The 144179-nt window shown below is 26.1% G+C and overlaps 11 protein-coding genes across 21 annotated transcripts; 5 read left to right on the top strand and 6 right to left on the bottom strand.

Annotated features, from left to right (window-relative positions):
• The first annotated feature begins 12465 nt into the window (after positions 1–12465).
• LOC113550382 (carboxypeptidase D) lies at positions 12466–39102 on the top strand. 3 transcript variants are annotated; one of them, XM_026952157.1, is made up of 21 exons: positions 12819–13268; positions 13352–13575; positions 19208–19368; positions 20724–20885; positions 20970–21117; positions 22466–22563; positions 29863–30090; positions 32267–32458; positions 32632–32723; positions 33448–33651; positions 33802–34211; positions 34813–35101; positions 35188–35555; positions 35646–35727; positions 35813–35899; positions 36839–37090; positions 37152–37284; positions 37358–37474; positions 37548–37700; positions 37767–37937; positions 38712–39102. In XM_026952157.1, the coding sequence occupies exons 1-21, from the start codon at positions 12819–12821 to the stop codon at positions 38795–38797; spliced, it is 4107 nt and encodes a 1368-aa protein (XP_026807958.1). In that variant the 3' UTR covers positions 38798–39102. The 3 variants fall into 3 exon arrangements, 2 of the variants coding, with proteins under 2 accessions (XP_026807958.1, XP_026807959.1); XM_026952158.1 differs by lacking the exon at positions 12819–13268 and adding an exon at positions 17820–17845 and having other exon boundaries at positions 13460–13575; XR_003405015.1 differs by lacking the exons at positions 37548–37700; positions 37767–37937; positions 38712–39102 and having other exon boundaries at positions 12466–13268; positions 36839–37073.
• Positions 39103–39269: 167 nt separating this feature from the next.
• Positions 39270–42198, bottom strand: LOC113550384 (zinc finger protein 354A-like). Its single transcript, XM_026952161.1, has 7 exons — positions 41941–42198; positions 41583–41821; positions 41233–41525; positions 40230–41164; positions 39941–40172; positions 39631–39879; positions 39270–39565 (listed from the first exon to the last, which is right to left on the bottom strand). The coding sequence occupies exons 2-7, from the start codon at positions 41812–41814 to the stop codon at positions 39329–39331; spliced, it is 2178 nt and encodes a 725-aa protein (XP_026807962.1). The 5' UTR covers positions 41815–41821; positions 41941–42198; the 3' UTR covers positions 39270–39328.
• Positions 42199–45761: 3563 nt separating this feature from the next.
• LOC113550381 (brefeldin A-inhibited guanine nucleotide-exchange protein 3) lies at positions 45762–59481 on the bottom strand. Of its 2 annotated transcripts, none has more exons than XM_026952154.1 (27): positions 59114–59481; positions 58853–58986; positions 58644–58778; positions 58414–58588; positions 58002–58119; positions 57659–57931; positions 57422–57554; positions 55587–55684; positions 55151–55514; positions 54376–54483; positions 53889–54036; positions 53307–53458; positions 52687–52849; positions 51977–52084; positions 51627–51842; positions 51316–51517; positions 51084–51242; positions 50657–50821; positions 50351–50594; positions 50093–50272; positions 49806–50022; positions 49604–49736; positions 48668–48930; positions 48085–48602; positions 47106–47338; positions 46240–47035; positions 45762–46158 (listed from the first exon to the last, which is right to left on the bottom strand). In XM_026952154.1, exons 1-27 carry the CDS (start codon positions 59196–59198, stop codon positions 45946–45948), a joined length of 5733 nt encoding a protein of 1910 aa, XP_026807955.1. In that variant the 5' UTR covers positions 59199–59481; the 3' UTR covers positions 45762–45945. The 2 variants fall into 2 exon arrangements, with proteins under 2 accessions (XP_026807955.1, XP_026807957.1); XM_026952156.1 differs by having other exon boundaries at positions 58423–58588.
• Positions 59482–65623: 6142 nt separating this feature from the next.
• On the top strand, positions 65624–95479 carry LOC113560934 (protein pinocchio). Its single transcript, XM_026967068.1, has 5 exons — positions 65624–65758; positions 68144–68296; positions 94165–94330; positions 94857–94986; positions 95067–95479. The coding sequence occupies exons 2-5, from the start codon at positions 68170–68172 to the stop codon at positions 95181–95183; spliced, it is 540 nt and encodes a 179-aa protein (XP_026822869.1). The 5' UTR covers positions 65624–65758; positions 68144–68169; the 3' UTR covers positions 95184–95479.
• Positions 95480–107929: 12450 nt separating this feature from the next.
• LOC113549100 (synaptic vesicle membrane protein VAT-1 homolog) lies at positions 107930–111606 on the bottom strand. Of its 2 annotated transcripts, XM_026950260.1 has the most exons (7): positions 111590–111606; positions 110824–110989; positions 110281–110469; positions 109730–109940; positions 109359–109613; positions 108803–109047; positions 107930–108066 (listed from the first exon to the last, which is right to left on the bottom strand). In XM_026950260.1, exons 2-7 carry the CDS (start codon positions 110896–110898, stop codon positions 107995–107997), a joined length of 1047 nt encoding a protein of 348 aa, XP_026806061.1. In that variant the 5' UTR covers positions 110899–110989; positions 111590–111606; the 3' UTR covers positions 107930–107994. The 2 variants fall into 2 exon arrangements, with proteins under 2 accessions (XP_026806061.1, XP_026806062.1); XM_026950261.1 differs by lacking the exons at positions 108803–109047; positions 111590–111606 and having other exon boundaries at positions 107944–108066; positions 110824–111137.
• Positions 111607–114394: 2788 nt separating this feature from the next.
• LOC113557373 (26S proteasome non-ATPase regulatory subunit 10-like) lies at positions 114395–117744 on the bottom strand. Of its 6 annotated transcripts, none has more exons than XR_003405585.1 (7): positions 117279–117744; positions 117028–117126; positions 116821–116967; positions 116589–116755; positions 116350–116511; positions 114651–115140; positions 114395–114576 (listed from the first exon to the last, which is right to left on the bottom strand). XR_003405585.1 is itself a non-coding variant. In XM_026962886.1 (6 exons), the coding sequence occupies exons 1-5, from the start codon at positions 117390–117392 to the stop codon at positions 116367–116369; spliced, it is 672 nt and encodes a 223-aa protein (XP_026818687.1). In that variant the 5' UTR covers positions 117393–117744; the 3' UTR covers positions 114403–114571; positions 116350–116366. The 6 variants fall into 6 exon arrangements, 3 of the variants coding, with proteins under 3 accessions (XP_026818687.1, XP_026818659.1, XP_026818678.1); XR_003405586.1 differs by having other exon boundaries at positions 114395–114571; XR_003405587.1 differs by having other exon boundaries at positions 114398–114576; positions 114873–115140.
• A 149-nt stretch (positions 117745–117893) lies between these two features.
• On the top strand, positions 117894–120299 carry LOC113557352 (phosphatidylserine synthase 1). Its single transcript, XM_026962825.1, has 2 exons — positions 117894–118074; positions 118293–120299. The coding sequence occupies exon 2, from the start codon at positions 118310–118312 to the stop codon at positions 119594–119596; it is 1287 nt and encodes a 428-aa protein (XP_026818626.1). The 5' UTR covers positions 117894–118074; positions 118293–118309; the 3' UTR covers positions 119597–120299.
• A 1534-nt stretch (positions 120300–121833) lies between these two features.
• Positions 121834–125306, bottom strand: LOC113560378 (prostasin-like; the record flags this gene model as incomplete). The annotated part of the gene is made up of 5 exons (XM_026966215.1): positions 121834–122061; positions 122255–122455; positions 123255–123416; positions 124025–124238; positions 125178–125306. Coding segments are annotated over 5 exons (840 nt in total), but the record flags the coding sequence as incomplete, so codon positions are not given.
• Positions 125307–126553: 1247 nt separating this feature from the next.
• Positions 126554–128675, top strand: LOC113557362 (U11/U12 small nuclear ribonucleoprotein 25 kDa protein). 2 transcript variants are annotated; one of them, XM_026962837.1, is made up of 3 exons: positions 126554–127154; positions 127971–128257; positions 128359–128675. In XM_026962837.1, exons 1-3 carry the CDS (start codon positions 126887–126889, stop codon positions 128602–128604), a joined length of 801 nt encoding a protein of 266 aa, XP_026818638.1. In that variant the 5' UTR covers positions 126554–126886; the 3' UTR covers positions 128605–128675. The 2 variants fall into 2 exon arrangements, with proteins under 2 accessions (XP_026818638.1, XP_026818647.1); XM_026962846.1 differs by lacking the exon at positions 126554–127154 and adding an exon at positions 127188–127746.
• LOC113557400 (chromatin accessibility complex protein 1) lies at positions 128602–131781 on the bottom strand. The gene is made up of 4 exons (XM_026962897.1): positions 131766–131781; positions 131533–131699; positions 130059–130179; positions 128602–128854 (listed from the first exon to the last, which is right to left on the bottom strand). The coding sequence occupies exons 1-4, from the start codon at positions 131779–131781 to the stop codon at positions 128721–128723; spliced, it is 438 nt and encodes a 145-aa protein (XP_026818698.1). The 3' UTR covers positions 128602–128720.
• A 2415-nt stretch (positions 131782–134196) lies between these two features.
• Positions 134197–140575, top strand: LOC113557346 (vacuolar protein sorting-associated protein 18 homolog). Its single transcript, XM_026962813.1, has 18 exons — positions 134197–134758; positions 134837–135017; positions 135596–135735; positions 135822–136007; positions 136079–136268; positions 136521–136645; positions 136712–136936; positions 136997–137113; positions 137185–137297; positions 137387–137498; positions 137563–137739; positions 138273–138417; positions 138483–138655; positions 138735–139089; positions 139469–139620; positions 139698–139964; positions 140025–140164; positions 140247–140575. The coding sequence occupies exons 1-18, from the start codon at positions 134684–134686 to the stop codon at positions 140308–140310; spliced, it is 2937 nt and encodes a 978-aa protein (XP_026818614.1). The 5' UTR covers positions 134197–134683; the 3' UTR covers positions 140311–140575.
• The last annotated feature ends 3604 nt before the right edge of the window (positions 140576–144179 follow it).

The following is a 144179-nucleotide window of genomic DNA, read 5'->3' as shown; positions in this document are numbered from 1 at the left end:
CTATATTCTATACACCTATATTATTTATTATATGAAGAAAGTATAAATAAATTAATAAACCATAATAATATATAATATATTATTATAAAATATACTAATACACTATGGTATGTGAAATTATTTTATTATGTTTAAAACTTTAAATGATTAATTGCCTAGCACACATTTCTTTGTAAATTACGAAAATACCAAAAATAATAAGAAAAATTAAAACTAGCCCCTCCTTGGTTTGTACTTAGTATGTACATTCTACTCATTCTAGTAACAAGACAAAAAAACAAAGCTTTGGAATATTGCTATTTAACAATAATTATTAACGATCTTATTTGTATTCAAATTTTTTACGTTGCGAATACTGAATTTTAAACATATATTAAGTATACCAAAAACTTAATAGTAGCTAAAACAGCATTAAACACTCAGATACATTCAGCTGTTTGTAATAAAAAAGCTTCGAAACGGATGAACTTATCTTGATGGGATTTTTACAGGTGCCAAGCTATCGTGTTATATTTATATAGATAATGAAATATGGAAAAACGGATAGACAGATTAAGTACAAGATTGTCCATATCAGCCGGAATAGTCCACATAAAATGTTAAGTGAGTTACACCAACGCCTGCAGTAGTGTAGTGTGCCCGTAAAAGGCATGAACTGAGATAGATGGGAACACTGCAGGTAGATTACATATGGTATTTTGTAATTGATCCACTTTTCCTAACCCCCACCCCCTCCCCCAGGTAAAGTCGGATTATACTTGTACAACTAGTAATCAGTACAATATTATATTAATTATAAAAAAATATTTGGAGATTACAGATAGATTTCAGATTCTAAACTGATTATTCTCTGTATTTCTGTTATGATTGCACTTCATCACTGTTCACTCATAATTATCATAGTAATGAATCGCGTTTTATACAGCCACACATATTTAAGGTACAGTACATCACGATTTTTGATTTAAATTGTTTTAGTTCACGCGCAACACGGCATAACACGCTTACGGCTTTTTACAATTTTACGGCAATTAATTCATGTTTATAATCGATAAATAATTTATAATTCCTAACTTTTATAACTGACATGAACATTTTTTTTCTAGTATTAAATGTTCAAAAAATTAATGTATGAAAACAATTAAAATAAAACAACTACCTAACTAAATACGTTAATTCAGAGCTTGTGCTAAAGAAATGTTAGAGCTACACATCTGTTTATTTTACAGAAATTAAAAAATTTGACACTCGCTTTGATCGAATATGATAAATAACTCATACTATCATAAAATATATAAAGTATTATATAATTTATTATACATCATAAATATTGACAGTTTCAATAACAAAATTCTTTCAAATTATATTATATATTATGTTTTTTTCTTTTTTATGACAACCTCTTCGTTAATATCACTATTTTCCATTTGGTGATGGTTCAAAAAAAAAAAAAATTTTAATGTAAAAAATATAAATCGTCAAATGATAGTTATTAAATTTATAATTTATAATATGTACAAATAATACACAATATAGTTTTGGAGAGTAATAAAAGCCGCCTCTTCGTGGTACTCTCTGGCCTTTGGATAATGCACTAATGTTAAGTGGCTTTGTAAAACTAATCTACGCAAATAAGTAATAAAGTGATTCCCAAAGTGTATATTATAAAAAACCAAAAAGTGCTATAATATTCTTGGGCGAAAAGGGAAAGTAATTTTAAAATATTTGTGCGAATTGCGAAGGGTCATTTTTGAGCGAAAGAGGGACGTAGTCCATTCGGCTCCCGTTTAAAAAAAAAGTAAATTCCTAAACGGCTCCCGTCTAAAAAGGTTTTACGAACAGATAATTACCCAAACGGCTCCGGTTTTTTACAACACAAATTCTTTCCCACTTCATACAGATTTAGGGCTGTCTCAAAAGAGGTGTGATTAAAAATGTATTGTTGAACACTAAGTAAATTATAGAAAAATGTATAAAAATTATATAAAAAAACCTATATTAATATATTATTGCATTATTGTGAATTAAATTAAGAATAAGTAAAAAAAATTTAAAATTTAAATTATTGGTAAATTTTTTTATAAACTCAATGTGTGTTATTTTGTTTAATGAAAACTCGTTGATTATTTGCGCAATGAGTTCCTGTTTTTTTTCCAAAAAATTCGTTTACTTATACCAGAAACTTAGTAAAGCTCAAATTAGTATACTGGTATATTATCGTTAGCAATTTGGGAATTTATCTGTTCATACATTTTTTTTCGATGGGAGCCGTTTAGGAATTTACCTGTTCGTAAAACCTTTTTCGACAGGAGCTATTTTGGAATAAGCTGACAATGGACGAGAGCCGTTTGGAATGCGCCGGAAAAGAATCCCACTCGTTAAATAAAATCTATGTTATATGCTCATAGACATATAAAATTAATTATTAAAAATTCAAAACATTATTTTTTATGAACTACATATTTTATGCACAACTGCATGTTAGTACAAGCTCTGCATAAATTAATACCTAACTATTTGTAATTTTATTTTTATATTAAAAAATATAAAAACTACTTTTTATTAAAATATGTTTTTCCTTCGACTATTTTTAGTTTGGTTTTTTACTACCATAAAAACTTACATTTTTATTTATTATTGACTATTATATATAGTATCAAACGTGTTGTATCGGAAAAAAATTAGTACCCAAACATGTTTTAGTTGATTTATTATCATTGAATTTAAATTTAACACATCCATTATATTTTGACTTATTATAGTTAATATTATTTTGAATCGTATGCTACATTGTTACACTGATTTAACCATAGATAGGCATAAAAGAATATAATATAATATAATTACATATCATTTCATGTAAATTATATAAGTGATTATGCGTTTGTCAGGGTACGTATACGTATACCTTACTCAAACTCAATAAATAATTTTAATATATTTTTTTAATTTCTATAGTATAGCTTGTTATACAGTTCTCATCACTTATTTCGAGCATTGTAAAATTAAAAAAAAATAAAATAGAAACGGGTATACCACGGCTCTTCTGTACATTATAGGTGCCGAATGGGTCATTAATCATTATATTATGGATGTGTTAATTTTGAATTCAATGATGTATCAATATTACTGTATACGAAAATAATTCTGAGCGGAGACGATTTGTCAGCCTATAAATCATATTAAATATACCTAACCTATTTCGTGATATGTTTTTAATGTAATTATTATTAAAGTCATTTATTTTACTATTGATATTACAGTAGTAGGTTGATATAATTTGTTTGTATTATATTGCATTTATTGTATTATATTAATCATATATATTATAATATATTTATACCATATTATATCAATTTACATAACTCTAAAATATAATAACATCTTTCTGTAAATACCGTAAAATAGATTCATAATATAAATAGATAATATATCTCAAAAGAAATTAAAAAGGTCTGCAAGTATAGTATCTTACACAGATATATAAACATACTAGATAAGTGCACGACCACCCGAAAAGTGTGTCTTGAACTCTTGTTTCGCCATATGCAAACACGTCAATGTTTACAAATATTAATTGATAACAAGCAATGATAGATTATCATTTTGGTGAATAGTGAATACTGATTAGTTATTATTGTTCCGTCTTCAATGTCTTCAATTTTTACTATACAGTAAAGTAAAAACAAAACATCAGAAAGCAAAATAATAATTAATAGAAACCATTATATGATCTCAATTCTCAGTTTTGGTCTACAACATATTTCCGATGGCTAGTGGGGGTACAACAAACTTTCGCTACATGGGTACTGGATACCTACATTCAAAACTTGTTAAACTAAAAGAAGCATACTGAAATTTAATAAACTTGGTAAATTTAGTAATATGTATATTAAGGTAGGTATACATATTAAAATATAAAAACGATACATAATATATACAATAGATACAAAATACAATTTGATACCAATAAATAATATTAGAAATAATGAATACATGATTTAATTTAATATTACTGGTGTGAAAATAAAACAATTTATTGAGTTTGTGCCTTTTACTATCTGGATTTAAGTAGTTACAAGAAAACATTTTACCATATGACTTAAGTCTAATACTAAGGAACATTTTTACTAAAATTGTAAAGAGAGTAATTTTATGTGGTTTATGAAGGATTTTTATATTTAAACAATTTAATGATGGGAAAATGGATGTATTCAAAGAAAATGTATTAATATAATTATATAAGATTCTAGTTTCTAAATTCTGTACATTAAGGATTTTTAAATTTGATGTAAATATTATTAGATAATTTTGAGCTTGGCGAATAATTTTATATGCACTTTCTGATCCGCTGATCAAACCATCATTATTTTTTAATACTGTGAATTGTGTATAAGAATGTGTATTACAATAGTCGTGGTTTGTAACATCTTTAAAAAGACATTGTTTACACGACTCGCAGTCTAGTATTTTTATTATCTGTCTTATAATATATATATATATATATCTGTGGTATCCCACGAATAAAGTTTTTAAATTATAAGTAAATAATTAATATCGTTATTTATCATTTAAATAAGTAATTTCGTCAAAATTTATATTTAAAATGTCTATATTTATTAGTTTCTATAGTAGTGCAATTGTGCACACAATCGTTGTGCACATTTGTACAATACTACAGTGTAAAAATTAAAGCAAGTCGAAACACGTAATCCGCGTTATAATAGAATAAATTGGTGTGCACATTTGTTTGTGTGCAGTGTGAACATAACCAATATTAAATTGTTTTCAGCGAATTATTTTCGACGTCACCGCGTCGTTGCGCGTTGGCATCGACATCAGTAGCGTGGCGAAGTGAAATATTTTATCGGGCAATTCATTTTTTGAATAATCTACCATCCCTTGATTCTTACTACCCATGTAGCACACTATACACAACAAAAAAGTGTTACTTTATTTTGAATGCTATAATTAAAGTATTAATTACTATGTACGTGTGTTTTCTTTGTATAAATATTGAAGTTATTATTCTTATTAAATATCAAATTCATTCAGATGATGGGTAGTCTTGTATAACAATTTCTTACTAAATCCAGTACCCATCAACCCAGCCACCCGGTACCCACCCATTATAAATGATCAGGCAACTGTCCTTCAAAATCACGGTAAACACGCCACTGATCGGCATTATTATTATAATTTATTATTATTTTTACTCTCATTCGTTTATTATATTCCGATTATCCGCTGATAATATTAGCTATATAGTCGATCATTATCAGAAATTCAAAACATTTATCGTGTTTCTGTTTTTTATCGACGACCGACATTAACGTATATTAATATATTATTATTCGTGTATTTGTTTTCAATTTTTAAAATGAACTCAGTTCAGCAAATACTGCAATGCAATTTTTCAACAATCTTGTTGGAGTAAAAGATGGAAATAAAAAATAAACGTAGGCCTACAATAGTCTTAAATATTTAACAAATTTACAAATTACTAAATGTAAAACGAGAGATTGTGTAAGAGAGTTTAAAAATGATATATACAAAACCCATGACTGGATTTGTGGTTGTTCAGAAACTAATCGTTTTTATTGTTTTTTCTATCTATTTTTTGGTCAAAAATCTAATGATGTCGCTTGGGTAAAGAATGGAATAAACGATTTAATTAATTTAACTTCTAAAAACAAAACACACAAAAAATCAATGACACACATAAATTCTCAATTACATTTAAAACTATTAGGAAAACAAGACATAAGACAACAACTTTCTAGTGCGTATCGGTTGAAATGGTTGAATATCAAACAATACAATGAAAATATAAGTCATAATCGTTATATATTGAATAAAATAATAAATTGTATTAAATTTTGTGGAGCATTTGAGCTTGCACTCCGAGGTCACGATGAAAAATCAAATTCAGAAAATCCCGGCGTATTTCAAGGTCTTATAAACTTTACGTTAGCTTAATTTAATTTTAATTCAAGCAACTTCACAAAATCGTGAGAAAGGATTTTTTTTTAAACCTAACTGATATAACAAATTTTTTTTCCAACAGTCCACAGCGGGTTACGATTTTAGATAAAATTGTTAAACACAGAGTTCCTCGATCATCTTATACTAGATAGAATTTTAAAAGTCGAATAGTAAATACTGTGTATGAGAATCTTGAACCGTTAATTGAATGTATGAAAGTAATTGAATCAACATTTAATCAAACCATAGCAATTAATCAAGCCGGAGCTTTGCATTGGATGTTAAATGATGATGATAGATTTATATTTTGGTTAAGAGTGTTTCATTATTTAATGCCTCATGTTGATATTTTATATTATAATCAACTACAAAAACAAACTATGAATCCTGCAGAACTTTCAAAGGCAATTTTTCGGTTCGAAGAAAATATATTTAAAGAAAGACAGAATATTGATAACATCTTTGAAACCTCTCAAAATAATCCAACGAAAAAACGAAGACAAGATGATACTATTGAAACAAGAAAAATCGCTACAAAAAAAGTATGTGACATTCTTATTGTCAACGTTAAAGAACGGTTTGATTATAAAAATCACTTAAATGCTTTGCACCTATTTTTATCTACCAAATTTCCTATGTACGAAAATAACTTCCCAAGTGACCATTTAAATAAAAATATTGAAGCATATCCTTTTTTGGATGTTACTAAACTTAAAACTGAACTACAACTGTTCTACAAAAGAACTGATTTCCGTGATATCAATTCGTTAGTTCATTTATTGAAATTCATAATTGAAAATAATTTAACACTGATATTTTCTGAAAGCTACAAACTTTTAAAAATAATTTTAACTATTCCAATGACTACAGCTGAAGCCAAAAGATCGTTTTCTATATTGAAACGTATTAAAACATTTTTGAGAAATTCAATGACGGAAGATCAACTTACAGCACTAGCAATGTTATCGATCGAAAAACGGATGATCAATGACATTCTAAACTTTAACGAAGAAGTAATAAACAGCTTTGTAGAAAAAAAAGAGAGAAGAATCGATTTAACATATAAACATGTACCTGAAATGGTAATCGGTCAAAAAGACCGTGGACAAAAAGTCCGTTTTAAAAAAAGTTGGACTAAAAGTCCGGATTCAGTTTTTATAGTCGGACAAAAAGTCCAAGCGCATTTTTAGTGTTGGACAAAAAGTCCGAAAATACAAAATATTTTATATAATATAATATTTATTTAAAAATTTTAAAATGTTTGTCGACATTATAATATTATATACAATATATTTTTATTTATTTTTTCGATTTTCTCGATTTTCTTATTTTCATATATAATGATATAATTTATTATCAATTTTAATTTTAATTATAAAAATTAAATATAAATTCATCATTACTATAAATACCTAACTATAGTGGATTTCCGTTATATTTTTGTTAGTTATACAAAAATATAATAATATAATATGTGTACAAACATTTTTAAATTTTTAAATATTTAAAATAAATATTAATTTTTGGACTTTTGTCCGCGTTTCATCTGAAATATAATAATTTGTACCTATTTTGTCATAGTATTTTTACCTGAAAATGTATTATTATTATTATTATTTATTTATTATTATTACTTGTGAAAATATAAACAAAAGAAAAGATAATTGGTAAATAACTAAAATTTGTAAACAATTATTTAATACAATTTGTAATGTATATATATATATTATATTGGTTAATATATTTTTTTTGGATGTGCACTACTTCATTAAAAACCTACGAGCTGTCACTGGCACTCTCAGTATGAAATACTTGTGAAGAATCTTAAAAATCTTGTATAAAATTTTCAAATACTTTTGATATTCAAAGAAAAGTGTATATTATATACTAGCTGTATGCCTGTTTATTTACAGCTAGATTTATACACGCTGCACCTGTGCACTTAATCCATTATCATACAAAATAGGTACGTGGTACATCTATGTTAAATTTAGTTGCATAAGCATAATGCTAAATGATAATATTAAGCATACCTAATGAGTGTGGATAAATAATATTTTTGGTTTTCTGATTTTGTGTATAGATGACATTTCCAAAATTTTGGAAAAAATAAAGAACTATATATCTAACACTATTTGAATCATACGGTAGGTATTATAATTGGGTAAGGCGGAGCTTATGAAAAATTCTCTTCTATGGCTACAAAAATTCCAAAATACAATACTCTGCAGTTGCAAATAAAAAAAATTGGAAATATTCAACTGAAAAATTATTTGAAGACTTCAATGTCCTCAATATATATAACTACTATATCTAAAAACTATTACCATAAACTTAAAAAAACACAATCATTTGGTCATTTGGACCCTATAAACCATGGGGTCTGCACCAGGCCCTGATTTATGCAAGTGCAGATGGAGCACTTGCATATGGTCCCCAGTTTCTGGGGGTCCCCGGGCTCTGTAAGTTGTAGAAAATTGTTTTTTTTTAAAATTACTTCCACAAAAATGTATTTTTAAAATGTAATACCAACAGTCAATTTTCAGAGTTTAGTATATTCTTATCACTAAATTGTCAGTTGAATTTTAGTTGTTTTTGTCATTCCACACCCAAGTGCTAATCAGTTATCATCACAAAATATTAAAATAATAGAAAATTGTTTGAACATCAGAAATATTTGATACTTTTTTATGATAAAATATTATAAAAATAGAAATTATAGAAATTGGTCATTTTTTATTTCATTTTAATTATATATTTTTATAATTTTATGGAAGACTGAAAATTAATTATTTTAATTTATATTCATATAATAAAATCCTTAAGTATTTTTAATATTTTAATATAGTATAATTTTGTTATGTTATTTAATTAGTATTGTCTTTTCATTGTTCTTAATTTACTAGACCAAGTAACTAAATTGTATTTAAAGTACATGAAATAGCGTACAAATATTTTATGAGTTTTGAGATAGGTATTTTGGCATTTAACCCTTTTAACCATATAGAGTATACTCTATGCTTTTAAAATATAAATATTTTTTTTTTTATTATCAACATTCCTCCCACTATGTAGATTTTTTCTAGAACATTATTTTGACTTGAGGGCCCCCAAAAAAATTGTGCACTTGGCCCTAATTTTATTAAATCAGGCCCTGGTCTGCACTAGAAATTTTTTTCCTTTTTTCTCTTTTCATTATTATATTATAAGTAATAACAATAATAACATGTACCTATATACTTTTAAGAATATTTTTAAACCATGGGCCGGCTATTTTGACACGAGTTTTTCTCAATGAGGCCCAGTGTAAATCTTCTTGATATTAATTTAAACAAATAAAAATAAAAATATTAGCTCTATACCAGTGACAGTGGCGTGCCCAGAAATTTTCGATGGGGGAGGGGATATATGTTATAAGAAAGGACAGGATTTAACTCCATTAAAAACACACACAAACTGTATAATTAAACCAAAAAATAAATAGAAATTGCATAATAAACTGCATTATAAAAATACAAGTCATATAAAAATACTTTAAATTCTAAATTATAATTAAATTAATTTAAAAAAAAATTGATGAATGTATTACTTTTTTGAATTAAAATTAATAATTAAATGTATTTCCACATTATGTTTATTATTAAAATTAAATCTTTTATTACTTAAAATATGTTTGTACAAAGAAAAAATACGTTCTACTACTACTACACTAGTTATTAGTGCATATTGAAAAAACTCAATAATTTAGGCGTTATATACTTATATCTAAATAAACATCTGCTTTACTCAACTTGACATCATAGTAAGATTTAATAGTTTTATATGTTATATCCTTTATTTTTTTTCAATTATGTATACATTATACATACATTTATCTATAGTTTTTTTTCCGTTTGGACCAGGAATATTTGTTAAAATATCTTCAGCTTTTCTAAACCTATTCATACTTTAAGTAGCTCACTATTCGATTCTTCCAAGTTTCTAAGATAAATGGATAATTCAGATAAGTGTAATTGTATGAATACTATATACCAAATTTGATTGCATTATATTGTAATGTATATATTATAATAAATATAATTTATAAGCAATAACTTATTACTAATAATCAAAATCAATGACTTTATAACAAGTAACAACTCTAATATCTAATAATTTGTTTTCCGAAAGTCAGCAAAAAAAAAAGTCAATGGGGGGGATATAACCCCTAATCTCCCTCCCCTGGGTACGCTACTGACCAGTAACGTCTCTAAACTCTTTTATAGGTGGAGCGACCATATAATACATTATGTATATAATATATAAACACATAAATTACTATAGGTAGTGTTATATTAATTACGAAAATATGAAGAAAAAAGGGTATAGTTGGGGTAATTGCCTGTCTGCCTTATTCACCTCTCCCTGAGGGCGCCCCTGTTCTATATGAATCACAGACGAAAAGTACGTTTTAAAAAAAATTGGACAAAAAGTCCAGATTCAGTTTTTATATCGGACAAAAAATCAGAAAATACAAAATATTTTATAGAATTAATATTTATTTTAAAAATTTAAAAATATTTCAAATGTTTGTACGCATATTATATTATTATATTTTTGTTTTAGTATAACTAATAACAATATAATGAAATCCACTATAGTTAGGTACTTATATAATATATATATTATATAATATGTATAAAGAATAAACAATAATACTTGATAGTTAAAATTAAATTAGTAAGTAATATAAATTTAGTTACAAATAAATTTTGATAAAGTTGTTCTTAAGATATTGTGTGATTGTATGTTAATATTTTAAATACGTGTATTTACGTATTACGTACCTATTGGATATTAAAATTAATAATAAATTAAAATAAGAAAATATTTGATCCTGACTTTTTAATATTTTTTCTAGTTTTGAGAAAGACTGTCAGTTACACTAAAAGTGTTCGGCGGCTGTACAAACATGCAAGTCACATATTTGATACATTGATACTACTATCGTATTAAATAATTCGTAGTTTATTTCGAAATTAGAAAAAATGTTAAAAATCAGGAGATTAATGAAATTAAAATGTTGAAACGTCAATATTTTCAGAAAAATAAACTCTACAAAATCACTATCTTCTATTTTAAAAAATATATTTTTTAACTATTTTACCAAAACATTAAAATAAATTAAAACATCAAATATTTGTATTTCTTGTCCCTGTGAAACTTATTAAAAAGTCAAAATTATGGTATCGCATTAAGTAAATCCTCGCGGGACACCCTGTATATCTAAAATGTTTATATTATCATTTTCTATACACGATAGTCACAAATCGCAATAAATACAGTTTTGACTCTTTTTGAGCCATTTATAGGAATAAGCAGTTTTTGATTTTTTTTTTCAGTTCTTCTTTAATATCGATAAAAAAATGTTGTTGTCAATTGCTTGAAACTTTAATAAACAGATCCCACATATATTGCTCTTTTGCTGTATAAAAATATTAAAACTACTACATTAAAATATGTACAATTTTCTTACGATAATTTGAATTTCTAATTTTGAAAAAGTAGATACCTACGAGTAACGAGTATATTATATAATATTTAAACGAATAATAACATAACAATATGTAAGTTATTTTGCTGCCATTCTAAATCATTATTCGTGATGACTTATTGGACTTAAATTGTTTTATATACTTATTATATATTTATTACTATACGCAATGACATTTTTAAAATATTTAGATTTATTTTAAGCTATTATTGCCTTATTTATATCATGAATCTATTCAGTATTAAATTTATTTTACGGTGTTGTAAGCAGAAACCAAGGTTTATTAGGTATAACAATTATAAGATAGTTAAATTAATCCTAATCTTTAAAAAATTATTCAGTCATATTCAATCTATATTATCTATACTATGGTAGTATACACTATACTGGTATATATTGTTTAATTATATTTAAATGTGTGATTGTTGTACATAATTACATACTTACAATTCAGATTTATGAACACAAAAAACAATAAAAATAACATGTTTTAAATAATAAAAATAAAACTAATTTCATATCTCCCTGACGGAGGTCAAAAATATTTTTGATTTTTTTTTTATAAAATATTCAAATAAACCTCAATATTGCAATATATTATATCAAACATATTATTTTGCACAAAATATTCTTTAACCTTGAAGGCTTGAAATATGCTATTTGCTAAAAATTGTGTACATATCAGTTGAGAGGAAAATAAATCGTTGAAAAAGATCATCTAATTTTAGCTGCATATTCTCAATAAAAAATATGTAAAAACATCAAAATCTGTTTCGATTTATGACTATTATTATAATAATATTATATTATATATTTCAGTCTTTGTCCTTAGTCAATGTAGAAAATAGATACCATGGTTCGAAATAAAAATACGGGTTGGTAACAAAGTACAAATAATTGTTGTGAATTGTGATAACTGATATTACTTATCACATGGATACGTAGCAACTATAGCAAGAACAACGTCTCGGTAATAGTTATAGTTGATGCGGTTTTATATTATGTTTCGTTCCAATGTTACTCCTACCATACTCCTACTCACTATATTACTCATTAGTCCTTATATATAGTGTCGTTACTCGTTAAGAGTTGCTATTATATAGTATTACAGTGTGGTTACTGGATAATATTTTAATAACGACAACTAATTGATCGTTGAGCCATACACATTACACGCTACGTATTATATTTTTATATACGTAACTTTAAACCTCTCATTAGAATGAATCTCGTGCAGCTTTAATATTATTTTTATTTGATGAATCTCATATAGTTTCTAGTTTTTAATATTAAAATTAAAATGTATTCATTTGTATTAAAATTGAGTGTGATTACTTACTTGTTCATCACTGTCTGTGCTAAGTCTATTCGTGAAGTTGGTTTGCATGAAGAATTTCTCGATGAACGATACTACAATACTTCTGAAATAGCTGATCTACTCTATAAAATTGAAAAACAAAATCCAACAATAGCCAGAGTACATGAAATCGGTGTATCATCATTAGGCCAGAGTATTTTAGCTATTGAAATAACTTCCAATGTTGGACAAAGTAGAAGAATCCTGAAGCCAATGTTTAAGTACATAGCAAACATGCACGGAGATGAAACTGTTGGCTTGCAACTGTTATTGTATTTAGCTCAATATTTGACATCGCTTTATGGTACGGATCATCGTGTATCTAGAATTGTGGATACGACTGATATTTTCCTGATGCCTACACTTAACCCAGATGGTTATTCTGCTTCACAGGTAAGACAATATTACTTTTATTCATTTGGCTAAACTAATCAATTATAAAGTTAGTATAACTAGGTTGTATATTTTTATCTTAGGAAGGTGATTGCAATTCTCAAAAAGGCTATGCAGGTCGAAATAACGCAAAGGGTGTAGATCTGAACAGAAATTTTCCGCAAATAGATAAAAAGTCTTTTAATATGCAACAACCAGAAACTAGAGCAGTTATAGACTGGATTCTTAATAATCCATTTGTGTTGTCAGCAAATTTTCATGGTGGTGCTGTTGTAGCCAGCTATCCTTTTGACAAGTATTATTATAGGTATGTTTAAATTTAATCTACAGATTTTATTAAATTAAATAATTTATCAATACATATTATAATAAAGGTAGTATGTTAAAATAGTTGAAAAATACTAGGCAAGTAATTTGGGTAAAAATTATCCTAAGACAAAGTGTGTAGCTTATCATCTTAAAGTCTTGATCTTTATTTTATAATTGTCATTTGTTAATTATTTATCTAACTTTAATACTCAATACTCATTATAAATTAATAATTAAGAATATACTTTTTTATTTAAAAAATAAAAATACAAAATTAAAAAAAATTATAGTATTATAATGTTTGTTTATTAAACTATATCTGTTTAATATTTAAATAATTATACTTGAATGATGCATGATAACAATTATTTAGTATTATTATTTCAGTCTGAGTTATACTATTAATTTCTATATTTTATTAGCTCCTAGTATATTAAACTATTTTAGCTTTATAATTATGTTATTAATAAAAGATTATAACCTGAAGGTTGAAAGATAACATATCATAATATTAGAAAAAAATGTTTAATTATTATGAATGTGTACATATATTATTTTGTATAAATATTCATATTAATTAACTTAATGGTGCCAAAACTATATTTTAAAGTATCTTTGTAATTTCTTAACCAAAAGCTTCATTTTATCATAAGTAGAGGAGATAATGGAGATTAGAAATCTCTGTAAATCAATATATTATTTAATTTTGTTTTTTCTACAGTTATTTAAACTAAATCTAATAAATGGGGTCCATTTAAAAATCATTTATATAATCAATTCTATTTTTAAACTAAATATCAATTCTTTAATTTTTTTTTAAAAAAGAAACTAATTAAAAATTGTCTTAAGTTTAAGCAGATTACATTTTTAATATTAGTGAAAATAATATTTTTGTTAACAAAAATACTATTTTATTACTTTGAGGATTTAGAAAATTAATCATGTGAAAAGAAAATACCAGTTTTCATATAATAAACTAATTTTAAAATGTATTAAAAGAGAAGAGGGATTATCTTACTATATTTTCAGAATATAATATTTTCTCGGAATCATTATTTATTTAGAAAAAATTGTTTATTGAAATATATATTCTTGGAATGTACTTTCTCTGATCCGTATTTATTTATCATATTTATAAAGTATTTTTTAGAACTGCATTTAAAATGTACTTGAAAAAAATGTTTTCTTGGAAAGCATTCTGTATGATAAAATTTAGTTTAAGTATTTAAAATACTTTTCCGGAAAAGGTCGTTAGCATTAGTGGTGGGCATATCCGGATTTTACGTATTCGAATAATTCAGATTATTCAACTCAATTTTGCTGATCAATGACTCTTTTGATATTCTAATAAATTTAATTCTATAACATATTTTCGAACATAGATGTTCCATATTTATTTATTTTACCATACATTATAAATAATTGTCATAAAAGCAAATCCATAAATCCGGATAAGAATTTGATTCAAATTTGGTATTGGATATCCATATATTCGGATTTCATAACCATCCCTAGTTAGCATATATTTTTTTGGTTTTTAATGCCCCTGATTGAAAACTCCATTTATAGCATTTATAGAGACCTTTATTTTTATGAATCTTTGTCAAAAAATCTGCATTTTATAAATTTAGATTGATTTAGACACATTTCAACTGTTAATCTTTTACTAACATAACTATTTTTCTCACATATATTAAAAACTTAACCTGATCTAATTTGGTTATTTTTTAATTATTTGAATATTTTTTTTAATTGATTAAATAAAAATGGTTATTTCATAAAATTCGAAATATAGATTTCTTTTGTAAATATAAAATTTAAATATGCCTATCAATTTTTCATGGGAATAATTGTTGGATAAATAAAATTAAATAATTCTTATACCTACCTATATTTTATAAAATTTATAGAACCCCATATTTCGAAAAGTTTAAAATACTTACATAACTAGCTAAGTAACATATAAAACATAAAAATTAACAGACATTAACCAGCTAATGATCTGTGAAAAGTAATTATCTATCATTTTTGGTTGTAATAAACAAATAATTATGTTATATTTATTTTAGATTTAATTCATTTTTATTGAAGCACCTACCTATAATTAAACAGAAACTTATGTTTATTTATTTAAGTACATTTTTCTAATATAGCTCAATAAGAATTATGCAGTGATTTTTTAAAAATGTATTTACAATTAGATACTTCAGGCTAATTATAAATATATTGTATAATCATTTTATTTATAATTATTAATGCTCATTATACATTTTGATTTCTATTTGATAACAAATAATAATAATGTTGTAATAATAATTATATTTAAAATATATTTAATCAGTGTTCATTTATAAAGTTTATTTTATTTAGTACAAAATAACCTAGATAACTGTCTTGACTACTTACATATTTTTTATGAGTATTTAATATAAGTGGATTAATCATAAAGTATTATTAAATATTATTATTGTTAAACTTCTGTACTTAAAAATGTATAGAATAGTAAAAGCTATATTCTATATTAAAATTGTATTTAGAAATGTATATTAAAAGGTAGATATTAGAAGAGCAAGTCTAGACAATATTGAGGACTTGTTTTATGTCAAAAAACAATGATGCTATTAATAATATTAATATTTGTTCAAAGAAATGTATTAAGAAAATATACAATCTGTAAAAAAAAAGGTTTATAATAAGCATAAAATAGAGAATACAAAAAAAGTGGTAAATAGTAAAAATAAGTAATTTAATTGTGCATTTTTTATAAAAAAATATTAAAAAAAATAAATATGAAAATAATTATTGCAACAGATAATTTATTTTTGTCATTAATTGACTTGGAAAAAAATGGTAAATTACTAAATTTTAATTATTATGGTATTTTAATAAAAACATTTTGAATTTCCAAATCATAATAAAAAACCATTATTACTAACTTAATAAATTGGATACAAATTGAATTTTAATTATTTCTAAGGCTCAAATTTTACATTGCTATTTAAAAAAACTAAATATATAAATACAATTTTATAATATGTAAGTAATATATAAACTAATGATTATTTATAAATATTTCATGATCATCAAAAAAATACAATATATACTATATAATTATAGGTACCTAATGTTTAATTAATACTTTAATCTTTTTTTTTTAATTGCAATAAGCTACTTTATCCTTTATCATGATTGTAATGTTTTATAACATATTATTACAAACTCTTATTATGAGATCTTCATTTTTATCTAAATTAATTGTTTGTGTTTCTAGTTGCTTTATTGTATCCTCTTAAAATCCACGGTTACTAGAAAAATGAATGTTTTTTTCAATTTTTGATTTATAGTTCGTTAGATTTTTGAATCAAATTGCTAAATATCTAGGATCAACTTTGTAGTGTTGACAAAATCCCTTTTAAAATGCCTTATAAAAGTGTTCACAGTAATATTTTAATATACTTGAATATATCTCTTATCTGGTAATTATTAGTTGGCTTCAGTGTCGGATCTAGGTGTTTTTGGGGACAGGGAGATTTTTCATATCATATCATTTTGTAAACACAGTATTTAGGATTTGATTTTAGGTCTTACATATTATATAATATAACTGTTAAGAGGAGCCACGTCCTTCGGGTCCCTCTTGAATCCATCACGGATTGGTTTAATTGTTTTAATTTTTTAATGCAATTGCATGGTAGCTGACATTTTCTTAATAAGATAATATTGTTCTTATAGTTTCTTCAATGTGATGAAGTGCATAATATCAAGTGTATTATTTTTAAATTAAATACATCAATGACTTTAACACAGATTTCACCATTTAGTATTTTGAGATGAATACATATAATACGAGAATATATTAATTTAATTTAAAATTATTGGTGAAAATAACAAAAGATGTATACATCATAAAATATTTTTAAGAATATGATTAAAAAAATATATATACATATTATTTAGGTATAATGTACTCATAATAATAAACCCTAGAGCTAGTAATATGAAACTTAATGATTTTAAAGTGGTTTATTTAAATTAGCTTAATTAGTCAATTCAATTTAGTATCATTAATATAGGCCGTAGTTATTAAACTGCTATTTTGTCTGACTACGTTTTGGTACTTGAAATAATGACACATAACATATTCGATTATTATTCAAAAATAATGTGAATAAAACCTATCTTTTATTATTATATCTTACATAGCTTAAAAAAATAATTTTTGTTTTATATTTTTATCTATAGCATTCAGGAGATTGGTGTATTTTTTTGTAAGTACCAATGGGAATAAACATACATTTATTTGAAAGTTTTTACAAAACTATTGTATTTATTTTTTTGCTATAAATACTATTTGGAATGCTATTTTGGAATGTTTTGATTTTAAATATTAATGATTTATATGTAGCAATAAAAATAACTATCATTCACTCTAAAATATTGTAAATCTGTATGTTTTGATGTGCATTGTTGTGTTGACTAACTGTAACTCACAAAAATAGAAGTACCTACAATTGAAATGTATGAATATAATTTGTTAACTAAAGTTTAAATTTGAGTAAATAAGAAATTGAAATAAGAGCATTATTTTATTTGAAAATTGATGATCTTAACAGTCTTCTGACTACAATTTAAAAAAATTATTTTTGTTATTTGAATTAATTGGTTTTTTTTTATATATCGTACATTTATTCATACATTTAAAATCATTCTCATACTATATTATTTTTTTACTAGCACAAAACCAAATAAATTTACTTTTGCATTCAAATAATTGTTTTGTGGTTAATAGTTATTATTAAATCTCTATTTATTAAAATAGTTACCTATTAGAATATAGTTTTATAATATACAACAATAATTAGGCAACTCTTAAACAAATACAATTTAAAATAATAATCTTGTTTCCAAAAAATTCTTTAAATATTGTACTCTTGTTATAATGTATTATAAAGTAGTTATTAATATTTTCTTACTTAATCTTTTCATATTTTTTACACTAAATGTCCAAAACACTAAAAATAGAATTCTATAAAACAACAAATGATGACCAAAATATCAATAATGTGTTTAAAATATAGTTATATGAAATTTAAAAGTGGAGCCAATTATACAAAAAATTCATATTATTCAAAATAAAATGTTTGCATTTTAGTTTGTTAAGTAATGTATACAATTCAGTATTTTAATTTTTCAAAATATAGATATGATTTAGAATAAATCATGCTAATGTGTGAAATATAAATTAAAATTTTTGTAACCATGCTATTAAAATATTTTTAAATAATATTCAGTAATTTGAGAACACAATTTTTTATTTGGTTTTGGATCAATAATAAATAAATATCCTAAGAAAAATGATTTTATTTTTAATTGATTTTAGCATATAAAATATTTTTTTGCCATTAGATTTTATCACACTAACTAAATAATAATATTTATATAATTATATGATTAACATATTTTAAGGTATTCTATTTCAGTATTTTATTAAAAGTAGTGTGTTTTAATTATATATGTACATCATTTTTATTTATTATTAGCACTAACCATAATCTTAAATATTATAATAATATAATAACCTTGTAACTTGATAATATTGTTTATTAATTTTTTTAAACGTTTTATATTAGAAACATTTCTCAGGGAGGCAAAACACCAGACGATGCTTTGTTTAGATATTTATCAATAAAATATGCCTCAAAAAATCCTAAAATGGCTAATGGATCAGCTTGTCAAGAAGAACATTTTAAAAATGGTATTACCAACGGTGCTGAGTGGTATGAACTTGAAGGTTAGTAAATATTTAATGCTAAGGTTATTTTATTTATTTCTAAATCTTGTTTACTTATTTTAACATTTATTGTGGATTGTTTGTGTGTTTTGGACATAAGAATTAGAGAAATCAATCCTTAGGGCTAAAATTAAATGAGCATGCTACAGTTTTAATTAAATTAAAATATAATGTAAAGCAGTTATACATCTAATAACAAAATTAAAATTAAGCATGCTTTGATTTAAATAATAAATAAAATTGCAATAATTTATTTTATATTAGTCGATTGGTTCTAAGTAATCAATTCAAAAGTATTTAGTCTAGTAGCAGTAACACTTGAAACAATTAATAGCTCATTAAAATTGAATGAAACAAATCAACCATGAGTTATTTAGAATTTAAAGAGACTATTAAATGTTTAAAGATGTGTTAAAACCTAATGGATTTTTATTTAGTGCATCATTACGATAATTAGAATATCTATCATTTAAAATGTTAATATGGAAATATTAGAATGGTTTAAATACTAGGGTTTAAAAGTCAAAATGAATATAATTGTATTCAATAATGTTTTTATTAACATAATAAAAAACTATTTTAATCTGGGGTTGAATAATAGGTTTCTTTATCTATCAAAATGTAAAAAATATAAAGCTCGGCAAGTTAACTATTTTTTTTAACTATTTTTAAATAATAAAGTTAATATTCATATTTTTTTTGTAAACTCGTTAAAAAAGTTACTGAACTTAATTTAAAGTTAAAATTTTCTAATTTGCAAAAATAAAAAATTCTAGACACATAATATTGTTTATTAGATAGTTTTTCTTTACGCTCAATAATATTACTGAGAAAATTTAAAATGATAATCAAAGTACTAACTAGTTATCAAAAAACCTATTTTTCTACAATAAATTCTAAAATGTTGAATTATTCTTGTATTATTCTTTGGACAAAAATTAACCTAATTTAGATACTTTTGAATGAAATAAAATTAAAGTTAACACATTAATCTTTAAAAAAAAATTAACCTATATAGCTAAAAGTTAATTTTAAAAAAAGTGACGAGTTAATTAATTTAATTTTAACTTTTAATTTATTAATGCCTAGCCTTAAAAAAATATTTATCATAATTTCTATTTAAATTTAAACAACTTTTGATTCAGCATATGTTTGAGAGAACAGTTAAAGTAATAAGCGTAAAAACATTTTTGTTTTAAAACGAGTATTTAGAAACCTATTCTACTGATAAAATATGTTTTAAAATTATTTATTTAAAATATTCTGTTATCATATTTAAGTTTTAGATTCTTAGTGCTCAACTCGGATAATAAATTGTATCTGTTTATTATTAATTATCATAAATAAATATTTAGGTGGAATGCAAGATTTTAACTACATTTATTCTAACTGTTTTGAAATTACGATTGAACTTACCTGCTGTAAATTCCCATCTTCATCGGTGTTGACTAAAGAATGGGAATATAACCGTGAATCTTTGTTGACTTATATGGAGAGTGTTCATATGGGAATTAAAGGTAAAATTGTAGTAAATTTATATTGGTAATATACCATATATTAGAAAAATGATAACTTTTTATAATTTGTCTATGCTTTTACAGGGTTGGTCCAAGATGAAAATAATAATCCAATTCCAGGGGCTAGTATACATATTTTAGGCATAAATCATACTGTAAAAACTACAAATAGAGGAGAATATTGGAGATTATTACTCCCTGGTACATATACTATTTCAGCCAATGCTCCTGGGTAAGATAAATTATTTTATATTATCATTATGAATTATTTTATTGTTGTTAAAAGTTATACCATAATAATTTACATATTTGATTTATTGATATATAATAAGCAGAAAGTTACATTTTGTAATCAAATTTTAATTTGAGTAATACTTTTTTAACATTGTATTTCTGAGCGGAGCAATGGATTTATTGATTTTATAATGATATATATAATTTGTTTGAGTATACCTATAAATGATTAATAGTTGTAAAAATGCTTTGAATTTCATCTTGAAGGTGATTTCTGATAAAAAAATTGGATATTTTTTGTTAAAATTTTATATTTTTTTCATTATTATTGGGAATAAACTAAGAAAAAGTGTAATTTTTACACAAAACCAGTTTTTAACAAAATGGATATTTTTTTTTTAGTGTAATTAAAAACAAATTACAAATAAACTTAGTGTGTGTATAATAGATTACTCTTCACCAAATGTGTATAGTAGCTTTTTTATACATTAATTATTTTTATTACATTATACATTTGAAATTCAAATTTACAAAATTATATACTTTGATGAAATAATGAAATTAGTTATTTTGTTATAATTTAAAAACATAATTTGTGGTGACTTAAAAACTTTTATGTATATTATGAATTTTACTATATGCAATGACATATGGAAAATATTACATATAAGCTAGATATTACTCATTTATTCTATAAACTTATTCACATTGTTATAAGGTAAAGTATTAACTCAAAAGTTAATAATGGTAATGTACTATGGAATAAATATGTATAATATACTATTATAATAATTAAATATTAATAATTTAATAAATGTAATATTTTTCCCAAAAATTAAATCAAACTATCATAAAATATACTTATTAATATAGATTAATTGACCGTTTCCGCTCAGAATTGTTTTTTGTATGTATATAATGACTAATGATATACCATTGAATTTAAATTTAACGCATCCATTAAAGAGACCTACTGTATACAGTAGAGTGGTACTCGCTTGCCCCCCTCCCTTTTCTTTACATTTTTTTAACAAATTCAATTAGCTTTATTTTATTATTTATGATTTATAATTTTAGCCAATTAATATTTTTAACATGATATAGTATCTAATACAATAACAGATTCTCTTAGCAAATTGTATGATCAATCTGATATATATATTTGCTATAATACACTTATATAAATCAAATAATATTATAGATGCAGATGTGTTATTATTCTTAGACTAATTCTTAATATAATATTGTTTTCATAAGTTATAATAAATATTATCTATTGTAACATAAATATTTATGTTAGGTGAGTTTATTTTTACCTAAGATATTTTTTTTTTATTTTGTATTAGTTATAATGCATCAGTATATCGAAATATTATAGTGAAGAATGATACTCTACGTTCTACAACTGTCAACTTTACACTCCATACATTAAAACAATCGTCAGGTAATTTAATGGATAATATATATTTTCCTTCATAAATAAGTTCTATTCAACAAACTATTTCTTTCAATTTTCCCTTTTTATAATTAAAATTTTTTCATATATATAAACTGGTGATTTATATGTTTATAAGTTTTGCATGGGATTACTAATAGGTGGTGGTATATCTGTTATAATAATTAAGTAGTAGACTATGTTAACAAAAATAATTATGAAAATCAGCGGCGAATTGAAAAATTAGGAAAATTTTTACTCGTGAGTTTATTATGATGTTCTGGTTTTAATACAAATTATTACTTAATTTTATCAGAACGACCATTATCCAAATGGTAAATTCTTATGTCAACACGTTTATCTAATTCGTCTCTGATTCAAATGAACAGTTTACATAAGCTTATATTGTGTATATTTTCTAGCTGACAGATACAAAATATCAATGGTCTTCTGCATGCTGATATTGGTATTGCATGTGTCATTAATAAATTGTGACTTAATAACATTCTTAACATAATATTACCAATGAACTTAGTCACAATGATTTTAGTCCAAAATAGTTTAAGAACAAATTAATTTTGTGATATAGGTATAATACAGTAGAATCTCTATAACTCAAATTTTAACTAGTCAAAAATAAATTAATTCTTTTACAATTTATATAGTGTTAAATAAAATTAATATCTTCTATTAGAGTTTGTAGTTTTTTAGAGCTCATGTATACCATCACATTCGATCACTTATTTTTATCCTTGCTAATTCCGTTTCTCGGTATACCAATATGATACACTTCCATCCTTTCTAACTATCTTTACATTGGATAAACCTTTAGATATTTATTTTTATTTCCAACTATCAATTGCTGTATTATGTTTTACGGTCTACAGCATTTTCAATAATCTTATTCCTTGGATAAATAAGTTTTTGAATTAAATTTCATTTTTTCATTCATTATTCTCCAGTAATCTTCATATTTATGCAACACAATAAAGTATCAAGTATAGTATTTATTCATCTTTTATCAGTGTATTTGTATTTTTTGGTTACTGACCAAGTTTCTTGCTTAGTTGCTTTGATTTAATATAGAAAACTTGAAAATTAAAATTCTTTCCTGGTTATAAGTTTTGATTTGTAAAATTTTGCAATAACTCTGCTGGCCAACATTCTTAATTTAATTTTATAATGCATATTGTTGTGGCTGTTTATATTAATTTTTATTTGTTCAAAATTTGGTAATTGCTATAAGTAATTTCAATCCATTTTTAAAACATCTTTCTTTAGATAATGTCTTGTTTTTACTTGGTTGACTTTTAGTCCAATAGGCTTAACTTGTCTAAAACAAATTAACTTCCTATTAAATAATAACTTTCCTTAATCTTGAGTTATGGAGTAAGTACTGTGTATAAATAATAAAACACTACTGCAATGAGTATTATTTAATTTAAATATATTAATAATATTAACATTTATACTTAATTATATATTTTGTATGTATGTATATTTTTATATGCTGCGGAAATCACTTTTAATTATCTTATTATTATAATTAAATTTTTCAAATGATTATCATTATAATGCATGTTTAAAGCAAGAGAACAAAAATAATAAATATTAATATTTAATTTTTATATTGATATGATAAATGTACATAAATTACATATTGCTTAATATATAAATTGTTTCATAGGGTTTTACACACTTTGATCAACAAAATTAAAACCCAACTAAATTTTAAATTTAATTTTAACATAAGGTTGTTAAGTGTTTTCCACATGCAGTTAATGTCATAGTATTGAAAATTGTATTTGATAATAATATTTAAAATATCTTCAGGGATATTCTAATGATAATTATTCTACAAAATTTTTATTATTTTTATATTTTATTATTATTATTTTTTTTTTTTACTTTTTATGTATTTCATTAATTTTTAATATTATACCAATGGTCCTTTTTATCCACTTTTTAAGGTAATTTTGTTTTACAAATATACAATTAACTTTATTGTTTATACTGGCTTTTAAAACAAATTATACTACAACTAGATAAATTTGACTTAGCTACTAAGGAGTCATCAGGGGTTGCATGTACTTACTATTTCATTTCTAGAAAAGATTGTTAAAATCACAAATAAAAATTAATTTATTTAATAATGTTATGTTTTAAGACTTCATTTTAAAGATTATAATCAGTAGCACAATTAGGGAGGAAGCTGCTAGAGGTGTTGTAAGTCCCTACAGTATTTTTGTTACAACTTAACAACAAATTAAAAATGTATTAAAAAAATGCGGTTTTATTCATTATAACTCTAAATTTCAAATTCTAATTATGTTTAAATATAGCCATAAATATTAAATAAATAGAGGTAAGGTTGTCAAATTGAATTGATAACAGGAACAGATCATGACTTATACATCAAATTATAATTAAATGTGTACACATTTTAGTAGGTAATTTTTTTTAAAAACTTGACAAACTACTGGGATTTTATATATATTATACTTAGTATATTATTTTCATCAATATTTTTTGTTTTATTAATTTTAAACAAACAATGGTAAAAATAAATATGCTATTTCTATGAAATGAAAGCTTGTTATGTCAACTTACTGTACCTATTGATTTAAACTAAAGACTGATAAATATTTAGATAACAAACAATAATAAAAATGATTCTATTACATAGATTTTTAAATTAAAACTAATTTTTCATAATTTTTATTCATTTAATATTTTAATGACGAATATCTAATAACACATTTTTACATAATATAAAATCTATTTATTTATGTATTGTCAACAAAATACACAAGTCAACTATTTACAATAAAATTTTTTTATACATTTCATTATTAATTTCATTTAAAATTTGTTATTCTGAAAACATTTAATTTTATTTTAAATTAAATCAATTTAATACATAAATTATATTTTCTTAACTTTTTAAGAGTTCTCTTAAAAAGTATATGATTTTGAGAATTCACAAAAGAAATAATTTTTCCCATAACCAAACTATTATTTTATTCTTAAGTAATTTTATGCATGTTATCCATTTTTTATAAATAAAATATGTTGTTCAAAATTGTATTTTATAAATGTTCGGTTTACTTATATTTACTAATATTAAAATATCTAACAAAAATTAATTTATGTTTTTATAACATGTACAGATGTTGATATTGTATTTAAAGTACTTTAATTTATAGTGCATACAATTGAAAAAAAGTGATTTAAAATATTTTGATGCAATTTTACTTAATTTTTGGTTGTATATATATAAGTGTGTCCTTGTCTTCTCAGTATGCAACTTAACACATTTTAAATTTTCATTAGTTTGTTAATTATTTATACGATACTTCTTTAGAGTTCATAGATGTTGATACATCAAACGTGGTAATTGATTTATCTCACTGGAATATTAATGTTGATTTTGGATTGGCTAAAAGTAATGGGACTGTTGCTGTGATTCATAAGGCAACCCAGGGAATTAGATATGTTGACTCTTGCTATAAAACCAGACGAATTGCAGCTGAAAAAGAAGGACTACTTTGGGGAGCATATCATTTTGGTACTAAAAAAAATGGTGTCACCCAGGCTAATCACTTTTTAAATCAAGTTGGAAATACATCAACAACTTTACTAGTTCTCAATGTTGAGCCTTATAAGAATAAAATAATGACAAAAAATCAAGTTGAAGATTTTATAAAAACTGTTCAAAATATAACTAGAAATTTTGTTGTGATATATGCCAGTTATAACACCTTAAAAAAGTACTCTACCCCATTTTTATTAAAAAATCCACTATGGATAGCTCTTTATAATACATCACTTAAATTGCCACCTGGTTGGGATCAATGGGTCTTATGGCAATACACAGATGGAAATAAGGGTTTATGGCCACATGGAGTAAATGGAGTTGGCTTATGTGATAGAGATAAATTTAATGGTTCAGTTGATAAACTGAGAGCATTTTGGCCGAATGGAAGTTTGCCTCTTTTATGAGTTTAAAAATGTTTGTATATTTTCTATCACAATTTGTAGTTTGACTTGATTTGTTATTGTTTACTCAATTATAATTTCTAACTTATCATTTTAATAATAAATATATAAATAATCAATATTAAAGGGAGATCAAGGATTTTACAACTAACAGAATATGAGATAAAATGTTATCTATGAATAAGTATACATATTATGCTTATTTAATATTAATTATAACTATTATATATAGTCTAGTAAAAATTAGTAAAATCCTCAACATTAATATTTAATATTTGGGAAATAATAAAATTGGTATAATTTGCCACAAAATTTACTCATTAAATATAAGTATAAATAAATTTATTTTAGAAAATATAATAATTAATTTAATTAAATATATGTTTCATTTATTATAAAATTTATTAAATCCCTGTTGGAAAAAATCATAAGGTTTAATACTACATATAATTAATTTGTTTCCATAAATACTAAAACTAAAAAAAGTCAACTAAGCTCTATCAATAATTAGTAGGTTTCTTTTTATTCTATTGTTTAATTTCCTTATTCTTCCATTTTTATGGTGTACTTACAAATGTTTTCTTTAGAAATCTTAGTCGGATTATTAATTTAAATATAACATACTGGTCAATAATAATAAACCTATTACTTTAACAAAATATCAAAAGAAAGCTACCTTTGTCCAAATGTATTCATAAATGTTGATTATCTATCTCATTTTTATAGGCATTTTACCTACAAACATTCTATTCACTTCAAACAATAAAATTAATTTAAACTAATGCTTAAGCATACTTATTTTTTAAAAAAATTTTATCTTGTAATTATTGACAACCTACTTAACCTACCTCACACTAAGTAAAATACAAATATACATTTGACCAAACCATATGAATGCATGAGTTTATTTAGTTGTTTTTAACCTTACAGTACCTATGTCATATGTAAATGAGATATTATTATTTGTATGTAGTATGTTTAACAGATCTTAGCTATTTGTAAACTTATTAACAACAAAGAATTAAATTTAAGTTTCTCTTTTAATGGCAATCAGTACACTGCACATTTATTTTTAAGTAAGACCTGAAAAAAGTGGTGGAGGGGCTTAGGCCAACTTTAACAATTTATAAATGTATATAACATCTTACTGGTATCTACGATCTACTTACGTATATTATATGTTAATCATCGACATTTTATTTGTTATAAATCTCTATTGATTATATTATATTATGAATTATCTATTAAATAACTTTTAAGTCTTCAGATAATTTGTAGTAATAATATAATTATAAAATTTTCACATATACATACGTGTATATGTGTATTATATAATATATATTATGTGATGTAGATATTTAGTATTATTATTATTATTATTATTATTAAATGTATTATTATTATATATTTTTTATTGAAATTCAAAATTTTTAAAGAAAATGTTATTATTTTACTTATTGCGTGTTATATAATATATAACTACTCGTAACGGTTGTAAGATTTATATATATACATATATATGATTAATAAACGAGTAATTATTGTTGTAGCAAATAGTTGTTTTTTTTTCTTTAAGATAATTTGGTCGTTTCCACACTTGTATATATACATATTGTTAAGCCGCACGTAACTGCTTTAAAATAACTGTTAACTGGGACAAAGTAAAGTATTTGGCGATTTGGCCGCAATACAACGAGGTGTATTGGATGATCACACGATGATACGTAATACGAGTCGTATACTTATATGCGAAATAGAAATGTGCTTGTACTTATCTATACCTATATACCTGTCTTATCAGCAAATAACCTTATTTATAATATTTTTTTGATAGATTATAATATTAGTGATCGCAAAAAATAACAGTAGCCCGAAGTTATATGCTTTGTGTAGGTAATTTACTAGGTAATTAGTAGGTAATCTAATATACATCTATACCACTTGTTTATTAAACCACAATAATATGGTACCTACAGCTGCAGTAAATAATGTATGGCGGTAGTTTAAATTGCTGACAATTTTGAAATTAGTAACTACAAGGTCTCCAATAAATGTATATTTAAATACTGCAGTAAGTTCCTTTTTCATCACGCGTGTAATGTTTTTTAAATGTTTCCCGAATTCAAATTACAGTATATGCTATCTGTACTGTAGTTAGTAGAGTCTGTTATGGTTTATTTGGATGCGGTCATCGTCGTTAGTGAAACTTTAATACCAAAGTATTATAAAAAATTCGAATTAGTGGTAAAGTAGATTGATTCAGGTTAAATTTAAGAATTTTAAGCATTGTTACAAATCTAAAGGTATTATAGTAATTTGTAATTTTAAGGTAGTCTATGAAAATTTAAATTTGTTTATTGATGAGAACAAGTTATGTTAATGTTGTCTAATTGTCTTTATTGTTTATAATTTACACATAAATACGTTTATGTTGCTTGCTACTTTATACAAGTGACTTCCATTCATTATTGAACCAACTTTGTTACTTTATAATACTACTTTTCGTTTGAAAAAAGTATAGATAAATTAATTCTTTACAAAATAAGTTTATTTTAAGATCTTTAAACTTTTGAAACAATTTAATAACCTATATAAATATAAATACTCAAGTATTTTTATTTGAATTATGTGCATCATACACTCCCTTTAAAAATATGGACTTGTGGGGAAATCGACCCATATGCTGAAATAAATTTCCTATACATGCCAACACCACTGAGTCTACATTCTAAATATAATTTGGTATAGAAGAAAGCTGTTCGCAACAACGATGCCTCGGGGAACAACAAAAATACTAAACCAAAACCGTAATATAATTATGAAGGCGTTTACAAATAAATAATAATATATACTTATATCGATTAAAATTATAATTCATTAACGAGGTGAAGTCTTATCCATAAACGATGAGATAAGGCAGGGGTATTGACACTAAACAAATTACTATTGGTTTGCAGACGCGTGTGACTGTACTATGACGCGTATTATGTCATTAAGGTTAGCACTAAAATAATAAAAAAAATCTATAGTACCTCAACGAACAGTTCTCATAAGAAGAATGTATTGTTTAGTTAATATATATTTTACGTGCGCGCGTTCAGATGGACTTCGGGTAAACCAATTTATTTGGTAGTTCGAAAATCGGTAGAACATGCATACACACCAATGTGCTTCGGCTTTCCTCCTAATAATTGTATTTTTATGTTAAAAATATCATGCGAGACCGGAGTTCGTCTAAAAATCAAATCATAGGTCCTCCTAAATAACTATAAGTTACATAATATATACAGGTAACACTTTTTTTTTCAGTTGTCGATTTGACTACAATAGAGGTGAAGTCCGGAAAGAGAGACAATGATGGTTTCCCGATTCCTGTGACGTTCGAGCACCACAATTACGATCGTCTGGTGTCCAAATTGAACTTGATTAATGTCAACTATCCAAACATCACCAGACTGTACACTGTGGGCAAAAGTGTGCAAGGGAGAGACTTATACGTGCTCGAAATATCCACGAGTCCCGGACGACACGAACCTGGTAATTTTTACTTAAACGCTGGGAGGGTAGTGTATTAGCTTCTCCCATTTATAAAAAAAAAATATCTGCAGAATATTATTGTGTATTATTTGACTTTTAGTTTAGTTGTTAGCCATAAATATTATATTTGGATAGTTTCCAATTTTTTGTTTCCTCTTCAAACCAGAATATTTTTTGGCAGATTTTTTATTGATATACATATTTCTTGGAATTTTAATCAACATTTTATTAATAACAAGTATCAAAACTATTGGAAAAAATATATAAAGTTTAATATTTAAAATGACTTATTTTTATCTAATTGTAATAATGCATTAATAGACTTAACAGAGGCAAATTTATGATTTTGGCGCTTTTTCCCCCTAAGAAAACTTAAACACTAACAATTTAACTTCTAACGCAGTAGTTCTCAACATTTTTATGCTCACGGCACATTTCTTATAACCATACGTTTTGACGGAACACTATAGTAATAAATTAATAACAATTTTAATAGAAATTTCCAGCGTCGGATTAGGACTTTTTGGCCCATCGAGATTTTAAATTTCTATCGGCCCATTCATAGGCGGAGATTTGATTAAATTTTAGGGTATAGGCTAAAATTGTATTATACATGATAAGCTACGAAGACTTCAGCCCTAATATTTAATCATTTGGGGGTTTTTGAAAACGTTTGCTCCCCATTTTTTGACTACTAACCCTCTGAAATTTTCTCAGTAGTTCGCCGGATCAATCCGGGTCTGGAAATTTTTATTTTTAACACCTAATAATACTATACGCGTGTACCACGGTTGCGACTCGCGGAACATCAGTTGAGAAACACTATTCTAACGCGACGAGACTTACAATTTGGCGCTCAAGTTGCCTCTCTTTGCACCCCCCCCCCCTAAATACGCCTTTGAGACTAAATATTAAGTATAAACCTACTTAATGATTCAAATATAATAGATAATATCTGTTCGTTCAAGTTAAATATACTATTAATAGTGTGTTTCAAATTGTTTCAGAAAAATATTAGGAATAATTAATCTTTTATATCTATCAGATATGTAAGTTACAATATCGAACTTAATCAATTTTAAACTTATTTCAATTATAAATCTCCGAAAACACAATTCTAAAATCCGTATTTTTATATATAAAAATTAATAATGAGATATCCTTAATTTTTTTTTAGAGTACATTTATATAATTCTGTATATTTTATAATTTAAATGTGTTTAAAATTGAATGAAATAAACTTATGCTTAGAACATAAATCAAGTATAGGAATTATAATTTTTAACTAAAGTAATATTACAAGTATACCGTTCTAATTTCCAATTTTTTTTTTAAACAGAATTTTATATTTTGAATATTTCTTTGAATATATATCTATTTATATTTAATAAATTTAAATAACCACATTATATAATTTGAAAAATGACTGTATTTTTAAAGAAAAATGTATGAGTAATATAACATAACATTTTCAAGATTATTGATCTAAAAACAAAAATATTATTTTCAATAAATAAATAAGTAAAATAAAAAAATTAATTTCGTAAGTCATCTAAAAGTTGTTAAAAAGAGACAAAATATTTTAAAAACAATATAATGTCTAGATAGTATACTTACGAATATATATAAATATTTTATGACTATATTTTTATTCTGTGCAGTTATTTATTTTTGAGTTACAAATAATAAAATATTGTTGAAAACTGGTGTTTTTTCTAAATATTAAAAAAAGTATAATTTTCTAATTTTTATTCTTTAAAATACAAACTTTATGATTTTTTTACAAGAGACTACCTTCAAATTGTCTTTTAACTTCCCACACATCATAATTTTACAAAAAAATATAACAATTAACATTTATGTGTTTTAAACTTATTTAGGGTAACTAAAATAACTGACGTATTATAGAAGTGTGATGTATAACAGCAAAAAAATCTGTGTAACCAATATTTTAAATATGTTTTGTGTAAGTAAAAAAATTAAATGTTTAAATTTTAGAATTTATTTTAAAATTATTGTAAATACTAATATACAATAAGGGCCCGGAATTATTTACTGTACCGTAGTTGAAAAATTCATGCGGGAGGCTGCCTTGTAGACTGTAGTAATACAATATATATGTATTTGAATATCTGATATGTATAAATATTACTAAGACTTAAGCATTATGATTTAGGCAAACCGGAGTTCAAGTACGTGGCTAACATGCATGGGAACGAAGCAATCGGTCGGGAAATGTTGCTGTTGCTTGCCCAATACTTGTGCCAGAACTACGGTATCGATCAACGCGTCACTCGGTTGGTGGACGGCGTACGGATACACCTGATGCCGACGATGAATCCAGATGGATACGAAATATCCAGACAAGGTATTAAAATGCTGTCATAATTTTAGCGGGTTGGACCTGTAGAGTGCAGTTTGGGTCGCTCTACTTAAAAAACGCGTTTTTTGTACTAATAATAAGTTATTGGTAGACTAGTACATGAGTATTTTTATTCAAATATAATATTATATTCGAATATACTATATTATTTATCGCAGGAATCGAAGACGTGAACGACTTGGTAGGCCGCGACAACGCGAACAGAGTCGACTTGAATCGCAATTTTCCGGATAATCGACATTCCTTGCACGTGAGTATTTACACACAGGTTACAATTTTGAATAAATAAAAATCACACACTCGATGCTGATCATGTATCTGAATCTGGACTTTTAAAAACTATATATTTTTTGTAGGTATGAGTATGGGTATTGGTACTTATTATTATATAATTGTTAGCAGACATAATATATTGTGCAACCATTGTCCATTGGTTATGCATTTATAATAAATACTAATATTTACATTCAATATAGTATAGCTAAGAGAAAATAAGCGTGAATCTAGTTGAATTTTTCTGTATTGGGCGGGATTGTGAGAGAGCCATTAATATATTTTACTTTTTGTAGTTATTTTTTATAAATATGTATAACAGTTTTTTTCCTAAAATTCAAATATTGGTGTTCCTTAATCGTTTTGTTATGTATTACTTGAATTATAAATAGTTAAATGACAACAAACCATCAGTAAAAACTAAAGGCATACATTTGGTCAACCCGTTTGGTAATTTACGATAAATTATCTTCCATTTTTGTAAGAATTATAAAATGCACTCCACTTCTTAGTCTGTTGGTTAATTTTTCGTATTTTAATATTAGGTACTACAGTGTTGTTCAGTAAAGAGAAGATAATTGACTTATGAATTTGCTAAATCTTAAACTTGGGAAGTTTGAATATATATATTGTGTCATATACCTACTCATATTATACGTGTTTGTTTCTCGTTAACTTTTAAATCTCCTCGTAATTTATAGGTACAGAAACAAGAACCGGAAACCAAAGCAATTATCGAATGGATTAAAAGCATTCCGTTCGTTTTAAGCGCCAATCTACATGGCGGAGCCCTCGTAGCCAACTATCCCTTCGACAGCAGCGCGATTGACGGTAATCCCAATCCGCAGGCTTCGTATACCCCTGACAACGACGTATTTGTGCTATTGGCAAAAACATATTCCATGGTTAGTATACAACGTTCACGATTTTGGTGAAAAAGAACCGGAACGGTAGTTGGTAGTGTATTTTTTTAAATTATAATATTGTGTTTAATTGTGTTATTTGAGGACTGAAAAAAAATATGAAACATAAATAAACTTATCGTTTGTTTGCAGAATCATCCAAAAATGCATTTAGATAGCAACAAGTGTGCAAACGATACGACGTCGTTCAAGGACGGGATAGTCAACGGTGCCTCGTGGTATAGCGTGGTTGGTGGCATGCAAGACTTCAACTACTTAAATACGAATTGCTTCGAACTGACGTTTGAACTGGGCTGCACTAAGTTTCCGTTTCAGAAGGAATTGGAAGATTACTGGTTGGACAATCGCGAGTCCCTACTCACGTTCATGGAACAAGTCAACAGAGGCGTGAAGGGATTCGTGTTGGATGATAAGGGGCACGGTGTACGTAACGCGGATATTTCGGTCGTGGGCATTGAACACCCCGTGAAATCGGCGAACGATGGCGATTACTGGCGAATATTGGTGCCGGGAGATTACGAAATATCGGTGATGGCATATGGGTAAGACAAAACAATATAGTTTTGCTAGAAACTTAATACATTTTAATTACTTAATACACTTTTATATTGTTTAAATCGTCTTAAATTCAAACGATTCCTTAATCATAATTAATCATTATCATTTATTCTGACGATGTTTCCAAGTAACTAAATACGTAACGATTGTTACCTATATATTGACTAATTTGGCATTTTGGCTTGTACATATTTGTACATAACTGTTTGCAGTAGCAGATCAATGATTTTTTTTTTTTTGGGGGGGGGGCAAAATTTTTTATATAATGTACATGATATTTATAATTTTGTTAACACAATATTTAGGATTTGATGTTAGGCTTTACAAATGTAATATAATTGTCAAAGGCAAGCCTGTGCCCCTCGCCCTTCTCCTTGAATCCGCCACTGACTTGACATTACGCTTACATTTTTACAGCCATAAATTCGGTATACATAATCATATTTTTATAACATTATTAGTTTTGGAGGCATGGATCCATCAATTTCTTAGCGTGATGGACTCAAACACTAAAGAACAATATAAATGTCAAGCCTGTGGTTTAATGTCTATAAAATTAAAGAATGCGCTTCGTTGTGTTTAAAGGTACAAAAAGAAGACTCAGTCCGTCCACGTTTACAATTCTACGACACCCAGTTGGTTGAACTTCACGTTAATCAAGGAAAACCTCGATGAATGGTCTCAAATGAACGATTTTAGTTTGAGATCGAACGTGATTAAAATGAACGATTACAATACGAAAGCAATGTTTCTGAGCAACCTCAAGGAATTAGAAAATAGTTTGTCAAATGTAGCAGAATTAGTTACAACGCCTAATTCCTTAGACTACCATTCGGCGGAAAGTTCAATAATTCAATTTAAAGTCACTGAAAATGTATAGATGACATTTATGTATTTAATTATAAGTAATAATAATATGAGATATAATATAATACGTTTATTCTTTTTATCTCGGTATAGGTGGGATCACCTGACGAATTCAAGTTCAAAATTGCCATTTTGGGTGGATTGTACGTGAATGAACCTGCTACTCGTGAGATATTATTATTTTTGGCTAGACATTACGTCGAGGGTTACAGAAAAAAAGACAAGGATATAGTTTCATTTTTATCAAAAGTTGTGCTACATTTTATACCCTACTTTGAACAAAATGAGAATTCTTACGAAAAAACGTGTTTGACCGACGATCAAGCAGTAGTTACCTCACCACTATTGTTAACCACTAACCAACAAGATGAGCAGAAGACCACTAATAACTTGTGGAAAATGTTACAACGTGAACAGTTTGATATGATGTTCATTCTGGAAGGTGGATCTATTTCGATAAAGTTAGTATATAAATCATATTATGAATTCTATTATTAATTATAGTGCCTACATTTAGTAACAGCATTTAACATTTTATAATTATTTTGTAGAGGTCCAACAATTCATCCAAGGAACACAATTTCAATAATACTACAGGATTACGAAGAGTTATTTTATAGTAACTTAAAAAACGTGAGTAATCTTATAATATACTTAAGTTATAAAAATGTAATATTTTTATTTATTATTATCATTGTTCTTTGTATTATATTTTTAGACTTGTGGTGAACCATTGGATCGTAAAATCAATGATGTTAAACAAAACGTTTTGGATACATTCAACAATATATTAAAAATCAAAACTGTACGTAGAAAAATATATAATTTCATACAAGTTATAATTCAATCGAGCACCTAACCTGCATTCTGTCTAATTATGTACAACACAACAAATCTAAATTCAGAAGAATACATTTTATGTTGTTCGTTTTAGTGTAATAGTAAATTAAACCTATTATCATATAGGGCATCTCATAGACTTTTATTGATTTTAAAATCGTAATATTTTTTCATATAGTTATAAACTTATAACTAGGGCTTGGATGTTGATGACCTTAAACACATTAAAAAATGACCTAAAAAAATGCAAATATGAGTACTATGACATTAAAATGACAAAAAATGCCCTTAAAAATTGTTGACATTTCAAAAATATTGCAAAAAATAATAAAATGTAGGTATATAATATTCACAACACGACAATGACAATTGTATTCGGTGAGATAAAATCAGATAAGTACTAATCTTAGTCCATGGTAATTTCAAAGTTCTCAGTAAGTTATCGGCATAATAATAAGAAGTGAATTCATGTGAAATCAGTAAAAATGACCTAAAAATATCAAAAAATGACTTAAAAAGTAATCAACACCAAAAAATGCAAAATAATAATTAGTTTTTCAGATTCACATACTAATGAAACACATTTGTGGCCAGGAGAGCATCGTCCAAAAAGTTCCAAAAAAAAAATGCAAAATGCATCAACTTCTGAGCCCTACAGTTATAACTCACATTAATATTTTGATATAAATAATATCCTATGAAATGCTCTAGATATTACTCTTGGAATATTCTTACCTTTAAATTTGATAATAGGTCAATTTACTTTGATATTAAATCAGCTAACAGCACTAAATTAGTTTTGTTGAATGCAGATTTTCATGTTGCATGTTTATAAAACAAAATGTCATATAGTTTTTAAGTGTCATCTCATTAAAGAAAAAACTAAGAGTTCAATTATTTACAGATGGCATTGCGTTTAACCTGCTGTAACTATATTAATCCGTTGGAAACAGTGTACGTTTGGATGAAGAGTTATCACATGCTCAAAGTCGTCATAGAAAACATTCAAGGTATTCAAGGATCAGTTGTGGACAAATTAGGCAAACCTATTCGTAACGCAATCGTATCAATAAATATGTTTGCTGACATTTACACAGTCACCCCTAATTCTGCTGTTTTCAAAGCACACTTACCGATAGGTTTATATAATATTCATGTAAATTAAGTTATTTTAGACAATGAAAAATATGATAAATAATTCAAATGTGTTCATTTAGGTCAAGGCAACTGGATATTTGATGAAAAGTATTTCAATAAGCGTACACCATGGAACTGTTACCATTTTTAAAGTTATTATGTCACCTGTAGGCCATGGTTCCGCAATTCTAGAATTAAGCACATTAGTTAAGGGTAAGTAATATTTTTTGATATTTAACTAACACTGTCTTAAAACCTTTTATTGTTTTGAACTTTATTTAATTAGGTTCTGTTATGGATATTGAAAATAGACCAATAGAGGGTGCAATCATAACTGACGATTCATCTTCATCAGTTTCATCTAGTTATCATAATGGAACTTATAAATTATATGTCGGAGAAGGTGAATTTATTGTTATTTATATATAAATGTAATTAGTGGCTTGTACCTATTTATATTAAATGTTATTTTAAAGGTGTCAGAACTATACGAGTAAGTGCTCATGGATATTACACATCCGTAAAATCGATAAATATTCTAGATAATAGACCTCAGACAGTGATTTTCAAATTAATTAAAGATGAGAGAGTTTTTAATATGCCAAGGTTGATGTTTATAGCCCTTACAGGTAGCTAAAAACAAAAAAATTAAATTTTTCTAATAAAAATTCTATTTTAATTTCTTATATTTTTAGTTTTTATAATCTCTATTATTGGGGTAAGTTGGTATCATTTCTACCTTCGATGGAAAACAGGTAGACCGTCATCGTTTGCTTATAAAAATGGTTTTGCATTGCTACCACAAAAACCTTATCTTTTTGATGATGATGATGAAGTGGAACTATTTCGCAACCCAGTCATTAAAGGTAAGTTTACTAATAAATATTTAAATATAGTCTGCAAGATAAAAATTTATTATATTTTAGTTTCTTGAAACATATATCCAGTATTTAATTTATTACATATTGTACACTATTTATATTTATTATTTTGAATTTAAAAAATACTTAACAAGAAACTATACCAGGGGTGGCCAACTTTAATAGACTTGCGATTGATCTCAAAGTTTTTCTAGGTCGTCGCAATCGACCAAAATATATATATATATATATAAATATATTTTATTCGTGGGATAAACAAGGATACAAAAATTTACAAAAAAAAAAAAATTCAAAAATTCAAGAAAACAAAAGGATGTCGTGGTTGGCTTAAATTCATCTCGTGATAGACCGGTTGGCCACCTCTGAACTATCCCATGCAATAAAATAGTATATGTATTTATTTTATAGCTTTTAGCTTAACATTATTTTGTAAATAAATAGAATAACATTTTTAAAGCATTTAGATAGATTTACATAGATTTTAAACTGAATAGTATTGCCTTTATTTTCCAATGAAATATATTTTTTTATAAATACAATTCTGAGGTTAGTACTTCAAGAGTTTACAGCTAATATGTTTTAATTATTTTGGTGTAAATTTAATAACTATTTACTAACAATTCTCTTAATTTTAAACTATGAATTTATTAATAGTTATTATTAATTTTATGGTATCTATGTATTTTTATGATATCCCAATTTATTGTATCCATGCAAAATATAATAATTTAATAATGAAAATTGTTAATCAATTTGCAGATTCTGCGACTAGGCCATATCACGATGATTCAGACATAAGTTTCACTGATAGTTCAGATGAGTCAGTATCTTGCTATGTTCGGTAATCATTTAAATCCCACTATAGTTTATTATATATTTAAGAACAATCCTAATGTGCTATACTTCAAGGGGGCCAAGTTAAAATTTTTAATTTCCATTATGTACTAGTCAATGAAAGCATGCACTCGATATATGTTTTAACACGGAAATCTATATTTTGTTAAGTAACATCTAGTGCAATCCTTAATTGTTTAGTATTTACGGTTTATATTTTTATTATTATACTGACCTTTTAGTTAGCGACATTTTTTATTTTATATCTTATAATTAAAAATATATTTGACATCTCATCTATCTAATTATACTAAAAAGTGTTGCATTTAAGTAATTTAAGATAAACTATAACTTGCACTACATTTATTATTACTTGTTAATTAGTTTAAACAAATTTATAATTGTACAAATCTTGTAATAATTATTCCATTTTAATTAATAAATTATTTATATTTTTATACTTGCAAAACAAGCTTGTTGAACAAATTATATTTAGTTATTTTCACTAAAATTTTATAATATTTTTTATATAAAATTAAAAATTATTCAGTTATGTTTTCTTCTTTATTTGATTTGATTTCATGTTCCTTACTTAGATGGTTATCTAAAAACAGTTGTCTTCCAAATGCCTGACGGCATAACATACAACTGAATTTGAGCCGTCCCTCTGCATGCATTTTCAAATGTTTCTTATAGTTACAAAATGACACAAAAGAACGATCACAAATGTCACATTTGTGCTGAACCATATGCTCTTGGACATGATTACTTCTTGACACCTTCAAATTAAAAAATGTAAAATTAAAAAAGTAAAAATATAAATTATGATTTAAATATGACTTACCCAATTTTTAAAATATCTAGGACAATAAAAACATTTAAACTGCTTGATACCGGAATGGCCTTGTTCATGATTAACTCTACTGCTTGATGCACTGAATGTTTTATCACAACCTTCATGACGGCATTTGTAAGGGCGTTCTTTGGTATGTACACGCATATGTTTTTGTACGAGATCCTTGAGTCTGAAACAACGGCCACATACTGGGCAGGCAAAAGGTTTCTCGCCAGTGTGCACTCTTTCGTGGTTTACCTAAAATAAGGTGTTATATTGTATAATTCTTAATCCAATTAATGGAAACATGAGAAATTACTTTTTCAATAGGTTTAACAAAAGTTTTTCCACAGAAACGACATTCGTGTAATCGGCGTAAACGTTCAGGAGGTTCAATATGTGTGATGGCATGATGTTTCAATGAGTTTTTATCAATAAAAGTAGCATCACAAACATCACAAATTAATATTTCACGTGGTTTACGTCGCATTTCATGTGCTCTTTGATGACACCGGAGACGAAATTCCGAATCATAACATTTATTACACGTACTAAAATAATTAAAGGTTAATCATTTAATATAAAACTATAATAAGATTAAATCATACTTGCATAAAAATTTTAGATTAGAAAATTCAGGATTTTGATGAGCAATTAAATGTGTGTCCATCATTTCAGGTGCTACTGGTTGATCACAAAATGGACATTTATTTGAATCATTTACATGTACCATAAGATGTGTTCTTAAATAACCTTCTGAATCAAATTCTCCACCACAATGTGGGCAAATATGTTTTGATCGAATATTAGGAACTGTGCGACTATTATTACGAATAGCTGGATTTTTACTATCAACATTTTTTTTAGATTTAGGTATTGTTGCATCATCTTCTATGCAGTTATGTTTGTTTAACTTGGACCAATGGTCAGATTTAACATTACATGCTATACACTTCCAAGTTAATAATAAACAATTCTCCAAATTTTCTAATTGAGAGTAATCATTGCATTCAGATGATTTTTCTAAAATTGGAATAATGTTGCAATTAGTTGGTTTATTTTGAAATAATATTTGCTCAATATCAAATTGATTAATATCAGATTTTAGTCGTATAACACGGATTCGCTTCTTGAAACTTAATTTACGGGCTTCGACTTGGAAATAATCATTAACTTTATCAGCTACAGCTACTTGATGAAGTAAATAAACGGGAATATCAAAATACCGATCGCCATATGAATCCGTAATACAATGATTTGAATAAATATTAGAAGAAAACATGCTAGTATGATTTTGATACGCTTCGCTTTTAATTTTTGTATTTTCATCTTTTATTACTTCAACAAAATCTTCTGAAATAGTTTTCATAGTTGTTGTTTCTCCTGATTTAATATTAACCAAATGCTTCATTGCCACGTCTTTATGGTTTGTAAAAAAGTAGCCATTTCCCCATTTGATCCAAGTTCCTCTCTCAGGATTTTGTTCACCAATGGGATCAGGAATATCTTTTAATACATTATTGGGGTTATCATTTTCATTTACCTAAACATAATAATTTTATCACATTATATGTATAATATAATAAACAAATTATTTTTGAAAATACCAACCTGAAATACAACTTCTTGACCTTTGTGACAATTATTTATGTGTTCTTCAATTGATGGGAAATTTATATTGCATTCAGAACAGTGATAAAGATTTGGTTCTTCAAGAATTTCTGTTTCTACTGTTTCTGATTGACGTAATGTTTTAGTCGGATCATCAATTGTAAATTCTTCAATAAATTTTTTAACTCCAGTTTCTGCATCAGTTTCAGTTTGCCGCTCATCATTCTGATAATCTTCTTCTCCCACAAGGTTATCGTATTCTCCAACCTCATTATCTGGTTCCGGTTCATCGTCTAATTAAAAAATAATAATATACTCTCAGTTGCACAATAATAGAACACTTGACTTGCCATCTGGATATACTACGATCATTTCATCGTTGTCTTGCATTGATTTCTCAACTTCATCTTCCTTGTCGGTGCAAATTTTATCCAAATGTGCGACCAATGAGTTGATGTCATCGCACTGTTTTCCACAAAAAGGACACTGAATATTTGTGGTCAAACTTAATAAATGATATTTTAATAAGTCTTGGTTGGAAAACCTGTCCTCGCAGCAAAGTGGACACGCGACGCTCTCCATGAAAATGCTGAAATAATTTTTCATTCAAGTCAAATTTTGAAGTAAAATAAATCTAAAAATGTACATTTCCAAAACTATTGACAAACGCCAACGGACATCATATTATATTGATCCATATAAACTTACTGTGCGGATAACCTTCGTCGTGTTTAAGAAGTTCGAGAGTATAACTTGCCAACGACCTGGAACTGACGCTAACAAATCAATTCATTTTGTGAGTAAAAACTTAAAAACCAACGTCATTACAATTCGATCCATAGTAAAATAGCGAATTTTTAAAATGTACCGCCTAAACGCGTTAGTAACTTCAGAAATGTTATTGAATCTCTGACCGCTACGACGCGGGTAGTAGTAGGACGACAGTCGTGTTGTGTTACGTTAACGACGTCAGACGAATATACGTACCGCCATGATTGTTTGCCGATTAAAACGTAGTTTCTAACCATTTTGGTTACGCAAGGTTAACCGGAATACGGTATTGTCGGAGCAGGTCGTGTCGTGGTTACTCGCAAAGAACATTATAATCATTATATAGAATTGAATGCATAGAGTAAGTTGTACCACAAAATATATATAATTATAGTGCAAGCGAATGATAATATAATTTATGGTGATATCATATCAGATATCCGGTATCACTTCGATTTCCTTATAATTGGCAATTCGTGGGCGTATTGCATATTTGCATTGCGCAAGCTACAATTTTGTAAAACAGACAACACTACAACAGTCAATGTTCATCAGAGCAAGTTAACGATCGCAGCCACACAAGATCTAAAAAATTACAGCGGCAGCCTGCAGCTGATGACAACGTATGCGCATATTGTACAGTGCGACCGCTGAACAATATTTAATGCTATCGGCTCTTAAGTGTCAGGATATAGGTAAAAAATATAAATAAGTTTATTTACGCCATAGGACATGGTATGTAGTCAACAGTAAATATACAAACGATTCTAAATAATGATAATATAATAATTTTATACATTTTTTTATGTATACAGAATAAGTAGAAGTTTATAAATCGCTCAATCCTCATTCCTCAACTATGAGGGTGTCTTTTGATAGTTTGATAGAAGTTAAATTTAGATTTTTAAAATGTCAAGAATAAATATTCCCACTATTTTTCAAAATAATTAAGAATAAATAAAAATTAAGGAAAATACTACAGTAGTTACCTACTTAAAATTTTTACCAAAATATTTTGACACTAAGCTATTTATAGACGTCAAGATACTGAAGTATTCGTAATATATTTATTATAAACATTTTTTAAATATTTTGACTCTTTTTGAACTATATATAGTTAAAATACAAGTATCTGTCAAAAAATTTCAAAATTGAATATATATCTCATATAAATTAATCTATAAAAGCACAATTTATTTTTATAAGTATTTGATGTTAAAATTTTGACAAAACCATGAAAATTTAAGAGCAATTTGTAGTTGAGAACTGATTAAACATGCAATTTTTATAATATCCAAGGTTTAACAATGTAATATTAAGTTCCTTTAATTCATACTAAAACCAAAGTCTAAAAAATATAAAAGCATAACTTTTTAATAGACATGAACTGAATTTAGTTGAAACTTAATATGAGGATATTTGTTATTTTGTTATAATATTCAAAATATTATTTGGTAATATTAAAGTTTAAAAATGTATAATGGCATTATTTTCAAATGCAATAATTTTTGACAAAAATTAGGTTAACCATGAACTAAGATATTGTGGTTTAACCAACTGTATTACTAATAATAAAATAAATTACTTAAATAGCAATATCGAAAAAAACATAAAATGAAATATACTTATTGATATAGGCTAGGGGTGGCAAACCTACAGCATGTGTGTAAAAAATGGCACGTTGATCAAATTTCAATGGCTCGTAAAAAAATTGAAATTATTAAAAATTATGCTATTTATTAAGTTTTGGTTATAATTGTTATAAGAAATTCAAAGAAACAAATTAAATAATTTTTAAAAATGATAATTACAAAACAAAAGATGCGTCTACTTAATAAAATAATATATAATAAATCTGTAACTTTATTTTTATCCTTAGAAAATATAATTTTTTTTGGGCACGTGAACAATTTTTAAAACCTTGATTGGGAAATTTTGGCTCTTGACCCTAGAAAGGTTTGCTTATTAACTTATGTAGTCTTTTAAAATAAAAGATAATAATAAAATATAAAAATTTGGATTTTATTTTTGTGGTTTTTTTTATGTGTCCTTTTCCTTAGTTATCCCACATAACTGTAAGTCTGTACATGTAATTTTGTAACAAATTATTATTTGAATGTAATTTATTTTATAATTAAATATCAGATTATTGATTGATTTCATTACTTACAATTCAATAACTACTTAATTACTGGCAAATAACAAAAGTTAAAACTCCTTAAGTCTTAAGTATAGACCTTACATTATGGTCTTGAATTCTTGAGACACCAAACAGATAAATAATAATAATAGGATATTAATAGTGGTTAAATCTTAAAAAAAAAAATAGCATGGTTTTGAGTACAACATGATATGTATATTAAATGTAAGATAATATTTTTATTCCATAATATAAAACATTATTTTAAACATTGTTGTACAATACAATATCATATACTCTAAATAATTTTTAAAAATGTATTGTTTATGAGTGAAGGAAGAAAGATTTATTGGTACAATCAACATTCAATATAAACATATTGATCTTTGATAATCATATTATTCTATGATTATGTGGATACCTTTAAATGTACTACAATATTATATATTACCATTGATGATTGAATATACTATAATGTGTTATGTAATTAGTCGTATAGACTTGTGATTCTTATTGTAAGTTATAAATTATTTACTTTGATTTGTTAGCTTAATATAGTTATAAATAAATCATTATTTGGAAGAAAATTAGATTTTTTTTTTAAATATAATTAAAAACAAAAATACAAATATGAAGATATATTTAAATAAGTAAAAAAAAATCAATAAATGTTAATTATATTTATAAATCTTGGTATAAAGACATATAAGTATTATTTAATAATTTTTATTAAATTGAACTAAGCATTTTAGTACTTATTTGTTATAACCTAATACCAATCAGCATACAATTAATTTATTTATAGTAAAATGATTAATATTTCTTATAATTTTGATATTGTATATAATATAATGATGCTGGCATGTTATTGACTAAATATGATAAATATTGTGTAAGGTATACGGGAAAAAAACTAAAATGATAATATAATCAACATTTAAATGAACAGCTTTAATTATTATCTTAGCAATAACTTTGTCACTTCTACTTGTCATGGTTATGATATAAATGCTTATGAGGTGTTGTAACCAAATTTAAATTTATTTCCTACGATGTTAAATACTGACATTTAATTTTTACAACAAGAATAGCTGTTAAACTTAAAACAAAAAAAACTATGAAATTTAGGGATATTTATGATCAAAGAAATAGTTTTATTTTTATTTATGTCTAATTATTAAATATTAATTATTATCTATTATGTTTATTTAATTGTAAACAATATAATATTACCTATTATTTTATTAAAGAATTTTTTTACTATAAATATAAAATATTCAAGTACAACAGACAGTCACAGGGAGGTGGTGCGATAAATTTTATACAGAGTGGTAACAGGGTGAAAACAAACAAGTACTAAAAAGTTTAAATTTTAATTTATTGTAAAATAATATGTAATAAATATTACATAATATATAATAATATTTTAAGATTTCATAAAATTAAGTAGTTATAAGGTTTTTATTTATTTATTAGGCAAGTTATTTATAATATCAGTATCATTTCTCAAAATAATATACAATACACAATATAAACAACACATATCAATAGAATAAACAAACTCTTAAAGAAATTATAGTTCATATTATATAAATATTTAAATTTTTTTCAGATATAATTTTTAATATAATAAATTTGTTTTATAAATATTTTTTTTTTTTTTTTTGCTTAAAAATTAAATTATATACCACTCAATAAATGAAAATAAATGTTCAGTCTCTGATTCTACAAGACTCCCAATAAAAATCAGCAGTTCTTAGACTTACCAAAGCACATCAACAGCTTGACAAATCAATGATAATCTATGAACCAAATCCATAAATAAAAGCTACCCTTTGGTAAAATTCTCCGAGAATGCGTTTCAATAAAGGTCTAGTAGCAGATTCTGTCAAAACTCTCACTCCATTGAATAAGACCGGTAACAATAACTTAAATGAGTCATCATCTAGTTGTGCCAATAAATCAAAAACTGAGATTAACATTTCGGACCAAACTGACTCGTGTACTTCACTGTCCTAGAAATTAATTATTTAACATTTATATCATTGGTATATAATTTAACATCAAAGATTTTATTAAAATATTTATTATGATACCTTATTCATACTGGTCTGCCTCTGTTCTTCAATTTCTGCTGGTAAATTGTCTTCATTTTTTTCAATAGAATCAGGTTGCCCAGGCATAGAATTAGCATGTTTCCTTTTTTTATATTCTTCAATTAAATTATCCAAATTTTTGCAACTTGCTATTGCATATACAGCATCATCATCATCATCATCATCACTTCCACTATCTTCACTTTTTGATGTTAATGGTGCATTTGGATATATCTTTTTAAAATCTTCAAACTTAAAAGCTGTAGGTTTTTCAGTTGTTTCAAAAATATCATCATTTTGTGCAACAAAAAAGAACACTGGTTTATCTCCTGCCCTATCAATAGCGCAATGTGTACCACTTTTATCCATAACTATTTCAACATATTTTTGGCAGGCATCATCAAATATACGTTTAAGTTCAAGTATAAAACTTTCAGTATCATTAGAAGGGGATTTTTTTTCAACAATATGTTTAATCTGATCAGAACTCAACTCTAATGTGCGATTGATACATATTTCAAAAAGTGCAATTAATGAAAGCGTCCAAGCTCCTCCAGCCTGTTTATATAAATTAGCTGCTTTTTCTAAACCAGCAACTTTTTGAATAAGAAATTTTAAACCGGGCCTTGAATCAAATTCCCATGATATGCCGTATGTCATATTTAAACATGAGATAAATGTATGAATCTGAGATTCGGTGAGTGAGGACAAATATCCAGGCATATGTTTGTGTGGTTTAAACGACTGTTCATCCATTGGTGTCATCAAAGAAGACTGGAGAAGAATATTGGCTAAACTAAAGAAAATAAAAAAAGTTTATTAATAACAAAAAACATTATTATTTACATATTTTTATAAATTAATACCTTGGAATAGCTTTGTTGGTACCCTTTACTAACACATTTCCAATCATTTGTAATAACATTTCATTAACAAACAACCCAAGGACTATATTCTTGTAAGGAATACGTTCTGGTGATTTCTGCCATTGTTTGTCAATTTCTAAATTACACCAGTGATGACATAATAAAAATATGAAACTTCTCTCGTCATCAACAATAGTATCACTTTTTACTCTTTGATGATCTAATAAAAATACCTGAAAAATAGTTAACATTTGAGTAAAATGAAATAAATATATGATTTCTGAAGGACCAGTAATACTATAAAAATTTGTTTATTTAAAACAGTGGTTTCCGATCTAGGGCGCGTGAAAACTTCCTTCCCCAGAAGGGAGGCACAGTCAGTCATTATGGTGGAAATTAAAATTTTTATTTATTAGATTATTTACAAAAATAAAAGAAAAATTAAAAAATAAAATAATGATTAGTTATTATGTATTGCTAAAGTTCAGTGACTAAATACTCAAATATCCACTAGGGTAATTAATCAAAACAATAATTAGTGTCATTAAATGATGAAAAAGTATTATTATTAATAAAATAAGAAAAAATAGTCATTACATATTTCAATAAATGGAAGGAGAAAAATTTTTAAAACTCTACAAGAGGTACATAAAATAAAAAAAGGTTCTCAATCATGGATTTAAAATTAACATTTGAAAATGTATTATTACTAACCTAGTAACAAACTATTTACTTTAATATCAAATATAGTATTAAAATTACTTAACTAAACAATTCTTTACTATTAAATTGTAGTAAATATTGAAGCTTAAAAATGCATTTAAACTCAGGCTCAATATTGTTGAAAAAGTACATACATGTTTTAGAATTTGATTTAATTATTATGTTAAATAATTTTTTTTTTTTTTTAATCAAAATAATAGGATTTACATTGAGAATTTTTTGTAAATAAATTTTTAACTTTAAAAAAGCAGATTACCTGTTGCGACAGTTGTTTTAAATGCAAATTGTCATCTACCGTACTATCTCTTCTTGCAGCAACTTTAATACCAGCTGCTAAATCACCATAGAAACTATCTGAAAATGGACTGTACGTCATTGATACTCTGGTCAATGGATACAGAGAAATAGCACAAGCTCTGTGTAAGCTAAAGCTGACTAAATCCCATTGATTTGTAGTGAATATATCACCGGCACCCAAAACAAAATGTCTTAAACATGCACATCCTAAGCGTACAATGTTCTCTAAAGGTTGAACACAGAATTCGTTTAATACAAATAATAGTTGTTTCATCATAAGTGTTATTTCTTTTTCAAATTTCAATTCATAATTCTTATTCATTTTAAGGTAATTGACAATAAGATCAGTTGAATTTCCACATAATTGTTTAAAATTTTGTAAATCACTAAGATCACGTGTTGATACAATCTTTTTTGCCCATGTTTGTATGGTAGGAAGAAGTAGCCGATTTATACAAAAACAACCAAATATATATCCTGTAATTTATTATTAATATTCATTATTATTTAAATATTCGTTGCGCATTAAAAATAATTTTAACCTGGTGTTTCAGGAAATTCCTGTAATATGTCTAAGAGCAATTCAAGACTTTGCCTCTGGTAAATAGCTGTTGTACCAGTAATTGCAGTACAAAGTCCTTCTACAATGCAGTACCATACTCTCAATATACCACAGGGTTGATCAATTTCTTCTAAAAGTACAACTTCATTTTTTGAATCTTCAATAGATAATTGATTATAATTTTCATTTTGAATATTTTGTAATTCGGGCACATCGTTATCAATCAAAGTAAAGACGTGGTTTCTAAATAAAATTTATGTGAATATAAAAAAGACATTACATCAAGGTTTATTATATTATCTCTACTTAGTATACTAAGTATTTAATATATATAATTCTTTATTTATTTTTTTATGTAAAATTCTAACGTATATATCTGTTATTACTTATTCATTAATTTACAAAATAGCTTATCCCAAATATTCATAATTAAAAAGAAAATTAACAATATTTCTGAAGATGTCGTGAATATGTATTAAATTCTAAACACCTATATAGCCAATATTAATAATAATATTTTATATACTTTTTAATATCCTAGAATAGGCACACATTTTTTAATCATAAAATAAAAGTTTTAACAAAAATTTACTAGATACTTTTAAAAATATTGTTTAAATGAATTTAATATATATATATATATAATAATAAGGAATTAAATTCTAAGGTCAGTTAAAAATATTTATTTATGATAAATCTTTGTAAATAAATTGCTTTCTATGCATTAAGTGTGAATACAGAAATTACATAGAGGTAATAATGTGAAGTAATTTTTTTAACACTATTTAATTTTGAATAAGTTATGTATAAAAAAAACTATTTCATAACCCACATTTATAATATTATTAACAAAGTTTAAAAATTATTTTTATTTTTCATACATAAGATATTTGGACAAGTAATAATAATAACTTACCGTTTAGGTAAATGAAATTTTGGACAAGCTGGCATAACATACATTGACCTTAATATTAAACTGCAATGTTGTAAATGTTTAAGAGCAGCTTTGCACAGTTCTAGTCTAATATTAGTGTCTGAGTCATCAAAATCTAATAGAATAAAAAACAAACTTTGTTGCAAGTTTTATTTTATATAATATGAAAAAAAAAAATACTTACTAGTTCCCCGTACATGCTTAATGAGACAAGCTATACAATCAACAGCTGCATTTGAGAAAGCTAATGTGTCATCAGTATTCAGAAAGACTCTGAATACCTCTAATAGAGATGATAAATGACTGCTATTGACAACTTTTAGAGCACCAAATAAAGGTCTCCAACCTGATCTGATATCTGAACGGTTAGCTTCAACAAATTCACATAAGCAACTGACAATCTTTTAAAAAAAAATTATTAATCAAATTGTTTAATATAAATGTGTAATATCTATGTAAAAATTAAATTACTTGGTCTTGAATTTCTATATCACATAGTTCTAAACATAAAAGATTTTCAAATGGTTTGAACAATGATTCATTGATATGAAAATGAGAAAGTTCTGGTTGATCATTAAGAAAAGCTAAAACTGTATCATGAATTGAAGCTATAGCTTGTTTAGATAATGCCAAATCTTTATGACAAGATACCTGATATAAAATTTAGAAAACTATAGTTTCTGAATATCATTAGATTATAATATAATATTTAACATTAAATGTTCTTACTTCCATCAGACACGGCAAAACAATTGACCATATTTTTATCATGTGAAACAATGGGCGCCCACTTTTGATGCATCGTAACATTAGTCGAGATAACCGCGTTAAAAGAGTGGCATTGTTAGCACTATTGTTAGATTTCTTCTGATCTGGTGGTTTAAACAACTCATGTCGAATAGTTTCACATAAGCTACGTACAAATTCAGTAAGTGCTCTCAGATTCAATTTTAATGCAGCGTCTTCGAACAATCTAAAATATGATTATGTAAAGTATTAATATAAAACAATTTAAACTAAGATTAAAATACATACCGATCAACATATTGAGACAGAATACAGACTATTTGTGCAGCATACTCTTGGTTTAATACACCATTGTTTTCAATATCTGCTCTACTTTTGTTTACTAAAGTTGATATGGTTTCTGTCAAATTATTGGGAGAAGTCGGCGAAGACAAAAAACTGTAGACATCCATGCTAAAAATAAAAAACAAATTATAAATTTTCAAGTATTTTTTCTCAAAGATATTCTTGTTTGAAAATAATATTGTATACATCATAATATTTAAAAAAAAAATAGAAAATAATCAACTCAAAAAATGAGAATAAATATTTAATATGTACATATACAAAAAAAGTTAAATTTAAAGATATTTGGACTAAACAATATATCAAATAAAAAAGCAAAAATAATTTTTTTATTTATATTTAAGTGTGTAAAATAAAATACATGTCTTACCAAACTTCTTCATCACTATCTACAGATGTACCAAAACTTTTGTTTAATGTTTCAGTATTACTATTTAATAACTTAGGTTTAACCATCTTTAAAGCAGCAACTGATGAACACGTTTGTCGAAAAAATACTTGTTCAAGGTATCCAACATATAATGCACAGCTATAAAATTAATATTATATGTAATATATACATACATTACATTTCAATCATAAATTGTATTAATGAAATATACTTGAAAATATGTGGCCAACATTCTTGTCCGTGACATCCAAATTCTAAGCCACGTGAGAGCATCACATCCATACTCAAAACATGTGATGTAATTAACTTTGGTTGCTTTTTAATAATGCCAGAAAACCAATTTACGTTTCCATTCTGAGCACAAGAAGCTTTTACAAGCAGAGCAAATATACCTTCACAACGATTATGCATACCTATTGGAAATAAATATAACATTAATATAAATAGAAATAAATAATTTAAATTAAGTATGAATATTAAAAGCAATTACAAAATGTATGAATATTATAAATCATTACATACCTAAAATATTTGCAAGAGTAGCAGCTCTTTGTAACGCATCTAGACTATGTTGTACCGACATCTGACGAATAGAATCTTTGTTTAGTTCATTTCGTAACATTTTTTTAACCTGAGTATTTTTTGAATCATTGGACGAATTGAATTCAAGAGGAACGGCCAGAACATTCATCATAGTATCCCAACAACAAGTAACAATCCGTCTACTTAATTTTATACCTAATAAAAATAAATTGCTTGATCTTAATATTATCAAGATACATGTTTTACATTTTATTTAATTATATTCTAGTTTATATTTCAGGTAAGTAAATGTAAGCCAATAAATTAATGTAAGTTTATCGAAATCATACCCGCATCAGCATCAGGACTTGTTTCTGATTTACAAACTGTTCTTTCTAAGCGAAGACAATCTGATAGTAACCAATTCACTTTATTCTCAGAACTGTAGCCATCAATATCTAAATAATTTAAATAATGTTATTATTATCATATAATATTTGTATTTGAGATTTTAATTTAGAAGTATATAATACTGTGATTTAAGTACTAATACATCATATTATATTATCATTTTTAAAGCTTGTGTTTTTAAAAACAGAAAAATAAGTGTATTTAAAAATTTTAAAGTTCAGTTTACTTGATAAACATTATTTTCAACTAATTTTTCACATGGTAATTTCTCATAATTTTTAAATAACTTTAAAATTGATTAAAAAGTGAGTTTTATACCATAAGAGTGGTATTTTTAAATGTTTATGAGTTTATATTTTATTATACCATATAAAATCTAAACCATAATAAATGAATATTTTTTTAATAATAAAGATGATGTGATAACTTTTACTAAGAAGCAGATTTCTTGCGCTAACTGGACAAATAAAATCAGTTCATAACATTGCTATATTCAAAAATTACAAATGCAAAATGAAATGAAATATTCATAAAATAATTTGTTAAAAATGATAAGTCAAAACAAAACAAAAGAAAGCATTGCAAACAAAACCAAGCCATGAATATTAAAATATATTAAATCAAGCATGAAGTTAGACCCTATATGAACCTGTTAATATATCTATTAGCGCCAAATGACCAGCTGCTTGACTCTTGTAACCGGACAATACCAAAATATTAGTAACGAGTACATGTTGATAGAGCTCAGCTAACCAACTTCTAGACACATACATCAGCATGCCACTGCTGAAAATTTCTTCAACAAATTGATCCTGCAGAATAACCCACCCCAATTGTTATATTGCATCTTGAATTATGAAGTATTCAATAAAGTTTTGCGATTTAAAACACTAATTTTTGATACAATTATATAAATAAAATTCATGCTTAAAGTAACCTAACCAGTAACAATGTACAGTTAATTATTATTAATCATAATTATACATAATTAATCAATTTTAATATAAATATTAATTTTGTTATTACTTATTAGTGTTTATTATTTGTTAGGTTTATTATTTAATTTTGAATTTTCTAACTTTAAAGTTTTACATTAGGATTTGGTGCAAAACAACGATAAGTCAAAACGTTTAAATATAAGAAATATTGAATACTTGTCAAATATTTAAAAACACGAAAACTGGTATTTCAAAATGTCAATGTTTTGAATGATGGCAATTCAACTACCATATTTCTTAATATTGTAGTATATGTTTGTTTTAAACTTACTTCAGACATGATTGGCAATATAGAAGGATCATCATAATAATTTTGATTTATCAACTTTAAATTAACATATAGTGACATAATTGTTGCTACATAAACACCATCAGCATTTATTATTATTGAACCATTTTTTTTATAATCTTGTCGTATGATTTCTAAAATAAATAAAAAAACAACAAAAAATATTATAAATGTGTAATCAAATGAATAAATTTTCTTCTAAATTTTTGGCATTACTTAAGACTAAAATAATGTAAATCATTAAATATTTTAGATATTTTTTTTAAAAATATTTAGGTAATAAGTGTTTTAACAATAATTACACATGGATAATAATGTAACAGTAAACTTATATCTGTATAAGCAGTGGCATAACTAGAAAACATTTTTGGAGGGGTTAAATTATTACAATATATGTGTACTTAAGATAAGTACATAGGTTATTATACTAGGCCTCGGAGAAATTTCGGGAGGGGTTACAACCCCTTACTACCCCTGGTGGCGCCACTGTGTAAAAGAATTATTGTTATACACACAATTTTAATATTTTATATGTTTTATAGTAATATAGTAATAATATATAACCTTCACAAAAACTGGAAGAAAACCTTTGGATCTCTTCATCTACTTGCAATGTACTTCGTAGTGGTAACAATGTAGGTAAAAAACTAACCAGAGTCTGAACAAAACTACCAGCATTTTTTCTTTCCAAATCCAACATTTCTACAGACTCCTAATAATATATAGTACATATTATTAATAATTGAATTATTATTATATAAATAACAATAAAGTAAATTTAAAAATTTAATTGAAACAAACATAAGTGATAATAAAAAATTAATTTTAATTTAAAATATTTTCATGCTTGAAATAAATTTAAGTAGCAAATGCACGTGGTACTGAGTATCAGAAAAAAAGATACAGCTCAGATTGATTTTTTTTTTGTATTAGCAAAAAATATTTTTAAATTTTAACTGAAAAATTAGAACTTATAGTTGGTGGATGACGATTAGGAATACTTTGTACTACTTTATATAAAAAACAAATATAAATGGAAGATAAAACTTACTGGAGTAACTTGAAAAACATTACAAGTATTTAACTTTTTTGTTACTAGTTCTAAACGATATGCTTCTTCTTTTAGGTTTTTCTCAACTACTGCTTCCATTTCATCAATCTGAATTACAAATTATTATAATAACAATTAACTTTGTATTATCAAATTAAAAGAAATATTATTTTCTATTTATGACTTATCAGTTCAAAAATAAATTGAATCATGCCTAGTGCTCGAATTGGAAAAAAAATTGGGAACGGACACTGGTTTTAGTTCAGAAAACACCGTTCCATAGCAGATAAATTGTAAAGTAACCCGTTGTGAACTTCGTCCCCCACACCCTCTGCACATAATATAGTGAAGGACTATAAAGCTAGTATTTTTCTTTGCTTAATTAAATGAAGGAGGACGCTGAAATCTATCAAAAAAATGAAAGCGGACTCTGTCCGCCTGCATCCCCCCTCCCAATTCGAGCACTGTGCTTGTCGACTATTTGGATGCTGTGGTGCAGAAATATTATATATGTAGAAATAATAATTTTTAATTAATATATGTTTTGGGTTTTTTTTTGTTATTTTGGTTGCGCCATCATCAAAAATTAATAAATCTGAAAAGCTAGGTTTGAAGGGGGGTTAGAAATTTTTTAAGTCAACAACGACTTAATGATGTAGCATTATAAAATATACATAAATAAGTAGAAAAACATATTGAAGATATTGCTAACAAATTTATAAAAACAACCCAAATGAATGGAATGTTGATGACTGATGTTTTTTACATATTTTACCTGTGGATCATTTTGATATCCTCCTTCAGGACCTTCTGTATTACCACTACTTGGAACTCCACTACTACTGCTTGTACTGTTAATACGACTTCGGTTTCCAATAGATGATTCAGAAGAAAAGGATAATTGTTCTCTATAGATATTAGGTAATCTCTTCATTGATTCATAAGCTAAAGGTCCCGTGTAGTCACAACTAGCTAAAGACTGGAATTTTTCATTTATTTTTTCAGTATAAACATCATTAATTCCTTTTCCAGTAGACAATTCAAGAAGGGTTGAAAGTAGAGAAAGTATACATGAAACACTTGTAAAAACAATTTCCCAATCTGTACATTTAGAACATTCTTCAATAGAATCCATAACTCTAAAGTATAAAAAATAAATTATAAAAATATATTTATATTTAACATAAAAATAAATTTTATTAAATACTAACAAACGAGTTAATGCCATATCACTCTGTTGACACATTTTATCATCTTCTACAAGTATTGGTCCAGCAAAATCCACTATTCTATTTGGACTACTTAATAACTGAAATAAAATGTATTTTATAATACAACTATAAATGGTATAATATATTTTATGAATACAAGTATTATTAATTATTAATAACTTTTTTAAATTTTAAGACCGAACAATTTTAACATTCAACTATTGATGGCGCAAGCTTATATTTTTATGGTTATTGTAACCTTAAAAATGTTTTAAACCACGACTACATTCAACAAAATTTAACAATATTAACCAATTTTTTTTAATAAATTAAGAATAATTTAATTTAAAAGCTTTTTTTATGAATAACCATTAATGTGCTCAAGTTATGAATTTAAGTAAAATATAGAAAGGTTTCCTAGAAATTTATGTCAGTGTTTAATAATTTAAATTAGATGAAAATTTTGACAAAGTATATAAAAAAGTTACACGGTAAGAAATTAAAAAAAAAGTGAGATTTATCACATCTATTGAAGCATAAAGAAGAGAAAGAAATAAAGTTGAATTGGTATCAAACATTTTTAAAGTATTATGGATAAGGAAATAAAGCAAGATTATATAAGTAGGATGCTCTATCTTAAGAACAGAGGAGGTATAAGACTCTTTTTGTACACACTCTAATTTTAACTTTTCCTACACAAGATATGGACAATATGGTTGCCACGCTACTCTACTGTACTCTATAATCGAACTTAGACAAAATAGAGAGTGCTAAGCCATCTATCAAAGGCAAAATGTTTGGTATTTTGCTTGGTGAAACTCAATACTTTATATTGGTAAAGGCTATTAGTTTGTAAAACTAGGATAAAAATAGGGAAGAATGGAAATGGGCAAATAATTATTAATATTTAAAGAATCAACTGATTTAATAATAGGCATAACAGAACAATGACGTAATCCTTGGAGCACTTAAATATAAATGAAAGGATTTGTTATTGATTAGCAATAGTTTTACAGTAAGGATGCAGGAATATTATCTGGGCCAAAGGAATTATTGTTTTTAAACTTGAAAAATTAAGAATATCATCGAAAGAGAAGTCAATATTAGATAAAGGTTGTATGGAGAATAAATATTAAATAATATAATAAAATCTTTAAATTTTACTCATTAACTATATAAATAAATTAATATTAATTTGATTTAGAAAAAAATGGGAAACTGTACTACAGATTTTACTACTGATTACTGAACAATATTTTGTTATATTAACTATTTTCCATACAACTGATAAAAAAAAAGAAATATGTAAATATAATATAATATAATACTGAACTAATATTAATTCATGTAAAAGACGTTTTTGTGTATGCGTTAAAAGTTTTTGATATAAAACTTTAATAAAAATGCTTCATTTAATATATTAAATGTTATACAAATAATATTAAATAGTATGTATTTAATAATTTACTAAATTACTTAGAAAAAGTTAAAAACTAAGAAAAATTATTTTAATCAATGTTTGATAGATAACAATATTCCTTAATTAAAAAAATAATAATTACTAATCAATTAATAGTACTTCATGGAATTTTACATTTTTTATTTATTATAAAATACAAATTATTTGAATAGATTTAAATAAAAAAAATCAATGTTTATTCTATAATAGTTTTAAGTAGATTATTTTAGTGTTTGTAAATTTAATTTAAAATTGTCTTATTCAATTTTAATTTCAGTATTAAAAAATGTAAAATATTTAAGACTTTTCTGGTCATGATTCCATTAAATAATAACTTAAACATTACTCTTTTTCCTTTATAAATCTAAATACCCACCTCTTTTAAAGCTTTTAAAGCATCTATTCTATAGAGAGGCGGTGGATACAAAAGCATTCTATGAAAGACAGACTCCAAAACAGGTCTAAGAGAACTCACACATCCAACCAGTCTCACTAGTTGACTTCCAATACTAAAATTAAAATGCATGCTTTATATTAGTAGTGTTAATAATTAGTAATTGTATAAGCTGGTGAGTTATTATTATTAAAAATAAAATACATTAATCTTTATCACCTATATATTATTTTAGATTGACTGCTATTGAAGCTAGGAGCGCTTCCCAAGACACCAGATCCTCTACCAAATTTGGTAACATTGTCATCGTCTCTTGATACAATTTTTTTATCTACTCGAGGTGATCCTAAAAAGGCTATAATAGCTGGGCATAGCCGTTGCCATAGGAACATAGTAAAGTGACGATTGTCATGTACCTTTTGAGGTAAACTTGCAACAAGAGTGTGAAGACATTCAAGATAAAATACAACAGCTTGACTACAACGATCTCCACTATTAACACAACAAACATAAATTAAAATCAAATTTTAAACATCAATACAAATTTGAGCAGTATATTTACTTTTGAGTCTCGTCTATTTTACTAACAATAAATTGTAAAATTGGTAATGCTTCGTTAAAACACAATACTCCACCAGCCCCATTGTCTTTTATTTTATTCATTTCTTCGCATTCTTCATCTGGAAATAAAACAAATTATTAAAATAACTTTTAATAAATAATTAAATACAATATAATCAAGATTGGTGAAAATACTAATACCTACATAGAATAAAGATTTTGTATTAAGTAAATAATAAAAAATAAAATGATAAATGGTGATGACATGATAGGATGAGGTTCATTGACACTATTTCAGTCAAAGTTAACTAAATAAAAAGGTTTTAAATATTTTTTAAAGCGGATCTTTAACAATTTATCTTATTAGTTACTACCCCAAGTCTTTTACTTTTTTTTGGATATAAAAAAGGTACCTATTTTACCGAGAAAGTTGCAAAAATATCGTAGTGTCTGACTGACAGCAGCTTGAGCAGCAGATCGAATTCCTTGGTTTCCATTTTCATATACTTCACAGGATACTGTAAGTATTTGAATTATAATACGCCCATTCATTGTCCAGTATGAAGAACACGCAACATTCAAAAACACCTATAAATAAATTTTAAATAATTATTCTCATTCATACATGAGTAAGTAGAATAACCTTTAACATATCTATTTGTGTGTCATCAGACTGTGTTAAAATAGAACTAATTGTATGCAAAATCTGTGATGGCAGCCATAATGAATCATCTTCTGGCTCAAAATTTGATTGAAAACGATCATCTCTTAATATTTTCTAGACATATTTTAATATTTATAAGAATTTAGTAATAATCAGTTATGATTGAACTAATAAAATAAGTATTTTACATTTAATCCACATAAAGCTTGTGCCACTAATTTGCTTTTTCTGGTTTCAAACGCCAGTTTAAAAACATTTAAACACTTTGCTCTAAGTTCATGAGCAGGATCGCGCAATGTTCCCTGTTGCTTCTCCAAAAACACTGAAATAGGAGAATAAATTCTATTTTAAATACTATTTCATCTACACCTACAAAAATAACATATAAATATGTCTATCAAAGTAGCACAAAATCGATTAAACTAAATGATTTAGAATATTAACGCTACCATATGCTTCAGTTGCGGACTGACTCAAGCTGTTCAATTTTGCATTTGCTGCGTCCTTTGATATTTGAATCAGTAAATCTTCCATGTCGATCGAATGTGTTCGGATTATAATGCCAGTAGGAGCATATTATATTCCTGTGCGATGTTCCAAAAACAAATTTACCGACTACAGTTATACGACAAACGCAGCTCGTGGAATACACCTGCACCTGAGTCAACAATGACTGTCAAAAGATTGGAAACTGATACAATAATTCATCTAAAACACACAAAAACAGAACCCGGCGTCATCCAAAAAAAAAATTGCTCAAGTGAGGAGACAAAAAGAAAAATCTCGGAGACCAGAGGGTTTAAGAGTTTGTGCAGGCTTTCTTTGAATGTAGTGATAAATTAAACTGTTTTTATCACGTCTGTTATCATTTACATTGCATTCGCCGCGCGCATAATAACCGCGGAGTGTTAATCTATGAAAAATGTTACCTATACATTCATATAGGTACCTAATTGGACAATTTATTGGTAATACGTCTTATGAAAATAGAAACTTTCACAGTCAACATGAACAATAGAATCATAGATTAATAATAATATTTAGTACCTATAAATTCTATAGTAGAACCGTGTAATCTTTTTATTTCTTGTATAAGTAAAATATAGGTATTTATAGAATATAGATACAGTATAGAGGGACCTATGAAAACTAAAATGATTAGAAAAAATTCTTAGTTGATTTCTTCAAGTCTGTCATGATTTAAGAACCAGTTTTGTTATTTCTTAAGTAACGTATTCGTAAGTCATCCGTTTTAAATACTCGTTTCAGTCTAATAAATCATTCAGATAAAATCTATATAGGTATTTAAATAATTCTTTTGTAACTTGCAGGCCTATTGCTTAAAATAGTTACCAAAAAAGAATGTGTGACTTACGTATAATTTTGAATATCATAGGTATATTATACGCGTATCACTAATGTACTCTTTTTGAATTGTTTATCGGCACATGCAATTTATGATATGTATATTTTTTAGATTCTAAGCGGAGGAATTTACAATAATATGTGTTTTTTGTGTATGTACACGAAAGTAGAAAAATAAATGCTTTAACTACCCTAGTAACACTTGGATTCTAGGAAGTGTAATGGGATCCTCCCATTAGACATCAGCATTGGTTTCCAGCTAAGGAATCCATGTAAGATGTAACTTCTTAGAAACTTTTCTGGTGAGTAGATATTCATTAAATACAGCTTGGCGTTGGTGCATTCCATTATATGAGGGTAATTTCTATTAAAAAACCGGAATTAGTTTAAATTTTAAAAAGGTCGAAACGCTTTCTATTTACAACGAAGACTAATTACAGTAATCTAAAGCTCACAAAGACATCTTAAATTAAAATATTTTTAAAGTATGTATTGATAAAGGATCATTTGAAATTAAAAAGTTATTTAAATTTCAAATCACCATGGCAATATTAATATTTATATATTTTTGATATTAAATATTTTCTAACCAGTACAAACCCACTCGGCACTCATACAACATATTTTAATCTTCGTTTTCAATTTTTTTATTACGAAAAATTATTGTTTACATGTATCAGGTTGATATATAGGTACTACTTATATAATATAATGTAGTTGATTGCTATTTTGTAGTGTTAATAAATCATTAATTTAATTTACTTATTAATTATTATACATTATTATATAGCCATATATATTTTTATGTCAGTCATTTGTTTTACTAATTGTGTTAACAAATATAGATAGTACATTTTCCAATGAAAAAAAATAATTAAAAATATATCATTGTCATAAACCATATTCGTTGGCTTGGAACCAAATATTCTAAACTTATAAAATAAAAAATAAACCTCGGCATGCCATCAGATATTCAAATGGCTAGATGAGTGATGATGACGAAGGCGAGTGGCCGCCGCGACTCGAATGGTTTCTTATTTGTGCGTTACAATTTTCGGAAGTAACATATTACTATAAAATCACATGCCTCGTCACTCGTCATATCACAAGTCACGTTACTTTGATGAGCGTTGCCCCTAAAAGTCGAAAATGACGGTTAGTTGATGACAGATGAATGGACACATTGACCGAATACAAGGACGCCCACGATCATTACTATAATTGATCATTTGACATCACAATGAGGTGAAATTAATTATAAATCAGACATATTTTTTAAGTTCTTAATTTTATCAATCCTATTAGGTAACTATGGCTCAAGCTTTACATACATTCATTTTGAATACAATTGTCGTGAATACATAACATTTAATCCTTATATATTCAGTTATTGAGTTATACCTTTACAGCATTTGATAAAATAACAATTGAAACTATACTATAGTGGTAATTGGTAAATTAAGCCATTTTTTTTTTTTGTTATTGTCTTGGTTAATGCATCTATTTTTGAGACGTTTATGTAAAAGTTTTGACACATGTTTTTATATTAATTTGATTATTATATATTTTAAATAGATCAATGAATGTATCGATTTTTTAATGATATGTTTTTTTTTTGATAACCTGGGTCACTTTTTCTATTTACAAGTATAAGAAGAATATTTGCAATAAGTATAAAGGACTACAATAATAATAGTAATATTATAATTTATATATATATATATATATATATATATATTATATACATAATTGGATACATATAATTGTATAATTTGACGACTCGAATGAAAGATGCGCCCAATGACGCTACTTCAACTTGATTAAATTTTTTTTATATTATCATTTCTAATTTTTTTTAAAAGGTTGACAGGCCAATTGCTCTTTACGAGGAAAATTATCCAAGAGGGTAAAAGAAGATATATTTCAATAATATATATTAGAGAGTTTGAGTGAATCTTTTATAGTGAGTGGAAGCAAGTATAAAGAACATTTTAAGTTCATTGTGAATAGTTTTATTTTAAACGTATAATAATGTACAAGGTATAACTGAACTTTAGTTATAAATGTAAGTTAATTGAATGAAAGAATTGAAATCAATGTATACTTGAGATTTAAGTCAATACTCAAATGTCTTAAATCATTGGAGGACGAATTCATTTTGTAAAGAAAAATGATAAAATAAGTTAAATGTTTTTACGAAGAAGAGATAGATACTTCAATATAAAAAAAGTGGGTATCACTCTGCTGTATATTAGAGATGGAGAGTAGGTCACTGGTCTCTACGATGGATGTGTTAAATTTGAATGCAATGATAGGTATCATTGTATACCTACGAAAAAACGATTCTGAACGGAGATGATTTGTCAGTCAATGATAATTAGAAGGATATATTGTATTATTACCTATATTTAAATTGTAATATATCATTATTTTACATGATTTCGAAAAAAATTTTCATTTCATACGCTCATAACATTTTTTCTTTATTGACGCTGGAATTTTTTTTTACAGTTACTTGAAGGAAAACTTATGGATAACCTTGTATTGGGTTTTTTAACTTTAGGTATAAATCACAAAAAATTTATGAATTTTCAACTTTAAAATTTGTTGCAAATTTTCGTGATTTTGATATATTTCGTAAATTTTTGAACTTTAAATGCTTATAAACAAAAATTATGAGTAACGATTTTTGATTTTTTTTTACTGCAATAAGAACAGCTTATAATAAGCCTTGTATTCAATTTTAAAGATTTTTTGGATAGCCAATTTTTTTTTATCGACATTCTAAGAAAAAAAAAATTAAAAAAGTTGAAAATTTCAATTGTCTATAAATAGTTTAAAAAAGGTCAAAATATTTTGAAAATTTAATCGTAAATAGATAACTATAATATACACATTTTGTGAAAATTTCAAGTATTTACAATGATTCGTTATTGAGTTACAGCAAAATCAAAATATCGATTTTGTCAAAAAGTGGTTATGCGTAAAAATTCCCGTTTTTCTATTATTTTTTCAGGGTTTTCCCGACGCTTTTGAAAACTACTGGAAATTTTTTACTTTTGACCCCCGCAAAGTACCAACTAGATGAATTTTCTTATTCAAAGAAAGGCTGAAGTCGAAAATCGAAGCATTATTATTACTCCAAAAAGTCATGACAGACACAAAAATAAAAAATAAACACACATCATTGTAAAATCAATACATTCATCACTCCGTTCAGAATCTAAAAAATAATGTATATTGTATCGGAGAAAAAAAATTAGAGAAAACGAAAGTTGTACGCTAAACCAGATTTTCTTATTTTGTTGAACTTAATTAAAAATAATTACCATAGTTACACAAAAAATTAAACAACTGCTTAAAATTTTAAATTAGAATTTACTGTTCATTGTAAAATTTTAAAAATAGTTAGAGTCTTTTTAAGTAATGTAGGTATAGATAATTGATTTTTTTTCTTATTATTCCGATAAAAACCCTTAAAAATGTAATACAATTATGAATAATTGTATCTATAATATCCAAAACTCACTCAAAACCAACCCTAATCAATTTTGGTCTTTTATTAAAAATTTTAGATCATTATCGTGTCTTCCCAATACCTTGTCTTTTGTGCTCAGAACGGCCAACGACGGTCAAAGTATTGTTAATCTTTTTAGTCAACAATTAGATTTACGTAAAAATTTAAAAATTCCTGTTTTTTCTAATTTTTTCCCCCGATTATAAAAAAATAACTGGGAATATTTTATTTTAACTTCTTTCAAGTACCAACTAGATAAAATTTTCTAATTATTTCTATTCAAAACCACCCTCAAATTGAAAATCTAATTTTATAGACTATAATACATTAAAATAAAATGCAAATGCACATCATTCAATAAATGCTCAGAATCTAAATATATCATAAAATTGACTTTGTAATATTATAGGTCGACTGTCTTCGCTCAGTAAATTGTTTTTTGTATGTAATTACTTATTATTGAATTCAAATTTAGTACATATACGTCATATACTTTAAGTAAAGTAGTCAATGGTACTCTCGATACCTATACGGGCTATGGCCACGGCATACAGTAGAGCAGTTGCTTATTTCTCCATTCTTTTAATTAAATATTGATAACTAACTGTTACTAACTATTTTCAAACAAACAACTATATTTGCCTACATTTTACAATACAATTTATTAGACATTAATAAAATATATCTAAAAATAAAATTACCTCAAAACGTTAAGTGTATACTCAAGTTATTTTACTTATATATTTAAATAAGATTGACCATCTTCATTTTTGTTATTTTTATGGGAGAACGGGAAAATTTTGCGTTTATCTTTGAAAAGACCTTGTTATATAATGTACATGGATATTATTATAATATGTTAATAAGCAAGTTTTCTTTGTTTGTGTTTGAGACAACTAAGAAGTGAGAGATAAAAATATCATCAGCCTGCAGTACTTATATTATTGTTATAATGATCGTGATCGTCCAACTTGATGTATATTCTGCGTGGGTAGAATTTTAGTGATAATAGATTATTTTAATAGTGAGACAAATACGAGGTATATTGACATAATGTGTATAAAACTATAAAATAAAAAAAAAACACTAATGATAATCGATCAACGTTAATTAAATCATGTACGCTTGATATGTATATTGTTAAATATCTAAAAACTACAAAAATAACACCCCTCACCCCTGTTATTAATTTTCAATTAATAAGAGTAAACTATTAACTGTTTTTAAATACTTATATTATGTGTGCGTCATACATAATTTTCTTTCTAAATTATAGATACAATTATAATTATTATTTGAATAATATAATTCCTATAATTCACATGTGAACTACGATATAATAAGTAGGCTTATGCAATTTATCTATTACAAAAATGTCGAATTTAATTAATTCAAACCATTATTTATATTTGGAAATTCTGCATCGAATATTTATTCAACCTGGAAGGTGGTAGAACGTATATATTTATAAAATGGTCTTGGCAACCATATATTTTAATTGTTAATAACTGAAAACTAAAATATTTAAAGTATTATAAAAAATATTAAAAATAAAAATATATTTTTATATTATTGGAGTTTTCATATTGTTCATACACGCATAATAACTACAATATAATATGATGCTTTTGTAATGTGTTGTATATTTTTTATCCTAATAATGATATAATTATTAAGTATTAATACATAAATGTTACTATCACTATTAACCTCTTTTATTTAGAATTTTTTTTTTGTCTATTAAGCATTTATATTCATCCTATCTCTATTAGCTTTACTGACTAATTTAAAAATACAAGTAAATAAACATTAAAAGAAATAATTGATAGCAGAATATAATTATACAGAGATAAAAATAAATATTTGTATTATCTAACATACAAGTAATATACGTAATTTTCGTATAAGTGAGCAGTCGAAAAAACTCGTTCATACAGTCAAACGCTTGTACATTTATATTATGTGCTCTCTTCTGATTACTTAATATTTATAAGATTTAATCGTATGTATCAAATATTTCTTAACCAATTTTAAACTTGAAATGTACTAATATTTAATTTTTTTTTAGGAATTTAATTTTTTTTTCTTGTTAATTCTGTAATATTTATGTTAATATTTAACTGGACAAGTTATGCAAATTATAATAAAATAATATTACACATTTTTTTTTTTTAATTCCAACTTACATCCTATTTGAATAAGTGCCAATAAAGTAAGATATTATTATTATTACTAATTAAAAATATGTCGTATATATTTGTATATTTTTTATTATAGTTGAATTCAGTGCCAGATTTACTATTAGGCTAACTAGGCTGTAGCCTAGGGCAGCAATTTATTTTCTTTTTTTTCGTTTCTATAAACAGACAAAAAATTATTTTACTCTTTTATTAGATGAGACTGATTTCAGAGAAGAAGCTGAAGTTGTACGAAATTATTTTCCAGATGATTTAGAGTCGTCATTTGCAAATTAATTGATTCATTTTAAATTATACTGCAAAAATAAAGATATTGAGAAAGATTCCCCGTCAAAACTACTCCAACACATACGTGATCACGATCTGACATCTGTTTTTCCAAACATAGATATCTCGTACAGATTATTCAATTACATGCCTGTTACAAATTGCAGTGCTGAGCGTAGCTTTTCATGTTTAAAACGTATAGAAAATTGTTTAAGGTCGGTGACATTAGAAACACGATTAAATAGTTTGATGTTTCTCAACATTGAGGCTGAATGCTGAAATATTGACAGCTCTAAATTTCGACGATCTAATCGACACATTTACCTAACAAAAGGCACGAAGAAAGTTTTTTTAAAGTAATTACTGTATGCCTTGACTTTTGTATTTTTGCATTTGTATTTTAAAATTAAATCTCCGGTTTCTCGAGTACCTGATTTTACAAATTTTTAATTGTGCACTAAAATAATACTTATATGAAGCTCATATTGGCTTGAAAAAAATGATTGTATGATTTTGAGGCGACATTTTCCTAATAGCCTAGGGCGGCTGAAGAGGTAAATTCGGCACTTGTCAATTGTTTATAGATTAGTAATACATATTTTTTGAATGATAAATTATTATTATTACTACAATAATTTATTTAATTATTTATCTCATATTGTATTTTATGATTAATTACTTCAATGACCTCTTTTGAGAAGGTTTAAAAAAAATACATAAATATTTCAACTAATCAGTAAACAAATAATCAAAATATACAGTAATAAGCTAACTATTTAATATTTATGAAATAAATATAAAATTTTTTTTTTATATATAACTTTTAGCAGACAATTTATAGTTTTTAACATTTTTTTCTTATTCTCTATTTTTTGCTACCCAAGATTAAACAAAAATTGTGTACTCTAAGATTATTCTTATGATTTCGAATGTTTAGATACAATAAAAATCTTAAGTATAATAAATACTAAAACTAAATATCTTTTTAGGGTTTTTTAAATTGTATTGCTATGATAGGTTAGGTTATTTTAACTGATTTTATTGTAACTTTTTATATATGCTTATAATTTTTATAATTTTATATACCTCTGGATATAATTTGAAGACATTTAAATTAAAGTTTATATTATATACTTAATGTAAAACAGACTGTTTCCTCAAGAACGAATCAAAAATATATAATTTATATTTTAATATTTCATTTAAATATTAAATATAATTTATTTATTAATATTTAATACATTATTTATGTGATAACATTATTCATATATATAATTTATTTAGGCTTGTGTATACCTTTTTATGAATAAAAAGAGTGAAAAGTTATATTACCTATATTTTTTTAAATGTATGAATTATACATTTATACATACATCAAATATTTTATAAACAAAAGTATGGTAGATGAATTGATTCGAATTTTTAAATTGCCTAGTTTATTGAATTACTTGCATTCTATATTACTTCAATTTTCAAGTCCTTGAAAGTGTTAGTATGGGTCCATTTAATTTGTTTGAAGATATGCATATCAAATAAATATCTATATATTAGTTATATTATATTTGCCTTTATCTATTTAATTAAATTAACTTTGTGTTAGTGTTGTTTCTATCAACTTCCACTGCAAACATAACCACTGAATTCACTATTGTATAACTTATATAGTATAAAAATGTGTAAAATAAATTCACTTATTCTCTAGTTAGCATAAAATATTAAAATATTAGGCTGCAGAAGTTCAAAGTAAGTTCTATTTTTAATAAATTGGGAATTATTATTATTCTTATTGAAACATTTTCGTTAACAATATAAATCATTTTTACACTAAATTATTTAAAAGTTAATTTTTTTTAGCTTAATTATTTTTTTATGAATACAGTATTAATATAAATAGTGGAATTAATTGGGAAAACTTTGATCCTACAAAACTAAACTGAATATCTTCAAATCAAATCTTAATTAATTATAAACAAAGAAAATATAATTTTTTCTACAACTTCCAAATTAAACTCAAACAAAATATTTTGGTAAATAACGTGGTAAAATAATATGACCAATATTATAACTTTTACCGTCTTAAATATCATTGTAGAAACTCCATATTAATAAAGTCAATTTTTTTTTAATTTTAGATTTAAAAATCATATTAATTAGAAAAATGAGGACCGTGTGTAATGAATCTGATCGTTCAGTGTTTAACGACTACGAAGAATCAATAATATTCGATGAAGATGATCCTGATTTTAGACCTAGTGATGATTTGGAATGCAGCTGTGACAAAAAAGGTAAGTAACTTAAACTTTTTGAATCATCACATTTGAACAAAATTAAATTACCAAAAGGGTATATACATGAATATATACACATAATATGTAGCGTACTGCTTAGGTACAGTACGTTATGTGTAATGTCCAATGCCCAGGTAATGTTTACATGTCCTGGTGCTAAATTCAACATTATCCTAATAGAACATAATTTTGTAAAATTTTTATGATAAAATTTGGGTACGTATTAATCATGTAAATTTATCTATGTAATGTCGACAATACCCTTACTGGGTAAATACTGTAGTGCAGTAAAAATGCATAAATATTCAACTAAGAGAGTGGTTTCTAGTAGTAAATAGGATCTATAGTTTTTAATTTAAGTATAGAGTTGGGTTTATTAGTTTATTTATTATTATTTGATATTGTAAAATTGCTTATAAATTCTGAGTGGAGCGTTGAATGTATTGATTTTATTTTTTTTGTTTATGCGTGTGTGTCTGTAATCATAATTTGGAACAGGAAAAATTTTTTAATTTCCAACTTTGGGAACAATTTCTGGTAGCAAAATAAATTGAATATAGTTAATATTTTTTGGTGGGTGGAGGGGGGATCAGGAGTATAATATCCTTCATAATTTTTTTAATAATCGGGAAATAAAAAAAAGTAAAAAAATAATAAAAAATAGAAATTTTAACGCTATAATAATTGATTTATATTGATTTTATTATAATACAAAAATAAATAATCCTAGATACTTGAAATATTTACCAAGTGTCGAATAATTATTATTTTCTAAATATGGTAAGATTTTCAAAATATTCTTAATCTATTGAACAAAATGTTTTCTATGTCAAAAACCTTAAAAATTGAATACAATAAGGTTCTCATAATTTTATATACTTAAATAAAACCTTAAAAAAAGTATCTAACCGAATGTCAATTTACTAAAAATATTTATAAGCGTTTAAAATTAGGATTTTAACGATTTTTGTTGATATGAAAATTAGCAAACTATTTTAATGTTAAAACTTAAGATTTGAAAATTTAATACAGTTTTTTTTTGTAAATTTTGCAACCTAAACTAAAAGAATGTTTACTTGCAAGTCAAATAAAAAAAATTAAAATTCGCAACACCAATATTTGTTTTCTCTACCTATCTCCTATATAATATAGGAACTAAGATGTTCCATATTTCTACAATTACGACTTTAATTCGTTCAGTTTAGGGTAAAGATACCTAAAATATATTTTATAAAAAAGAATATTTACATTTTTAAATAAAATTTTAAATGGTTAAAAATAATCATATTATTTTAAATTAAAATATGTTTATATTTATAAAAAATGTAAATATTAAAAATTTATCCGATCAATGCATAGCTAATATTCTTCTTTATAAAATATATAATATGTGCTTTTGCCCTAAACTGAACCAGAGAGTTGTAATAGTGGAAATACGGAATATCTTTGTTCTTATACTATGTTGTAGTTAGACAGAGAAAACAAATATTGGTGTGGTGACCCCTTAAGTTCAAATTTTTACTTTTCATATTCACCAGAAAAATAATTATTTCTCTTAAAATATTCCTGTTATTTTGTCGTCAAAACAAATAATTGTAGATACATGAAATTTTCATCAAATATTTATATTATTATATTCTACTCATGATAAATATATAGATATAGACTAACAGACCGCCTCCGCTCAAAATCGTGTTTCGTTTACAATGAATAATGATATATTATTGAATTTAAATTAACATATCCATTACAGTGACTAATATATAGCAGAGCGTCACCTACTTTCCACCTTTTTATTATTAAAGTGAATTGACCTATGGTAAAACTTAAGAGTGAAATTATTATTCTAAAATTAAATATTATTTTGAAAATTCACAATTTTAAAACCCTCTCAATTTGCTTTTAAATAATAATATCATAAAAATTATACGTGGGACTCAAAATAATATTTTTACATAAACCTTTCATAATATATCAATTCATTCTGATAGAAAAATAACAAAATAAAATAGATAAGTTTCCTCTAAATGTAAAATTTGCCATTTTATGCAATAAAATAAGACGGATGATACACATTTTATTGATTTAAATACAAAAGAAAAACATTTGATTTAAATTTTTAACATCTCTTTATACGATAATAAGAATAATGAGGCAGCTTAGTTTTTAATATTATTATTTAACAGTTCTTTGTAAAGGTAATGATTATTAACAAGGTAACCTTCAAACGCTTGATACAGTTGAGATAAAACTGCAACGGAATAGAAACATTCAAACGTAACTATACTTGTTCTGTTTAGCTTTTTAAATGCATATATTTTATATCAGAGGTTAATCACTCTCAACCTAACATAATATTATTTAAAATTAAAAATAACTTAAATAAGGAAATAGCGTTAAATATTACCAAACGAAAATAAAAATTTTTGTATAAAATATTTATTTACCTATAAGCAATTGTTCATCATACGTACACTAGTTTTAAAATTATGTTTGTATATACTATATACCTTCATAATATACTAGTAATACTACATATATATATAAATAATATATTATACGTAAGTGCATTTGTTATTATATGTATTATGGATACATGTGGCACGATGTCTGTATCAGTTAATTATTAGAGGTTTGAATATTGTTATCTTTATTATTTACTTTTTTTGTATTAATTAAATATATATAAGTACATTACCTACTAATACCTAGGTATTTAGAACAATTATTATATTTATACACATTGTGTATTACTGTATCATGTACATATGATATTTATCACCTTTATGGCATAGCAGGTAGGTAAGAGATCCGGGAGTTAAGTGATGTTTATAGATCCCCACCAGATAAAAACATGTTTTTATTTTTATCTATAGGTATTGAAATCACGACTCAGAGTCATGATCCTATTAATCTAATTGTCAGCTGTTTAACATTAACTTTGCTTAAGTTACGTTTTATAGAAATACTCAAATACCTTTAGGATATTATAATAATCACGTCTCTTTCGTGAACAGTACGGCGTACGCTGGTTCAAGCTGTAAGCCATCTGGGCAACCGTACTTATATACGTGTTATATAACTAGATACAGACTATAATAGCTATGCAGACTGATATAGTATATTTAATAAATCTAAATTAAATATAAGTTTATATTAAAATATTTAATACAGATTAAATTATAAACCCCATGGATACGCTAAAAGTAATAGTTAACTATTATAATCATGTTGTCTGTTTGTTTATAGGTGTCGGGTTAAAATTTAAAAATGTTCTTATTACAATTCGTTATTTTAATTTATTCTGGAAGTAATTTATGTAAACGCGTTGTTATTAAACAATACAATCAACATACTTATTTCATGTTATTTAAAATACAATTGACGACGAGTTAATACTTAATACTATAGTTTACTTAATTATGATTTTAAAAAATATAGAATATATCAGATAGAATATAACTTTGAAAAGTTATTATCTATAATTTAATTTAGTACTTTTATTTTTGATATCTTGACGAATATTTTGTAAGTTAGACATTTAACATATAAAGGTTTAATGGGCAGTAAGCAGCAAGCATGTAGAAGGGAGTTAGGCGTATGTACAAGAAATAGAAATTAAAGGCTAGGTATTATCAAGATCCATTAGATAATATTCTTGATTTTAAATTCAATACTAAGTATTAAGCAAATTCGTTATAAAATTTCTTAATACCAAAAATACATAAAAATCAACCCCCTTCCATTCTACATTATAGCTTGAGTATGTCATGGAGCTAGTCTAAAGTATTTATTAAATGTAAATTGTTTTTTAATATTTATTAATTATCTACTGCGTATTATAATATACCACTAAATTAATACTTTTAAAATATTTATGTTTTATTGTAAATAATTCTCAATTTTGATTGTATATAATTAATGCTATAATATAATGTATAAATGTGCATTTCAATTTTTATAGCTAACGTTCTAGTGATAATTGATAAATAACATTTATAATACATATAATATAACAATATATCATATATATTAGTATATTTGAAGAATTGAGCAGACTTAGGATACGTATGTTCAAGTGAATAGAATTCAGTTGTGTTATTGATCCCTTATTAGCCCTTCAATTTTTATGTCTCGTATTCTCATTAAATAAAATAAAATAAGAATTGAGAAGTTATAAATTTTTTATAATTTACAACTTATGAGTAATAAATAATGTGGTGTTTGATAATTACTTCACAATAAAAATTAATATATTTATACTATAGGCTTTGTTTCAAATAGAATAAAATATTGAGTTTACAAATACTGCACATGCGCCTGTCTCCAAGGTAATCACGATCATGTAATATTTTATAATTATTATTGTATACAAAAGTAATATCTATTATAGCTATGATTAAAGAAACAAATTTAAATAGTTAAGAAACTATAGATATTTCATGCATTTAAATAAATATACATAAATATTACTTTTAAATTGTACACTGTTATTCTTACAGTCATAAGTAATTATTTATGAAGAAGATTAAGTAGCGTTTTCAGGGAGGTCATTACAAACTGAAACCCTCTCCCCGTACATTGCCTGTACTAATATTCTTTTTTTCATATTAACATATACATATTTTATATTCTTAAATCTTAAGAGGATGTCAGTGCACTGTTTGTTTTCTCTCTCTAGCCCACGCGCAACATAGACAAAACGCGCATTTACGCAGTCTGAATAGAACTTGCTCAATTTTGGTTCTAAAGTAAATATACCTATTATAAAATTTAATTTTGATAATATTTCTGAGTACAAGATGATAAGTTTTTTTTAAAAAAATTAAAATTTTGAAAAGTTAAAGGTTATTTAAAAATGTTGTAATTTATAGCTATTTCTAAACTATATAATTAAAATTGTATTGGGAATAATGAAAAAAACTCATCGTCTTGTAATTAAAAATATTATCAAAATTAAATTTTATAATAGGTATATTTACTTTAGAACCAAAATTGAGCGAGTTCTACTCAGACTGCGTAAATGCGCGTTTTGTCTATGTTGCGCGTGGGCTAGAGAGAGAAAACAAACAGTGCACTGACATCCTCTTAATTAAACTATTTAATTTACCATCATTATTAACTTATTATATTATATCGATGAGATTATTAATTAAAGTATATAAATAACCTCGGAGGGCAGGGATATGACGGTGCCGTAAACACGTCTGATAAAAATAATTTTGCTTAAACTTTAATTCAAAATGACTAACTACTTGCACTTAACACTTTATATGCATTGTTTCAGCCATTCAATAATTTTAAATATTTATCTGTCTAAGGCTAGTAGTAAAGTTCCGTCAATGTATTTTAGAAATTGTATCTTGTGTTGATACGAAAAGATGATAGATTTATGAAGTATTCAATTTCGTTCAATTATTGAAAATGCATTAAAATGAATGGATGATGGGTTTTATTAACAAATATGCAATTTAAAATAAATAAATATTATAATATAACTTTTTAAATTTAAATGTATTTCATACATTTTTTTCCTCAATCAAGCTAAAATTGTATAGTATGACTAAATATTATAATATGAAATAACTGGTTAACGTATAATAAATAGTTTTTTAAGTGTATTATTTTATACTTAAACTATCATTTGTAGTTAATTCATAAACTACCTAGTTATTTCATAAAATTATAGAATTCAACACTTAAACTGTAACACATAAATACAGTGAATCTGCTTATCATGGGAAACTGAGGACGTTGGGATAAGATTAATTTGTCCGCATAAAACGGTTACCCATAAAATCCGAATTTTAAAAAATAGTGTTTAATATTTAATATAAATTATTTTTTAAATACATAGATTAGGTATCGTAATGGTAATACACGATAGGTATATCTCGTTGAGACTTATTGCAATTTGTTAAATATGATAGCAAGAATATCATATGTAGTGGCATCGACATGTAGCTTATTGTTACAACTTTAATCGCTCTCGAAGCTGTCTTGTAATCTAACCAAATAAAACCACATATCTCATCAACATCATCAAGACTTAATCATTTTCGTAAATTTTGATACACATAATCTCAAAAAAGCTGTAATTAGTTTATAATTAAAATAAATTAATAAATGGTCATCGGTTAGATAAAGAAAATTATATGTTAATTTAACACTGTATTACAATAGTATTTAAAAAATCGTTTAATTGTTAATTGATATTTTTTAGGAAATACAGTTTGAATAGCAGTGGCTGCTTTTCTGAATTCTGAACAATATATTTTGAAATTTATATACTGGTAAAAACTTAATTGAATTTGTAAATTTAGGTACTAGGTTGTATAAAATGACTAGAATGTGAATTTAATGCAATAAAATATATTAAATAAACATTAAAAGTTGATAACGTATATATTTATATTTCTCTACTAATCTTAAAAATGTGCATATATATCAAAACTCTATAATTATCCTAAATTGATCAAATTAATTATTTTAATTAACCTTTGTCCTTTAATCATGATCACGTTTGTTGATTTGTAATTAATGTTATTTCAGCAATTTTAGGAATAGAATATTCTTGTTCATATTGTTTCAAACAATTAATTTAAAACTGTAGTACTCAATATTTTTAGATCCTAAACCGAGTGATAAATAAATAAATATATTGATTTTTCAAAAATAATCCAATTTTCAACTTTGAAAGTGGCTTATTATAGACAATTGGATCTAATACTAATTGTTGCTTTAGAGAGATTAAAATAAAAAGTTCTATTTACTTTTTATTTTATACTTGGGAAAAACAAAAAAAAAATCAAGGAAAAACTAAAATTATTACAATAATCCAAATTTTGACAAAATTGATTTTGTTTTTTTTAGTTTAAGTCTAAAACAAATAAAAGTAAATACTTGTTATTTTTACAAAATGTTTATATTATAACTTTCTATTTACTACAAATTTTCAAGATATTTTAACTATTTTTGAGAAATTTATTGGCAAGATAATTTATTTATTTTTTTTAGTTTTCTTTTTAAAAATATCGTTTAAAAATTATTCGCTGGGTAGATATCCTAAAAACATTTTATACAAAGCTCCTTGTAAGTTGATAATTACCTAGTTAAAAATATTGAAAACCTCAAGTCATAATATTTTTTATGTTTTTTAAAATTATCAAATTATTTTGTGATTAGAAATTCATAAAAGCTTTTCTTTTTATACCTAACATTGAAAATTTCTTTATATTTAGAAAATGGTAATTAAAATCATAGTTGGTTCTACAATTATTTATATTATTGAATAATTATAAAATAACAAAAACTATTTAAGTATAAATCGTTATTATATGTAATGTAATTACATACGTTTTTAGGATATCCAATGCCGTCAAAATTGTTTAAATATCAATGACTCATAAAAATTGTTTACACAACTATACGAGTATGCTCAATTTTTTTTCCCAATTTACAGTAATATAACTTTATAATGAATTAATATTACTTTATGATGAAGAAACTTGAGTTACATTTTTAAATATCTTTTTTTTTTTATGTTTACAAGTAATAAACAATCTGTATCAATAGCTAGACACAAAAAGAATATGTGATAAAAGTAATAATTTAGTCATGAGAATTTGGTTGGAAGAAGCAACCCGTTGATAGAACTTTCTGTTAGTTTGTTATTAATTGAATTCAGTAGATCACGACACAACCTATGCTTCAGGCGTCTCGGATGATTACCAGGTATTGTGGGAATTGAGACTAGCCGAGTTTTACTAGTTCATTTGGATGATTGTTTACATTTTTAAACATAAGTTTTACAATTTAAAATTGTATATGATTATTTAATAATTTACCTACTAAAAAAATTCAAATGTTTTTAATTGTGATAAAGATTACTTCTTGTGAGGTTCTTTATTTTATTAAACTGTTAAGCTTTTTTGTTCAAAAACCAAAATTGCATCATGGATTAAATCAAACAAATTAAAATAAGTTAAACATTTTAAGTATTTATAAATAACATAAAAATAACCATAATATTCTTAAAACAATAACATATCTTGAAAATCTGGTTTAGAGTATAAATACCAGTTTTTCCTTTATATTTTCTTTTCAGTTTTTCCGATTTTACGGTTATTAGTAAAAATATTGGGATTTTTACATTCTATCCCCCCAAAATACAGAGACACTCACTAGTTTTAGATAACCACCAAATACTGAAATACCGCCTTCAAAATTGAACATTTATGCTACTCCAGTAACTAATTGTAATAACAGTAATAAAAAACACACATCATTGTAAAACCAGTTTAGAATTTAAAATAGGTAGTAGGTACCGACTACCAACTTACCTTGTATTTAATATTTGAATGCCAATACTACGTAATAATTTGATACGCGTGTATTCTTTAGAAATCTAAAAAAAATCATTATGTTTGACATAATAAATCGCCAACCTTGACAGTTTAAATTAATATATTCGATTTTATTATACGCTATAGTTTATATAGGTATAGACTATAAAATAAACTAATACAATGATTCCTAAAAATGTCCATACTTTGTTATCACACAACTTACAATTGAATGAACATGGTTTAGACTAGTTCTATTCAAGGTAATTTATTAAAATAAGTATAAATCTAAGATAGTTTTTTTTGCTTGTAAACTGAATAGGGAATAGAAGTACATAAATTATTTTACCTATATAATAGGTATTTATAATAATTGCTGCAACTACTATCTATTATATTTTAGCTTTACAATTTACTGTAATAAAACAAATCGACTATTATTTCTTTGTAAGAACTATACGGATTATCTTTTATTTTTTATTTATTAAAGATAAGTTATATTTATTATAACCCAATTAATCAACCTATTAAGAGGATAACGAACCCACATGATGTTTTGTTATTTTGTTAAATAACTAATATTAGAGTGAATTGATTAATTATCAAATTTAAAGGTAATAATATTACCAAGATCATCTCATTTAGGTTGTTATTGGTTTTTATTAATACTTTTATTTTAATCAGCATTATCAAATTATAAATATAATAATGAACATTATAAAAATATAATTTAATAAATATAATATTATTAATATATTAGTATATTACATGATATAAGTTATAACTCACTTTAAACTAAAAATATCAATAAAGTCCTAGATAATAAATTAGTAACTTAGATAAACTCTAGAATTTAGATAATATTCTTGCTTTTAAGTTTGGTCATAATAATCATAATTATTATAATATTAAAGCTAACAACACAAAATTGATTCTTTTGAACTTTTGCGCTTGTAAAATGTAAACAATACAGAGTCTACTTAACTTAAGATATTATTCTTATTTCTTGTGTTTAAAATTTAAATCCATTACTTTTAATAACATTTGCATTTACAATAAATTTGATAAAGTTTAAAAAAATTAGCTATGTACAAAACAAGTAATCACATTACAATTCTCTTTGGTAGATCATAAGTGTCTACACTAATTATTATATTGGAGTTTTGACATTTTTAACATTGTTTTTCTTAATTTAATATCATTATAAAAAGACAGTTTTGAAAACAAATAAAATTTTTATAATTTCTTATCATTCGAATTTTTTAAGTTTATTATTGTTATTATTTTTTTAATGATAATACATTTTTAATTTTTGTATTTCAAATCACAATGTTTTTCAAAATATTTATCAATGTATACAATCAAATTTTGTATAAGTAAATAATTACTAATTAGTAATAGTTTGTAAGTTGAAAGTATATGTAGCTATACTTAAATTTTAAATGAACGGAGGTAGAGTGCGAGAAAGTGATGCACCCCAAAATGCTATTAACAACTATATTATGTTTATGTATAATTAATATAATGATTATTGTAAAAATACAAATCTTTAATTTATTTAAAATAATGGACATAATATTATATAATGAAGTAGTAAAAATATATAATAATATTATGATTAAACAAAGATAAATAACAATTAAAATTATAAACATCAAACGTTTATTTTAAGACATTTTTTACTTTACCTAACCTAGGATAGTAGTTTTTGTTGTAAAAGCATTAATGATGTATCATATACTTCAATACAACGCAAACATATTTACAATACAACAATAACAGTTAAAAAATTATATTGTTAGCCAGCTGAAGAGTGGATCTAACCCCGTGACCCTTCCCCTTCCCAAACGCTACTGTGGTGTCTTCAAAGATTATTAAATATTCTATTTTACAATTTAAATTCATTTTTGATGCCTAAGGTAACTAAGTTCAATTTAAAGTTTATTTTTAAATTTAAATGTTAACTCTTATTTATTTATATAGGTGCCTATAATTATTTGTTTTTAATTTATTGTTATTGTTATGAATTAATATAATAAAGAAAACATACATATCTTTATTACTATTATTATTACTGTCGATAATTATTAATCGTTTAGCAATGTTAATAAAAAAAAAAATGTAGGTTATGTTGAATTGTAGGTAAAAGTTCAATGGCAGTTTATTCACGTGTAACTCCGTATGACCACGTGACTGATTAACATTTTAAATTCGATTAATATATTTATTTTACAATGATAAATTGTTTTTATTTTTTTGTTTTGTTTCTTATAAGTCGTCATAAGGAAGAGAAAAAAGTTCTTCAATCTTTAACTTTGAGCGTAGTATCTATAGTAGCATATTTGATTTAGTTAGTACTTTGACCTGGGTTCTTTTCAAAAAAAGGATATTATCAATACTTTTAAAAATAATCAGGGAAAACAAGAATATTTGAGCTATACTTATTGATTTAAAAAAAAAATCAATTTTTTTTTTGTAGTTCAAACAGAAATAACAATAATATTATAATTATAAATATTTTCAATTTTCACCAAATATTTATCATAATATTTTGACATTTTTGAGCTATCTATAGACATTTATACATTTTGACTCAAGTTTTTCATTTATATCGAAAAAATTGTATTCTGAGTTTAAGTCTTATTTTTAATACAAGGTTCCTCATCTTAACATATTATTTTAAGATCAATTAAAAAGTATAAAAATATAGTAACGGTTTTTTTTATTACACGTTTGAAATTCGAATGTTGTCAAAATAACGAAAATATATAAATTATTTTTTGTAAGTTTAATGTTTATAACATCTTTAATTTTGAAATACATAATCCAACTTTCCGTAAAAACACAAAAAAAAAAAAATGTAACAAAATTACGAGTATAATAATGTAGGCTGACAAACTGTCTTAGTTTGATATACGAGTTAAGTAGTATATGTTCGAGTATGTTATTTAGACGATTAAATCGATTTCTTTAACACCTGCATGACTGTATAGTTCATAATATATTAATATATATTATAATTGTTATTATTATTAACATAAGCTGGTAATAAATTATTAATATAAAATAAATTAAATCGAACGACAGTTAATGAAATCAAACTAACAAAATACGCATTAATATATTATATGTTTAATTTATTGGTAAAACATTAATATTAAAATAATAAAAACGATCACGTGCAAATTATATAGGTACTAAATTTTAAGTATCACGTGTAAAAATCATGTTACCTATCTATTATAAAACAAATGAAATACTTGAAATTATAACTAACTATCTCTTTTACATAATATCTTTATGTTCTATTGTTTTGAATTATAATATCATTAATTATACATTTTTTTATCGATCAACTTTGGCTGTAACCTGTAAGTAATGATTATTAGTTATAAATTTAAATTTTTACATTTATTACAATAAATCTAGATGGAGAAAAAATAATTGATAAAGAATTATATTAGTTACACATTATTTATTAAATGTATTAAAACAAACCTGGTATCTACTTTGTGTGGAGAAGGATACAAGTCTATTCGTTGTATATTTTTACTAAGACGGATAATCTACCCTGCTTTCAAAATATATCCATCTCGTTTGGATTCTTCATAAGCTTTACATACTTATTCAAGGTTTATCCCTGACTACAGACAAAATTGGATTTCCTATATCTTAATAAATTGAATGATTTTGAACAATCGATTCCATTAGCTACAACTAATATATGTTAATTTATAAAATAAAATATGTACGTTTCCCCTGCCACCACATAACAATTTTTTCAAAAATTTTTTTGAAAATTTCCCTAGCCCCTCTCCTCACACGGAAAACCGATTTTCCGAGGTGAACCTACATCAAACAAATTCCGAGTATGGTCAAACAAATACAAACAAATGACGTATTAAATATTGACAAAAAAATTTTTTCGAAAATTGTTATGTTGCGGGCTGGGGAAATGTACGTAAATAAAGAACTTATCTTATAATTTTTTATTACATTTATGTAATCTTCTTTTTAATCTAATATGATAACATAGTATTCAAATCTTAGGTTCAACCAACTATTCAAAGTTAAAAAAATTCAAATTCAAAATAGTCAATAACTAACAATAATCCCTTCTGTATTTCAATTAATATACATTCCACGACGACTTTTAAAATATTGAAATAATTAAAAGCATCACCAAATAAAACCTTATATTTTATGAATTTTATGCAGTATTGTTGTTTTATAATTTTCTATAATGATAATATAGTCGCTCGGTAAAACTTTTTTTTTTTTTTGTAGTGGCTTCTTTAAATTTATTTTAAAATAGCTTTATTGCCATATCATATCACCTTTATTATTGAAGCACTATAAATATGTTTTTATATTTATTAATATTATATAATTTATTTTAGTCTAGTTAACTAATATCATGCGTATCTATTAATAACTTTATCATTAATTACTTTGTCAGAAATAAGAGAATAAAAAAAGCAATTATATAAATACCAAATACACAATATACCTTTATTAGACTATCTATCAGTTAAACTAATAAAATAATATGATATAGTATACTTGCTGTTTATAAGTATGTTGTATGTATCATGAATGCGACTAATGCTTATATAGAGAGGATTAGCGCCATTTGTAGTATTTGTATGCCATGGCTATATATGTATGTTACATACAGTATGTATGTATTCTATTTTTCATAGTGTATTCAGATATTTATATTAAAAACGATTTGACAAATTATCAAAATTGATAAACTGATAAACAAAATTGATTAAAAACTCGTAAAAAAATATAAGATTGAAAATTGTTCATCATTATTTTTTTTTAAATAAATAAATACAATACAATTATCTCTCATATTTATATTTACCTTATTTAAGCATAACTTGTGACGAAACTATATGCAAGTAGGCAGTTAATATTAGTCATAATATAATTATTATGCTTACAGATCGTGATAAGTAGTATTATAGTATTTCAACTTCAAATAATAAACTAAAAACTATTATAACTATTAGATTACTTATACAGCCGCCTACATTAAAATGTAACTAATCTTTATGTAAGTATCGCGAAATTTATATTTATTCTATAATTAATTTCAGTTTAAAGTTTGTAGTTAGTAGTGATCACTATTTATCTTCATTTGGATTTTCTACTCTCCACTCGAAATGTATTAAATACTTTAAAATAGTAAATAGCACACGTTGAAAATGCAATAAAGTGTACCTATATCTACGTTAATATTTTACATAATTTTACAATTCTCGTATATCTATAACTTATTAATGTTTTACACAAATACAATTATACTACTACGATACACGCATTATTAATCATCAGTTTATTCTAACTGTATATTTTATAATCATAGATAAATCGTTTTATTTTCTTTTCTTTTTTAAATAAAAAATATACTATTTTTTGCTTGTAGCTTATTAGTTATCAGTTTATCACATTTAAATTTTTCATAAGATATTTTTCTTTAATTTTAGTTCTTAAAAATTATAAAACTAAATATCTTATGTATATATACACTTTATGAATTTATATATGTCGGACTTCCAATTTTCGAGGAATGTATATTAACTCTAATAACTTCTGATTCAGATATTAAATCATTATTTATATAATACTATATCATGAATAAACAATGAAAATAATGGATCTTTGATTTAATTTTCTAGTCCCTAAATCAGGGATAGCGAATCTACTGCACGCGTGCAATCAAAGTTGATCAAATTTCAATGGCACGTAAAAAAATTAAAATTATTAAAACATATGCTATTTATAAAGTTTTAATTATAATTGTTATAAGAAATTCAAAGAAACTAATTACATACATTTTAAAAATTATAATTACAAAAAAAAAGGTATACTTTTTATCCTTAGAAAATTGGGTACGTGAAAAATTTTAAAAACCTTGATTGGGAAAATTTAGCACTTGACCCTAAAAAGGTTCGCAACCCCTGCCCTAAATTCAAAATATTCTTATTTCTGAGTTATGGAAAAAATGTGGACCAAGATAAATAATTCAAACAAAATCATAAAAACAGACCACAGAGTCTCGCTTACTAACGTTGTAAAGCATAGTTCCTACTATAGCATTGTAAATTGTAATATTCCTATAAATTTAAAAACATTGGAAAAATTATTCTTAGTGAGGTTTCTTAAATAATTATCGAGTTAGTAAGAATTGTATAAATTACCTATTATAAATTGTTAATCTCTATACTGATGTAATAAACATTTGATGCACTTTAAATTCTATATCATTCGTCTACCAAAAAAAAAAAAAAAATCATAACATATACACTATATAGTGTATACATAATATAGGTACTTACTCTGTAAAAACTCACGGACATCGTTAGATCTAAGACAAAAACGTTCTTATTGCTACGCTTTGTATAACTAAAAATAATAACATGAATATTTATAAATATTATATAATACGAATGTATATCAGTGTATTAATGAAATTGATATAAAATAACGCAGTTTATACATTTATTAAAATATATTATTTATTATTTTATTAATATTATATAATAGCTCACATGCTTATAACTACAACAACCAAAAACTGGATCTATACACATATAATTAATTAAATTAAGATATAAATAAAAAACTTGTTTAAAAGTAAGTAATAATAAATTATATTTAAAATTTCAATATAAACATTATTTTATATACCTAATAATTGTATTGTATACATTCTATTAACTGTACGTGCATATTCACACATAATGACAAAAAAAAAAATTAAAATAATGACCAACCACTATTTTAAACAGTTTATTATACTTATTATTGTTACCTATTGTTATAACCTACTATATCCATTTTTTTTAAATTAAAAAAATTTTAACTAGTTATTTGTTACTTGTTATGAATACTTTAATAATAAATGTTATATTTTTTCATAAAAATCGAACTCACGCAATAGGCTTTATAAAATGTATTGACAACTTAACAAAATACTAAATGTTTGTTCTGTACTATAACGTTAAATTGTTCAGAAAAAATGTGTACCTAGCCCAAAACATATCTATGTTAAAATTAAAATTCATAAATATACACATCATCAATACCTACATTAATAATTTTGGTTGAAATATATTGATAGACAAATAGTTTTATCAATAGGGATAAAATATGGTTGAGTCATCCGAAATCTTATATGTAATCTGATGCCCTATTTCGATTATAGAAAGAGTTGTTTTTATTGTAAAAAATAGTTTGTATTATTCTATAATATATTATAAAAATATATCTATTTTATTATCTACCTACCTCAACAAAATAATGTTAAAAACATAAAATCAATTTATATGTTCTTTTTTTTAATAAAGAGGTAAAAACTAAAAAAAGTTCTTAAATAGTAACCTGAATACAAAGATACGTCGTTATCTCAAGTGTCATTGACATTTAATAATTGAAAACTCGGTAAATTTATAGAAATGGAATAGGAAGACTAATTAAATACACGTGTATGTAACTGTATAATTAATAATTATTTTATTTTCTTTCAATAATTATGTTGCTTTTTGAGATATTATTATTTTTAATTGACTGGTAGGAGGATGTAACATATCAATACTATATAATGACCAGATAGTATATAATGTTACTTGGGACACGCGATAGGTGTTTGTTATATATTATGCAATTTTTTATTATAGCAGTAACTTAGTCTGCATAATTTAGCAATATTATTGTAATATACAGTTATTAATTGTCGATTCCCATATTCAAAATATTACAGCTCCAACGGAATTGTTACTCACAATTTAAAATTTTTTTACATTATAGTACTTACTTATATTAAATTGTGGTTTATAACTACAAATAATGAAAATTTAAAACTTTATAAGCTTGTAGTATAATGTTTTCTCATTTCTCATCAAAGTGTTCCGTATTCACAGACTGTAGATAATGCGATTTACGTGTATGTACACATATTATATACCTAATGCGTATTTAGTATAATATCGTTAAGAGTATAACACATGTTAACGTCAGTGTCAGAAATTTCGGCGATTTCATTACCTATCGCCGGAGTATATCATTCATTGTTGTTAATAGGTATATTATATTTTAGTAATTAACTGATAAGTTTATAGCCAATGTAATTTATTAATGTTTCCTAAGCTGATTATCGATTAATCGATAATCAATTATTTATTATCTTTTAGTTTTAATGGTTTTCTTACCACTTCTTCGGGCGGTGGAGAGGAGCGCAGTGGCAGATTTCGGATTTTTTTCTGAGAGGGGGATCAAAATGTTTTATATTATTATATTATATCATATCATAAAATTTTGTAAACACAATATTTAGGATTTAATGTTAGGCCTTACAAATATTATATTTATATACCTGTGACCTGCCAAGTGAGGGAGGCTGGAGAGAAGTTCGAATATTACCAATTAACTAATAATGATAGAATTTTGGGATAGATCGTACAAATAATTGCTAAGAATTCGATGAATTTTTTTCAACATAATCAACTTGGGACTACATATTCAAATTCCATTAATTCCAAAGTGTATAAAGCAAATTGCCTTATGGAAATAAATAATGCACCTAATCAGAATAGTCATTATTAATAATATGACAATAATGAATATGTTAATCGTAATTCATACTGAAAATGACTTATTGGCGATATTGACGGTAACAGCCATACAAATAAAATATCGTTGTTTATAGAGAAAAGATGTACGTAGTTTGCGTGAAAATTTGTATTTTGAAAACAAATAGTTAAAACCAAAACGCCAGCCAACCAATTGACATATATCGAACAGTATCAGAGAGGGTGATTAGAATGGCATGTTCTCTTCCTATTCTCATGACTTTGGACAAATACAAATATTTTAAATTATTATTTTATAAAAACGTAGCAACCTCGGAAGTGATGCCGAACAAATCTGCTTTTAAAATTAAAAAATCCGGTATAGATGATTTAGTTCTACAAAATAAATTAAAAATATTTGTGAAAATAGAAATTGTCATTTAAAAAATAATTTTATTTTTCGTTAAATTAAAACGTAGTTATTACCATTGATTAGTAGGTACTTAATAAAATTCAAGTAATTTATTATCTATGATATTTACATTCGTACTAATTAAGTACTTTACCTAATATTTATTCTTTAACTATGTTTAAGATTTTATAGAAAGCGATCCAAAACAATTTGTAAAAATTTGGAAGTTGGAAGATTGTGAAATTCGACTATATACCTAGTTATTCATAATTATGTTTTTTAGTTGCCTACAACTCATAGTTTTTATAATGAGATTAAAACTATCCCCCCACCAGGCTACCCTTTTAAAAAGCAGTTCACATCACTGAGCACTATAAAATAATCTTTTACAAAGTTTTTTATAGAGAGAGTCTGGATAAAATCCATTTAATCGTGAGTAAAAACTTAAATAAATTCATTATGCATATAAAATATTGTATATACTACGGTATATTGCAGTAAACAAGAAATTAAGTAATTACTTAAAAAAAATTGTATATCCAAATGAATGATTCACCAAGCAGGATCACCCACATATTTTTATGTAATAATAAATGTATTCAAATTTTGATTTTTAATTTTTAAATATCTCTAAGGACTATATTTTTAAATACTTGATATACTTAGCATTTGTATACGATTTAAGAAGTGTTCTGTAGCGATATCAATTCGTTTCTATTTTTTCAAATGAAAATTATTCTTTTTCCTTTAAATTATATTATTCAGACGATTTCTTTTAAAATATTCAAACTAATACCTAGTTTTTTAGACTTTTAACTAAATGTAATAAAGAAATAGCCAATTGGTCTATAGCAATGTATTTGAAATATATGAGAATTTTGATGTTTTAAAAATTTCAAAAAATCAGTTTTAATAAATTCATTGCTAAAAAAAATGGGAATGAGAATGCTTGATTCATAGCTATGAATATTATTTAAAAAAACTGTATTGAGTTATTCATAATGTGCAGTTGACCAAGCATTTAATAAATATATTAGCGAAAATTATTAAATAATACTATGAATTTAGCAAATCACTTGGAACCGTTTTAAATGTCCTGGATACAATCGCACATCCGGACGCTATCCCTCCAAATGATGCATAATATACAATTCTTATGTATTTTAATTAAAAACGATTTTCCTAAAATTTCAAGCTAAGTCTGTTATTCCTATTGCTATTATTTTACTCTTGAAATCCGTCCTATTTATTCTTATAAAATGATTTAAACATAAAAGGATTGTCACTCGTAGATATTTGGTATAATTAGGATAATACAACAAAAATTTTATATTTTACACGATCCACACAATAACAATGTTTTGATAGACGCATATAACGAAGATCCGCCAGGACATGAAGGTCATCGAAAGACAATGTGCTTTTCCCGGAACCGACGTCGGTTTTATCCGAGCCTGGTATAATTTTGTTTCGGACATGCTACCATGGTTCTATACGAAGGTGCTTCTACACTAATGGTGCGCATGCGCTCAATCGGCGTGCCGTCGATACGTCATGGTATCTCCCGATCTCCGTGGCGTGACGTTTTCGCTATCGTTGCGAGAACCCGCCAACAGGCCGATCACCGAGCGACATGCCGCGTCAAATCAGACGTACTCAGTATTCAGTATGCCAACGACCGTCTGACCGCGTAGATATCACACGCTCGTCGTCTCGCCCGACTTAATTAGATCCGAAGAAGAGTGTTTGAATATCGTTCGATCGATCGTTTTTCAACACTCCTGTCGGCCTTATTTCATCCAAGTTTTTCTCCTTTTCGGTCGTTACCTATAATATTAAACGATAATTTTGCAACACCGTGTTGATCGATCATATCGGCATAATCGAAAACGCGTTCGTAAAATATTTATTTTTGATATAACACATAATTATAGTATAATTAGCACCGTCGGGATCGTCCAAAATCCTCCCCGAAGTACACAAAACGTTTCGATTTTTAAGAATTTCTAGCGGAACGTTGGTCGACACGTCAGCGCCGTGGCTGAAATTTAAAATAACAAGCTACCGTAGTCAAATTTCATTTATTGTTTTCGTTTCGGAGTTAAATGTGAGTATTCTGCAGTACTTTAGTAATATATATATTAATATTATTATTATGATGAGTCTATAAACAAAATATAATTCGTACACATACGAATATTTGGAGTAAACAATTCCTCGTTGAAAATTAGTACTTATGGCCCTATGTCTATCGTTTGATTATAATTTTAAACACATTTTCATAGTTTGTTACACGCGGGATTGTGTGAATACATTATAATTGGCATAATTCAAAAACTTAAATATATCTATTTTTTTATTTTTTTTTTCATAAAATTATTTGTTTTTCTTAAAACACTACAGATCTAGCTATTTGATGGTTCATAATAACATATATTCATGCTAAATAATTTATATATTATGCAATTTATTGGTACATTTTATATATAAATTTTATTTAATAACATATGCTTGTATTGTAATAATATATCTGCAATAGTAAGTATTTAACCTTAAAGTTGTATGATGTATAATGTATATAATACAATATGGGTTGGGGGTAAGTACATGACACAACTATTAACAAGGTTGTAGTATGCATACACACTTTGGTAGTCGTGGCTTATTAAATAAGTAAATGCAATAGTACTATGGTAGTCTTATTCAGTATTCTCTTTTATTTTTAGAGATAGTATAGAAATATTTTAATATTGTATATTCAAAAACACTAGGAAAAATATTTCTAACTTCAAGGCTTTAATAGCTTCCAATATATGAAACATAAACATAAATGACCTTCCTTCGATGTTTATTAAAGGAATCAAATCAGATATTATCAACGCATCAAAAAATAAATAATAATTAATAATCTTAACATATATTAATTTTTAAGCAACTGTATTTATTATTTTTCGAAAAAAAAGAGATCTAGTATCAACAGAAATTATAACTATAGTATATTTAAATATCATTAGGTATAAAAATATATTAACAAATTAGTTTTGGTCTAGTTGTTCATGTAAACGCTCATGTGTTACATTATGAATGAATTATTGTCTTGTTCCAAAAAAGATGCTATTTGAATCAATTTCATCATGCACTTTCTAAAATGGCGTTTATGTATATTGTGGTATTTCAATTTATATAGTTAAGATTTGAAAATTTCCAGATGAAGTAAACATTTAAATTTTTTATTTTTTATGATTTCCAACTAGCAATCTTGTGAAGATACTTTTTAAAATGTGCAAGTACCAACAGACACAGATATGTATTTAAAGGTATTTTCAGAGTACCTATAAACATTTAAAAAATATTTATGCACATACTTTTAAATTTTTTTATAAGAAAATTATATTTACCTTCAAATCAACTGAACCAATTTTTAGTGTTTCATTTTTATAATGATTTAAAAAGCAATTTGATGTAACTATAAATTACTCAAGTGTTTTCTTTTTGGATTTGATAAAATTTACAGTAAAAAATTTTATTATAATATGCGACTATATTACATTATACTCTCAATACTGTATTTTTATTATTCTACGTGATTAAATTGGAAATAGAAAATAGGAAAACTGAAAATAAAAAGTATATGATTTTAAATACAGATACTTTGAGAAAATATTAAAAATATTTTGTCCATGTGCTTATTTAGAAAAAAAAAGTATTTAAAATATATATTTATAAGTATTCAAAATGTATTTTAATACTTTTACTTAAAAATGTATTAAAATTTTTCTAACTATAATACATTTTTTTGACCTGATGTAGATTTATTACGTTACCTAGTGAAATGAAAAATAATAATGTAAATGATAAAATGAGTATCAACTGTGCTATGTGTATTGTATACACATGTGCATTATGCATTATAATTATCACCAGTTTTATTTGTATAATATGCAAAATTAGTCAAGATGACACTTGCACAGCGTAATGTGTCGTCAGTATATCGATTTCACATTCCAAAATATATAAATAGGAAGTAATGAAATTTGTCCATCGAAAAAAATGCATGATTTTTCCTTATATTATACATGTAATGAATAATATTATCGTTATTAATGGTATTGACTATTGGCTAGAGGCTAGAATGCTAGATGCAATACAATTTAAAAATTATTATGGTGTTAATTGACACTATTTTCTATATAGGCCGTGTTATAGAATTAATTATAAAAATAAATGGGAAATATAACCAATTTTCAACTTTTCAAACATTCTACTACATAGTATTTTTCAAGGCAGAATAATGAAATCATAATAATGCAGACATCTTTTGACATAAATACCTTATTCAGTATCTACTATATCTACAAATTGATGGACTTAAAAATAAAGTATGATACTACCATATTATATTATGTTCAATGTCCAAACAAACGTGTCAAATCGAATGAAATTTTGTTTGACATTGATTCCATGAAATAACGAAGAATGTTTTTCACTCAATGACATTACTACTGACTAATATAACAATCATCAACATAGGTATACTAGGATTAGTATAATATGACGCTACTTTAGAATTCCCATTTACAAGCCCGTTATATCAAGTTCAAAACGTGACCTTGCGTTTCTCATCAACAGTAAATAAAAATATAGTAGTAATATAGTACTTCCTTTAATTTTAATTTTAATCGCATTAATACAAATTTTATTATCTAAATTATAATTACAACAGTTAAAATAAATTTCAATTGAAAAATCTCTAAGATTATTGTGGTTAATATTATAAATTATAATGGCATATATCAATGATGATTTTTTTTTGATTTAGCTCATATAAATAAAAATTCAAGAAAAATTAAAATACGTATTACAATTGATGAAAGTAAACAGTATTTGACTCGAATTTGTGTGAAATATTTATATTGTTTTACCCAAACTAAATTAAACAATAGATATAAATTTAGTATATTACTGGTATATTAGTAGCATTTTCATAATATTCTCATCTACTTGATAGTAAGCATCTAAATAATAAAGTAAATAATAGTATAAATAAACGTTATTTGTGAGAGCAGAGACTGAAATTAATTATGAATTAAAAACTCATCAATCGAACATTCCGACATATTTTGAAGTCTGTCGTCTGCTCTACGTATTTAATATTATCATTGATTCGGAAGGTCAGTCCTGTAAACCTGTAAACCGCAACTCTCATGTAAAGATATTCCAGCAGACAAGATTTTAAAATATATTGCGAATAAAAATATTATACTGGGAATTCCTCGGACGTATAACGAAAAACCAGATATATAATTGTACATAATGGTAGGAGTTATAATAAGGAAATATAGCGTGAACGGGTTTTTTAACATCATAAAACATAAACATAATATAAATACAGAATGAATTATAAATTTATAAGCCAGACAGTACAATAAAATATTTTCTAATAACGTTATTAGATTTAATAAACTAGCCACACTGCAATTAATACGTATTTACCATTTACCGATTATATGTATAATGAACATTAACTAGGTACTTAATTAGGTACTTAACACATTTATAAATAAAAGAAAAGAAAATTACTACGCCCGTCCTTACAATCATGGAGTATTGAAATAAACATTTTTAGATTTCGGAAAAAAATTTTCCTAGAATTTTAGGATTTTTATAAAAATTAAGTTTTGATGAAGTTCATTAAAATTATGAACGTTTAATAAAATAACTTGTAACTCTGTAAAAATTATTGTTTCATTGAACGGCATAAATTATAAATACACGATAGAATGTTTCATTATTAAAATAACGTTATAGGTACATAAAAATACATAAAACTGAATAAAATAAATTACGAGTACTAAACTTACCTTGTTACATTTTGTAGTTTATTTTCATAAATTACACTTAGGGTAAAATATACAATAACAATACATAAGGATAAGATATTCAATTACCAAACAAGATGACACGTGTATATTATATTGTTGTTGTACATTAACACCACCAACCAGCCTATGCATGTCCAAGGTTATTCAGCTTTATAAAAGTATAAAACCATGTCTAAATTAGTTATCGCAATGTTATTCATTAACAATTAACTTATTCTAAAAGAAAATATTAAAAAATTTAAATACATTGAATTGATAAAAGACTTATAGTTATCAATTACTGTAATTGTATGAATGCTTTCTCTTGTTTGATTATCGTATTATTCAACTAAAAAGACTAAAAGAAAATATTACAACAATTTCGATTTGCTTTTAGAAATGCGGAAATTTCCTAGTGTAATTATATACTTATTAGTTATTACTAATTAGTAATTAGGTTGTTACATTCAGTGTCAGCCTGTCCATGGTCACTGAAATACGGATACCCTGAAGCTATTACAATAAGTACATAGGAATATGTTTTATTTGACAAGACCCAACAAGGCAACATACATTAAAATAATAATTTTAGCACGTAAAATAAAAAAATATAAAATGGCCCATCTTATATTTTAATATAGAACAACTAGGAAAATCAGTGTCTTAATAATATACTGTATTGATACCTTGATAATGAATATTGCATTACACGTGTAGGTATATAATAAATGCAATTCCTAAATTATTATGTAATGCATTAAAAAAAATGCTTTATATTCAGAAATTATTGTGTACTACCTGGTTATATAAATATTGTTTAATATAGATACCAATAACACTTGTAATAACATAATATACTTATGTAAAAAAATCTTAAAACAATTCATCTACGTGTTAATACAATAAATAAATAATAATAGTAATATAAAATAAATAATATTACAAATTATAATGATGATCTGTAAGCGATGATATTACCGATATTATAATGTTAGTACATTTCATTGCGGATAAGTTAATTATGGTTTAATATAAATATGAAACAACTAACAAATTAATATCTATATATGTATAGAAACGTAGAAGACAATAACATTATATGACAAGTCGATTTACTGTATTTGTTTATTATATAGAATTACATGCTTTATTATAGTTATTAACTTATTAATAAGTATTCGCAGTTTTACAGAAAATGAATTGAACCATCAGAATTATTGTAATTTTGTAAATGTTATATTTTATTTAAAAAAAAAAAAAAGTAAATGCATAAAATTAATTAATTATGACGATACAATTTAATTATATACTAATTTTATTAGATTAAGAATATATTGTTTCAAGATATTTCCTGATACTTTAGATAATTTATGTATCAATGAAATAGGTATTTAAGCATCACAAAGTATTATCAAAATACTTAAATTTTAATGAATAAGCATTCATATCAAAAATTATATTTGTTTTATTTGAATATTTAAAATTTAAATTATTAACTTGTTAATTGCTTTACAATGATGTATTTATTTATACGCCATTATTATATAGCATAAACGTCAAACGTATAAAAAAAAACGGTCTACGAATGTAAAACTAAATGAAGGCCACGTGGACCAGTTTTTCAAGATATTATAATGCTTTCCGGGGTAAATGATCAAAATAGAATGTCGTCCCATTATTTTTTTTTATCCAGTTGTCCTTATAAAATATATGTAACATTATAAATTAAATGATGTTATATTATTCTAATAATTCAAGTACACTAGGTATTATTTCAAATACATAACTTGCAAAAAGATATATTTTTACAAAATATCCAGATTAAATAAAATAATTGCTGTACATATTAAATGTAACTTGAATGCTGTCTAGGATTTAATTATAAATAATCATCATAAGTATGATTGTCTATTTTCTGAAATATCGCGTAAAAAACTTACCGAAACGATATAACATGATAATACCATTGTCACTCCTCGCAAAACCAATGTACCAAACTCACGCAAATATGTATACATAATATATATATATATATTACACGCATTGTATCCTGCACGGCTAAACAGTAAAATATTAACGATCGACCTTGGAAACCAAAATTCGTATTCCCCGCTTATGGTCCCACGTTATGATTAAAGATTAAATTGGTTAGTGTTAATAATCTTTAACCGTTGCATGTTAATATGTGTGATCCCCTATTATGACCCTGCAATTGTTTCCCACTTAAATCTTTTAAATTTGAGATTACCAAACGTTATATTATAGATACATGTACAATAATTATAAGTTAAGTGTAAGACAACGATTATCATTAAATATTTTTTAAATACGCAAAAGATATATTATTTAGTATTTAGGTATATTTTATAAAAAGGTCTCAATGATATGTTTAATTTCTTATTTAATTACTTAGCTTTAATCTGTTACACATTAAAGTCTCTGCTCTGCAGGTATGACAAAAATATTATGTCTCGTTATTCTAATTTCTAATATATAGTAATTAAAATCGTACGTGATCAATAATATGTGTATCACAATATCTACAATGATTATGATTGATTTAGGTTACAGTATTTTTTCATCCTATATCATTATAATAATATATCATGTATACAAATAAGAAATGTATAAAAAAATGCATAACAATAATTTTTGTTTATTTTAGTTGAAAATACTAACAACAAGATGTCAGTTACTAGTGTTCAATCCATGAACAACCAAAGCTTGATGAACATTAATGACAAAATGCTCGATAACATCGATCTAGTCAGTGATATTGAGCAGGCAGTAACTCTAGAAGAACTCAAAGAAGTTTTTAAATATTGTTTCCGGTATGTAGTGTAAATGCAACTAGTATATTACTAGATTTTTTTAAACTTTAAACCCGTTATAACTAGTTTTTTTTAAACTTTAATAGCCCGCGATATATTTTTATAAATAATTTTACCTAGGTATATAAATTTTCAATTATATTAAAGTTTAATACAATTATATTGTTGTCAAAGGCCATCGTTTATAAATAGCATATTTTTAATTATATCTATTAGGAAACGTCAACTAAAATTAAATGTTGGTAATACAAAGTATAATTTGCATTGATATAAAATTTTTTATTGATACTTTAAAATGGCATTATTCTGTAATGTTACCTTTAAAAAAATATTCTTACCAAAATAAATTATAATATATTTAATATTTATTTTTTAATGACAATTAAAAGGAAAGAAATATTGATTTAATCATAATACTATTGATAATAATTAATAACTAAAATAGTTCAAAACAATACATAATATTAGGTATCGTCATTTTCTGTTATAAAATGGTTAATAGATAATCATATTTTTGATTGATTAGTTGTGGAGTCAACTGGGAACAACGACACGTATCATTAGATTGCTTAGAATGCGGTGGATATTCTCTTGAGAGGCCTTGTCCCATTTGTGCTGGTCACTGTCGAAATATTTGGAAACGTGATCTTGAAGAAGTGAGTTTAAAAAAAAAAGAAATCCATACAATTAATACTTATTTGTATTCATTTTTACGTATTAAACTTTTATTTTATAGTCTCATCGAAGTGGTGAGGCGAGTTGGATAGGCGAATGCTCTTCAAAATGTAAAGAAATGGGACGTGATGTCAATCAGATATGTAATAGACTCGAAAAAGTTAAAGCTACCTTTTGAGCCGTGAGCGATACAAATCTTACACAACTGAGTAACTAATTTTAAAAATTTAGATTAAGTGCATCACTTTTCTAATAATTGTAATTTTACTCAGTGTAACACGGTGTCATTTCCTCGTGGTGATTGTACACTTGTTTTTTGAATGACACGAATTCTCAAAATGATTTTTTCATGTACATAATAATTTGCTATTCCATTTTCTATGAAAATTGTATATCAAATCAATATAAATTATTTACCTTATTCTAATATTCGTGACAGAAATTTTGGATAAAAACCTTATACTGTAATAAATATATATTTATTTTGATAAAAAATTGTTGTTATTTAATGTTACTTTTAATAATTAATATAGAGTAAAATATTATTGGATAACGTTGATTTTCACTTTTCATATAACTAGCTAGATCTAGCTGAAACTAGATTAATAGTTGAACATAGTTGTTTATCCTATCATTATTCATTTCTAATTGAATTGTAATGTAGTTCGTTATTTTAACTTAATGTTTTCATCTTATACAAGCGTACTAGTTATTTTTACGTTGTAAATATATTTTAAAAATAATTACTTTAATAATACTTAGTATGCAGACATTTATTTCAATACTAAGGTAAAATTCGTCAAAGTATGCTTACAAAAAACAATAATCCGCGTGTTTATGAAACTAAAAATGTTTGTATTTACTAACGACTAAATAGAGACTTTTAGGTGAAAATAAAATTAACTATTTTTAATTAATCAATAAAAAATAAATTGCCAGTATTTAATTGAAACAATTTGTTAAGTTAAATGACTTGACAATTTAAAATAATAATTGCGTTAACTAATAAAATGTATTTTATGAGACCTACATATATTAGGTATATAGACGCATAGCTACTGAGGTACTTATAATTTATGTTGAATAATATCGTAACATTACATTTAATTTGAAACTGAATAATATAATATCAATTATGCACGAGTATTCAAAAATGTATAAAAAAATTATAAATCCCCCTACACAGTTAATTTGGGCTGATTCCACCCCATTAATATTGGGTATTGAAAAATGATTATGAATGAAACTTGAATAATTTACCTGGTAATGAACAGAATATCTTTATTTCCAATTTCCAGAAAAGAGTATAGCTCAATATTAGAATGATTGTTCAACAAAAATATAAGCGTCGAACGTAACAAAACCCCTCAAATAAAAGCAGCTGCAGCATGCCAGTATTAGTAGACTTAAATTATAAATATATTATATAATATACATTATTATAATCTAAAATTAAAATTAACGTAACCAAGACTTTCTGAACTGAAAGAAAAAAATTCCCAAGAGAAATCACACTGTGATGGTCGTAGAGCAAAATAAACAAAGAAAAATAAAAACAATCTAAATATATAATATTATTGTACTATCAAATTACAAATAAATACTGCTGCGACGGTAAAAACGTTTGCGAATTTCGTCCACGCGCTCCGGCGACCATGCCGCTTGTCGATCACAATAAGTCAAGGTCGAAGTCTAGTGTCAAGATGACAAGATTGAAGAATCGGTGAATGTAATATTATGTAAGTATAAATATGCACTACGCAGTACCTACGTATTATAAACCTATTTATACAAAGTGATTCATCAAACATGCTCACCCCATCTTTTCTTTTATATTTTTTACATAATGAATTTATCCAAATCCTAATTTTTGGAATTTCAAATAATTATATTAACTAAATATACTCGAGGACAATATTTTTAATTATATATATATATATTATACCATTTAAGTAATGTCCTGTGTCAATATAAACTTACTTAATATTCCAAATAAAAACTTTTTTCTGTAAATTGCTAAGCCGGTACTTTTTTTAAAATGTTGATGTATTTAAATCAAAATTCAAACAAGTGATTTATGAATTTCTTAAATGTTTTTACCGAGGATAAGGTATAGTCCTTAAAAATAGTTTTACAAAAATAAAAAGTATAAGCAACATCGAATCTACTAGCTATTTGTTATACTTGGGTAATGTTTACAAGTTATAAAATGTTTTTAAATTAATATTAATTACTAATTTACTATAATTTTCTAATCATTATCAAGTCTTCTATATCTTAAACACATATAATAAACAATAATGGATCAATATTATCAATTATAAGTTAAATGATTCAAAAACTAAGTAATTTAAATTAATATGTACTATTATGTCGATATTTCCAACAAAAAAGCATCTGTTTAGGAATTTAGGTACATGAAAAAGGGTGATTCTCATTTAGAAAAGAAGTTAATATTGCCTTATTGCCTTTGACACTATACTTAAATTATATAAAAATAATTAAAATCACAGTCCTCAAATATATATAAAAATTCCAAAAATCGGGATTTAAATAAATTTATTACTAAAGGAAAAATAGGGGTAAGCATACTTAGGGAATTACGTATAGATGGTATAAAAATGCCATACGATAGAATTTGATAATAATCAATAATCAACGTAGTGCGTATCTTTATAATATCCAGAATATTTTACAGGTCAAGGGGTTGACATACCTAATGACTAATAATAATATTATCACCTGCATATCAGTTAAAAAATAATCATAGCATTATTGACATCCGACGGTAGGTCGATTTTCTAACGAGACATTTATCCGTAAAATATGTATTGTATTATAAATTTGTAACACATTATACTTATACTGAATACATAACTTATTTGTAGCCTTTTATAGACCCTGTATGACTTTAAAAAAGATTCCTGGATGATGAGGAACTATATTCATTAGGATGGAGGGTTACTCTACCGTAAGTACATCAAAAGTAAGCAATTACAACTCAATTACAATTTTTACCTATTTAATATAAAAAATTTTACCTATCGATCTTAACTACGGACGAAGTTATTTTATAATATATTTAGTTTTTAAATAGTTTTAGATGTTAACAGATATATATGGTTAAAAATATATATTAAAATATATATTTATATATATGGTGATTGGTGTAAAGTAGATTATAAATTAATTATAAATAATTTAATTTTCTATTGATTTATTATGAAAATAAAAATATATAGAACGCTAAAAATCAATTAATTTGTAATTGATTATATAAAGGTTTCTGAAATATTTTTAATAGACTAACTTGTTTTATCTATATATCAACTATTTCAAAAAAACATCACTACTGCATATAAAAAATCTATTTAAAAAGTTGTATAATTATGTATAGATAGTGTTTCTGACTTTAGTACTTATTACCTAATTGTAAATAAAATATATACGCCTACATTAACATCTATAGTTGGCTAATTACCTAAATATACTAATAGAGATTATGCTATAATATTTTTTTAATTTTACTTAAAAATATAAAAATTAAAAACCATATAAACTATATAATAATGCAAAAAAAAAATTTCCTACTTATACTAACCTACATAATGATAAAATGTATTTACTTATAAGTTATAACACAGCTTATATATACTTCTAAGTAGGTACACGCATCAATTTCTCAACTAATTGTATTTTGGTTATAACTATATAATCGTAAAGAAATGTTGAAAAAAAAATTTCACTAAGTACATTTTACACTACTTGCTAAGTGATTTCCAATAACTTGGAATTTGTATTAAACAATTTTTTACCACGTCTTCTCCTTCCCGTCAATCGACTCTTTATATTTGAGGTATAGTGTTATGGTGTAATATACACTTGTTATATTATTTTGCGAAAGTCGGAAAAAAGAAGACTGTCAATGACTGTGATCACGGTTGTAAGTGAATGTTGGCATTCACTTGGTAGGTTTTCGAACCGGTGCGTATCTGATCAATTTAGACATTCTTTAAAATTTAATCACGTTTTCCGCGTGCGAAATAAAAACCAAAAATACAATGACAATAATATTTTATTAAATGTGTTGTGAAAAAAAAAATAAAAAGTCACGATACATTTATATTATATTTATATATAAAGTATACATAGGTACCTACTATTAGTTATTACAACACTTATACCTACCTATCTACCTATATACTTATTGTAATCCTACTATTTGACTATATATAATATTATTTTAATATTTTTTGGATCACGCGCTGTGTGGTACTGCTGTGCAATGTGCAGTATAATTATATAATTATTATAATAGGCACGCATAGTTATAATCGTGTCAGTGATGTTTATTATTCGCTTGACACGATGTTGTATTGGTGTATGGGATATATATATTATATATAAGTACCTACGCAAAAATGTTTACACCGCACACAATTCATACGTCATACCTGATATATTATAGTTACTGCAGTTTGGGTCATGGTTTTAAAATTATGTACTGCTGTTATGGAATAGTGGAATACCTATGTATACATTATGTAGTTAGTACGACCAATGGCGTGTGATGTATGCGATGTTGCATTTTTATTTTGTTAAGTATTATTATACCTATTTATACCTATACTATAACAAAAATGTGTTGTCACCATGGTTCAGATCGATTCATGATTGTATCATATATTCGTATTCGTTAGATACATAATATAGATACAGCCGTATACTATTATTTGTTAAGTACTATAGTTATACTGATTTCGAAATGCTTAAAACTAGGTAGGCACTAAGTGCTTGATAATTTTAAGTAATCATCTCTATATAGGTTCGTTTATCATTATATATTAATATCACCATGTCTACAGGTAAACCGAAACGAAAAACATTGCTAATTTAATATACGTTCAAACTGCAGTTCAGGCGTTTTTCTTATATAGTGTAGGTATACTGTGTATACTCGAAAAGTAGACATTTGACTAGGAAAAAAATAATTTCTTGACAAGTGACTTCTTTTTTTCGAGTAGTTGTATCTATCACAACTAAAGCAAGGACTACAGAAGTATGATTTTAACCTCAATAATTATATTATTCATTGTGTAATTATACGAAAAATGTATACAAAACTATCATAAAAATATAGAATAATAATACATGTACACAGGGTCGTATTCAGGACGGGTTTCTAGGGTTATATCCGGAGCCTGACCCTAAGCCTATTTTTAAGGGACCCAAACCCAAAAAAAAATGAGACCTGACTCTAAAAAAAGAGTACTCGAAAGATTTAGTTTTCGTGGGACCTGAAAAAGTTGAATACGACCCTACTGTACAATATACATTCATAGTTTCCAACGCCAAAGTGGCTGAAGCTTATATGGCTAAATCCAAAATATATATATGCACAAAATAAATGCACATAGCTAATCTCAAAAATTTAAATCCTAATACCCTAAATATGCCTAAATACAGCACACATTCTTCTGTTTACATTAGGATTAAGATCTAACCTATACAGATAACTTTTTCCATTAAACGGTTAGTCAAACGCCAAAGTATTACAAGTGAAGTGAAGTGCCAAATCCGTTAACTGTTAGGTTCGGTTGAGACACTTGTATATTATATATTATACAAGAATATTAAATTAAATCAAACTTAACTTTAAGATATGTTTTTAGCATTCCTACATAGCTACATACAATGTACTCTACCGATATTTCCTCTTTCATTTGTGCATGATACAGATCTGATGTACTCAAATTATTCATTAGTTTCAAAACGATGTGTGTGTATTTTTTTTTATTTATGTGTATTAGTATCACTATACTACTATAGTCTATAGTGATAAAAGTAAGGGAGTGTTGTAGGAGGTATAATTTTTTTAGTCTCTGGACGGATCGATGAATGTATTAATTGTATTATTTGTATTCATGTAATGATGTATGTGTTTTTTTACATACTTATGTAGTTATGTATATTGTATATACGATAAATAGTCGAAAAACTTCAATTTTCAGCTTTGAGGATAAAGAGTTGGATCTATAGTTTGTATTTTACTTATTTTAGAAAAATTAAAATTAAAAATTTCCTTTATTTTTAAAATAATTGGGAAAAAAAGAATTATGGAATTACAGGAATTTTCATGCAAATTTGATTTTGATCAAATCAATTTTCTTTTGTAGTGTAACTCGAATAGAAAACGATTAACCATAGATACTTGAAATTTTCACAAAATGCTTATATGATCATTTCCTATGTTTAATATAATTTGAAGAATATTTCAACTCTTTTTAAACTATTTATAGACATTTTAAAATGTTCATGTTTTAGTTTTTTTTATAAATATTGGTAAAAAATTATTCTAGATAAAATAATATTTGAAAATTTAATGAAAGATTCCTCATAAGTTGTTCGATTAAAGAATATCTAACATTTATAATTAAAATAATTTTTATACGCATTTAAAATTTAAATCTTTATAAAATTCATCATTATCTCGATGATTAGAAATTATTTTATAATTAGAAACTTGTAAAAAATGTTTCTGTCTATATCTAAAATTTAAAAATTTTGAATACACATGTTTTGAAACCTATATTAAAAAAAAAATGGTTCTGCTCAGAATCTAAAACAATTCAATTGTTTGCCTAGGCAGAACTACGGCCTGGTTCAACTAGGCCATAGCCCAGACTAATTGGCTCCGTTTAATGTATACTTTTGCTAAGAACATATTATTTTTAATGTAATGAAATAAATTAGGTATAGATGCGAAAATAATTTGAGAAATTAATTTTACACAATAAATTGTTTAAATATTTAAAATATATTTAGTATCCGTATTATTTCACATGTAAGGTTTAAATTTAATTTAAGTGATACAATTTTAGATTTATGACATCAATAATTACTTATGTTATACATTTGTACTGTAATAAAAAACATTGGTGTTCTCTATCGTCCTCCACCCTTTCTTTTGGGTATTATAGGTGCAAAATGACTCTCATGAGTCCAGTCTAATTAAAATGTCTATTTCCGCCTATGATTTTTTTGTATTAAGTATTTAAATATATTGACATTTGTATATTTTTATACTTCAACCGCCATCATTCAATGAATGACATTGAAATTTTTGAATTGCCTTTTTTTGTCAATACACGTAATCATGTTTTGTACTTAAAATAAATCTGTTTTAAAAAGTGTTGGTGTTTCCATAAGGGCATATGATATTAATTATCAGCAATAATGCCATAATGGATATAGATATACTTGCTAATACCATGAATAGGTACCCAACATTTAAAGTACTATAACTTCAGAATCCTACAACAGGTCTTAGTACGCAGATTAAAATATCATGCAGGTACTTATTCATATGACGTCTATGTAATATCTTATAATTGATTAACATAATTAATAATTATGTTATATTTTTTATTTTTGAAAGAGCTAGCCAAGCATCCTACATATTCAACACCTACGTAATAACAAGTATCATATTAATACTTAATTTAATTGTTGATACGTATAACATGACGTAAATACGCCAATAATACTAATTATTTATCATATCATTGAGGAAGTAAACTTTCAATAAAATAAATGTTTTTTATTTTATTTTATTTTTATACACTTATGTAAGATCAGAAATAATTTAATGAATTACGGAAAACCTTATTATTTGATAAGATAATGGAACCGAGCTCGATTTAATTGTTCTGCAGTTATTAAAATAATAGGTGCCTAATAAGTAATAAATAATAAACCATAAAAATTACTATCGACTTATTCAAACAAAAACAAAATATAAACGTTTTTAAGTTAATTTGCTTATAATATTATTGTTGTAATTTGTAAGTACTTGGTTGTATAGGCATGTAGTTATTGTGTATAATATATTATCAATTTATCTTAAATCGTTGGCATAAAAAACTTTTTCTTCATAAAGTTACCTATTTACAAAACTATTAAAAACCAACTCTGCGACAAAAAGTTACCATGTAAATTTTAAACCATATAGCCAAAAAGGTAATAAAATAATATACTTATTATTATGCTATAATAATTAAAGGTAGTAGTATTATAATTACGGTATATTTTAATTGAACTCTACACGCGGTTATGATGAAAATCAATTTCATAGTTCTGAAAAAATAACTTGCACGATTAAATTGCAGGTTTAGAAAGCAAGGATAAATATATAAGAGTATAAGACTCTATAATAGAGTGCATAAATGATCAATATTGAATGTTAATATGTCATCACTAGGTACGGATTAGACTACGATGAGGTCATTATATTAAATTATTCTGTATATTTATGAATATATGTTATAATTTACATCAAACAAGGAGAAAAGTACTAGGAAATATCAAATGACTGATGAGTAGTAGTACTACTACTTACCTACAACGAGAATTTTATGTCTTAACATAGAGGCATTATAAAGCAATACGAAACCCCTGTAATAAATTATACGGATAATAATATTTTCAAGGAAATGTGCCATCTAATTAGTAAAATCCTCAGAGATATTTGGAACAACCTAGAAGAATATAAATCATACTAGATAGATATATTATTATTTATTGTGTACACATAACACTGAGTTATATATTAAATTAAAATAATTAAATAATATTATATATATATATATTAAAACGATAAGATATGCTGTTATAAATAATGTCGATTGACAATATTATGTATTTATGTCATAAACTTCTGTTTTCAAAATGGAATGGATTCAAATTCCTGTACAAGGAAAGTCCTTAATATAATTCGAAAGAAGTAGTAATAAGCATAATGGGTATATATATATTAAATATAAACAGATATCTATTAAATAATTAAATCTTAATCATAAATATAGTTACTAATTTAAATATATAAAAGGTAAACGTGACTGACTGACCGATTTATTAACAAACAGCTCAAACCAATGAATGGATCGGGCTAAAATTTGGCACACAGATAGCTATGACGCAAGCATTCACTAAGAAAAGATTTTTAAAATATCAACCCCTAAAAAGATGAAATATCCTATTGTATGGAAAAAATACAGTCTAACCCGAGCAATGCTGTACAATACAGCTAGTAGGTAATTACTAATTAGTATAGTATATAACAGGGGTAGCAAACCTTTTCGGAGTGAAGTGCCAAGTTTTTCCAGTCAAAGTTTTAAAAAGTTTTCACATGACCAAAGGAAATTATATTTTCTAAGGATAAAAATAAAGTCACAGATTTATTATATATTATTTTATTAAGTGTAGGTACACCTTTTTCTGTAATTATAATTTTTTAAATGTTTATAATTTATTTCTTTACAACAGCTATAATCAAAACTTTATAAATAGCATAATTTTTAATATTTTCAATTTTTTTCCGTGTCATTGAAATTTTATCAACGTGCCACCTTTGGCACGTGTGCTGTAGTTCGCCACTCCTACTATATGGGTATACGGTATACTGTTCCTAACTCACGTTTTATTTCTTAAGATTTTCTTTTTATAACACGATTTTGTTTTAACCATTTTAATTTTAATAGGTTATGGGCAGGATCTATTTTTTCTGGATTTTTTACCAATACAAATTTACAAATTATACATACAACTATATGAGATATGAAATTAATAACATAAATATTAATAAGATCATAAAGTGCAGAAGGTATTTCTCAAATAGATACCTAATACTCGAGAATCTAAAAATATGTTCGATGCGCGTAAATAAATTTTAAACTACGTAGGCAATAGGCATAATATACATTTTTAGCTTGTTGTACGCAATTTTAAAGTATTTTAATGAAATTCGAGTGCACTTTACGGTAGGTAGATATTTTTAAATTAAGTATGAAACAATCAATGAGATAAGATAAAAAGTTTAAAATAGTCTTTGAACTTAAAATATATATTCATACTAGGTTATTTTAACGTATTAAAATACCTACAAATGATACTTATTTTGAAAAGTATATAAATATATAATACGTACTAAAAATTTGAATATTCAGTAAAATAAAATATTCAAGTATAAATACAGATTACTTATTCAGATACTTTCAAATACTTTTGACTTGTTTTATTTTATAAATTAACCGTTTCAACATTTTTTACCATTTTCATACATAACAATATAACATTATAATTGTATAGAACATTTTCCCTCGATTATTTGGTATAACGTATAACTATAATTTATACTCCTTTATTATTTTTTCTAACAAAGTATTTGTATAAGTTACATAAAAAAATAAAAATACTTATAATACATATACAAAAATTCTAAGTTTACTTCAATTTATTTTTTTATTATTTTACGCAATATAATTTAAAATAGGAAATATATAAACTAAAAAGAAAAATTATAGGCACCTATTTGAAAATTAGTATATAACTATAAAATACAGATACTCGTACTTTGAGAAAGCATTTAAAATATTTTGTTCGAGTATTTTTTTTCAGAATCTATGGACCCATTTTTTAATTTAAAAATAATAATATAAATTTATGTTTATTCTTTTAATAATAATGAATTGCTACAATTTTAATATTGGCCATCACATAGTACCTAGTTACAATTTTTAAATTAGGTATAATATAAAAATATGTATAATGTTTACGTTATTCATTTCCAAATTAACTAGGTGTGTTGTGTAATAACGACATTGTTAATACTGAAATCTATTGACACACATAAGCAATTGCGTTAACTAAAATGAATATGTATTAATTTTACAGAATGATCAAATAGAGTTAAATTCGAATATTATCTTTTTTTAACCCGAACACATTTAGAACATTTTAATTTAGATAACTAGTGTAGTTAGACAAATCCCCACGTAACTCTTGCGTAGGTATAGTATTTTTTTTTCTGTGAGAACTAAGAAGCTAATAATAATTTAAATAATAACACAAATTAATAACAAAATAAAAATGTCAAATAATTTTTAATTTTTCGAATATGTACTAAGTAGAATGAAACTACTAAACTAAGTTCTAACGATCAAAAATTAAAATGTATATAATTTACATAATTAACTATTAAGTATAGGTAGGTACTAGGTAGGTACCAGTGATGACTAATGAACATATAACAGTTAACAGTTACTTCTTGTTTTTGTTATACTGTTATATTATTAAGGTAAATGGTAACAGTGCTTTACTTAACAGTACCTACTTACATGGCCAGGGACGTACACAGGGGGGTGTTTTGGGTGTTCAAATACCCTCCGAAATATTTGAGTTTTTGCATGGTTATTTACTTATTCAATTTTAATGTTAATTTTTTTATATCAATGTTTGTATTTAAAAAAAGTATTTAAGTATACCTAATTTTCATAATATTTTTTTGTAGATTTATTAAAAAAAGTTCTACTTTTCAATAACTGATTTTCAAAATCACCCCCCAAAACTTTTTTCTGTGTACGTCCCTGTACATGACTACATAAGAAATGTTCATGTCATAAATCATAATATAAATTGTTTGTTTTAAATCCTTTGACCAATCATACATGTAATTTGTGTCAAAATGAATAAACATATTATATTGTTTTTTAAGATAATTTGATGTAAATAGGCTACACTTGCAATTAAATCCGCTCTTGAGTATAGTGATTGCAAATACCATTAGGCAATAACTGAAGTAAAATAGGTATGAAAAACTATTGAAATGTGTAACATTTAAAAAAAAAATAATTTAATTGTAATTTATTATGTTGACTTATAACAATATTTTTAAATTACAAAATAACTATTGCAAATATATATATATAGTTAGTATTGGAATTTTAAGCAGTCTTTTTAAACTTTTATATCGACACACAGCTGCTCCCCTCTCTCCAAGTTATCCAAGTGCCTACCTATGACTATCATATGAAATTGTATCGTATAATCTAACCACCCCCCACCCCAATTGACATTTATTCTAAATTGTATTAACAAAATTAATATGAAACATTTTGTGACCTTTACATCCCCCCCCCAATGAAAAATCCTAGATTCGTCACTGGTAGGAGTACTAATCAAATCATATTTTTTTTACTACAGAAGACATTACCTATATAATATATATATATATATATATATGTATATTTTAACATTACTTTATAGGTATTAGGTACAATAAATGCATACAATATGAATATAAAATGAATATGCACACACGAGGAATACATTTTTAATTTAATACAAGTTATTTATAGGTAGACTACAAAAATACTTTAAAATCACTTTTTAATAGGATTTTTAATAAAAAAAAACTAACATTATATAATATACACATTACTTTTAGGTATAAAAAAATAAAAATAAATGTTCTATAAATCTAAATAGAAGGAAAGCAGGTATTACTATACTATAAGGTATTGCATAACTCATTATTACAACTTGCGTTCAGTGGTGTGTCTAGCACAAAATAATTGAGTAGGCCAGTTTTGTTCTGTAGCGTGTAAATGTGTTTGATACTACTAGGGAAGATTTGTCCTATATCATATGGAATATGGGTATGAAAATAATATTCAATTATAAATATTAATGATATTAATAGTGACATTTTTATTTTTGATAAAAATAAACCACAGTTAAATAAAAATTGGGTAGGCCTGGGCCTAGTCGGCCCTAGTTTACCCTGTAAACACACCACTGCTTGCGTTTCAAATTTATTAAAGAGTAGGTAATTTGCATAAAAATATTAAATTATCATGTACAACAATTTATAGAAAATTAATTATGATTAAATGTAATATGATTTAATGTTTAAGTCTTACATTTTAAAGATGGATGAAATTTTTTTTAAATAAATTATACTAAATAAAAGTAAAAATTAATTAATCTATTCATTAATTCAAATATATAACCTAATTTTTAAATAATTATTCACTTAGAAACTATCAATAATAAACATTTTAAAAATATATATATATATATTATAAATTGAAGAGAGTAGACGCAAATTGACAACAGTTTTAAAACCAAATAAACTTGAAAATCTTTTCTTGTTATTGATTTAATTTTAATAAGACTTTCCCAAAATTCATTCTTTTTGCCAATATTGTCTGAGCTTCAATAACCTAAAGAAATGTAATAATACAACTATAGATAAATGTTTGAAAGCATAAGCATAAACATAAAACACAAAACTATCAAACTATCATGTATGATTGTAAAATTAAATTAAAATGTTTAGTTTTAATTCATAATAACAATAGTTATACTTGATAAGTAGTATAAGTACTAAGACACTAAAGACTAAGTAGGGTGAGAATGTTTTTAAAATAAAAATATCTGCTGATTTTTAAGTTTTAATAACATTATTACTTTTTTTCTTGGTAAAGTTTTTAAAAAAGGTTCTTTGAAATTTGAGATTTAAGAAAAATGACCTACAATATTCCCACATTGATAGTAAAACGCAACGATTAGAATCATGAGTGTATCATTGTGTAAATAGACCGATAATATTTAATAACTATTAAACTATGTGAACATTATACTATTATATAATCATGCATAATTGTATGAGAGGAGATATTATGAAAGTTGTTGTCAATTTATTCTAAATTTAGAAACAATGACCTATAATATATATTTTTTTTTTGTTAAAAATCAAAAAAATGCACCTACAACTACAGTTATCTAAAAATAGAAAAACTACTAACTGCTTTTACGTCATACTAATTATCAAACTGGCATAAAATTTTATCCGCAATATGCATTATTAAATAAAAAAATGTGTGGTCAAAAGCATTCTATCCTTAGTTATAAGTTTGATTTATAATGAACATGTTTGTATGCATTTTTCTTACTCACATTATTAAATGGTAAGATCTCATAAATTATTGGTTTTATTAATTTATTCTTTAACATTTTGAATAATTCTTCCATGATATAATGAATTTTGTTTGGGTTAGAATCAAACAGCAAACCCAAATGAAGACCACTAATAGTGATATTTTGTTCTATTATTGTTTGAGGGATCAAGTTTTTTGTTTGCCACTTCATAGCTAATGACCTTACAATTTGTAATGTTTCTCCATTAATATAACAACTACCACCTAAAATAAAAAATATATTTATGAAATACGAGTATAAATAATAAAAATAAATTATTAGTTTTTAAATTTGCCTAATATACTTATACTTATTAGGTAGTCTATAGTTCTATTATTTATACAGTACACACTCAGTAAGTAAATTAATAAATATTAGTGATCAGATCAGTTTCCTATTCTGATTAAAATTTCCTATTGCCAAGAAATTTACTACACAGAGTATATCTTATATTGCAGTCTACAGCTATTTAGGTTGTTACTTGTGTCACTTTATTTGGTATAAAGTTTATATTATTTTAATTATAATAACCTACCAATGATAACTAAACGACCACAAGGCTTAAGTAATTTTTGACTAATCTCAATATTTGGTCCACCAATACTATCTATAATTAAGTCATAACCCTGTGGTGATACATTTTTAGCTAATGTCTCATAGTTTTCATGGTGTAGCACATGAGAAACTCCATTTTCTTTTAGTTGTTCATGTTTGGATGCTGAAGAGGTTCCAACAACAACTACATCTTTCACAGTTTTTGCTAATTGAGTTGCAGCACACCCAACACCTCCTATAAAATAAAAATCACATTTAAAATTCATAATGATAAAATGAAGGTAAGTACTATTCTTTCTATATAATATTATATATACATATAGAAATGCCTTTTTTTTAAATCCTTAATACCCGCAATTGAATGTATAAGAACAGTATCTCCGGGTTGTAAATTGCCCATGGTAAAAATACTCAAGTATGCAGTCAAATAATTGGCAGGTAGAGCAACAGCATCTTGACCACTAACACCCTCCGGAACTAAAAAACAATTATTTGCTGGGACTACAACCTTTTCTCCAAACAGTCCTCCTGTCCAAACATAACACACTACTCGGTCTCCATACTGTATAAAAATCAATAAGAAATGAATCTCATTAAAATAAAGTTTAAAGTTGCAGCCAAGGTTGCAGGATATTATTAATGTAAATTTGTTTTGAATTTATTGATATAAGACAACATATTTAAACAACAATAATTATCATTATTTTATTTTATTTTTTTAACAATTAAATATCTTTACAATCTGTATTAATAAATACAATTAGTAAAAAGACTGACATTTACAGTCACCTACAACACAGGATGACATGATCAAAAGGGGATACCTACAACACTACTTCAAATCAATAATTATGATAAAAAAATAACATACAGCAATGAATAACTTTATAATTTTTTATTACTTGAAAACTGTTCACTTCATTTCCAATAGCTTCTATTGTGCCATAACATTCTGCTCCAAGCACACGTGGAGTTTTTAGCTGACGTAGAAAACCTTGTCTAGTATATATATCACTAAAGTTGACACCACATAATTGAACTTTAACACATACACTTGTTGATCCTAAAAATTCAAGTGGCCAACATCTTGTCTAAAATAAATTAGATTTAAAATATATAAATAATATATTATCAAATAAATTTTATAATTTATTTTACATTATCTTAGATAGATGTATGAATTTTAAATTTCAATTTGAATAATAACCAAAATAGTATTATATCTGAGTCCAAAAGTAGAAATATGTACTAAATTAATTATATTAGATAATTAATATAAATTACTAAGTACCTACCAACCAATTATTAAATAATTTTCATATAGAAGTATATAGGTAATAGTTAAAATAGGCAAGTACCTACCAACTAGTATTTAAGTAAACATATTAGACACCTACACTAATAACTTAGGCACCTATACTATACTATTCATAAATTATACTTACTTTTATTTTATCGTACCCGCCATAACCTTCCAACACAATACATTTAACCTGTTCAGTCTGTTTGACATTATTCATTTTTTAATGTTTTTACGATATTTAATATTTTTAATGCTTTTTACAAATTACAACGGCCAGTGTCAGCTGGTAGGCAGTAACTACTATATTCCTATAATATTATCAGATTATCTTATATTTTTATCCAAAAAGATAAAAATCATACGCATGGTTTATCTCTAGTTCTATGAACATATTCGTTATTCGATGATTTGAACATTTCGTACAATATTGATTATGATTTTTTGAGTTGATACTTGATAGTTTTTTATTCAAACTAAACCAAAGACCGTGATTTATGCTATCGCCTATTACTATTATGAATATTATAATGAAGCAAAAAACATGGCTGTAAATAGATGCATTATGCATAGAGCCCTGACAAGACGTAACTGTTGAATAATCAAACAGGTCAGGATACGTTAATAAGTATAAGGTACCTTACATGTTACATTTATACACCGCTATTTATATATTTTATTATGAATTACGATTTTGTAATTCTGTATGTATAAATTATCTGAATATATTTAACGTCAAAAAAAATTTGAATTTTTTTTTAAATTGTAATAAAAGAATCGTATTTTATGTTTACAAATAAACATACATCTACTCACGATCTTCTCTAGTTCTCTACATCGTGCTCGTGCATCTATTTAACCCCTACAGTTATTTAATACTTTTATTCTATAAAGGTGTTTTATATACCTACCTATTTGTTTAGTTATTTCTACTTTGAGCTCAAATGTCCCATAAAACTTCAAAACAAGCATGTATTAATAAATTATACACTGAACAATTCACTTAATATAAGTACAGGGTGATTTTTCTTCTATACACTACATCACTACTCAGTGGCGTTGTCAGCTTTTTTGGAAAGGAGGGGGATATTCATTTTTGACTTGTCACAGACCTTAAATTTTTTTTCATGTAGATAATGTCTAATACAGTGTTTCCCAACTGGTGTTCCGCGGAACTTAAGGGTTTCGTCAGCCGGTGCCAAGGGTTCCGTGAGAAATTTGAGAAATTATTAATTAATTAATTATATATTTGATTTAAATTATGACTTGAACATAAAAAAGCCCCAAAAATTATATATGGGTTCCACAAATGTTCAAGCTCCTACAGAGATTCCACGAGTAAAAGAAGTTAAGGATATGACACCCTGATCCCCCCTCCGTGAGCACGTCACTATCACTACCTAGTACCTACTCATTATTTTCAAAAAAATTAACATTTTTTTAATATAATTTTCAGTCAAAATAAAACAACATTTTTACTTTTTTGAACGACAAAATAAATTTTTAAATTCATATTCTGAAGCAGAATATTTTTTGTGGAGTACTTCGATACATAAAAATCTAACTTTAGACGAGTAGTTTAAAAGTATTTAAAGTACCTATAGTTAATCGGAGTGGAATGGTATGGAGATCCTGGAATAGGTACTCCACAAAATGTTTGCCTACTACTCCGCTCCTATAAACTTTAAATACTTAAGTATTTACTGCTTATAACTCATAAACTATTCATCTGAATTTTGGCTCATGATAAAAGAATCACTATTCATTAATCCCGGATAAAAGAAAAATTAAGGACTGATTAAATAGTTATCTTGCGCCGATTTTTTTTCATATTCTATCGCTGAATAAATATGTTACAACATACTAGCACCTAGTTGCTAATACTTACCTACTACTTAGTAATAAGCGTCAATTAATTAAAGTTAACGTTGAATTAAAGTTGAGGTGAAATGGTGTATTCTTAGTTTTTAATGTTAAGTATATACATGGAGAATATCGAAATAATGATTGCTGTTCATGTGTTTGGAGGTATTAGTTTGATTTTCGAAATTTTAAGCGTCCAAGGATTGGAATATGTTATAGGAAAAGTTGGAACAATATTTTCTCCCTAATAGCATTGAAGATGAAAGGAATGTTCTGGTTTTGTTATTAGTTAATAGTTATAACTTAAGTATATGTAGGCGGAAATCAGACACATTTTTTTTCACCTCACATTTAAATGTATTAGCCCAGATACATTTGCATAACTAAGAAAGCTTGTTTGGAAGGCTATATTCCCTTAATATTTCATACCCAAAGGTTGAAAGTGCATAAGGTTTAGGTAAAAACACTATTTAAAATAATATATTAATACTATATAGATATAATAATTATAGTTTAATATAATATAATATAGTATACAGGGTGTCCCGCGAGGATTTACCCATTGCGATATCTCCTAAAATAACGGAGATATCATAATTCTGGTTTTTTAATAAGATTCACAGGGACAAGAACTACAAATATTTCATGTTTTAATTTATTTTAATGTTTTAGTAAAAAAGTTAAGAAATGTATTTTTTTATTTAATTATTTAAAAAAAATTGAAGATAGCCATTTTGTAGTTTTTTTTTCTGAAAATATTGACGTTTTAACATTTTAATTTCATCAATTTCCTGATTTTTAATATTTTTTTAATTTCGAAAAAAATGCGAATTATTTAATACGATAGTGCCATAGTAGTATCATTGTATCAAACATGAGGCCCGCGTGCTCGTACGGCTGGCGGAACGGGTTTCAATGTGGCTCGCAATAAACGTCATATTTTATTTCTTCAACATTGTTAAATTTTTAATTAAAGTTGATAACTATTGTACAAAATACCAATATGTACATTTTTGTTATACCTTGTATTAAATACGGTTATATTATAATAATTATAATAAATAGATAAAACAAATGTATTTTGTTTACTTTGAATTTAGTAAAAAAATGTGTTTTTAACGTATAACTACGTAATAGTTAATATTTTATGGCTTATTGGTAATTTGAGTATGGCATAATCCGCAATTTAAATACCTAATTTAATGTTTCGATATTATTATCTTGTTCCATTTTTTGGCAAGACATAAACTTAATAATAATTTCGCAGTTTTTTCGAAACCAGAAAAAATATTAAAAATCAGGAAATTTATGAAATTAAAATGTTAAAACGTCAATATTTTTAGAAAAAAAAACTACAAAATGGCTATCTTCAATTTTTTTTAAATAATTAAATAAAAAAATACATTTTTTAACTTTTTTACTAAAACATAAAAATAAATTAAAACATGAAATATTTGTAGTTCTTGTCCCTGTGAATGTTATTAAAAAACCAGAGTTATGATATCTCCGTTATTTCAGGAGATATCGCAATGGGTAAATCCTCGCCGTACAGTCTGTATATCACAATACTAATTAATTATTTAAATATAGAACAAAATTATTTCAGAATCTATACAAAATATATATTTAATTATTATTTACAATAAATATGGAGCAGGTGATTGTCTTCAATTCCATATTGTATACTACGAACAATACAATTTGTTTTCAAACATTTTTTAATTATTAATATATTACATTTACATCAAATTAAACTTTTTTTATTTTATTTTATGTCTCAGTAAATATATACATATTATTATGACTACTACTTTTGAGATTTTTAAAATATGTAAATTTGAACACATAATGAATTGCACATAATTACAAATAATCATATACAAATTAAAATTATATTTACGTAAGTACTAAAGTAGTATCATAATTAATAGGTATTTTACAAGATTCAAAAACATATGCTAATAGTTCAAAGACATTTATTAGTGTTGTATTTGTTTTGATCTTCACAAATTACTTTCAAATTAGCACATCTATTCTGAAAAGAAGAACAAAATAATTAAATAGTCAATAAATAATATTAAACTAAGCATTTAAAATAATGTTGTATACATTTTTAGATAATGCATTGAGCTTATACGAAGGACGTCCAGAAAGTAAGGTTGCAAGGGCTGTGTAGGACGAAGGGAATTTTGTTTTTCAGAGTTGTCACCACTCTTATGTAGAGAATTTTCTAATGATCAAAACAAATCATCAAATGTCTCAGACCGTTACGAAATGTCGTCACGGCAGCCAAACGCGACAAACAGTTAGTCCTCCAATCGCTCCACCTACCGTAGGTGTGAGATGCGCTCTGTTATTCGATTCCTTTGCGTAACGAATCCACGGCCAGTATTCATCGCCAGCTTGTGGAAACCTATGGATCCGAGGTGATGACACGTCAGCATGTTACCAAGTGGGTTAGATTATTGAAGAAAGGTGTGGAAGACCATCCGTCATTTCAGATGAGCTTCTACAGCAGGTTGAAGAAAAAGTTCGCGATGATCGTCGTTTAACTCTTGACGCCCTTAGTGAAAGTTTCCCACACATCTCACAAAGTCTCCTGGGTGAAATCATATCAAAAAAACTTGGTTATAGGAAGTTGTGTGCAAGGTGGGTGCCAAAAATGTCAAGGACAAAAGGAGAGGAATAAATTGAAGGAGTTTTTGGGTGGACAACGATTTTCAAATGACGAGGTCTAGGATGCTGTCGAAAATTGGCTTCGGGAGGTGGAGCGGAAGGTATACGACGAGGGTATACAAAAACTGGTCCCTAGGCTTCAAAAATGTATTGATCTTAATGTCGATTATGTAGAGAAATAATGAAATGTTTTGACACTTATCTTGTAAATTTCATTTAAATGTATTGATTTTTCAATTTTTAACACATGTTGTAACCTTACTTTCTGGACATCCCTCATATAAAAAGTTTATGAAAAAATATTTCAAACAAAATGTATTAGAAGCTTAGTATATTCATTTAGTACCTAAGTAAGTTTATAATTAATTTTGTGTTCATTTTAAGTTACATAAAAAAATTAATTAATAGTCCAATAACGGCCCACAGGCCACTTCTTTAAGGGACCATTAACTCAAATACTCAATATAACTTGTTAAATGTTGAGTGATTATTCACGCAACCCAGCATCATTAAGTTGTTATATAAAGGAATATTTAAAATGAAAAATATATAAAACTTTTTGGAATTAAAGTATTTTATTATTAACTTGATATAGATTGTATATAAAGTACTGATAAATTTAAGACAAACAACAATTGTAAGAGCTAGAATAACATATTTAAGTGCATGGTAAAGATTGTAATTTAGCAAAGTTTGTTCAATATGTATTAATCAAGTTCCAAATAGATATGTTTGTATACAATATGTCCCAAAAATCCTGTATACTCGATGAATCTTTGTGGAAAAACAATGTATTTAATTCAACTAAAAGAAATAAAAAATTAACCAAGTTATAAATACTTAGATCTTAACATTCTCAACTTAAAGGTAGATATTTTTAATAATTTTCATGAAAAATTTGACATTATAATAGAGTTTAATTTTAATGTAGTTTTATTTAGTTAATGAAATTATTAATTTCAAAAATATCAAATACTTAACCAGTTAGTTTGTAAACAAAGTGATTAAAATATAATTTATTTAAATTATTTTTCTTGGACTTTCTTATCATTTACTAAAGTAGAATTATAAAATACTCATCCTTTATTCTGTATACTTTTTATATTATTACGACATATTATATGATCCTCACCAAGACAATATAATATTTTAGATTTTTCTCAAAATGCCTTGAACATCAGATGGTGCTAAATCAAAAGGTGTTAATTTTTCTTTATTTAGGAGAGTACTATCAGCTCCACTTTTAATCAATAATCCAGCTTCTTGTATACGTCCCTCTTCACAAGCTAAATGACTATAAAATAAGTTAAATATTTAAAATCAAAACTTTGTATTGTTGACCATAGAAATTGAGAAATTGTTATTTTTTACAGTGGTGTGTTTCCATAGCTGTCTTTAGCATCTACATGTACATCACAATCCAATAACATTTTTAACACGGCTGTGTTTCCTTTTGATGCACATCTATGTAATGGTGTTGCTCCTCTATTATCAGCTATATTAACATCAGCACCTTTTGATACTAAATATCTGACAATCTAAGTAACCATATATTGTTTATTTGTTTACATATCATAATAATTTATTTTGAATTTTGACTTACTTCAGTCCATCCTTTTGAAGCTGCATATTGAAGTGCAGAATGACCTTCTTGATTTTTCGCGTTAATATCTACTCCATATTCTATAAGAGTTTTCACTATATCAATACGGCCACCTGATGCTGCCAATATAAGAGGAGTTGTTTGCATCTGAATCAAATAACAATAATTTTAAATTTACCTTTACAATTATATAATTTATATATTTACATCATCTCGAGAATCTTCTGGTTGACCATTTTCAAGAAGATATCGTACAAGTCTATCATGGCCTCCAAGTGCAGCCCAATGAAGGAGCAAACGATTGTTCTAAACATGTATAAGAATAACAAATTGGTTTCATTTAGGTTGTATCAATAATTATTAAACAAATTAAAACCTTATTATAGGTAATATTCAAATGATAAATGTATTTTATAATAGTTTGAAACTAAAATTATTATCATCATAATATTACTTACAACATCGACTTCTTTTAACAGCCTCAAATGCTCTTCAACTGCTTTCATAACTTGGTCAATATTACCTTTATGTGCATCTTCAAAAGTTTTTTCCTTTACCTTTTCAAAATCCATTTTATAATAATCTACTAAAATATTAAATAATAGTGAATTTAAATAACTTCTCCTCTATAAATCAAATACAGTTGTTGCTCGCGTTGTAGCGTTCGTGCTCGACGTTTCTATAGTAGTATACTAGTATAGTCTCTACAATCTACCGTAGTACCGTACTATACAAGATACAATTGAATTTTATATGTTATCTATGAACTGAATACTAAAATTACTATCACACAAAGACTTCTTCTAATAGAATATTATATTAGAAATTAGAATATATTATAAGTGTATGCTATTCCGACTTAATGAGTATTTTGTATTTATTATTTTATTTTACTCTGCATGACAATTGAAATAATATTGGAAGTATTGTCTAATGGTATAAAATAGATTGTGGAACAGCCATTTTTTGGAATAAAGGGACTAAAAGGTAGTGATCCATGTTCCGTTCATGCGTACGGTTTATTATCGTTCAAACCTTATCAATTATTAATCATTGACTAGCCGTGAGCCGAGGGCGAACGGCGATCACTCCACTGGCTCTTCTGCTGTTCATTAATCATTTAAACACGTGATGTGCTCAAAATTATTTATTAGTAATTTTTCAAATTTAAAATCCTAAGATATGAGTGACCGAAAACAGTAGGTGCGATTCAGTACGAGTGAGGAGTGGTATAATTGTTCATTTATATCCCTGGTAAGTACATAGGTTTTTAAATTTTACATTTTCTACGCTTTTAAAAGTATCTATAGTTAATAAATGTATCTATAATAATAAAAAAAAACCCTCTTAAACTAAATAAAATATATTATATATATATATGTATGTGTCCATTCAATGGAAGTTTTTTAAGTTAATTAAATATAAGCCTGACACTGTCCCCAAGTTTATTATTTGTTCTCATTTGTTGCCAGAAACTACCGGTCGCGCCATGGTAGTCCAGAAGAAAGAAAGCGTGTTCAACACACTCAACGAATGCGAAGTGGAAGATATCACTTTAGAGTTTTTCTACAAACCTCATACCATAACTTTATTGATATTGTCAATCGTTGGTGTAATTTTTATGTCCTTCATTCGAGATGATAAATTGATCGATAGAAATATATGTGCTGGAATCTGGTGCGTTATATTTTTTCTGCTACTTGTATCTCTATTGGCATTCCCAAATGGTCCTTTTGTGAGACCTCACCCAGCTGTCTGGCGGATGGTATTTGGACTCAGTGTTTTATATTCGCTAACATTGCTGTTTTTATTATTTCAAAAATATGAAACGATCAAAGGAATGATATTATGGCTTGATCCTAATCTAAAAGATTTCCGAATTGATATGGATAAAGAATATGGTGTTAACTGTTCAGATATTACCGTAGAAAAGTTTTGGGCACATTTGGATGTATTTGCTGCTGGTCACTTTTTTGGTTGGGTATCAAAAGCAGTACTAGTGAGACATTATGGAATATTGTGGTCAATGAGCATGATGTGGGAATTCACTGAAGTGATGTTTTCTCATTTATTACCAAATTTTAAGGAATGTTGGTGGGATGCTTGGATTTTAGATGTCCTACTTTGCAATGGATTTGGTATATGGGTTGGGATGAGAATTTGCAAAATGTTAGAAATGAGAGACTATAATTGGCCTGGTATTAAAGAAATTGATACAACTAAAGGTAAAATCAAGCGAGCTGCACTACAATTTACACCAGCTAGTTGGACACAAGTTCGGTGGCTAGATCCAAATTCATCATACATGCGCTTTTTTTCTGTGTGCCAAATGGTAATTATGTGGCAAGTATCCGAACTAAATACATTCTTTTTGAAACACATATTTGAAATGCCACCATCACATCCACTAGTTGTTGGCAGACTTTTCTTTCTGAGTATTGTTGTTGCACCATCTACTCGACAATATTACACATATGTGACAGATCGTAATTGTAAAAGACTTGGGACACAGTGTTGGGTCTATGCAGTCATAATGGTCACAGAGTCACTGTTGTGTATAAAGAATGGAAAAGAACTATTTCAGCAGACTGAAATTTTTAACATATCAGTATGGTTGATTATCATGCTATTTTTCTCCGTTGTCAGTGTTTTGGGCTTTTGGCAGGCTGATTGGTTAACGGGAAAAAAATTAGATGCAGAAGTTGTTCCAAACTCAATCTCAAATGATAGCAATGTTGAAGAAGACTACACAACCAGCAAAAGCAAAACACATTAAGTTTAATTGTCCAAGTAGCGTTGATTAGTAGATGCCAAATATTACATAAATACCTATTAGAATCATTAAATGACATTACAAATTGTTAACGTGATGTATGTGACCTATTCCTTAAAATAATTATTTTGGTATTCATTTATTTAAAAATGGGACATGTATATTACCTTTATGAGTTCTTTACTATCAGATCTTGTATTGTTATTAGTTATTGTAATAACCTTATGATAAAAGACTTATTTAAGCCTAGTCACCTTATGTGTATTTGTTATTACCTATTTTAAATCATTTTTCTCTAAAATGCTACGGTTATTTATTGTGATAAAAATATCAAGTACTGAAATTGTAATATTGTGTGTTTAGTACATAAATAAGTTATTCAAACTACTCATTTGTACTTTTTTTTTTTTGGTGTGACTGTATTGACTTTTAAATGTTCCATAATATTAAATAAAATCCACTGTGAAAATAAATATCTTGTAGAATAATAATAGTATACATCATTGTAAGTACTAAAATATGTAGGTGTACACGTATTTTATTTAAATTTTGCTCATGGTAGAATAATTAGTGTATTAAAGACGAGATATAGTATCGTAGTGCCATAGTATTTAAATCATTATTCTATATTAATATTTTGTTTGCACTTGAAAAATCTAAATGAAGATTATTTTGAATATTATATTTAAACTTTTAATTGTTCTAATTGTTATTCATTTCTATATCTTATTTAAATGCCATAAATTTGTCCATGATATTATATAATCAACAATTCAACAACCCAATAATCATGATATCATTAATATCTAGAAACTTAACTTAGAAATAAAAATATAGTATAAAGGTATAATAATTGTTTATTTCATCAGAAATCCAATCTTAAACTAATCTTTTAGGAGACATAATTTTAATAATACTCGGATAATCAATTTAAATAGTAAATAAATAACAATGTATATACAAACAACCAGCTATCATACCTTTGTAAATGAGACATTATTGTATTATATTTTCCAAATTATCATCATAATTCATATATATCATATTATGTCAATACTATTACAATTTAATATAAATAGTCAATAGATGATCAGTAATAATTAATGTTTTTATTATCTCATACTTTATAACTGGATAGTAATTTTGATTAAATTAATTCTTCATTTTTAGATATATATTTATATTTATACATGCTTTAATTAATTGCATCTCTTATTATATATATTTTTATTGCAGCTCAATCATTTTCATAAATGTAATTATAATAAAAATTAAAAATATAAACATGTAAAATGTTTTAAAGAAAATCAAATCAATTTCAGTACCTATAAAACAATGATAAATACCTTATCTAGTTTTTTGTTTGGCACCAGTTCTCAAATATTTTGTTTTAAGTTTTATTTTTAAAAGAAAACATATTTTTTTAGACAATATTTGTATTAATTGTTTTATATTATCTTCTAGTGCTATTATATATATATTATATATGTTTGTCAAATATAACCAATTATCAGCTTATCTTGTATAATATAATGTGGCATTTATGAGTAATTTTAATTGAATTTTTATTATACTTAGACAGCTAGAATACATTTAAAATATACTAAATCATAAATAATTTTATTTCATGCATTTTAACTCTTATAATTATATTCAGTATTGTACAAGATTGTGAGGTTCAAGTTAAAATTATGAAGAGCCTTGCTATACAATAAACAATATTTACTGATTATTTTCAAAATTAAATTATACTTAAATGTTTTGTTATCAAGACACTGATTCTGATATTATAATACATAATATAGCATGGCTCTAACTTTATAACAACTCTGGTAGTCTTGTACTCTTGTTAGATTTTTGTGTTAAATTATGAACATTTAAATATAATTTATTTTAGGTATTCAATAAGTTATATATATAAAATATATATTTCGATAACATATTCCACTATTGACTATTGTGAAATACGAATACAAAAATAGGTATATTGTTTTTGTTAATCTATAATCATAATTCATAATACTACTAGCTATATATTATATTTATTTTTAACTTAGACAAATTAAAAAAAAATTATGATGTTAGTGTAATTTTGTAAGTTTATTTAAACATTCAGAAAATCGTACATCTAAAACTTTAATTATTTCATATTTATATTACATTATTATGATTACATTATTTACAAAAATTATATATTTATATAGGCAACATGTATATTTTTCAATATACATATTCATTATTTACAATTTTATTATACATAAATACATAATAAAATTTAAATTACTTGATAGAATCATAATAAATTATTTTTTTTATCAAATAATCAAACATAGTTTAATTATTCTCGAGTTCCGTCATAACTTTTTTTAACCATTCTGTGTAATAAGACACTCGTGTGTACACACCGGGCCTATTTTTTTTGCCGCATCCATCGCCCCACGACACCACACCTGTCAATATAAACTTTCCTGAAAGAGAAAAAAAACTTATGTCCCGTTAACTTTTTTTGTTTAAAAATTAACAATTAGTCTACCCCCCCTCTTACAATTCTATTTTTCATTTTGCATCAAACCTATATTATTATTTTGAGTTAAGATTGTGTATTGACTGATTTCTTCCTTAAATACTTAATGTTTTAATCCTTGGAAAGTTAGAACCTACCATTCACTTGACAGGCCAGCGGTCCACCAGAATCGCCTCCACAAGCATCTACTCCGCCTTCTAAACTCCCCGCGCACAACATGCTATCCAATATGAATTGATGTCGACCTCCATAAACATCGTCGTGTCGGCAAGTTTCTAAATCCAGCAAAGGTACTGACGCGGCTTGCAAAACTTTCGGCAAACTGGTCATGTCGTCTTCTAAAAAAAATATGTAAAGTTTCACAAATACATCAAGATACGCCGTAGAGCCTACAACTGATTAACCGTTAATATATATATATATTATATTACGGAACATTTACAGATGTTGTATTCCTGATGAGAAGGGCGATAGGATTTCGAATTATATCTCGGTATTTCTTTAGTAACTAGGCCATTAGGGAGTTATGATTGTTAAACATGCAACATCTCGGATGTTTCATCTAAAATGCTTTTTATATTCCAAATAATTTTGTATTGATTTCTCACTGACTATTTTTGTGATATTCTTTACTATTGCGTTTACTTTTCTCTAGTGTTGCAAACCTATGCTTATTTTTTTTTCTATTTTACCTATATGGTTTCTTATTTTCATAAAAATAATCAATCATTTTCTAACTCTTGACTGAAAGCTAAAAATATTATTATCGATTAGGGTGATTTCGCCACACCCTCTACACGATCATTCATTAATTCTTTACTAAAAATACCTATTTTTTCACAGAGAAATAAAATTTGTTTTAGTTTTAATTAACCTACTACATTAAATTTTAAAAAAAATATTCACTCAATTGTTGGATATGATATTACCATCACGAGAGGAATTCAATATGGCTTTTGATATCGCGTTTATATACTCAAACCTGTAAATTTATCTATTACACTTAAAATTAATCTGTAATGTAATAACAAAATATGCAAATCCTAGACGTATGTCTATAATAATTGTAATTGGGTTCGCCCGTTTAAATAAATAAATAATAAAGTAAAAAATATAGTTAAGTAGATAAAAACATACGTTTTTGTGCTCCCCAACCAGTCACGGTACACCAATCTACGTCGTTGGCTTTCGTATAGTAATCTGGCAAACATATTGGTTGCACGTGCGTATCAAACTTTACTCCTTTACTGTTCAATGAATTAATTTTTAATATCGCTATGTCATGGCTATGCGGTCCGTCTGAAATATTATATTTGAATATACGTGTAATCAATAATTAAGTATATTTTATCTAAAATATTCAAATAACAATTGATTTTCTTATTATTATTATAAGAAACACATATATTTATTTATACAGGTACCTATACTCTATTATAAAATCAACAGTCCACAGTGTTCTAATGAATATTTATAAATAAGACTTAAATTATTATCTTAAAAATAATAAACAAAAATGAATTAAGCAAATTCAAATACTCTTTTATGTATAGGTAGTAAATACATAAATAGAATATTAAATATTAAAATAACATTAAAATATTTGAGCTATAATTGGGAACAAATTTTACAAATTTTTATGAAAATATTGTATTACAAAAAAACCTATACCTCATACTGATTTATAATTAATGTTTAATTAATTATATTATTTAAAAAAAACCTAAATACCAATTACCAAATTATATATTTGTTTATATTATAATACGCGCATATGTAATAGGTATTATACCCGTTAAACACCAATTATTATTTTTATTATTATTATTATACGTAGTACCATTGATAAATAGTGTATATATATAGTTAGATACTTAGTAGGTATATTTATCAATGATACTACTTACCTTTTCTAAATTCAGGGTGTACTAATGCCTTTTGTACTCTGAATGTTTTTTCGTGTTTATCGTTTTTTGCTAGGTTATGTTTACCAACAATAATACGCAATTGAGATTTTTTAAAATCTTTTAAGCAATGTGCCGCCGTTAAAGCTATAGTCTCGGAAATAAGCGCTCCTCCGCAGTGGTGTTCCCATCCATCTTTGTATGCTTGTAATTCCACCTGTTACAGTGATTATAAAAATACTAATCATTTATCGATATTTTTAGTCGCTAAAAAGATGCAAAGCAATCATAGCGATTAGTAATGACAATTAATAATTGCAGAATAATAGTCCTGTAATTAAATGCAAACTTATTTTTTCTCTTTAAAAATTGTAATTGACAATTGTAGTTTGTTAGGTAGATATTTATTATTATTGATAATATTTATTTTTGTATATGTGATGTAATGCCATTAATTATTGCTTATTGTCATTTTTAATGATGATAAATCAAAAAATGTATTGATATTTCAAAATTGTATAATAGGCAATTTGAACGAATATTTATTAGATACCTTCCTATTATACATACATATTACACATAGATAGTTGTCAACGATATAAGCTATCAAATATAAACATAAGGTAGAGCAAACCTAAAATTATAACAGCAATGTTTTATCGTCTCCCATTCACTTTTATCTAAGAATATTTTTTGTTTAAAAAAAAATATTATACCTATAAGTATGTATGCCTAAGATATAAAAAATAGGATAAAATTTATTAAAAATATGCAATAAATATATGCCAATATAACTTTATAAAGTTTATATTGAAAAAGTTTCAATTTCCACGAGTGTATGTGTGCGATGTCCTCGCAGAACTTCAGCATAAGTAGGTATTATAGTATATAATAATTGAATAGGTACTTACATCGCATAATATATGATTTGTATGTATATGGTTTATTTTATCTTACTTGGTATATTAAAAAACCCTTGTCCTAATTTCGAAACACCTGACAAAATAAATGTTTAAACTACCGTAATTTATTTTTATCTTGCGTATACCCGATTGCAACAATTTATTGGATTAAAAAAGTTTATTATATTATACGGGCGAGTTATAAGTTGGTATCATATTATAACTGCAATAGATCGATCATTTTTTTTTTTTACCTGCCAAGGATATGCCCCGTATGGCGTAGTTGAACCTCCAATGATTTTGGTCTGCGGCCATCCTCGTTGACTCAGCTGATGAGACACTACTCTCGTACCGCAAACAGCGTGCTGCAGCTGGTCTGAAAATCATAATAAAATCGTACAGAAAACTCGTTTTAATTCGCTATATAGTAAACCAATTTCGTGGTTAAATTCTTGGGACTACGTAATGCAACAATGAAAATAACAAGCGTAGGTTTTGCTCGACCGTTCGACGCTTACCAATATATTGTAATATAATGTAATATAGTTATTTTTAGATATATTCAGCCAGTGGTAAACAGTTCCCATCCGTTCCTTGTTTTTTTTTTTGGCGAAAAAAAAAGATATATTCAGCCACTCTACGTGCGTTTTGTCCCCTAAAACAAATCGCACGTAGAAAGGCTACAATATATCTTATTCATTATTATACATAACAGCTATAGCGGAACATTTTATATTATATAATATTAAAAAAAATATATATATGATTTGAACTTTGAACGTAGTGCTGCATCCCGACCTTGGCGAGCGCATATTATTATTATACCGTAAAACAATATTATAATGATTAGTGATATATATGCGTATAGTGTATACAGAGTGTCTCTGAACGAATTGCAGGCTATTTAAATTAGCAATACAATTAAATTCTCCAGCCACACATCCTATAATGTACATGTATCATCGTCCCATCACTATATGTGCCATCGATGAGTTTGCAGGCGTAACACGATATTATTCTGTGAAAACCGAACGGTTTCGACGGCACTAGATAAACTCCACGCGCCTAGTTATAGTATGTACTGACTGGTGATCGGTGACTGACGATGCTGCGGGACGACATCATATTGTTATAAATATGCGCGGACACCGATGTCTATAAAATAATGATATTGAGCAACGCACTTAACCCCTTCTTGCATGTACAAAAGGTATATTATTAAATAATGATGTTTTTTTTTATGACACGTAACGGTCCTCTAATGGACAAAACGTGTCGTCTATACCTGCATAACCACATGTCCACATGCTTAGAACACCGGTTGCGATATTATAGGTACATTATTTATAATTAATAATATTACACCGTTTTCATTTCACCGGCCCACATGCCGAGCGATTTGATTATTTGATTGTCAGCCGATTATTGAAAACGTTTTTTGACGACCTCGTGCCGTACCTACAGTTTATACTTATCGTAATACATCATTATACATCGTCAGTAGTATGATTTAGCCGATTCAAAAACCTCTTCCTCATCCAAACTCATCCGCGCCACCTGCCGTCGACCAGACTCACCCCACCACCGCCTGCCGACGGCCAGACTCATCCGCCGCCGTAACACCCACCGCCGCCCGGTCCGCTACGTAATCGACATATATTTTTTCGCGCGCGTTTTGTCCAATATCGATATGCCCAAACACAACCAGTTAGGTTAATGTGTTGATACTTAATAGCACAGACCCATATCCTGTCATTAGCAAACGACACACATCCGCCAACACGGCCGGCCGTATAAATGTATTCATACTTCTTAATTTGTTTGTAATATCCCGGATTGTCGTTAAGGTATACATTATCGAATGTACACATTAATGCTAAAGTCTAGCAATTATACCACCGAAAATGTAAAGAATGTATTAGATTTAATGTATTGATACTTAATAGCATGAATATTATATATAATGAACCAATTTAAGAGCCTGGCCGAAAGAGCCGGCAGCTCTTCAGTGTTTCTCCAGCCTTATAGCTCTTCGCACCACAACCGTTCTCGCGCTCCGTGTTTAAAACGTTTTTATTCAGTGTTCTTCATTTCTCGTATACTTTTAATCATGGCCGGTTCAATCGCTAACATGAAAAAACACTACAATCAGAAAAGTTTTACATATGTACCACCAACACCGCCTGCAGAGCTCATCGACTGTGATAATTTCATACTTGACTTCGTTGATCGTAAGTTTTTAAATGTTGGATTTGATTCGGAAGACAAGTTCAATATTGTTATTCATATAATAACACCGTCACGCTATGTAAGCATATACGAGGGTTTTTTAAGACGAACATTCTCGCTGATGGGGAATATACTGTCATTCATATTAGATGTTCCACAAAAAAGTAGAAAACAGATTTTTTGGAGGATGAATTTACTGTCGTATCGAACATGGTGTATCGAGGAGAAAATGTGCTAGTCGTAGAGTCGAAGAAAAAGGAAGGATGTCGTGTATTGCTCGATCGAAAAAACTTGTTGAAATTACAATATATGGAGGAGAGTATTTTCGAAACGTTCGCACGAAAGTCAGCCATCATACGTCCAGTTGTATTAAGACAATTTGAAATTATTGGAAATTATATAGACCGGGAATTTATCAATATGCAATCGCCACCGAAAACAGTTGAAGAAATGATAATTTTTATTAAAAACCTTCAGACCGATCAAATCATCACGAATATCGACTTAAACTTTGTTAGTCAGCTCAAAATGTGTGCAGCACGAAAATTAGCTGAACAATGGTCTCAACGATGGAGCGGAGGAATGTCACCAGAGGTAATTGATAACATTTGTGATAAGAAATGCTTGTCACATGCGTATGCGGGAAAAATATATGTCGGTTACGTAGCGGACCGTGCGGCGGCAGATGAGTGTGGCTGTCGGCAGGTGGTGGTGGGGTGAGTCTGGTCGACGGAAGGTGGCGCGGATGAGTTTGGTTTTTGAATCGGCTAAATCATACTACTATCGTCCTTAATAGTAAAACTTTTTTTTTTTTACAGCAGCAACACCGAGAACCGCGTGGGGGCCGATGTGCGAGCCTACAGATCCGTCGTCTTCGTGTACGTTATCTGAATTAGAGGATGTCGATGTCACAGCGATCAGTCACGAACGACTCAAAGACTTGACGGGCGAAGTGTTGAATGCGGTTCTGGACAAAGACAGCGTATTAGGAGACCTACCTAATAACGTGACGTTGGGAGAAGTCGATTTACAAATCGCAATCGAACACGGTCGAGCGATAACCGTGTACTTGGAACGCTTTGACGGCATTGTCATCCCGATTGTCGTTAGTATATAACATAGTTAAACGCCTCAAGTATGCTGGCAATCAATATTGTGTTTATGTAATAGAATTGCCTTGTATAATTTATTACCTGTTATTTTTAGGTACAAAAGAATGGAGCAAAAGTGGGAGACTTGAAAAAAAGCATCGAGAGAAAAATGACATTACATTTAAAAAGAGCTGATGAAAGATCAACCATCAGTTGGAGACGAATATGGAAAACATATTGGTTGAGTTGTAATGGAATAAAGTTAAAGCATAATAATGATTTAATATCAAAGTATGTGGAAAACAATTCAAAACTAGTATTTGTAAAGCGATTTAGAGAAAAAAATATTCACGATCAGTAACTTAAAAATGAGTACTTTAATATTAAAATATTTATACAATAATTTATAAATAAAAAAATGAAAAAAACCAATGTAACTACATATATTAATAGTTAACTGTTAAGGAATATAAATAATTAATCTGATGATACTGAAGACGATGAAGAATGTGATGTTTGAGAACTGTTATCATTGTCATCGCCATCTTCTGAGGATTCTTTACCAACCAATTTATAGTATTCAGCCATGGTAATCTTTTTAGGTAAAACCTCTGAAAAACAAAATAGGTATATTATATATGTATCATGTTGATTATTATATTTAAATTTGACAATGCATAACAAAATAAGGCTCAGAATAAAAGAAGTAAACCTAGGATATCATTACATACAGAGTAAAATAATTACATCAATTTTCTTTTAAGAAACATCAAGAAAAGTCTTATTTATTGCCTATTTACATCATTTATTTATTGCAATAATATTGCACCTATACTAAGCATTGGCATATACGAGTAGAGAAAGGATGCCAAAATAAAATTCATATGTAAACTATCCTATAAGGGTTGAGCTCAAGAAAGCCAAAAACACACCCAGAGTCAATTTAGTCAATATTATGTCCCCGTAAAATCTTATATTCTAATGGGTACCCAATACCCTATAATAATTTCAATGGGTGCCTAAACCCCCGGGCACCCATGTACACGGCGCTTATGCATTGAAATAGTATATATAAAATTTAGTCCCAGTTGAATCAGTAGTCTATAACCCTGGTGGTATATATGATATACCTACTAATATTTTACTAACTCCTACCAGGGAATACTAAATTTTAACAAGCTGTTCCTTGTTTTATGTTATAATTGACTTGGTTCACCAAAAATAACAATTCATCACTTTTCTTCTTATTCTCCACCATAATGCCTAAGTGTCATTAAAATCCTTTTACCATACCACTGTATAAGTCTATAAGTCCCATACAAACGTACATTCATTTTTTTAATTACAGAACAGGAATGACTCCTGTGTCACTGGGGGATTACAGATCCCGATGGCCGAGTAATTGTAAAATATAAAATATAGTTTTTACGTTATGTTATATATTTTTATGAATAAAATGTGCATATTTTATACATTTTTAATAAGTGAAAATATCATAAACGTATTTTGGACTGCACGAAGTTCCAAAATAGACCCCCAAAGAAATTAGTAGGTGACCCTAACTATAGAAGATAATATCCATAATCAAGTATATATGTAATGCTGATGCATATAACTTTATATTACATATTTGCATCATATATATCATACATGTAATTTTGAAATCTACAATTAAAATATGACAACTTTGGTTTCACTTTTCATAAAGATTCTAATTAGGATAATTCAAATAACCTAATTTTTGGCATTTAAAATTCATTACTGTGAAGAAATGACTGATAAAACACATCATACACAAATAAAAATAAAATTTACCTCTTAGGAAATACATATTTTCATTTTCTTCAACAGCTCTGGCAAGATCATTATATTCTAAATGTCTGTAGTGTCTTTGTCCTTTAAGTGCATCCTGTGCCAGTTTTTGTATAAATAGCTCCTAAAATACAATAAATAATTGTTTTACACAAAAAATTACATGTTTGCATCATAAATAAATGTTTCTAAACAAAGATAGAACATGAACTTAAATTTCTATACACAAAGAAACCTAGGAAATTCGACAAGGCGACTAATGAGAATCTGGAGTCATAACCTATTATACTAATAAACATACAAATCAAAAAATGATGCTTTCCTGTTATACGAGACTATGGCTATTATTGCTACTATCACCCAAGACTACCAAAATGTACACACATTCTTATTATCACAGACTACCTTATTTTTATTTATATTAAAAAAATGTGGCACCCCCACGTATGACGTTCTCTTAACAATTTAATCATATTTAATGTTTTGATATTTTATTTAATCTATAAATATAGTGGGAATGGCCACATTTGAATTATATATACAAGAAAAAGAAATAAAGAAAACATTTAAATACCTAGTAATCATTTGTAATAAATTTTACACGGCACACACCACAGATACTACAGCCACACTTGATATACTGTTAGGTAAAGACCACACACCCATATCAATATTAATTATAAATGGCAAACACCACAACTTTCATTAGATAAGACTACTATGAAATTACAGCAAAACAGTACTTTCCGTCACCTGAGAAACATCAGATTACAAAAACTAATAATATAGGTAATGTTAGATATATTATAACTAATAGATATAATAATTGTGAACTGCGATGTTAGAACACTGCGAATGGATATCGTTCAGTTAATTGTGGTAGTTGCAAAAAAATGCCGTAGTTTTGTATAACAGGAAAGTACTAAAAAAATAAATTTTTAAATTTTATAGCTGTCAAAAAAGTTTTTTTTCAAAATTGTTCATGTTTTATTTTGTTTTTTTCTGTTGCTATATCCTTATTATTTTTTGAAATACAGATTGAATATTTCCTAAAAAAAAAAAAAAAAATACTTCTATTGCAATATTAATATAAAAATACAATTTTTTTTAGGAATGTTAACGGGCAAATATAAATTTAAATGTATTTTTATATCTTCCTAATTTAATGTCCAGTTGTTTATCTGATTTGAAAATAACACATAGTGATTATAATATATAATATTTTAAAACGATAATTAATTATATCTATATTAACACTCTAATACTTACAACTATCCTTTAAAATAAACTCATTATAAAATTACAGAGAAATTTCGATAATATATTGGACCAATACTAGACAGGTATCTAAAGAAATCACCTCTTTTACATGTTATATAAACACCATTATAATATAGAAGTATTACAATTATTAATAGAAATTAATTAATAAAAAAATTCAATTGAAAAATGTATAAAAATAAAATTGTATTCTTACCGTTGCTTTAGTGACAACATGCAATGACGGTAATCCTATATTTTCAATATCTGGTGTACTCTTCATAATGGTACGTACTCTTGATATAGGTAAATGCATGTCTTTAGATCTTGGCGTTTTTGATTTGTCTTTATTTGAATCATTTAGATCAGTACTAGTACTAGAATCTAAATTGAAATAAATATTTAATGTAAAAAATAAAATGTATTACAGATAAAAAAAGTAATACTCACTGTTCAAAGCTGACATAATTAATATTATAAAACAACTATATTACACAGAACTAGTAAATCGAAAATTGTATGAAAGATTTTTTTTTAAACACAAGGAATAGCAAGTAGTAATTAGCAACTAGTAACCTTTAAAATTATATGTATAAACGTACACTGTACACTAACGATGTAGTCTTATAATGATTATGAACTACCTATATAAGATATAATTATAAGTTTATAACCACATTTTACTTATTTCATCCAAACGATCATGTTTTGTTTGTTTACCTTGATAATAACGGTCGTCCGATAACAGAATAATAATAAATGATAACGTCAAATTATGGTTTTAACCATAAAGTAACTCTATGGTTTTAACCTATAATATTTGTATTGAACAATAGTATCTGGTCTATGGTTCATATCTTCATCAGCTGCAGTGTAAGTGGCACGATTTAAGATACTTAGGCCGCCAGGACGGGTTGCACAAAACTATATTGGTCCAATTAATTGAGTGAGATTTAAAAATTATTTTTAGAAATTTTTATAATAAAACTGAGTTAAATAAATTTAATCTTGAATCGTTGTTACAAAAAACCATACAAACACGTTTATTATATGTTGTTATAAAAAAGTCTTTTGTTGACTAACAATTCGATGCTTAATCAGTGGCGCAATTATCGTGAGTGTTGGGTGTGCAATTCACAGGGGCCCCAGGTTTTGAGGGGCCCTTAGATTAAAAATTTCATGTACGATATTCCTACTATAATCTGTAATATACACATATTATATTATTTATTTTAATATAATAAATAATTATGTCTTTACTCTTTTGAATTTAGAGAATATTTCAAATTATGATTACCTATGTGGGATCGTAACACATACAATACACTAATATAGCAGTCAGCAGTATAGGTACCAGAATGCGAGTATAGCGTGTAGAAAATAATTGAAAATTTGAAACTTCTTTTATTATTATAAATAATAATTATGTTGATGTGTGTACTGTGTAAGTCATGACTCGTGACAATATTATGTGTCTGACGATATAAGACATAAAAAACTATCTATCTTATAATTTAACAATTGTTGTATTACTATCTGATATTAATGAATTGGATATAAACAAAATCATTAATGACTAAAAAACAAGAAAATTACATGTGAAAAAACAATATTTTTTAAATTTATAATAAGGTATAACTGTTTTTAATTTTTATTATCAGTAGGTAAGGGTCCCGGTCCGGATATTTTCACATGGGCCCCTTATTATCAAGTTGTGCCACTGTGCTTATGTTATGTAGTTATTAGTTATATCATAGAGTTACTTAGTAAATAAGGCTAATGTTATTTAATTTGTTGAATAGATTCTATTCCTATGTTATAATTTTACAAGCGTGATATATATATAAATAATATAAAAACATTTAGCATGTTGCTGGTCACATTTGTTGAATTGGTTATAAAAAACTAAAATAATTATATTATAATGTATGTACATTGTGCCACTGTGGTAATACAAATGTATTTTACTCTATAGTCTATAATCTATATTATACTAAGTTTATATATAAAAATATACTAGGTATAGGTATAGGTATATAAAGATGAAGAATGAAAGATACATTTTTTTTCACATTATTTTAAGCAATAAGAAAACAACATTTTTCAAAAGGTATATATTTTTTATATTTCAATATTCTTAAAAATTATATTAAATATTAGGTAATAGCATAGGTATATATTTTTCTTGAGATTAGTTACTGAAATTATACAGACTGTTTTTAAGGAGTTCAATGAAGACAATTTCTATGTGTGTGCATACGGACCATATAAATATGTGCGTAGTAACTAGTACCTAAGTGACCATTTTTTAATTTTCATATTCAATTAATATATTAAATATTTTTTAAAAATTGTTTTTTTCTGTGTTCTTTTTTACTTTGGTCTTTTTTTCCAAGATTCGCTATAGCTATATGCAGATTGCAATTTGCAGATATAAACAAGAACATGCTAAGGAAAAGGCGCACTAAATTAAAAAGATATCTTTATGTATATTATTTTTAATTTAAAATGTAATTTGTTTAAAATTATTTTCAAATTTTCACAAGGATTGGAAAAAGAATCGGATAAAATTCCTATGTAGGTATACTGTATACGTATAAATGTTGATAATTTTAAATATTTTGATATGAAAATAAATAAATAAATATGAAACTTGATGGTAAGAAAAAAAAATTATCTGTGTTTGTATGTTGGTTTTTTACGAATATTAAGTTTTTAAATGAATTATAAGAATTTTTAATAAACGATATGTTATATACGCATAACTTGCTAAAAAATTAAATTACCGTAAAAAACCAAAATACAAACACAGATAATTTTCTTACCATTAAGTTTCATAATGGTCAATTCACTCTAATTTTTAAACTGACGGGGTTAAACGTGATCTGCTGAACGTAAATTTGCTAGTTTACCAAGGTTTCTAGATTATAATCTATAAACCTTGCTAGTTTACGACGTTTACGTACTTGTAATTTGTATACGGAGACAAGTGATACAACACATTTGGGGGTTGACGCCCTCTTAAACTTAACTATTGCAATTATAATTATTCAGATTATTCTCCATTGATAATATTTTTGCATAATCTATTATCAATTATTTACGTTAGTGTTATCATATCGCCCGCTAACATAACTCGTTAGTAAGTTGAAAGTTTAAGAATTGAACAGTGTAGAATAAGACAGTTTAACAGTTTATATAAATCTCAAGCTTACAAAATTATTTTATTAATTTTTAATGTTTTACAGTTCATTTATTTTCTTATGACAATTTAAAATTAAAATGCAGAAGTGATTTTGTTCGAGAAGTTTGAAACAAATATTATCAAGGTTTGGCATTCGATGATTTGATTTTTATTTAACTACACAATGATTTCAATACTTGATCAGTTTGAGCAGGGAGTTGAAAGTAGAATTAAAATGCCGCCAACGTCCAAGCAATTGGTAAAATAATTTCTACACATAAAACCTCTTATTATTTAACTGTTAGAATAAAATTTTTATCTCAATTGAATGTTGTAGCTGGAAGAAAGTTTTGATAGAGACACAGATCTCCAAGGAGTACCCATTCTATCCAAGAAGAAAGTCAATTTCTCTCCGAGCGATAAGATCACTCAGTTGCTGGTAAGCAATGAATATGTGGTATTAGTCATGGTCAACAATGTGTTGTTGCGAATAAACTTAAAACAGGACAATATCGAAGGTGAGAATGATTGGGCAATGTTTGAAGTAAATGCTATCAAGCGAAAACATACTCATCTATATTATAGAGCAGGAGTCTCTAGACTTTTTATTTTGAGAGTTATAAAAAAAAATATTAAAAGCTATCTAAGTGCCAAGACATATTAACAATTTTAAATTTTAAATTTTTTAGGAATGTAATAATCCTAATAAATAAGTTCAAGTTGTTAATGGTTGCTAAAAGTACTGTGGTTCCAGTGGAAAGTAATTTTTAAACTTGGTGTTGTATATTTTCACACTAATTAAAAAAAATGTACTCTTGTATTTGTAGTGTATTTAATATTAAATGTGAAACTATAATGTTATAACATTATACATTTATGTATTATAAATCTAAACTATAAAATTTAAAAAAACCAAATAATAAGAATTGTTCATTTTTGAATTATTTCCTGCTTTTAGTCGGCTTAAAATTGTCATTGGACCCTTATAGTTTGAAGACTCCTGGTCTTTAGTACCATAATAAATGCGCACACTTGCATAGCTTAACTATATTATTTTGTAATAACTGCACAAATAACTTGTCTAATTTGTTTTTAGAAATAGATACATTGAAAACTTCATCTCTTAAAGTTAAGCAATTGTTCTTGGATCCCTTTGGAGAGCATTTATTAATTTCATGTGGTAACATAAATAGTTCTCAGTTATTTTATGCAACTAAACTGTCCAAACTTAAACCTGTAAGTGAAAACATTTTAAAACATTTAGAATTGCCATGTTTTTTTCTTATTTGTTCTAGATATTGAGCTATTGTTAAATTTTTTAGGTAGGAAAATATCAGGGCTCAGAAATAACATCTGTGGCTTGGAACTATGATCATAAAGTGAAATCTACATCTACCACAACTGGGCCTATACTGCTTGGAAATTCATCTGGTGCAATAATTGAAACACAATTAGGAACGGAGTTTGATAGATTTTTCCAAGGCAGCGTAGTTCAATATTGGAAAGAGGTTTATAGTATTGCTGTTAATCCATTATTTAACAGCAGCACAATTAAATTTTCTTGAACTGTATATTACAGGTATTTGATATAAGTAAAGGACAACCTATTCCTATAATTGGACTCCAGTATCACAGAGTTGGAAAATCAGATCTATTTTATATATTAGCAATTACACCAACAAAATTGTATCAATTTGTTGACTTTATATTTAATAAAGACGAAAGACCGATGTTACAACAAATCTTCAATAATTATTTGACCATACCAGGCTAGTTTAATATTATAAATATATTATTTAAGAAGAATGGATCAATTAAGTACAATTAATTTTTGAAAAATATCATATACTGGGTAGGCTACTTTATTAACAGTTTTCTTATGACTATTTAAACGTATCGCAAAATATAGTAATCCAATCAGTGTAATTGATTATTAATGGTATTTACATTTAGTATAGTTGAATTTGAGCATAATCAAATTATCTGTATATTGTAATAATATATTTTTTTTTTTTTTGCAGAACGTTTTTATGAAGTCCCAACTGTAGTGAAACATAGCAAATTACATTTTTATTTTTTAAACAACGATTTTACAGTTCCAAAATATTTTGGATTTCTTACAGAGTTAGGAGTGTTTGTTGCGGAAGTAAACCACTATTTTTGATAAATCAATGTACTGTAATTTATTTTAATTTCAAAACATTCATTACAGGTTGATATAAATAGAGATGAAAAAACAATTTTTAGCTCGCATGAACTCATTGAGTATAGTCGGTTGTATGGAAGAGATGATGATGATTTCACTGTACCATTATCAATGACATTTACGCGTTATCATGTATTGTTGTTATTTCCAGAAAGAGTTATAGCTGTTTCTTTAGTAGCCCCTGCTGATCGCAACGCATCCCAAGTGATGGATGAAGATTATTGTTCTGATGTAAATACTTAGATATTTTGAATTTTATTTGTTGATACAATTAAATAATATGCCTTTTAGAACTATGGTAGACTGTTGAATATAACAAAAGATTTGATGACTGGAACAATTTGGTTGTATGCAGAACGAGCTGTTTTTAGATATAAAATTATTAAAGAAGATCGCCATGCTTGGAAAGTATGATTTAAATCATAAAACTGTTATATTTTTTGAAATTTTAAAATATTTACTTCAATATTGTTGATTAGGTCTATCTTGATAAAGGGATGTTTGAAGAAGCAAAAGAAATATGCATTAACAATCCTTACAGGATAAATCAAGTATTAGTTAAACAAGCAGAGTATTTTTTCAATTCAAAACAGTAATTAATCAATTATTTATCTATTTTAATACTGAAAATAAATATAGTAAAAATATAGTCATTAATTTATTATATCATTTTTTGTTTAGGTATGAAAACAGTGCGCTGATATATGCTAACCTAAATGTATCATTTGAAGAAATTGTATTGAAATTTTTACATTTAAATGAAAAAAAACCCATAAAACTGTTCCTTATGAAAGTATGATATTTACCTTGTATTTATATAAGTATTAAAAAATTATTTTTTGGGGGTTTGTTCGCAGAAACTAGATGGTTTAAATCCACAGGATTATACAAAAATCACAATGATTACATTGTGGTTAATTGAGTTGTTTGCTAATGAATTGGCTGTACTAAGAAACTATAAGCAAGAAAAATCAGAAGAATATATTACGCTACAAGAATCATTTAAACAATTTTTATCTATACCCATTATTCAAGTACATATTTACTTATTTATTAATAACTATATACAGTGGATGCCACTTAGAAGACTCACTTTGGGACCATTTAGTGAGTGTTTAAGTCCATTTAAACCTTATACTGCTCATACTTGTATTGCTTATTAAAATGATAGCCTCAATGACATGAAATGCGTTAACGATTACATATAACGATATAACTAAGGCATGAATTGAAACCACTTTAACACAAGTAACTTATTAAAAACTAATTAGTAATTGTATTTATTTTAAAATATTACCAAACAAACTATCATTTTTATCAACCTTTTGAAAAAATGAATGGGTTATTGAGCAAAATTTGAGTCTTTACCAAAGTATGAAGTATTTAATTAACTTTGTTATGATATATTTATTATTTGGATATGTCTAGATAGTTTTGGTAGATTTTGAGTTTTTGAGTATTATAATCAATTGAACTTTTTATTAACCTTATGTGTTTTATAAATGGCATCTACTGATTCTACTGTATTTAATTTTTTATATTTTTAATTGTTATTTATTATTTTTAGGATTGTATACGTAAAAATTGGGAAAGCATATATGATATATTGGCTAGTCATGGTGATGTGAATTTTATGATTTGGTTGGCACTTGAAAATCAAGATTATAAGCGAGTTATTCAGCATTATTTAAATGAAGAAAATATTGCTGAGGGTAAATAAAATGTTTTTAGAATATTATTGATAACTCATATTAATATCATGGTTATATACTTGCAGCATTAACATTGTTAGACAACCATCCATTTAGTGAATTATTTTATACGTTTTCTTCTGATCTTGTCGAAAAAGCCCCGGCACAAACTGTATCTATTTTGATAAAACAAGGACAGAAGTTAGATCCTTTAAAAGTCATCAATGCATTGATAATTCCAAACCCAAGCGAAAGACTCGTGAGCATAGAAACATATATTGTGCTTATTTGCATAGAAGTCGGTATTTATAATCATATTGCACGTGTATTATACATAGGCTTTGGAAATAATCAGATACTTGGAATACAGTATTCATTGCTTGAACTGTCATGTGGAATCTGTACATAACTATTTAATATCTCTCTATATCAAGTACAATAGAGACAAACTGATGAATTACTTAAAACTACAAGGTCGAGAGATAACAGCTGTAAGTTACAATCCAGAATTTGCTCTGCGATTGTGTCGTGAACATCAGTTAGGAGAAGCGTGCGTACAATTGTCTATTGTCTTGGGCCTATGGGAAGCTGCAGTGGATCTAGCATTGACAGTCAGTGTTGATTTGGCCAAAACCACAGCTTCGCTGCCCAACAATAATATAGAATTATCAAAAAAACTTTGGTTAAAGATTGGTAAATTACATTATAACAGGGGTGGTCAACATGACTATGTACGCAAGTTACATATATTATTAATGCAATTATATCAAGAGCCAAATTATCTAATTTGTGTTTTTATACCACAAAAATAATAAAGATAGCTAACATCCGATAAACATATCAAATTATGAAATATGAAATTATAAAATAATAATAATAAAAACATTTTTTTTTTTTTATAAATATATGCAAAAATAATTAAAATTTTGGTTTTTGTAAATAAGACCGCGGGCTGCATATGTCAATGAAGAGAGCCGCATGTGGCTCGCGATCCACAATTTGGCCACCCCTGCATTATAATATACTTATTGATTTGACACAATAATAATATGATGATCCATTTTTTTCTCAGCACAATATGTAGTGAAACAAAATAACGACATAGAACAAGCCATGCGATTTTTGGAAGAGTGCAAGTTTATAAAAATTGAAGACATATTACCATTTTTCCCAGATTTTGTGACAATTGATCATTTTAAAGATGCTGTGTGTTCATCTCTTGAAGTAAGATAATGTGATAATTATTGTAGCTTGTATTAGGTTATTTATGAAAATTATTGTATTCGTGTACATTTTGTTAGGTATACAATAAGGATATACAAAATCTTAAGGAAGAAATGGAAGATGCTACCAAATCGGCCGAAGTAATTAGATCTGAAATTTTGTCATTCAGAAATGGATACATGTTAATCCAACCATCAAATGAATGTAGCAGTTGTCATGAACAATTAATGACTAAAGCTTTTTATACGTTCCCTTGTTCACACTGTTTTCACGCAGAGTGTCTGATCAAGGAAATGCAACCATATGTCGATTCCAGTACAATAAACACTATTAAGGATCTACAGGTATGTAGCTATTGGTTGCTTTTTTTATTGTTAATAAAGTATAACGTTATTTATTTTTAGAATCAGCTCAGCACCTTGTATCAAAACAACAAAGACATATCACAGTCATTGGAAGCAATCAATCGTCGTGATAAAGTCAAAGATTCCCTAGATAAATTATTGGCGGCTGAATGTTTTTTCTGTGGCGATATTATGATCAGGTACATTATATATATTTTTACAATAATAGGCAATATTAAATTATACTTAAATAAACATAAAATAATATTATTATAATTTTAGTCTCATCGATAAGCCTTTCATAGAAGATGCTGATTTTGAAAATATAAAACAAGATTGGGAATAAAATCTATAGAATATTACTTATGATTTAATTGTATTATTTACTAAATAACTATATGAACATACCTATTATTATTGTTTATATTTTACTTTACTCTAAAATTAATATTATTATTTTGTCAATTGAAATTTGTTGTATTTTTCAATTCATGTCTTCCACATCAATCATGCCATATTATATGCACAGTTATACCATGTATTGAATACCTAATTATTATATTATATGATTTAGCATACATAATGATCTCAAAGGATTACTAAATTTTTTGTTTGAAATAATTATTGCATTGATCGTTTTATGAATATAAACTAATTATCAATTTAATTATATTACTTATAAGAATTTTTATGTTTGAACCATTGGTAAATGTAAATATAAAATATTTATTAAAATAATAAAATTAATACTACTGCAGTTGTTGGTGTCCAAATGTCCAATGCCCATGAAGTTTTCTGTTTTACTCGTTCGCCTCAGTGGCGTACTCACGGGGGGGAGAGGTCATGTGGTTTGAACCCCCCCCATTGGCCGTATTTTTTTTTTAACTATTTCATATGTGTATCATAATATTATATTTTTTGACCAAAAATATCACGATTATTGATTAAGTGATTAAATTAATATAATAAATAAAAATAAAATTAATAATTGATTATTGATTTTACTTATTATAATTTAGTGGTAAATTAAAAGATGGGAAATCACCTGGCCACAACCTAATTACCAATAAAGTTCTGAAAAATCTTCCTGGAAAACCCATTATACTAATTACTTTTATCTTCAACGCTATGCTAAGACTATCATATTTCCGGCTAATATGGAAATTGTCAACTGTAATACTTATACCAAAACCAAATAAACCAATGACTCTAGCTACCTCCTACAGGTCCATAAGCTTACTACCAACTCTAGCTAAACTGTTCGAAAAAATAATACTCAAAAAAATCAGACCTATTATGCAAACTCATAAAATTATCCAAACTCTCAATTTGGCTTTAGAGCAAAACATTCCACTGTCCACCAAATTCACAAATTGTCAGACAAAATATCATCTTCCTTCGAAACGAAGCAATTTTGTCCTGGTGTTTTCTTGGATGTAGCGCAAGCTTTTGATCGTGTGTAGCAGGATGGCCTATTATACAAACTAAAACTTTTTCTACCTGCACCATATTATCTAATTATTCGCTCATATCTCGAAAACCGCTCTTAATCCGATATGGTAGCTCATACTCACCACACTTGCATTAAAGCTGGTGTGCCCCAAGGCAGCAACCTCTCTCCTGATCTATTTAATATTTATGCGGCCGACATACCAGTTACAACAAACACCACCTTGGCTACTTACGCAGACGACACCGCAATACTTTGTGTTAATAATGACCCTGACGAAACATCCAAGTGTTAACAAACACACTTAGATTCCATCGACAACTGGGCAACCAAGTGGTGAATAAAAATGAATCCAGACAAATAGGTTTATGCACCATTTACTTTAAAAAGAAATGAACCCCCACCTGTTCACTTTCAAGATACTCAAATGTCAAATATCTCGGAATTACCATTGATAAAAGATTAACCTGAGGCTCATACTTTAAACAAAAAAAAAAAAACCCTTAACAGCCGCCTTCACCTACTTCGTCCGATTTTAAAGTCAAAACTACCAGTGCACACCAAGCATATTATGTATAAATCTCTCTTGTGTCGGCTGTCATATAGTATGCGGTTTACCGGCAAACGCGTTCTAACGACCGCTGTAGGATGCGGTCTACCTGCGGTTTTTACATAGGCTTAAGTTTATTTTTAATAGATAAACTTTAATCTTTTTCTTCGGTCAATACTTTATCTTTATTGCCTTATACACAGATAACAATACTTCGTCATTTTGTAAAAGTATGGGCTCAATAGCTCAGTACGTCATTTATTGCGAGACACAATTTATATTTTACACATTCAATTAGTTGGCAAAAGATTTTTATTCAATTATTAGTAGTGATGAATCAATCACAAATTTTTTAATTAGAAAAAATGTTGCGGCAAATAATGAAAGTGCCCAATGTATTAAGTGTGGAAGTGCTATGAATTTATACCTACGGAAGGAGAAAGGTAAGGAAAGGAGAATTTTACGTTTTAAGAGAAAGGAATGTCAAACAATACAAAACTTAAGGTACCTAAGAAAATTATTTTCTTATATTCATTTGGATTATTTAATCATAATTGTGTATACTATTATAGGAAAAATAATGCTTTTTGGACTTTTATTGACAAAAATGGTCGTCTAAATAGTGGACTAAGCCTCAGTCAACAGTTAAAACTGGTGTTCTACTGGACTCAAGGTTTATCCAATAAAACAATTATAACATTAACTAGGAGATCGTCCAACACCGTATGTGACTGGATGAATTTGTGTCGGGATATACCAGTGAAAATGTTCAAAAAACGTAATAAATTTGGAGGACCTAATATTATTATACAAGTCGACGAATGTTTGTTAAGAGGATCCAGAAAAAAAAATAAAGGTAATTTATATTTTATAATAATAAAATACAATTTTATATTGAATATTAATTATAAAATATTATAAGTCATCATTATGTTGTTACAGGTCGATATCAACTTACAGATTTGCCGAGTGAAAACATCGAAGACGAAAATGAAGACCCTTTTGAAAATGGAAAAAGAAATCATGGTAGACGAATGGACGGTCCATGGACGTTTGGGTTATGTGACGATAGTGAGGAACGATATTTTGTTGTCGAAAAGCGGGACAAATAAACTTTGCATGATATTATTAAAAGAGAGGTTGTATTGGGTTCTATTATACTCTCTGATGGGTGGCCAGCGTATAATGGGATCACCCAATATGGTTATTTAATATAATATAATTAACCACAGCGAAAATTTTGTTGATCCACTTACACAAGCGCACACTCAACGGATCGAAAGTTTATGTAGACCATTACGCTTAAAAGTAGTTAAAAATATGTGTGGTACAAGTCCTGATCTCCTTCCAAGGTAAAATTATTATAAGTTATGTATAATAAATTTAACGTAATACGTATAATACAATGATACATATTATTGCAGATATCTCATGGAAACATGGTGACGTGGCATAAATAAATCAGATTTATTTAACGCATTTTTGAGAGATGGCGGAAGTTATTATATAATATTATATAATATTGCATTATATTTATTTATACTCATTGACAACAATTTTTTTGGCAAATTAATTTTTCATTATTAATTTTTTACTATTACTGCTACAATAATTATACTTTAATATTATGATATAATTTTTAATTTATTTATTTGCGGTAGACCGCATACTATACTCGTAAATTCACCGGTAGACCGCATACTATAGCTACCATAGCCATATACCATATATACCATAACCCTTGCGTCCAATATGGACATATGCAATCCAAATTTGGGGCTGTGCTAACCGTCCCAAATTCGCACGATATAAGCATTCCAGTTCATTACCCTCCGTATAATAATGTCTGCTCTTTGGTTTGTTTCCAATTCTTCACTTCACTCCGACCTAAAAATCGAGTCAGTTGACCAATTAGCCACTAAACATTACAGATCCTTCTATTCCAATACTAACCCGTTAGTATCGCAAATCTCATCTATTCAACCCATAAATCCCATCCATAGGTTAAAACGAAAATATTGCAGAGATTTGTTAATCTAAAATAAATTCACGTTGGGTTCCATCACTGGTTGGTCTCCCTATTCATATTATTCAAGTCAAACATGTACATAAATTATCCAATTTACTTATTGTGATGTCAAACACAGATTGTAAATATCAAATAAATAAATAATAAAAAAAAAAAAAATTAAATGATTTTGTTACACTTTCTATT

The sequence above is a fragment of the Rhopalosiphum maidis genome, chromosome 1, assembly GCF_003676215.2.
Source record: "Rhopalosiphum maidis isolate BTI-1 chromosome 1, ASM367621v3, whole genome shotgun sequence".
NCBI lineage: Eukaryota > Metazoa > Arthropoda > Insecta > Hemiptera > Aphididae > Rhopalosiphum > Rhopalosiphum maidis.
This window is presented reverse-complemented; position numbering and strand designations above follow the sequence as displayed.

Bases quoted from the DNA above. Each gene is read 5' to 3' on its own strand.
- LOC113557400 (XM_026962897.1), bottom strand. The intron at 130,180-131,532 runs GTAAGAATACAA...ATTGTATTTTAG, and splicing joins ATGTTGTCACTAAAGCAACG to GAGCTATTTATACAAAAACT. The intron at 128,855-130,058 runs GTAAATTTTATT...TTTGTTTTTCAG, and splicing joins AAATATGTATTTCCTAAGAG to AGGTTTTACCTAAAAAGATT.
- LOC113560934 (XM_026967068.1), top strand. From the start codon at position 68,170: ATGAGGACCGTGTGTAATGAATCTGATCGTTCAGTGTTTAACGACTAC. The intron at 94,331-94,856 runs GTATGTAGTGTA...TTGATTGATTAG, and splicing joins GTTTTTAAATATTGTTTCCG to TTGTGGAGTCAACTGGGAAC. The intron at 94,987-95,066 runs GTGAGTTTAAAA...TTTATTTTATAG, and splicing joins GGAAACGTGATCTTGAAGAA to TCTCATCGAAGTGGTGAGGC.
- LOC113550381 (XM_026952154.1), bottom strand. From the start codon at position 59,198: ATGGAAGATTTACTGATTCAAATATCAAAGGACGCAGCAAATGCAAAA. The intron at 55,685-57,421 runs GTGGGTATTTAG...ATTTTATTTCAG, and splicing joins CTTTAAAAGCTTTAAAAGAG to TTATTAAGTAGTCCAAATAG. The intron at 52,085-52,686 runs GTTCATATAGGG...TAAATTATTTAG, and splicing joins GCTAATAGATATATTAACAG to ATATTGATGGCTACAGTTCT.
- LOC113557362 (XM_026962837.1), top strand. From the start codon at position 126,887: ATGAACCAATTTAAGAGCCTGGCCGAAAGAGCCGGCAGCTCTTCAGTG. The intron at 127,155-127,970 runs GTAAGTTTTTAA...TTTTTTTTACAG, and splicing joins CATACTTGACTTCGTTGATC to CAGCAACACCGAGAACCGCG. The intron at 128,258-128,358 runs GTTAGTATATAA...TGTTATTTTTAG, and splicing joins GCATTGTCATCCCGATTGTC to GTACAAAAGAATGGAGCAAA.
- LOC113557346 (XM_026962813.1), top strand. From the start codon at position 134,684: ATGATTTCAATACTTGATCAGTTTGAGCAGGGAGTTGAAAGTAGAATT. The intron at 137,298-137,386 runs GTAATTAATCAA...TTTTTTGTTTAG, and splicing joins TATTTTTTCAATTCAAAACA to GTATGAAAACAGTGCGCTGA. The intron at 138,656-138,734 runs GTGAGCATAGAA...TATTATACATAG, and splicing joins CAAACCCAAGCGAAAGACTC to GCTTTGGAAATAATCAGATA.
- LOC113550384 (XM_026952161.1), bottom strand. From the start codon at position 41,814: ATGGAGAGCGTCGCGTGTCCACTTTGCTGCGAGGACAGGTTTTCCAAC. The intron at 41,165-41,232 runs GTTGGTATTTTC...TATTATGTTTAG, and splicing joins GTCAAGAAGTTGTATTTCAG to GTAAATGAAAATGATAACCC. The intron at 39,566-39,630 runs GTAAGTCATATT...TTTAATTTGAAG, and splicing joins CTAGATATTTTAAAAATTGG to GTGTCAAGAAGTAATCATGT.
- LOC113549100 (XM_026950260.1), bottom strand. From the start codon at position 110,898: ATGAATAATGTCAAACAGACTGAACAGGTTAAATGTATTGTGTTGGAA. The intron at 109,614-109,729 runs GTATTAAGGATT...TTTATTTTATAG, and splicing joins TCTTATACATTCAATTGCGG to GAGGTGTTGGGTGTGCTGCA. The intron at 108,067-108,802 runs GTGAGTAAGAAA...ACATTTCTTTAG, and splicing joins AGATCTTACCATTTAATAAT to GTTATTGAAGCTCAGACAAT.
- LOC113557352 (XM_026962825.1), top strand. From the start codon at position 118,310: ATGGTAGTCCAGAAGAAAGAAAGCGTGTTCAACACACTCAACGAATGC.
- LOC113557373 (XM_026962886.1), bottom strand. From the start codon at position 117,392: ATGGATTTTGAAAAGGTAAAGGAAAAAACTTTTGAAGATGCACATAAA. The intron at 116,756-116,820 runs GTAAGTCAAAAT...ATGGTTACTTAG, and splicing joins CTTCAAAAGGATGGACTGAA to ATTGTCAGATATTTAGTATC. The intron at 116,512-116,588 runs GTAAAAAATAAC...CTTATTTTATAG, and splicing joins AGCTATGGAAACACACCACT to TCATTTAGCTTGTGAAGAGG.
- LOC113550382 (XM_026952157.1), top strand. From the start codon at position 12,819: ATGTATTCATTTGTATTAAAATTGAGTGTGATTACTTACTTGTTCATC. The intron at 30,091-32,266 runs GTAATTTTTACT...ATTATGATTTAG, and splicing joins TCCCGGACGACACGAACCTG to GCAAACCGGAGTTCAAGTAC. The intron at 35,900-36,838 runs GTACGTAGAAAA...AATTATTTACAG, and splicing joins ATATATTAAAAATCAAAACT to ATGGCATTGCGTTTAACCTG.